This window comes from Manacus vitellinus, unplaced genomic scaffold (genome assembly GCF_001715985.3).
Source record: "Manacus vitellinus isolate BGI_N305 unplaced genomic scaffold, ASM171598v3 scaffold_1_pilon, whole genome shotgun sequence".
NCBI classification, from domain to species: Eukaryota; Metazoa; Chordata; class Aves; order Passeriformes; family Pipridae; genus Manacus; species Manacus vitellinus.
This window is the reverse complement of record NW_021939396.1, coordinates 27,990,891-28,135,069: the sequence shown is the minus strand read 5'-3', so window position 1 is coordinate 28,135,069 and position 144,179 is coordinate 27,990,891. Positions and strand designations below refer to the sequence as shown.

At 40.6% G+C, this 144,179-nt stretch overlaps 1 protein-coding gene across 4 annotated transcripts; it reads right to left on the bottom strand.

Moving 5' to 3' along the window:
* Nucleotides 1-36,489: 36,489 nt before the first annotated feature.
* On the bottom strand, nt 36,490-123,201 carry ZNF704 (zinc finger protein 704). Of its 4 annotated transcripts, none has more exons than XM_029959210.1 (9): nt 123,097-123,201; nt 104,460-104,707; nt 60,358-60,461; nt 56,043-56,275; nt 52,332-52,432; nt 49,479-49,740; nt 44,838-44,942; nt 39,766-39,860; nt 36,490-38,039 (listed from the first exon to the last, which is right to left on the bottom strand). In XM_029959210.1, the coding sequence occupies exons 2-9, from the start codon at nt 104,684-104,686 to the stop codon at nt 37,928-37,930; spliced, it is 1,239 nt and encodes a 412-aa protein (XP_029815070.1). In that variant the 5' UTR covers nt 104,687-104,707; nt 123,097-123,201; the 3' UTR covers nt 36,490-37,927. The 4 variants fall into 4 exon arrangements, with proteins under 4 accessions (XP_029815070.1, XP_017934569.1, XP_029815071.1 ...); XM_018079080.2 differs by lacking the exon at nt 123,097-123,201 and adding an exon at nt 104,107-104,186 and having other exon boundaries at nt 104,460-104,527; XM_029959211.1 differs by lacking the exon at nt 44,838-44,942.
* Between the last annotated feature and the right edge of the window lie 20,978 nt (nt 123,202-144,179).

Sequence of the window (144,179 nt, the reverse complement as noted above, 5' to 3'; positions counted from 1 at the left end):
TCCTGCCCTGAAAACGCTTTAGATTTATACCAGATCTGCTAACTTGGATAACGAGACACCAAATGCTGAGCTGCATCACCTCTCAAGGGCACAGATGGGGGAAGGGATGCAGAAGTGACTTAATGTACCTTGGCAGCTCTTTTTCTGCTTGGGTTCTAGGGGATCGGCACACATTGAGAACTGAATCCATTTTAGCAGCCCTTGAATTCCTTTAATTCATTCCAGCAGCCTCTTTAGTGTATAAGAGTCATCACAGTGAACACTGCACAGCATCTACTGTGTAGGAGTATTTATGACTGTACTCTACAGCTCTCAATATGTGACAATTCTCCTACTCCAGTTGTGATCCTTCATGATTCTTCAGCTGCTATAGCCTGGCCTTGATGTGATTCTTAGTCATTGCTAGGACCCCTATGCCATTCCTTGATGCACAGCACGAGGACAAATATGCAGCTCTAGTCTAGCCAGGTGTGGAAGGGTGCAAAGGCTTGTAAGAGAGAAAGAAGCAGGGAGAAGGGGCAGGAAGATGAGAGCTGTGTAGCTGTTGTGGAGATTAGGAAAGGAGCTGCAAACAGTCGCAGTCTTTTGGGAGGAGATATTCCACAGGAAGCTCAACAAGAAAGAGGAGCGTACATCAGGCTCCCTCTTCACATCTTTTTTGTGGAAAAGGGAGTGAATTGGTTCAATGAGACATTATTTAGGAGTTGACTTGTTCCATTTGCCCTATTCCAAGATATTAAAAATGGAAATATGAAAAATTAAAACAATTTTCCAGACTCTCCCTCCATCAGTTACTGAAAGGAAACAAATATTTTTACATCCTATTTCAACCAGGTATGTAATTGAATGTCGCAAAACTGTAATATTTGGGCTATAAATGCTTCAGGGAACCTGAAAGAAAACTATTTCCACTGGATTTTATATCATAGAAACATTTCTATTACTATGAATTTCTGACATGGTAAAAAATGAGCCTTGATGCGTTTAAAATTACCTCTTCTTTATTTACCCCATAACATTACAGCAGGAAAGGTTTCATAACTATTGAGTATTACACCACAAATAATGTCAAAACAATGAATGTCGAGATTCCTAAAGAGCAAAACTGTAGTTTTATGATAGTAGGCAACAGGGACAGAAGAAAGACACAAAAAGAGAAGGTAATTTATTAAAAGCTGAACATTATACAGAAGCAAATATATGACTGCATTTCTAATAATGTAACTCTCAGGAAATGTATGCTATGAATCCTTTTGAACCCCTCAAGACTTGTGTGTGGAATGCAATATGTGCCGGAGGCCCAAACCAAAGCACACATACAAATACTTCAAGGAATTAATTTAAAATTCCTGTATGTAGTGTAAATTATTGTGACTGCAATGTCAAGATCTTTATGCCTGAGATGAATAAAAGCAAGTCTGCTATATTCCCAGAATACATGAATAGCTGCTCCATGGCATGATGAATTACACCTTTCTCCCCTCACTTTTACTGGCTTTCTTACATTAGGAAAACCTCATTGTTGACCAAAAGCAAGGTGTTTTTTTTCCCCACAAGGGACCAATGATTATACATTTTTATACATTTCCTATCCACCCCACATTTCTATCTCTCGTTTCCTGGAGACCATTTCTGCCCACCATGCCAGCCTAATTGTCATAATAAAACTATGCCCTGTTCAGTTTCTGAAAGACAAAACAGGATCCAAATCCAGGAAAGGGTTCATGGCTGTGAATCAATTAAGGAGACTTCCTCCAGTCCAGAGTTAGTTAAGACCCTGAGCCTCAAAGATTTAGATGTCTAACTTGTATTTAAAGGTACCTAATTACCTTTAAGAATCTGAGCCTAAGCCCCTTGGGGTTAACTTGTGTCTCTCTCCTTAGCATTTCCTACAGCTATTTCAGAGAGATCCCTATTCAGTTTGCTGATGCTAGGCATTTCAGAAGGGAACAGGTCTCTTATTTCAAATCTGTGGATGCTATTATGTACCAGAGCAGTTAAAAGCTAAGGTGCTTCCAAGGAACTGCTGGCACCTTTTAATTCACCATTGTGAATTTAGCTTCTTGTTCCCACTGTCTTGACTTTGCACACACCTGAAATGCACCTACTGTCCCTTATTCTTACGCTTTCCACCTTTTATATGCTTCAGTACAACAACTTCCACGAGCCCTACATAACATGTCTCCTTCCTCTAAGAAGCAGCAGGCTTTTTCTTCCCTCTCCTGCTTTGCAACATCCTTGCTTTGGAATCCCTCCAGTAAGCTCCTTAAGCACATGGAGTCGCAAGTACTTAGCAGAGAAGAGAATTACATAAATAATAATAATAATAATTAATAGCCCATAAATGGAACCTTAAGGGGCTTCTAATCTTCACACATGCTTGGAAAGGAACTTTCCAAAACTATTTAATTTGGGTGAGAGTTCTTTGCGGCAACATAATAATCAAAATATCGAACAAGTTTGTACAATTACATAGCCAAGTGGGCTCCAGCACAAGACAATATGTGTATATAGTTTGGCTGTGGCAGAGCATTGCCCATCCCTGGATTCCTTAAGTTGATTTTTAAACAAAGTTTGCAGGGAACGTGTAGGATGCGCTACTCTTCTGTGCTACTCACTTGAAACTGGATGCCAGGCTGGAGGAGTGAATCATTTTGGAAGCAATGGGTTTCTTTGCATTTCCTAGAATAAGACCTGGCATAATGTATGCAGTTACATAGCACATGCTAGCAATACACTGTTGATGCCTCTTTTAATGATCTTGATTTTTTAAAGTTAAATGATGTATATATAATTTCAACAACTCTGGTGTTTGTAAGAACATTATGTTGTCTATTTTCATGAAAGATTTCAGAATCAAAATTGTGAGCAAAATGAAAGGAGTTAACAGTGCTGCTGTGTTTCTGGTCTTTCTTGTGACTGAAATGTTGCCTATGTGTGAAAAAACAGATATATCCTTGAATGAATAGTGATTTTTGCTTCAGACCAGTTTGGTTACAATATCAGTCCTCCAACTGATCAGCAGTGGGATCTTCGAAGAGATACTTAACACTGAGTTTTTCATGAAATACACTTATTTTAGTAAAAACTTGAATGGTTGAGAGCGGAGTATTGAACTGCACTTGTAAAAGAGCTGTCCTGGAAACCCACATTCCCAAAGTGGCTCAGGCACAGGCCATGGACCCTTTTCCCTGGCATGGCATGTTCTTGTGCGCTGGCTGCTACTTTCCACTTCTGGTCCTGGGGAGCCACCGTCGCGTTTTCCACAGGGACATAGAAATATCCTGAGGAAAACTAGCCTTCCCTTGGAAAAAACAAGCTGTCATTGCTAGCCTAGCCAGGGATGGGGAAAACTTCTGGCTTGGAAATGGCTGCACTGAGGCAGCCCTCGGGGCTGCGCTCCTCTCACACAGCTTGCATGCAGGGTAACGGAGGATCCCCTGGGGTGAAAAATAAAGATTTGTCCGTATTAGCTCTCCGTTTCCCTCAAGTTTTCCCTCCTGTCTCCTCGGAGAGGACCCCGGGGGGAGGACAGGGCCGGGCCGGGCTGCGGCCGCTCCGCCTGTCCCGCGCAACAGCGGGAAGGAGCGCCGGGCCTGGCTCCAGCGCCGGGCTGCCGCCATGGAAACGCGATCCCGCTCGGCGGCTTCCCGGGGGCCGAGGGCAGAGGATTCCCGTCCCGCTGAGGGGGGGAGAGAACCCAAGAGAAAGCAACTCAAAATTGAAAGAAATCAGCGCCACGCAGCGCTGGAGTGCTTTGGTTTTGTGTTTTTGGTTTTGTGTTTTTGGTTTTGATTTTTTTTTTTTTTTTTTTTTATGTAGGGGGAATCGTCCAAATTTCGTCAGCGCACCACTTGTTATATTTATTTACTTTTAATAACCCAGGCAAGCGGCAGTGGGCCCGAGCTGGTGTGGAGGTTTTTTTCCCGGCTGAAAGGGGAGGAACCGTACTTGAGGGGGAGCCGAGGGGGAGGCAGCGCCCTGCGGGGCGGCGGAAGGTGACGGGGCTGGAGGAGGCGGCGGGATAGCGGGGCTGGAAGGGTCGGCTGTGGCGGGCACGATGGAGAGCTCGGGCGGGATCTGGTGTAGGCAGATGGTGCTGCAAGTCTCCTCCTACAGCATCTGATAGGACCCGAGTATGGGAGCTGTAGCTGCGCGGAGGGTCCTAGTGTGCATGGGGAGGCAGGCAGGGAAGCTGGAATATAAAAACGTGCAAAGGGGAAGAAACAGAATGCGTTTAAGGGGAGGAATCTATAGTCTGCCTGGGAAGAACAAAGGCAGCAAGACTACTCTTCATCAGCTTCCTCCCAAACGTGGAGCAGGGCCCCCCTCAGGGGCTGGCTGACCACAGCCCAGGTGGTCCCAGAGTCAGCTGCTGCTGGAGCACTGCTGTGCAGCCCTCTGCCTTCTCCTTGCACCATCTTTCCTCATCCCTTGCCCTGACCCATGCTAATCCTGCCCAAAACCAGGGCAAGGAAGCAGAACAGTGGAGGGGCTCATCATTACTACAGAGTTGAGGCAAGTGGGATGTCCCCAGCTGATGGACCAGCTGGGCTGGAAACATGGAGCTGTGCCCACAACTTGCTATTTCTCTGCTGTCAACAAATAACAGCAAGAAAGCATCAAGCCCTTACACTGCTCATCTGTGCAAAAGATGGCAATTTGCCACTGACAGAGGTTAATCCTCCAGCTCAAATGGCAGAAGGCCATGCTGTGTAGTTACAGCATTCATGAAGCCTGCTAATGATCTTGTGGTAACATACATGAATTCAGATGCTGAGCATACTCTCCTTGCTTTTAATATAGCCTGAAAAATTATGCTGCAGGACTTGTTCTTAATTTATCCTCCTTCTGCATATATTCGGCATGTTGCCGGTTTCAATGGCAGGATTGTGTGTTGTTTTCCCCAGGATGCCTCTCGTCCTCAGGGCATGAGGTGGATGGTGCTCTGGGGATGAATTGTAGTTGGGCACAGAAAAGGCATGTTATCCAGATGGCTCCTGTTCTCCTTTTGCAGAAACTGGAACATGTATAGTGAGCGATGTGAGGGAGGTACAATGGAGACAGAATGGTCTCAGGAGCAAGGTAGTTAAACACCACTTAGCAGAACTGGAATCTCTTTTTGCCAGCATGACAGAGCTGCTTACACAACTCTGGGCATCAGCTTAAACTCCAGCATGCTGGCCACTGCAGGTATGTAGCCCATTCTCTGATGTCCAACCTGTGCTGTTACAGCTACAGCTGAGATCACCAGGCTTGTTGTCCCAATAAAGTGGTTGCAAAGAAATTCTAAATACTCTGAAAAAGTAAGCAAACCAAAAGTTGGAGGTGACTCAGACTCAGAATCCAAGTGTCCCTTGTTCATGTTTTTTACTGGCCTTAAGGTTTAGTTAAATGAACATTTTCTGCAGTATCAAAGCTAGATTCTGTTCCTTCATGTCTCATCTGCCCTTACGCTGTTCCCTGCCTCTGTGTGGCAGCTCCCAGCTCCCAAACACACTAATGAAACTGTCTGTGGGCCTGCAATGCAGATGATTTACAGGCTAACCTCATAAATGATTGTATCAGTTCTACTATGGAGGCAGCAAACTGTGCCACCAGAATGGGACTGGGCAACTGGAGATGGGATCCAAGAGAGAGGGAATGTCTTCAGCTTCCTTTGCCAAAGGACAAAGTTTTCCTATAACAACACCCTGAGTCTCTCATCACTTGAGTAGTAATGATGGTGTGAAAACTTGTCCCTCTCCTCCAGAAGGCCTGTAGAAACATCTACATTAGTGTTCATGAGTAACTTGGCCATCTCTGAGCCCCTGATCAACACCAATAAATAATTTTCTGGTCAGAGCAGAGCTGGGGCAACATTTGGAATATGAAGACACACAAGCAGAGGCAGAACAGAGAAGAAATAAAATTATTCACCATGGGCTCACCAAGTGGTCACTGGCTGTTCTGCTCACCAGAGCACAGGAAAAAAAAAACACATTAGAACATCATATGTAATTACAGACTGCACCCTCACACAATTGTGCAAGAGGCACAGCTCTTAACCCCGCATTTGACTAAAATACTAATTTCCTTTGAGATATTCTGTTTATCCAAAAATACCTCTCTTCCCATTTAGATCTGGTCAGGACGGCTGTTTTTCCATTTCAACCTGCCTGGCTGAGGCACCTGGAAAGGTGCTGCAGATTGTAAGCAGCATCCCGGTGCCCAAGGAGTGACAGTGAGCCGATTTGGCATCCCAAGTCCTGCCTGCTGCAGGGGCAGCCCAGCCCAGCCCCGCCCAGCCCAGCCTAGCCCAGCGCTTCAGCCAGACCATGGCTGCTGCCTCCATTTCCTCCGCCTGAACTGAACCCGTGGAGGGAGGCAGGCTGCATTCCCCAGGGAAAAGCAGGCTCTGGAATACATTATTGATTTGCTGGAGGAGACTCTGGCCAGAGGGCAGTGAGAGACCAGGACAGCTGGGCCCTGCACGAGGATGGCTTGCTGGGCCAGAGATCAATATATTTCAGTATACCAGGGAGCAGGCACTGGCAAAGCCAGAAGTTAGAAGGATAGAAGTTTCCTTTGTTCTGTTTGTCTTATGGAAAAAAAAAGAGGCAAGAAAATAGGTTTAAGGATTCTGGATATAGAGGAGGAAATAACCTCTTTATTTACAGAATAGCACAACCCAGCCAGCAGTGACAGTTTTAAAAAGGACTGTTTTAAGGTTGTCTATAGCTGAGGAAATGGTGACTGGTAAGGGTGGGGAATCTAGAGAACTTAGTACATATTTGTTGGGTTACTTTTGGTTTGAAATAAGGGCAGCTTCAAGGATAAGTGACCGAGTTCCCAAGTCAGTATTTTGTGGTTTTACAATCACACTTTCAAAAATGTTTTCTCCTTCCTGTTGCTGTGTGGAAGATCCACCAAAATAGCCCTCAAGATTGCCAGCACACCAGGCAAAAGAAAAAAAGTATTGCTAGTAGCATCTGCTAGTTTTGCAGCCTGTGTGACATACAACACCAGGAGACACATAGATTTGAAATGCAAGTGTGTTTTCTATTGTATTTTATTTGACAGTGACTCTTTAAGAAAATAACATTGCCTCCAGAGTTTATTTTACAGTTCCCAGTAAATAAGAGCTAGGCTGCCAGGCGTGGTTACTTTGGTTTGTTTTTTTTTTTTCCTTTCTTTTTCAGTTGCTCCTAAAATCATGGTCTAAAAACTCCTGTAATGCAGATTGAGCTGTTGCATGGTTTTGGAAGGACTTTTTCATTGTGTCCCCACAGCACTCCATACTCTGCTTCACTGTTGCACAGTTGCCTGTAAGTCTGTATTCAAATAAATCATTTTCATAACTTTGTTCTTTTCTGAAGAGCACTTCCTTTTTTTTTTTTAATAACTACAATAAAAAATATAATGAGCTAAATAGGGCACAAGTGGTGACTGATGAGTTCATGCTGACAGCATGCTTCTTGGGATGGCTTTGGTCCACGCAGCCCATACTCCTCAGGCAGTGCCCAAACACAAGCCAGAAACTGTTCCCAGGAGACATCATGGAGACTGGTTTTAGGAGAGAAGGAGAATGCTGCCACATGGCCACAAGCTGGGCAGTGTCACTGGCCCTTACAGTCAGAGGACAGGCACTGAACCTGTTCAGTCTAATACAGATGTAACTGTAATCAGGTAACTAGTAGGAAGTGCTACCACAAATTTCAGCTTCATTAATAGCTGGCCTACACCTTTCCTCTGTAGTGAGAGTGCACAGAATGGTCCTGGTCCTCTGCAATATCTGTTAGGACAGTCTCAAGCTATTGGAACATGTGGGGTGCATGGAGCTGCTTGCCTGGATTCTTTATAGAGTGTATGGTGATTTAAGGAAAAAAAATACAGATTTCAGCTGCACCAGATATATCTGAGTAGTCTTTGTCAGAAAAATGCGTTTCCTCTAGGATATGAGCTACAAGGTAAAGGGAGAAAGAAGAGGGATAAAATTTGTATTTTCTTCTCCTACTACAAGTCTGTAACCTCTGGCAGTGAGTGTCATGTCAGCTGGGCATTTTCATGCCTCAGACACTACTGCTAAGCCTGCCAGTGTTTGTCTCTGAGAGACCAACATCAATGTGAAGGAGAAGGGAGATATCAGGAACCTGTCTCCTTCAGCATGCTGCTTCAGCTATTCAGCCACTAAACTTAGGGATACAGCAGCTGTAAACCAACAAAATAAATTCCAGCTTCCCTTCCTCTCCCTCCCCAAACCCCCTGGGTTCTCCCATAATGTCTGTGGTCACCCATTTGGGTTATTTGCAAAGTTTCCACTTACCACAGTAATTTCGTAGGAATGAGTGTATTCCTTCAGTGCTGTGTGATAATAAGACCAAAAATAGGGAATGGAAACAAAGACTGGAGGAGAGTAGAGGCTTGCCTAGAACTGCCCTTTTACTAAGTAGCCTGAGCAGAGAATCAGGGAAAAGCCAGCCAGTACTTCATTCTGAGCTTTCACGCCAGTTAAGACTGAAAGCTATTGCTGACAATTTTGCACGGTTAAGACCCTATTTAGGATTGGATGGTGTTTGTTCAGGCAAGAAGTCTGTCTATGCAGTTAACTCCAAGCACTTTAGTTAGTCTGATTCGCAGGTTGTCACATCTGAGAACAGTGAAGTCCAGTTGGATTTGAAAATGAAACATGAGGATCCATGTGCACCTTAAAATTGCCTTTCTTAAAACCAAGACAGTGAGTGCAAGCCCTCACTTCTAAAACAGCCGTACTTTAAAATCCCTGAGGTTTTGTTCCTCTCTCCTCCTGTTAGGCTGTGTGGATATCTGGAGAGTTTAAGTCACTGAGAGTTTCACTGCATAAGTGTCTTGCTGACTTGAAGCTTCATAAGTAGCCTTATACCCTGGAACAGCTGTCTGTAGAAGAGCTGGTGGGCTGTGTGGCCTTTAAAATCAAGTAGCAAGCTCATCTGGTACATACTTAGATCTTTTTTAAGGCAGGAAAGACACAGATGTTAAGGAAAAGGTAATATCTGTGCAATATTGTGTGCAATTTTTGGTGTCAAAATATAAGAAAGATATAAAGCTACTAGAGAGCATCCAAAGGAGGGCCATGAGGATGGTGAAGGGCCTGGAGGGGAAGCCATACAAGGAACAGCTGAGGAGGTCACTTGATTTGTTCAGCTTGGAGAAGAGGAGACTGAGGAGAGATCTCATTGCAGTTTACAGCTTCCTCGTGAGGGGAAGAGGAGGGGCAGGAACCAACCTCTTCCCTGTGGTGACCAGCGACAGGACCCAAGGGAATGGCCTGAAGTTGTGTCAGGGGAGGTTTAGGCTGGTTACTAGGAAAAGGTTTTTCACCCAGAGAGTGGTTGGGCACTGAACAGGCTCCTCAGGGAAGTGGTCACAGCACCAAGCCTGACAGAATTCAGGAAGAACTTGGACAATACTCTCAGTCACATGGTGTGACTCTTGGAGATGGTCCTTTGCAGGGCCAGGAGCTGGACTCGGTGATCCCTTCCAATTCAGGATGTTGGATGTGTGTGGAATAAGGAGGTTCTAACCCAGATTTGCACAGATAACACACTGAATTAACACATACCTTTGTTTTAGGAGTTTCACTTTTCCAAAAGTACCTCTGGGATTTAGGTATTTGATTTTCAGTGGTACCAGGGTGCTTCAATGCAGTAATTACAAGTACAGACTTACTGTGAAGGCTCAAAGAGAAGAACTAAGTGGCTCTGAGCAATAATTTTAGCACTCAAAGCAATGCCAGTGTGTGCTCCCAGCTCCCATAAAGTGGCCATAGCTGTGCACCTTTTCAGTGAGAACAGTGTTTGAACAGCTCCGGCCATTGTGCTTTTGTAAACTGGCTTTCAAAGGTTCTAGGTTTTCCATGTCATTGTGGAGGAGGACAAGCCTCTTCTGAAACATGTGTTGATCCTACTCTTTATCTTACAGGAGGGGCATCCTGGCTTGACCCAAAGAAACCTGCATTGCTTCTGAAATGAGCTGTCACTGGTTTTGCATTGCTCTTAAGTGGAAGGCTTTCTGTGCTTGGCCTTGTAACTGTCAAAACCCTCCAACCTAAAGTCTACAGCCACAAGTGTATTTCACTTTTTATTTCAGTCTTTTCTCAGAATCTCAGAGTACAGAAATATGGTTAAAATTCCCCAAGCAATTTTAGTAATCAAATATGAGAACAGTATAAAAATATTTCTGTGAAATTAAAGGAAATCTTACAAAAAATTCAAGTGGATTTTTGAATAGCATAGTTTTAAAGCTAATCAGTAGCTTAAAAATGCACTTCATCTTTGGAATTTCACATAAAAACCACTTCTAAAAGAAAACATCCCTGTTTCTCCTTTTTCTTAGTTCCCAGGGTACTTGCAACAGCTTGTATTTTATGTGGTGAAATTAGTGTAACAGGCACTGAATTGAAAGAAACTAAATTATATTTGTCCTTTGTTTATCTTGTTTCTTTGCTGACTTCTTGCCTTACAGACCTGAATTGGTGCCATCTGTCCTTTACAAAAATAGCACTCCTTTACATCGAAGGCCCAAGCCACCAGCCCCTTGGAACAACCCACATTTTAGACAACAGCAACCTCTCCCATCCCCCTTTTAAAAGGGTCAGTGGGCTGAACTTCTCAAACTCTTTCTGTGGACTCTTTTGACATGTAAAGGGGAATGGCAAGGAGAGAAGATCTGAACACAGTAATGGGATGAACTACAGTGCACAGCAGTGTAACCAACAGGTACAGAAGATGGCTAAAGGAGTACAGAAAGGCTGAAGAAAAGAAAAATCAGAAGAAAATATTAAGACACTTTTAGCAAAGCACACGTGTCTATTTTATTGTGCTGGGTTTTGTGGCAGAGCTTTTAGAGTTTATCAGCCAGACTTCAAAAAGTCTTGGCCTCCACCCCACTCATTTATGTTGCCATCTAAGCCAAAGATTTCAATGGCTTTCCCTCCTTCCCCAGCCCTGCCTTGCAAAGTTCCTCCTCTCCATTCCTTTTAGTCCACACAAGGTGCTCGTTAGGTGTCCACTGCTTTCTAGCCCTTTTCCCTTCTGTGTCTGATCACGTCTCTCAGATAATTTTAAGACATTTTTGAAAATACTACATTAGAATGCCTCCAGTTTTGAAGTTTCTTGTTACTTTTCCTTCAGCTGTACGCTGGCAGATGAAAGAAGCAGAAATCATTGCCTGCTTAAGATAAAACATCTCCACGGCATCTAAGCACAGCTCTGTGGTGAACACAGACTGTCTTATTGTTTGTCTGTTCCTTCCCTATGACTGCTGTCCCTACAAGCCCATTCTTCAATTTTCTACCTCAGCTTGTGCCAAAAGTAGTATCCAGGTATTAAGGTATAACAAAGTGCATTAGAAGGACTCAGAAGTTTATCTTTACAGCAGGGCCAAGAGGCACTGGCCTTTCAAAAAGCAGGACCAAAACCAGGATGTCTCGTGTTTTACCTTCCCAGAGCAAACTGAGAATTGCACAAAGATGTGAATTATACTCACATGGATGGCACAAAATAATGGAATAGAAGTGTTCTTTGGAGTATTAATTGTGATTACCTCAACAAACAAGATGGGTACCTTGGACATCTAATCCAAGTCTTGTTTACCTGGACCATCACTTGCCCCTAAGTATACTTTGCCTCCCATCTAGATTTAATTCATCACAGTAAATTGTGTTTTAGCAGGGAAAGATCAAAGAAGTTGCTAACAGGCATCTTTTACAGATTTTAAAAAGTCTGTTTTTAAACCAGAAACTAGGTGACTTAAAATGTTTGGTGGCCTATTCTTAGAGATAGTAATTTGCTTAGTTTACAACACAAAATTCTCTGTCTGCTGTAACCTGCCAAGCCAAGATTCTGATATCCTCAGAAATTATTTGCATGCATGCTGGAAAATTGTGCAGGAATCAAGCTGGTTTAAGCAAGCCACATTTCTTGTCTGGTTCAGGACATAGCCTTCATACACCTTGGAAGTTTCTTATGATTGGAAGAGTTTCGATCTCCACTTGCTGCAGTCTGAGCAGGGCTGATTTGAAGGGCTCTGCAGTGACAAACACAAGCTGCCAGCCCTTTGAGTTAGCCACAGCACCCTGTTTTCTCAGTGATGAACACCCTTTAACCCCAAGTGTTCCAACTCCCAGGCAGTAAGCCCTCAGTCTGCACAGTAGGTTGTGTAAGTCGAGACTGCTCCTGGGTTGCTTACCTCTGAAAGCACTTTAAGACAAGGCCAGCACAAACATGCTGCAGTAGGTTGCCCCTTTACTTAGTCTGTCAGTATTCAAAGAAAGCATACGCACAATCCTAGCTCTGTAAGAGGGAAGGATACTTCCTAGCAGGGCATGTTATAGGGGAGAAGATAACTTCCACCCTACTGCTTGGGTGCACAGTCCAGCACTGCGTAGAGCTTTGTGGCTGTTGTAGTTCTCAGTCTTGTGAGAAACTTGGACTTGAACTGACCTCAGTTAAAGTTGCATGTGTTTTGTTGAACAAGTAATCAGAACACTCTCAGTTCTAATATTTCAACACAATGTTTTTGTCTCACGTTCAGGATAAAGACTGCAAAATATGACCACCAGCATCCCCCAGTAAAAATACGCAGAAATTTTCTCACGTGGAAAGTTTCATTTTGACATCTTCCAATTCAAACCACTTCCTTTTGGCTTTGTTTCACGTGGAGATGTATACTCAAATGTACTTTTACTGCTTTACAGGCCTTAGGATCTATATCCCACTCAATGCTGTCATGGTTCTCCTAGTGCACCATTCCAGCCAGAGATTAGAGTGTGGTGAGGGAAAAAATACCTTGATAAGAACCACCATCCCAAATTTGTTTCCCATGTGTTCCAGAAAGCCATGTTTGAATTAAGATGATTGCGTCATTAATCAAATAGTTCATTCTTCTAGGAAAAAAAAAGTTAACTTCTTCATAGTTGCATTTTCCTATAAAACTTTTTTGGTGCAAGTTTTAAAGCAGCTGTAAAACATGGCATATTTGACAATCATCTTCTTATTTATGGACCTTAGTACAGACTAAGGACAGACTCAGCTCTTCAAAGTTTTGGTTAGGAAAGAAGTATTCAAATGTTTACAGAACAGTACTATTATAAAACGGATTAATCTTTACCGTAGATTTCCTAGACAGAAATGTCACTTCCTGCTTGATTTTCCCCTGATGTTGATCTTCCCCTCCAGTAACTGAGTACTGTCAGCAGCACAAGCAGAAGAGCTCCGTTGTGAAAGAAGAAAATCAGCACAGCCACAAATTGTCAGCTCAGAACAAAACCAACGTCTCAGAAGAAGGGCTGAGGTTGAAGAACACCATTCAGAAGTTGCGAGAAGCCAGATTAGTTTGAAATAGACCAAATGGCAAGGAAGTCTTACCAGAAGTCTTCAATAATGCAGCTTGCACAATATAAAACCTGTATTTTTATCTTCTGTCACAAGTCATTAGAGATGCCACTTTCTGTTCAGAGAACCTCACTGCTGACTGTACCTCAGTTGGAGACATGGCTTTTCTAATTTGACTTGTCTTTGCCTGTGCCTTAAGACCATTGCACTGAATTTCCCAGTGACAGCTGCAGTTAAGATGTCTACAATCAGAATTCAGTAATTGTTCCTGTCTGTCTGTCTGAAGAGCTATGGTAACCAAGTGTTTCATCTGGTGTCCATGTACATCCTTCTCCCCTACAGCCTTTGTATCTTGTGCTCTGACACTGTTTGAAGTCAGCAGGTGAACAATACACACTGCAGAGTCTCCTTTCTGAATTGTGGGATTGCTGTTGCCAGCACCCTCTCCTCTTCCCCAGATGAAACCTGGAGTAACGGGGAGGAGTCACAGCCTCATACTCTGTCCAGCTTCCACTTTGGATAATTACACTCTGCTTGTCTGTATTGCCTTTGCAGATTTAACTAGGCACAGTGCACAACTCACTTCCCACTGGAGCCTGCCATGCAGTGTGTTGGGTGGTTAATATATAGTTCAGCAAGAAGGTGGTAGATAGCCTTTGTGTATCTGCTGAAATGCAGGCTGTGGGCATCTGAGAGAAAACAGTGTCTGAACAGACTGAGCACAGCCTTGAGTCTTCAGGCTATGAAAAAAGAAAAGTCCTCACATCTGCTTCTGAAACCTGATTCCTGATGAAACATGCACCACACAGACTCAAGATCACACCTCAAGATCAGAAGACAAAACATCAAAACCCAAGACAGACCTCAGCAGCTAATGGTTCACTTCTCCCCCTTATGATGGGGGACACCTTGCTCAGGAAATTGTAGTCCACTTACCCTGCGAGAGCAGGCCACTAAGGGATTTCCCTGCACTCTGCCACTCTGGGCTCCTGGCAGCAAGACGCTGCCCAGGAATTTCTGACACCCCAGGAAATCCAAGCTGCCAGAACGGCCTGTGAGAGCCCTTCTGTTTTGTACTGCTAACACAGGAGAGGCTGAGCAGAGAGCTCCAGAGCCCATGTCTCATGGGAGCAACAGTTAGAATATCTGTCTCCCCTTTGTGAGTGTCAGGCTCATCACCACATCAGACAGAATACATTCACACACATATTTCATCAGTGCTCTACATATTCTGGCTCCAGCCCCACAACCCATCCACAACTTCTTGTTCATGCTGTGAACTAGCAGACTGGCTACACACCATACCTCTTACCAGCCTAACTGAGGTAACTGCTACCACTATTATTTCAGTAGCAACGCCTGCAAAACGTTATTTTTCTCTTAAAGCCCAGGAAATCATAACACCACTACCCAGCAAAAATAAACCCACAGAGTCTCTTTCCTTCTTTCTTCCCTTCTTTCATCAGTTAATCATAAGAAACTTGAATCACTAAGGAAGACAACCTACTCCCCCTACTACCAAACTTGAAGTCTTTGAAGTCTCTAAGCTGGGGCATCCAGCCCTGTGAGTCAATTCATGTCAGCTGTGCCCATCCACACTCCCCAGGAGGGCAGCTGCCCTTTGCAAGTCTTCAAGAGCCTCCACGGTCTGTGATACACCCTCTGCACGTAGCGCTCTCCAACACTTGGTAGCCATTTGTTGACTTGCTGATGCTAATGCTCTGTGAACCCTTATCAGATGTATTTATTACCACAGTTGTTAATGTTTTGGGAAGGCACAGGCTGGCTTGAGTTCAAAGGAGAACCACAAGAATGGAAAATAAGCCCTGAAGGTGCTTATTTCAGGAGTCTGACTAATGCGTCTTTCTAAAGAGAAGGTTGAAAAAGGCAACGTGGTGAGTGGGTGTTGATACTCACAGCTGCAAAAGGTGTTTTAGCACAGGCTTTTCAGTTCTGCAGAGCAAGACCTAGTTCTTGCTCTCGATGGTAGAACCAACAATGTATCAAGTGAGGTGTATTTCTGAGAGGGAAATGTAATCAATCACTGAGGGTGGGGGCATGGGGTGTGTGTGACTAATTGTAATGGATCACCAGGGAGCACAGAGGGGCATCAATTAACTCACTGTTGTTTGAGATTTTAAAAAGAGAGAAAGAGGGCTAAGATGCTTCATCTGAGACATGACAGTATGTTGAGGAGAGTAGTGCATGTCAAGGATGTGAAGTAGCAACATCCTGAGGTCTCTTTTCTAACTCACTAACATATGCAAATCCTTTGTGTGTTTTCAGTGTAGTCTGTGAGTGTGGCGGTGTAAAGATGTTCAAGGTCATGTTGTGATCTAAGAATACAAGAAAATGAGGTGCTGCATCTTACTACTGGATTTATTTGAATGCAGAGCAGCTTAAGAAACAACTGTGGCCCTGTTTAATTCCAGAGAGACAGTGCTGCATGTGCAAGAGCTTACAGCAAAAAATCTAAATGCATTTTGTCACTCTCATCTCTGCAGATACTTTGGTTCATGCTTATTAGCACAAAACTCATGCAAAGGAAAACAAAATGAAATCACTTACTGCTCTTTTAAAATTTCAAATGGCTCTCCTCTTTACAAGGAAGGGGATAGTGAGGACAGCATAGAGTGGTGATGGATGGGAGTTTGTAATTGTGGATGTAGAAGTCAAGGAATGACACAGAATAAATCTAGAAAGGGAACTGATATTCTGAAGGATATGAATAGCAGATGTTCTTTATAGCCAAGGAGAACAAAAGCTCAATTTTTCTGGATGATGTGTTGCTTCACGGAAGATTTGGGTAGGCCAGGATAAGAGTTACAGTTTAGGTGATCTCCTAACTCCTTTCAGTGGCTCATTTTTCCTGAGCTCACTGTAGCTGTTTGACAGGAATTCAGCCTGTGTGAACAAGGCAAAGAAGAAACTTTCCATCATATTCTATGTTCCTTTTAAAATTCAGAAGTTTAATTAACAATATTCACACTGCTTAAACATTTTGTGGACTTTGGTATTTTTTGACACTAATAAGTTTGGGATACATACATGCAGTTGACTACTTCAGACCATCCAGACTGTTCTTTCAGTGTTTCCTTTGAAGAAGAATGCAGATGAGACTTTCTTACCATCCAAGACCAGTATGTTTCATCCACTCGGAAGGACTGAGCACAGCTAAGACAGTATGACCCAAAATTAGTGAGAAGGAGAAAAAATGGCACATAGGGCTTCACTTGGTCTTGCCTGGTGTCAGCCCTTTGAGAGAGTGGCTGCCCCTGAGTGGGGAGCTGCCCTCCCTCTGCAGAGGGATGGAGCCAGGCTGGGCTGGGCAGCAGAATTTAGTGACGGACACACAGCTCTGCCTGGACTTGAGAGACTTAAACTGGAGACACAATGGGAAATGAAGTTGAAATAAATCTGTGTTTTTACATACATATGCAGCAGTCACACAGTCAGTCATATGGCAAGAAAGCATGTACTGCAGTGGATCAAAGAGGAAGAGCGTAGCATGAGATTAAAGGAGGATAATTGCAAGCAACCAGAAAGTTTTATAATAGAGGTGATAATAATATACAGCAGAGGAAGGAAACTGCAAGGAACAGAAATGAGGATAAAATGCAAATAAGAGATCCTTTGATCCTTCTGGCTTTCTCCCTATATAACAGAATTATTTTATCACCCACTTACTTCATTTCCCTTCCACTTTCATCTTGCTTTCCTCTGATAGCTTTCTAGTTCCCCTGCCCCGACACTACACCCAGTCTGCCTCCCTCCACATGTCTTGTAGCAGTGCAGTGCAGGATACATCTTTATCAAGTGCCTGTTCTAAATATGAAACATCTTCAGTGAGGGATTTTGACTCTCATTTTGCTGCTGACTCTTGGAAGCAGCAAATCACCTCAGGAAATCACCTCATGTAGTGAGCCACATGGTCTAAGTTCAGTTTGAAATGCCAAAACTCTTTACCAATATTCTGGGAGAAAACACAAATATTTAAAGAAAAGAGAACCCAAGAAAGAAGTGGCCTGGGAGTGGGATTTCACAGATATTTTTGGAAATTTCTGACTTTTACACAGCTGTGGAAGTAAACATTTCCCTTCCTCCTTCCTTCCCTTATTCTATATCCTGTTTGGTTTCATAGGTCAAGAGGTCTGTGACCAGAAGGAAGGAACCAGCCCCTTCTATGTCCTCCTAAAGCGGACATTATTTGAGTCTCTAAGGAGAAACCTCTGCACTACAGCCCTGCAAAAAGCCTGGTCAGCCCTGGCTAAAAACTCAGGCTAAACTTGGTTACGTGAGTCACCACTTTGCTAACTTCATACCTCAGACATGACGGGAAATAACAGTGGTGATACTAATATACACCAGACCAGGGAACCTGCAAACTACAGAAAAGAGGGGAGAAATAAGGAGAACCAAAATAAAGAGACAGTTTCTGCTCCAAGATGGATAGAAGGTGTGTTGATGGCCTAAAAAAGACTTAAAAGCGTATCTGGCAGTGATTGCTGAGGGTGGCTTGCTCTCTGCTCACTGTGAGGGGGTGAGACTTTAAAGCACAAGATCTGCAGCTATAAAGGCTCATGTTTGTGTTTAAGTAGCAGTTCCAGCTGTGTGGGAAGATGAAGACATCCTTATTGTGCTCCCATTTTGGAGGGTACACTTGGAAGGCCTGCTTTATACATAGTGCTTTTTCTGCCAGTGCTAGAAGAGCAAGGCTGCAGGAACAAAACTGGTCCCTCTTCTGAGGTAGGACTCAGAGCACCCTTTTTGTTGAATGCTTGTATGGGCACTGTCAGTGAGTCTTGTGGCTTTGAGGGTAGTGGATGCCCTGCACTGGTTGGAGAGTGCGTGAGGTGTGTCTTGGGGACTGGGAAGCAGGTCTAGTGGGACAGGTATAGATGCACCAAAATGAAAGGGTACCTGGTGCAACTGGACTTTAGAGTGGGCTAAGAATGTGATTAATCCTGTCCTCCTTGTCATGGCTGTCAGGTTTTGACAGTTCACTCCAGGTAGAGCTACTGGTGTCTGTTTCCTGTGACCTTCAATGGGCTCACCACTGAGGGATGTTATTAAAAATATTTGGGTTCCCACTTACCAAGTCATCTTCTGATCATCTGGAGCCTAAATGGAATGGGTGAAGTGATTTGAGTGATATGGACAAGTGCTTAGAGGAGTGAATAAAGGAGATGTGCAACAGATATACATCACTGTGACAGTCGTGGTGTTGGTGTGCTGGTGGGAAATGGAGCAACAAGGAAGTTATTAGAGACAAGAGAGCTGGACTTTCACAGATTACTTAGTCAAATGCACCCAACCACAAGTAATGAGAGAGGGATGCTCCATGTCTTGCACACACTCAGATAACTCAGCATCGGTGATGGTACAAACACAGCTCTGATCTGCAAGGGTGAATGACAAAATTCCCAGCTAAAGCTGTTGATAAATCTTTGCAAATTTAGATAAATCCTCACATTTAAGAACTGGTTTTACCTGATCTATTCACCATGTTTAAGTGTTGGGTAAGGTGTGGGATTTTGTGCGCTCAAGAGTTAAACACGAAAACTTAAAGGGGTGTGGGGTGTGTGTATTCCTCTGGGACGTGCCCTTTGTGTTCCAAGAGTTACCAGCCTACTGGTATTTCTCCAACCTCGCCTGCTTTTGACTCGTGGCTACTATTTTTGGCGACTGCAGATTCCTTGCGTACCACAGGAGGTCAGCACTAGATAAGTTTGTACCTCCAGTGAAAAAAATGTTTCTGATCTTGAGAATGCTCAGTTCCCACCTGGTGAGCACTGAGTTGCTTTTGTTAACAGTTGGATGTAATACAATTTCAGGCCGCACATCTTTTTAACCTCATCTCCCCCAAAAAAGACTGTTTTCTTTGTAGTTATTTTCCCTTTTTCTGCATGTTGTTATATGTATATGTATAAATGCTGCTTATAGTGTTAAGAAGGAAAGACAAAAAGCCTGCAAAGCCAACAATATAAAAGTATAAAAGTCAGGGAAGGAAGAGTAAGTTTGCGTTTAGCCAATAGCCAAAGGGGAATGTTCACATACTACTGAAAAATGCTGAAATGAATGTTTGGCAGACTAGTGGTGGTTAGAGTCAGACTGAGACACTTGGAGCTATTGCAGATTCTTGGTTAAAAACAATGCTGGTGGTTAATCCAGTCCTTGGTAGTGGTTCCTCCCTTTCTCATAATCTGTAAATTTCATTTTGTTTTTACAGCCTGGCAAACAATGAAGTCTTGTCTCAGAGCAAGAGGTTTGTACTACAGTCACCACAAGGCAAAGCTGAGACAGTCAGGAGAAATTTGCTTGTCATTTGCCTTGCATTGAAATAAATGTATTTGAAAACTCTTCTCCTTCCCTAGAAATTGTAAAAAAAAAAAAAAACCAACCAAAAACCTGCATCTGTTCACAGTGGTATCATCTGGGGATAAACCAAGAGAGTATAATTCAGGAAGGTGCAAATTATTTCTCTTTCCTCTTCAAAGCTAAATTTAGAACATAAATCTTAGCATAATGTTTGCTTTTTATTTTGTTAGCCAAAAAGAGAAATGTAGCCTAGTCTTCAAACCAATATGACAATTTTTATAACTGGAATATTTTTCTTGGCATCATAAAAATGAGTGTGTGGGAGAGGGAAGAAGGAAAGTTGGCAGTTTAAACAAATAAACTAGAAAAAAATGTGTTCAGTTAAGGGCACCAAAATAATATTATTGTTCTCTAAGTGACATTTTCATTGCTAAAAAGTTGCTTTTGGTGCAGTGGATTTCTACTAGGACCTCACAGCAGAAATGATATTATGATATAATGATTCTGTAAGGCCACATTTGGAGGCAGTGGCATAAAACAAGACAATAGCAGCATGCGAAATACATAATGCACAGGACATTTCAACATAAATTGTCTTCTTTCAGCTAAGAGAATTTGAAGTCTAAATTTGAATGCAGTGAATTATTTCAGCTAAAATGAATGAGTTTAGAGGAAGTTACTGATGTAGCCAGAGAAGGAATAATTCTGTCTCAAAATTTTCTATAGGAAGTAAATGAGGATGTGAAATGTTCTAAACCAAGGTAGTCACTTCTTGAAAGTGTTCAGAATGGGCTCAGAAAGAGACAAAACTCATGCAGCAGTGGACAGAGGGGAGCATAGGTATTGAATTTTGGGTTGAAATCCCAACAAAACCCTTTAATGTAGAAAACATTGTTTGAATAAAGAGAACTCTAACAGCCTGTCTGGCTTCAGAAACATCAATTACAGCAGAGATTCTTATCTATTAAAGTGACATTTAATTAGTGGAATTTAATCTGAAATATGAGATTATCTCAGCTGGTTAAAGCATGGTGCTAATAAAGGCAAAGTTGTGGGTTTGATCCCTGGATGGGCCATTCACTGAAGAGTCGGACTTGATGATCCTTGTGGGTGCCTTCCAACTCAGAATATTCTGTGAACTTCTGCAAGTATGACTAAAAATGCTTTCTTGCTGACTTCAAATCCCTTCCTTTTTATATCTACAGCAATCACCCATAGGATTCCCTGCTCTAATGATAACAAGTCAGACAGCTCTGGGTACCTGCCTGCGAGGAGTGGGGCTGTGAAGACAACCAGCTCCTCCAATAGAAGCTACAAGGTGTGCCGCTCACTCCAGCAGCGCCTGGAATCTGCTGGATCAAATGCACATTCAGGAGGGGATGGTTTGGACAGGTCCAGCTATAGCGCCCATGTATGTTGTTGGGCAGCAGGGCAGGGCCTCTTGGCCCAAGCTGTTTTGCCTCTGGCTTAGAGAACAGGTTAGTTTACAGATCTTCACGGGAGATGGATGACCAAGCGTGTGTGTGTGTGTGGCGAGGAAGTGTTGCTTGAAGGGAGGAAAGTGTGAACAGAAGAAGAGTGATAAAACCACTCATTAAATTTAATAGCCTTGCTATTTACATTGGAGTTGGCATTGCAGCAGTGGTTAGGAATGCATTAGCCAAAGGAAAATCTAAATATGACCTAACAAAGCTAGAAGGGGAGTTGAGAATTGGACGGAAATTATACTAGCTTATACTTTTATTTTTTTTTAAGAAACTACTCCCTGTTTCAGGAATGTCTCTCCAACTTGCGACTTTCAAGCAGTAGATTCATTAGCTTTACCATGAGAAAGGCATACCCTGGTCAAATGATCCTTTGCCTGTCAGGAACGTTCCTTGTTGTGCACATGGATGTTGCTCCTTGGCTACCAGGGAAGAGCAGGACAGGGGAAGTGTTGTTAGCATAATGACCAGGAAGACCGGCATGAGCATGGAAGTGGCAAACCACAGTCACTAGCTAAAGGCTGCACTTCAAATTCACAGGGCCAAAACTTAAAATTCTAACATTCCTGTCCTGTCTTACTCATAGTGTCTAAATATTGTCCTTCTGATCAAAGGGAAGGAAATCAGTCCTGTTTGTAATGAAGTCGATGCAAAGGCTCTCACTGACTCCAGCTGGTCCTTGGCTGATGCGCTGACATTCATGTCTGTAAAAGAACTAAAGTTCACATAAACAAGTAACAAAAGTTATACAGAAGGGGTTTATTACATGAATAATTTGACATACTCCGCGGCAGTCTGATATAAGTGCATTTAATAAACGTTTTGTGGACATCATAACAGTCGGAGTATTTCAGCTGAACAGTCAGTATTTGGCTGAATTCAAGCCAGTGCAAACCATGACATAATCATAAACAAGGAGTTACAGGTCTACAATGAGGTTAGACTAGATAGCAACAGCATATTTATTGTCACATCAAAGCATTACAAAGTATGAAAGCCCAATATTTCAACTATCTCTAAAATGGTATTTGTACAAAGCTGTCATAGATACCTAAATGTAAGGATTCATCTCATCAGTAATGGATCATGACTTGATTTTTGGGAGTTATTTCAATATTCAAAACTATTTGGGGCAACAAGAAGAAATGTAAACATCTGACAGTTCTTTGAAGGTCCCTTCTGAGAAAATACATTGTGTGCCACAGGAAAAGTGCATTCTAACTGGTGTGCCTGCTATGGCCAGTTTGACTCACATTCACTTAGCACCAGGTATTTATCCATTTCTGCAGTAAAAAGTTAGAAAATCTTTGTATTAACTCAGAAAAGAGAAAACAAAGTCAAAAGTTTTTTTTTCTTCTTCTTTTTTTAGAGGAACAACAATTAAATTAACCCCCCCCCAACATTTAAACAGTTACCTCTTATGTACAAAGGAACCAAGAGCTAGCAAAGCGCATAGCCACTGAACAGTCTTTATTATTTTTTTCCTTCAGGTTCATGTACCTGAATATATGAGCTTATTTACAGGTGGACAGATATCCACAGAAGTAATAATCAGAATACTTCTATTTGGCTAAAAGTTGTATAAAAAAAGACAAAACACTTTGTTCAAATACTTTCCAAATATATATATATATTAAAAGTATTCAGTATTTCCATCAGTGCCAGAGTTGGAAGCTCTTTCTCGTAAAAATTTAACTTTGTGATAGTAAGTGACAGCAAAGGTCTGACTGTGTCAGTCAGAGCTTTGATCTGAGGAACTGCAGCTGGAGCTACCCCGGGCCCACTGGGCAGTTGCAGATTGCAGGGAAATGAATCCGTGTCTGTGTTGCAGTGACAGGCAACATCCTGGTAAGGGTGACCTGCCCCGCTCCAGGGAGTCTCCCATCCATGCTGGGCACCCCTGTGGAACCCTCTGGGGCAGGTCCCCTTTGAAAACAACCACCCAAAAACCTCTGAAGTAGTGGAAATATTCTTTATGCAAGTGGACAACTAGCATGGGCAGGGAGCTCAATAAATGGAAAAACATAATTGCCACACTAATTCTTGTAAAGAATATAAAATTAAAGGCCTTAGCCCATCAAATACAAATACATACTGCAAAAATATTTTTCAATTCAACATAACCTAGATGAGTGCTCATCTCTGGATAGATAAGAATACTACTGCCTTCATACTGCTATCAAATATTTAAATAGTTTGCATATAAACAAAATCTTTCTTTGTTGTTGACTCCAGGCTTGCTTTATTTTAAAGCAAGGATATTCTCAATACTTCTACTTTTTAGGTCTTTCTTTCTGTAGGATAAAGTGTAAGAAACACATTTCATTCATTTTGTAGATTGGGCTGATGTATATTACAGCAACAACTCAAAATTTAAGTAAGAAATGTTGCATGCAATATCTTTCTCCTTTAATTACACCAGCTACAAGAACAAGACATCCATTTTCCATCTTTCCTACTCCCTTCCAACAGAAGGTATGCTAAAACCAAGACATCCATTTTCCATCTTTCCTACTCCCTTCCAACAGAAGGTATGCTAAAACCAAGCTCTCATCCTTCATCCCTTCCACATCCCAGCCCTGAAGTCCGAGCAATGATCAGGATCAAGGGTTGAGTGTTTTGAGCACTGTACTGCCCAGGGCAGCAGGTCTCAGTAGTAAGACCACAACCCCTGAGGAGCCATCCATGCCTCCCAAGTGCTGCACAGCAGCATGGGGAAGTGATGGGTAGAACGAAACCAGGCTGGTAGGGTGGCTAAAAACGCTGTCCCAGCCCAGGTGCAGTGGCTCCTCCCTGGCACAGCTTGACCGAATGTTGCTGCAAACTCCTGCTGACCCTGTGTGAGAGCAGCTGCTGGTCCCACTCGGCTGCCCCAGTGTCTAAGATGCTGAGCAAGAGGGGCTGGGGCAGGTCTGGCAGAGCCAGCACAGATACCACATCCCTGTGTTTGGCCATGCTGGGCCTGGGAGTCCCAAGCAGTCTCCCAGAGCATTCCAGGTCCGGGCCTTGGCCACAGGTCCCCATCGACTCTGCTCCTGGGGCCCTGCTGCTCAGCATTCCCGCATCTTGGGTTTTTGGGGAGCAGAAACAAGTCAAGAGACAAACAAATGCTAAAGGAGATGGGAGTACCGCCAGCTCCTGAAGTTCGGGGGTTGCTAACCTAGGGGAAAGGTTGGAGTTGAACCTATTGAAGATAGAGTATGCAGCTGTGTGAAAATGCATAGTTTGTATGTATACATTCATTTACAAAGATCAAAGGAAGGTTCTTTGCTATGTAGTTTAATTACCATCTACTTTTAACAAAAATGCAAGCTGACAAAGCTATAGGAGACCCGTTAAACACACCGCCTGGGAGCCAATGGTAGCTGAATGGCATTACCCAAATAGAGAATTAGCTGCTTTTTGCTTTTTTGAGATAATTTAAAGTAGTTTTTCATTCAAAGACTGTTGTTTCTGTAATAATGTATTTTAGGATTTCAAGAGATTCCTATTCAATCATGGTCATCTCAGTACAGACATACCCTGCTTTGAGGGTTAAGAAGTAAAAGCCCTCTAAGACAAACAAGCAAACCAACAGAAACCTGGTTTGAACTATGGCATGTGAGCTAGATTAAAAAACGATTCTTCTAAACTGCTGAAATTCTAGTTCAGTAGTGAATAGTATTTCTTTGCCTTTTTTTTTTTTTTTTTGTCAATACCTGAGCTAGTATTTAGAAAGTCCTATGAGTTTGCTCACTTCCCATTTATTCAGTTGGACACTTTGGAACCTAGCTGCTTCCCATGAGGAATGTCTGTTGTCCTGAACATCCCTGAACATAACAGTAATGTACCAGGCAGGAGGGGCTTAAATAGAAGGAGAAAATCTTGGTTTAAATGATCTATTTAAATGTTGTTTTCCATTTGAACTTTTTCTGGAGAAAAATTGCTTTGTCACTTGTGACACTTACTAAAACACAGTGGTTTGCTACTAAATGTAACTTTAACAAAGATGACTGCTCTTTGCTAATCAACATGTTCTATAAATATTTAATTCAGCAATGAACTGACTTTTTCAGGGTACTTTATCTTCATGGTTGTTTCATGTACTTAATTTTTACTTGGGAATTGACTTAGATTTTTTCTTGCAAGTTTTATTCAACCTTATCAATGGAAATCGCACAAAAGCATTTTTGAAGCTAGAAAAAACTAATAATCAGAGAACCAGGATTCACATGGAGAAAAGTAAAATTATCAAAGCATATTCTGCAATCTAAAGTCAAGAAACATTGTCTGTAGCTAGCAAACTGATCATTCACTGGGAAATGAAAAAGTAGTAAAGACTTTTTTCCACATAAACAATAAATATTAGAAGTGCGAGAGGATGAGATTTACTCATTCTAAAACCCAGTGACCAGAAACAAATTATTCATTACCTGAATTACTTGAGGGAAAAAAAAAAAATCTTTCTTGATTTTTGTAAAATGTTACTCTGTCCAAAGCTCATTTAGTGCATTATTAAAACTCAGGAGCTTGTGCTTAGCAAATCAAGAATTCAGTAGTCTTTCTTTAAAGTTTCGAGTGCAAGCAGATACATCTCAGTATTTTAACTCAATTATTTTCATTAACTTTTAGGCATTAATAGACACATTGCTTGTTTTGTCAATGTTTTTAATGTAAGAAAAACATCTGAAATGTTTGGAGTGTCCTGACTTGTACTGAGAATGACTCCCTAGATATCTGAAGTCTACTGCAATGCTCTTGGATCAGCAGGCAGAACTGACTCAGATGCAGACACAAAGATTTTAACAGTTTTTTTCATATGAAGTAACAGCAAAATTCTTAAGAGGAATTTTGGAGAGCCCAAGTCTGTGTGGTTTTGATCTAGCACTAAAACATTTTCAGTAGCAATAGATTGCAGGGGCTTTTTGATGAGTTATGGCCAAGGTCCTCTGAATTCTGGAGTTCTCCCCAGCTTTCAGTGCTACAGGGAGACAGTGGGAATCTGGAAAAGGCCTGAACTGTGGCATTTTGTTCTGGGGGGTGGGTTTTTTTGTGGGTTTTTTTGTTTGTTTGTTTGTTTGTTTTTTAAGAAACAGAAAAGAAAAAGCAGCTGCTTCTTATAAAAACCATTTTTTTTTGCTATGTTCAAGTCCATGGAAGCACCTTATCTAAATGTGCTGTGCTGGCCCACAGGCTGCCCCCAGAGGGCAGAATCCAACCAGACTGCAAAGGAGTAGCATCTACACACAACATCATCTCTTCTAAGCCTTCCTTCAAACATACAAGGAAATACAACAACCAGTCAGGCAACAGAGCTGTTATTTGTGCTGCCTAACAGAGCACCACCTTGGAGGCCTGTCACTGCTCTTGCTCCTCAGCTGAACACAGAGTTTTCAGAGACACAATGTGCTGATACAAAGGCTTTAAGCTTAATTTTCCCTGTAATTCCAAGACCTGAGCAGTGCTGTGCAGGCCTCATCTCCGTGGTAGGATGCACAGGGGATATCAGCCTATGCTTTCTCTTCAGCACAGGGATCAGGTGCTTGCCAATGTCACGCACAAAGCTTGCACACCACTGGCAGTGCACTTGCCTCCCTCCAGGGACTCCCAGTGGTTCATGAAAGGACACAACAGCTTTACAGCATGCAGAAATACCTGGATCATGCCCATCCTTTGCAGGCAGAACTGCAGGTTGATTAAAAATGGCAAGATGATGTATTTGCAGCTCAATGTGAGACTGCAGCCAGGCTATTGGAGCAGCAGTCAGCTTTTACTTTTATGTATGGATGTAGAAGTGAGAAAGCTGAAAATCTGAAAGTCTCTTAAAAGGTACTGAGGACTCCGGGAGGTGGCCAACTAAAAGCTTTTGCAGGGATTTCACAGGACTTCCAAGCTGTGCATGGTCTGTGCACACACACTTATCAACCTGGGAGAGGGGAGCCCAGGAAGGGCTCATGCTGGGAAGAAAGTATCGCATTGCTGCCTTCGCTACTATGTGCTTTGTTTTCCCCACTTTTTTAGGCGTGATTTGGAATAAAAGAGTTTGGTACGAGGTAAAAGTCAAAAAGGTCTTTATTTTTCAAGGTACTCCACAAGATTTGAAGGGATTCTGTGCTGAGGCAAAGTAGCTGCTCTTTGTTTAAAGCGCTGAAACTGGCATCTACAAATTCTTAAGATAAACTACATGCAGTAGTATTAGGGCTTCAAGTTTAACACCAAAACCAGAGGGAAGATGAGTTCTTCATTAGCTCATTTAGGAACAAAAGGATTGTCTTTAGGATACTAGTTCCCAAAATTAGTGCAGATGAAGGCAGGAAAAACCAAATGGAAGTACCACTGCCAACCTGGCAGTGGGCCTGTAAGTGTAACAGCTTGGAGCGCTGCTGTTTAAAGCAGGAAAATCCATACTCGCACACGGCTTCTGCTGGTGCCTTGTACTTGCACGAGTTCAGCCCCTGCAGGGCTACGGAGCTTCACAGGCACCCACTAGACAGCACTGCCTTAGCACAGTGGAGAACACAGCTCTTTGGTGGTTAAGTTAAACTAATTTCAACTTTTCTGTGAGCTTTTTTCTTTTTAAACTTGCCTATTAAATAGTTCCACACATCTTTAAACTACACTAGGCTGATTTTTTTTAAAAACTCCTATCAATTAAACTAATTCAGGTTTTGCCTACAAGCAAACTCAATGTCTAGAACTTCGTCTCCTGCTTATTCATATTCTGTTTTAAATCATGATATCCATTAATGTACTGAATTTACCAAATGGTAATAAATTTCAGAGGTATAGTATTTCTCAATGTATCATTAAAAATGTCTCTGATCTAAACATATTATTCGCTGCATGTTATGGACTTTGCAATTTTATAAAAACATTTTACTTTCATGGTTAATTTCTAGTTAAATCTAGATTAACAAAACCTTTATTGTTTAATATATCAAAAATACACGGCCTAACAAGTGAAAAATATATATAAAGTGCAATGCAGAGCAAATTAAAAGCTCAGCAATTTTACACTGAAGTTAAAGAGGAAATGCTCTGGTTCTAAAAATAATAATCCAGAAAAAAAGTTTTTAAAAGAACTTAAATTTACTTTATATTTTCTGAAACAAGACTGGTAGGAAAAAAAGGAAGAACAATGTAGGCAGCAGGTCTTATAAGATCTTAATGAGACCCCAGTCAAGACAGGGTGGGATAAAGGCAGTATTATCATGCCTGCCACATGAAAGAGCAGAGGTACAAACCCAGCAGGCAATATGCTTTAGGCATAACCTGGGATACTTCTCTGGTGTGTAGGAAGAGCTTCTTCAACAGCAGCACAAGCTTATGCCAACTTAATATGCTGTGAACTGCAGTGTTAGGTGAAGTGTAGAGGTCTAAATCTAAAATAATATTCCCCAAACACCTCTACTGACAAAGATAATATCTGGCTCCTTGCAAATGCAGGGGTGGCTGGTGCCATGTTAGAAATGCCCCTGGAACAGCGATGAGGCGATGGCCCCTTTATAAAGGTCTACTAATAAAACGCTAACTTAGAAAGGATAAGAGTTGTGAAAGAGTTGGAAAGAACCTCCTTTACATGGGGGTCAAACTCACATTGGCCTCAGTTTAGGGCTCAGTGCTGGGTTCCAGCAAATCTTTGGGAAAAAGACTTGGTTAAGGTTACAGGGCTCTGTTAGAGCCCCCAAGGGAGCTGCAGCATGGCTCTGGAAGGAGGGAAACAACCCCTTCTGATTTCAACATTGACAATACTGTAATTTATTCAGTGACTTCAACATAAAAGTTCACTCACAGTTTTATTTTAATCTTTGAAAACAAGAATATTCTTCAAAAGACTGTTCTGTCCTATGAACATGCCATGAGTGTGTGAGGATAACCAACCTCCCTCAAGCTAGACAAAACAAAGACAGCACTTGCTCCAGCCAACTATGGACTATGGTGGTGACTCCCTTCACAGAAGCTTGGCTATCCTGAGAGACCTCCTTCTCCCTGGGCCTGGTATCAGTATCCATCAGTAGGATGGATTACAGACTGAATGCCACTTGCTTAACAGCTCTTAAATCTGTCACTAAGTGACACATCCAAAGTACTGCCACTTTGGTATTACCAGAAACTCTTCCAACAGCTGTGCAAAGGTGCCGAGGTACATATCCACCCCTCTCACAAAGCCTAACAGCAAAATCCTCAGGCACTCAGAAAGGGAGAGTCACAATTTCACACTCCCAATTCCACTGGAAAGTCACAGAGAAGAAAACGCACATGCCTTTGCTCTACAACCATTACCCGTGTGAGCACTCCTTGTCAAAGCACAGGAACAACTGCAACTCTCTTGAGAAAATCTGTACTGTTTGGAGTACTATGTGATCTGCATTCTGCTCTTAATTGTGTAACAAGACTTCTTATCAGGCTTGTAATTTAAAAAAGAAACAACCAACCAACACCACAAAAATCAAACCACAGAACTTCTGTAACTGACTTCAGACGAGTTTCCTCCTACTGGGATTCAATTCTGAGCAATTTTGTTTCAGGTCTTGCCTGACTGGCTCAAGCCTCTTTTGACTAAGTTGTCTCAAAGTTCGAGTTTGTCCCTCGGCGCCTTTGCTAGAAGTCAAACAGGGAAACAACCAAAGAGCCTTCTGTTCAACAAATCTGATTATTTCTGGCTTTCAGTTAATTCTGGACTCTGAGCACAAGACAAAAAAAAGAAAGAGGGATAAGAAGATGATGTGTGTGTCATTATCTAACAAAAGAAAAAAAAACCCCACCAACAAACCCCTCCAGGAGTAGGATAGCCAGATATACTGTACTTGGCAGCCCTACTCCATTGACCCCCCAGTGCAGATGGAGGGAAGAAATATTTGAGTGGAACTTTTAGTCTGACTGTTCAAATTTTTTTATGACTGAACAATTAATCCTCAACATAATCTTTTCCCATAATCTTCTGCTTGTATGAACTCTCCACTTAAGTCAGAGTAGATCATGCTGTGTGATCTCATTCAGACTGTACAGTGAATGAAGTGAATGAAGAACCCTCTCCATTTTAAAAGTTATTTTCAAAAGAATACAATTTCAAGCCAAATACTGCTAATTTGGAATGTTTTCATGATCTGAATACAAATAAAATCCAGTAAGAAAATGCAAGAGACAAAGCAAACACTGAACATTGAAGTAAGCATTTTCATGTCACCATGGGAAATTTCAGACTAAACTATGTCTGTAACCAAGGGCAAGAGATTTTTTCTTTCCATAATCCAGAACTTGTATGGCTTTGTAAAGGTGTTTTAGGTTACTTCTGCCATGTAAAACAACATACCACTAGTCTATGCGATTTACAATTTCCCCTCTCCTCCTTTTGGTTCTTAGGAAATCCCAATTCCTGTTTCATAATGTATAATAAATGGTTATAAAATTACACCAACATTATAATTTCAGAGAGGTAATAAAATCCCAGTGCTATAAAAGTCAGTTTTCAGAGAGTGCACATTTTTCAGTGATGTACAAACACACACCACTTGTTTCCATAATTTAGCCCTTTGTAAGTATTGCACCTGGTTAATAAGGCTACTGTCTATTTTCTCTTAGTACTAAAAATTACGTATAGACAACATAATTTGTGGTTTAAAAGCACAGTATTCCTAAAGTGTTTAGGTAAATTCATTTATTTCCTTGCATACTCAGAGCTCCTATGCCTCCAGTTCCCTGGAGGAGTGTTGAGTGTACAGGGAGTACAGATGGAACGATATAAATTTATATAATGTGACCTGCTTGTGCTCAAATGAGTTCCTTTGAGTTTGATGGCAAATACACGGCTTTTACAAACCTAAGCAATGCTTTCACATGCTGAAATGTGCAGCTGAACTACTCTTCTTTCTCACTTTCCCTTTTGCAATGTGAAAAATAATAATAAAAAAAAGAATTCTCTAAATTCGTCTGGTCTTCTAAATACAACGTAAATTGCATAAAACCAGGAAAAGATAGATTGTCTCACAAAGTGCATATTTCAAACAAAGCTATAAGAGTACCTGCTCTTGCTAAGGACTGATTTCACAGGAGCATAAAAATGTGTGCCAAACTTTAGAAACACGGAGAGTCTCATCAGCAAACTCTGCAAGTTGAGGTAAACACATATGTGAGTGCTCTGATGAACCTGAGCCTACACTTCATTCTTGGAGTACCAGTAGTTCTACCTCTGCACAGCCATACTTCCTAATTTACAGATTACGTGCTCCCCTTCCCCGAAAGATTTGCTGGCATCACTGTAAGAATTAGTTACTACAGTTAAATACTGATACTAAGAATGTGGATACCGTGTAAGTGCTATTTACATTTTTAGGTTCTAATACTGAAGATCCTGATTTTTATTCACTTCAGTATACACATTTGGAATTTGCAGCATGGATCTCTGGACACGGGAAAAAGTTGATAGGAAAAAACGACTATGGATCAAAAATTATTTTTCTGTGTAAAAATAAAGCAAAATTGAGAATCTTCAAGATTTGAAGAATTTCAAAATTCTAGTTAACACAGTTTGATGAAACCCTGGGTTTACAGAAGCCGATACCTTTGCAAATAAGAAAAAAAAAATGTGGTGGCATGTTTTCTTTTTAATTTTAAATAATTAAATTATTATTTAAATAATTTTAAATTTTAATTAGCCCTTTTCAAAGTGTACTACACAACTCTCCAGGATATCGTGCTGACATAATGCTTTTTTGCTTGCTGAAGTCATTTGGTAAGAAGTAATCCAATTACAGACAAAGCATGCTTTGACCAAGCAACTATATAAACAAGACGCTTTTATATTTACAGAAGATCCTAAAAAGATTTACACAAATGTATAGATTTACATTTTTATTAGGTTATGGTTCAAGCTCACTTTCTATATTTTTATAAGCTACAACATTAAGTAGGATCAAGTTCATCAATTAGTGCTTCATTCTCATTTTAATAATTCAAGTACTGATATATTGCTCTTTTAATTTTGCCTAAAATAGAAAAAAATTCAATTTCCTAGCAATCTTCCATTCAAATAAACCCACATCCTGCCTTCACAGCCCTCTCATGTTCCCTGAGGAAATTTGTATTAACTATCTCTTATTTCCCTGTCTTCCCATGGCAGCTTTCTACAAACATTTTAGTAATTTCTGTTTATCTGGACATTAAACATCATATACTAATTGCTGCACGGTATCGCATACAAAGATAAGGACTTCAAAATCAAACCTGAATTTTTTAAGAGAATTGGCAAACAGTAAATACTAATATTCAAACATTTTTTAACGTTTAAGTCCATCTTTAGCATTGAATCACATAAAGAATTTGGATTTAATTTTGAAACACCACCTCATGAGTACAATGTTGTGTATGTGCCCAAATAGCAGGAAGCTGAAACAGTATTTTTATTGCTAAATTCATTTCCCTCAAGGGTATATTAGAGACCTCACATTCAGATCCGAACACATAAGGAGAATCATTCCTAGTGTTCAGATGTGTTAAAAAAACCAGCAGAACACTGGCTTGTCAATTTATCTAGTCCTTTCCATTTCATCAGCTGAATGAATTGTACCTGTGAGCAGGAGCAAGCATCAGAGCAACCTGTATTTTCTTCTGCCTGGTGCCATCAGAAACAGGCTGATTTCTGTTCTCAGGGTCTTTCTGGATTGCTATTACAAATGGTCTGTGTGAAGCATAAAAATCATGATGACTGCTTTTTGTATTGATGAATAAACTCAAAAAGTTGCAAGTGGAAGATGTACACTCCTTAAATCCCACATTTGACAGAAGTGAGAGCACGGTTGATGCAAAACCACTGTAGTGCAAGATGGAAAAGGCAGCTCAGGTGGCACTACCAACCACAGGTGTACACTGGCTGTTTTGCAAGCTTGAAGCTTTTCAAGCTCCACAGGGATGCAGACAAGGGCTGCTCACGGCTAGCAGATACAGAACGTATTTAAACCCTCAGCTTGGTTGATTTTTACGTATGACTTACTTTCTAGCTATTTTCTAAAGGTGCCATAAAACTCTGCTGAACTTATACTAGAACAAAATCTACACTATGATGCTTTACAACTGTCCAGTTATCTACCAGAAAAATCCCGACAAATGCAGGTTAAATCCCATACTCCACACTGGTTTCAGTTCCAGTGCTACCATCTTACAGGAAGATTGAATAAAATATAAGATGAAGATGAGACTTAACAAATGTTTTCATATCAAAGTGTTTCTAAAAAAAAGGTGCAGCACAACTTTCTCCAGCAGGTGCCTATAGTTTGACCCAACAAAAAGAAACCTCACTGGCAACCACCTATGTCTCTGCACATGGCTAGCAAGCTTCTAATTTCATGTCCTGTTTCTGACACGGTGTTCTAACATATTTACAGGCAGGGGAAGAAATAAATCACTCTGTATTGCCACATTCACAGCAATTGTCCTGGATTCTCAGTAGGGCTGCTTTAGCTGGTCCCAGGCCACAGCAACCAATAGAAAAACATCCTGACTCACTGGGTCAGAACAATAAAGTCAGGGACAAGAACATCTGGGACATTGCACGCAGCTGGAATCTGTTCCAACATGCAGGTTTCTGCAACAGCTTTTGGCTAAAACTTTACCTCCTGTTGTGTTGCCTATCTAGTCATTATCTTAAAAATAAAAAGGGAGAAGGAATGAAGACAGTGATGTCAGCAAAAGTGAACAGCTGCAAGGAACTTGTAGATAATTAGATAGCTAACGCTGATCCAAGGCTAAGGATTTGGAAAAAGTAATTGGACACACAGGCATTCTGCTCAGCTTATTAGCACAAGCATGGCTAACATGTCAACAGGTACATGCTAGGTGATGACTGGTATTGGTTAAAAGTAAGTGTAAACTTCCAGATTGGAACAGAAGAGTTTTTACTCACTTTTGCATCTTGTATATCCTGTTACATTTGTGCAAGGCACTAGAGAATCAGGCACATTGTTCTGTGTGGAAACTGTTTTATGACTAAGATGATCTGAGTTTTAAAGTCCAACAGTTTCATACAGGAGCAGTTGGAGCACAGTCCCATATTAAAATTGCTATTAAAATTTTCCACTTCTAAAATGATCTCATTTTACAGATCTTTCAGGGGATGGGGGAATGGGGAAGTGGGAAATAGCTTTGTTCTAATAAGGAAACTGCTAAAGAAAAATATTCGGGATTAATACAGTTGATCTCCCCTCTGATACTGATGTTGGCAATTTCTGTTACCAGTATCAAGAAGTGGCTAAATACATAATAATAGTAACAATAAAACAGATCTTTACATTTTTATATCAAGTTCTGGCTCTCAACATATATGAACCCACATCCAAATCCCTGCAGGACACAGAGACTGGGCGATGTGCTCAGGCCATTCCTTCTGACTTCCCTGGGAGGTCAGAGACAATGACCTACCTCCCACAGAGAAACAGAAAATAGAGGAATTGGCATGTACTGATGACAATAAATGACCACAGCATTCAGGCTAGCTCTTCCTTGGGAAAACAAAGAAATCAGACTGTTTTGGAGAGGTCAGTGCAGATGTGCGAGATAAATCAGGTGTCAGGAGGACAGCAATGCAGCTCAAAGCAACACAGAAGCAAGAGACTGAAAAAAGGAAGAGGTTACTCCAGATTATGCTCAGTACTGCCAGCAGAGGAAAGGCTTTGCTGACATTTCTGTCCTTCCTAGGTGTGTCAGGATCATGAAGGGATTTCGGTGGGCACTGAAGTGCTCATGTGACATGAAGTGATCGGAGCTCAAAACACAAAGCCACTGGTGCAGGCCCAGACAGCCGTGCTGTCCTGCTATTGTGGCCTTGGGTGAGACGTGGTAACTCCAGAAGTGCCTACTTATGAATCAAAATGCCACAGCCATAAGATCCAAAACTGATTTAATATAAACTGCTGATTAAAGATCGTGTAAAAATACTGGTAACTTAGTTTTGTCCTGGCAGGATTTATCAAGTACCTTTCTGCCCTCTGCCTTGCTGACACCAACTTTCTCTCCTGTTTTGATGGTTTGTGGCTTTTGTCCTTTACATAATCCATATCCAATTTGTACCAGAGGGCAATCTGGTCTGGTGACAAAACCATTCTTCTGTGCAGAAATTCATAAAGAATAATCTTATTACAACAATTCATAAAGTGCCCTTGGGAAAGGTGCTCACAATGCCATGACATTATAGAAACAATATACAATCTGACACATTATTTTAAAAAAAATCCTCCAAAGCAAAAAGGAGGGGAACAACAAATATATAGGCAAATACTGTTAGTCTGACAACAGTCAAATTAATCATGGAATGCTTTATAGTCTTGGAGTGCTTGTAAAAATGGGGGGGGGCAAATTGGCAGGAGTATCTTGGAAAAGTCCTAAATATTTTAAGTTCTATCAAAGTAAGTACGCCACCAGTAAGCCCTGTGTTTGAATATGAAATGTCTGTGAATTACTATGAGGTATTTTACTATGGAAGCTGAAAAAATACAACATCTAAAGAAAACCCACGACCCACATTTTACTAAGAGGAAAGAAGATAATACAGTGGTTATGTATATCAACTGACCCTTAGTGTCTTGATTTTTTCTATTTGTAAAGAAAACAATCTTTCTCCTCCCTGTTGATTCCAGATTTTATATACACATATAAAACTATATAATATATAGTTTTACATATATGTATACACACACATACAAAAATACTCATACACACATATATGTGTATATATTTTAGGGTCTTACTAGCTTTCAGAGTCTATTTTTCTTTTTTCTTAATGACTTAGAGAACACAATTGGGCAAAAAATCAAGTAATTGCATGCATGCAAGCATATCTTGCCACTTGTGCATGTAAATTACACAACTGTAAATAACTGCAGAAATAGCATGCTCAAATTAGGCACCTGATTGCCCAATTAACTTGTTCACAGAAAATCAGATGATAACCTTCAGTATCTCCTATTATAGATTTTTCTTTTCCATGCTACCTTACTGAATCCATAGTGTATATTCCAAACAACTGCATTGTTATTCTGTGCTTTTACACAGGCACAAGCAGCACTGCACACTTAATAAAGCTATCAACTGAACTTTGGACCACATTTCAGAAAGTTGTTCAGATATTTAAAAGTTCCCTTATTTCACTGAGAACAAGCCAGCTCAGACAATTTAAAAAAAAAAAAAAAGAAGAAAAAGATTTGGTCTAATTTTAATTGGTTAGAATATTATGAAAGAAAAAAAATAACCCAGGCATTTGCAGCCCTTCATGCTGCAATTAATAGGCAAAGTTTTGCTTCTGTGTCTTTGATTTTTTTAAGATGTCTTGTTTTTTTTTATAGGCAAGTATTATTTAACCATATACATTCATTTCCTAGTAAATCCTTACTTTATTTTTGCTCTGAAATAATCATTAATTAACAGTAATTTGATACAAGTTGAGACAGAACACCAGCTTGCCGCACTCTGGTGCGTACTTCCTAATGGACAGAGAAAGTAAATGACCCAAATCTATCAAAGTACTGCAAGCAGAGAAACTTTTTCATTTGTATAACAAAATGATTTAAGAAATTGATTTTTACCATAAATAACGTTGCTCCTTTGCTGTGGTACTTCTTTTTCTGAGATGATGTTGTGGAAAGGGGGTATTTTCTTTACCAATTTTTTGCATCAAATAAATCTTAGTAGCTTTAACAGAAAAAAAAAAAAGCTGAGCAAACCATTATCTAAAAAAAATATCTCTCAAATAAGAGAAAAGGAAGCAAAAGCAGAACTGCTGGGCTGGATCATGTCCCTGAATAGATATTACAAATAATCATAGTGGCTGCAAGTACCAGTTCTTCATAGGCCTCCTGCAGCAACAGCCGTGCTGGTCCTACTGTTCATACTCTCTCAGAAAGGGGAGAGTGGTAAGAAAAGCTACTGGACTGCCAATATATTCTTATGGGTTTCAGTCAAGCATCACTGGCTTTCTTCTCTCAACTTCTCGTGACAATATCTGCTGGTGACTTTACACTGCTGCTTTTCTTCCTCTAGAGGGTCAAAATCCAATTTGGTACTTATATTACTTTGTTCCACTCCACTGGTCTGTGACTGGTTTAAAAATCTTCCAGGAGCATTGCTTGTCCTTCTTGCAAATTCAGATTTTGCTTTTCCCCTATAAGCAAACAAACAAAACAAACAAACGAAAATCCCAACTCCTCCCCACATCCCCTTTCCAAAAATATATTAATGATCATTCATATCAGGAGAATTATTTAGCAGTATCCAGTCTCAGTACAGCTTTTGTTGAGAAAACTGTAGCTTATACGACTCTGAAGTGTTTATTAGAAAGCTTTCAAAAAGATATCTTCGTTTCAGGAACAGAAAACTTGATCAGTTTAGCAGATACAGATGTTCACAGCACAGAGACTGAAATGGTTAAAAATTATCCTAAGGAGCAAGTAGCTCACGGAGTTAGCAAAATAATTAACTTTTTCCTTTCTTTTACAGAAAAACACTAATAGCTGCTCTGGTTTCCATGCTTACTAAGACAGAATTTTGTTGTATGTTCTTGGTTTTGCTTTTTTTTTTGCGCTATTGCTCCACACAGGTTTTAATTAGTGCTTCTCCTTGGCTACAAGTGCTTCACTTTGAAATACAAAGCTCTTTAAAAAAAAAAACAACAAAAAACATCCCAAAAACCCAAAGCCCCCAACACCACATCACTGGAGGGGAAAATGGGAAGTGATACAGTGCAGTTGCAGCAATCTGGTTCTGCTGTTGTCCTCCCCCATCCCCAAATCCTCTGCATAATTTCAATTGTTAGTCGATGAACCTTTGGCAGGCCTTCTTCCATCGGCAGGCAGTACACCACATATCTCTGTTCTCCATCCCATAGACCTTCCGACACTTTTTCCCCTCCCCTCTAGGCTTCCTGTCAGAGAGAAAGGGAAGCTCGTTAAGGAGATGCTTTAGTAGCATTGCTTTTCACCCTAAAATCAGGACAACAATCTCAATGGAGTGCAGCAGGCAGAGAGCCCTGGGTGTTTCACGGGGATTTGGGCTGTTTTCAAGTCAGCTGGGAGCTAATGAAGCAGACAGACAGTCATAGCCATGACTCCACAGCTCTGAGCGACCAGGCCTTCTCCTCGCCTGGCTTCCACAGCCTGTGCAGCAGCTGCTGAGCCTTCTCCTGACTTTAGCCAGCAACTAAACCTGGACTAATAAATTGTAGTTTAGCCACATGAAATGCCTTGATGGACAGTCATAGCTGTTCCACAGTACAGGCCAGGTCACGTCAGGCAGAAGTGCTGCAGAGCTGTGGTAAAAATACTTGGCATAGCTTGTAGCATCAGATCTTGACCACCAGCAGGTAGCAGCCATGCCAAACGGGAGAAAAGCTACCAGCTCCTAAGCTTGCCAGTCCTTCCTGCACAGTTTGCTCTGAGCTCACTGACTGAAAAACAAAGTGAGTGAAAAGTTTTAACCCTTACCCTCACCTGCAGCACGTTTGTATGTGCTCCTTCTCTGTTGTCCCCAAAGCCAGCAAGGTGGGCAGCACCTGCTTTTACAGCTATAAAAATTGTCCTGCTTTCCCTCTTACGACCACACTCAAAAGTTCTCAAGTTTAGAAAACAATCCAACTAACTGTATTCAATACACAGCAAGCCAGCAAACCTGAGGAGCAATGCTTCACCAAGCAACTCAACATTCACTACAGCAGTGCCAGCTGTCATGGCATCTTGAAATGAAATAATTGTACTGACAGAATTGTTTAATACAGGTATTACATGTTGCATGGCACATGTGGGAATTGCCTGGTGATTCCTCTCTTGCATGCCTACACATTTTCTGATTACTGATCATTAATTAATGGGCACAATCCATGAACTGGGGAAGATTCTGAGTTTGGTTTGTAGCATACACAACAATCTGAGAGTCCTGAAGAAAATCAAAAGCATGAAAACTTTTTTTGTCTCATTTTAGGGTATAGTCATCTTTAAGACTGGGAGAAATAAAGAGTTTCTTTACCAGAAGAAATTTAGCATCACAGTTTGATTTTTTAACATAATTTTTGAACACTTTTAAAGTAGATTCTGGTCAAACATCAGTTAACTTTAATGGAAGTGAATGTAGCTTATGTCTAGGAAGACAAGGCATAAAAAGCTTTGCCTTGATCTAATCTATTGCGAGATATGTTTTTTTATAATTCAGTTGAAGTCAAATACCATTCTGACTGAATGGTGGTGAACATGTAAGATGGCCCAGCCTTTCAGGGAAAAAAGCAAAGCCACCCCATGTAGTTTTAGGATGCTTCAGCTGGGGCAGTGGATCTGGGCAGCACTGCTTTACAGGATAAATTTAGGACTGCATGTGAACTCCAGACGTGCCTGGTGTAAGGCATGCAGTTTTGCTTCAGTCTGCCTTTTTAATTTTGCAGTACCTCACTCTTCCCCTGAACTTTACCTCTGATGGTAATGAAAAGCAAAATAGATTCTGAACGGTTACTCTGAAGCATCCTAGTAAGAAACTGCCTGACAACTGCAAGTGGGGTTGGTGGTGTGCCTTCCCTGTTTCTCTGGCCACTGATATCTTATTTACTGAATGCCCTCCAGGTTCTGAGGCTGCTGATGTGCCAGCAGGAGCTAATGGTCCCGTACCTCAAGCCAAATGCTACTCTAGGCGGTGACGAAAGAACTGTATGGGACTGTTTCTGCTCTCCACTCCCTGCAGGACGATTATGGGTTGGTGAAACCTGCCAATACAGACAAAAAGGCTGCTTATGAAGAACATACACATATGAATGCAGTTTAAACACTTTTTCCCAGAAAATGCACATTCATTGTGGCAAGCATACCCAGGAAAGGTGATTATATAACATACAAACATAAGTAAGCTATAGGTTTATTTAGAAAGATGTCTATTTAGCATTAGGTACATTGCAATTGGCTCCAACTTTCTCCAATTTAAGCAAAGAAAATAACTGGAAAAATAAACTCTGTCCTGTGTTGAGATCAATACCAATAACTTGCTATGAAATAAAGGGATTCCCACTTGTTGCTTCCATCTGTGACTAGGCATTCCTTCTGAGAGATACCGGTGGAGAAGGGGCTTTGCTGCAGAGCAGTTACAATGTGCCCCCTTGAGGTTTAATGGGAGTGCAAGGGAGCCCTTCTGATCAAGGCTGCTGACAAGAGGTACAGGATTATCTCCTTGTTCTGCACAGTAACCTTTTCAGCAGTCATCCTCTTTGTGAATGTTCATGAGGGGAGGGTATAGTTTGGTCTTCTGACACTTTATAAAGAAGTTTCCTACGTGAGCTTGGGGGTTGGCAACATTATTTGAGTAATCACATGGCATAATGCTTGGCCTTAAATAATTCCTAAATTATTTACCATTACAGTTTTATTTTGCTCCTGGGTAAAGACCACAACAACTTTACATCTAAAACACTACAATAAAATTATGCACAGTCATTTTTAGTTGTATATTGAGCATAGCAAGCTTCATTTGGGTATCTGGTGCATGGAGTCAGCATCCTGCAGCCCGGAAATGCTACAGGTTTTCAATCCTGCCTTTTTGAAGTCTTACAAGATTTGGAAGAATAGGAACTAACTGACCTGACTTAAAGAGAATTACTGTATGTACTTTGATTTTTGATACAAAGTCTATTTTATATCTACTACACAGTAGCAAAAAACTAACTAATGCTTGTAATGGAGTACAGCCACTCTTTCAACTTTTACTCTCGGATGGTAACTGCGGAAACTTCTGATTTAACTGCATGTGTGGCTCACACTCTAAACAAGTTTAGACCATTACTGATATATGAAATATACCTGCAAAGCTTGAAAGAAATTTCCTCTCTCTCTGCCTGCTTACCATAAGTCATGCTTTATACATCCAGAGGCCACACTAGCTCCTTCTATCACTCCAGAATACTAAGGGTAGCTTGTTGTCTACTACTTCTTTTTCCAATCTTTTATCAACTGCTACCCTTGTTTACCTAAGAATGATTGAAACACTGAAGATGAAATTCAAAGTAATAGCATTTTTATAGTATTTGGCATTTACCACACACTGCACAGTTCTCCAGTCATTACCAACAACCAGAGATCTCATTCTGCTGGGGTTCTGAAACATTTTAAAAACCTGAAACTATTTTGTGTCTACCACTACTAACTGACACTCAACATATTAGCTGGTTTTCATTGAACAGAAGAGTACTTGGATGGCCTCCCATGTTATAAGCAGTTACCCTGATTACTTCCAAACACAGAACAGGTTTGAGCAGTAATTGCAGCGTGCAGATTGCCTCTCCCCTCGCCCTCTATAGAGAGGGTGTCTGCACAATGGTTTCCACGGGCTGGCACACCGAGGCAGCCAGACTGCACTGAAGATGAGTTTCATGTATCTTGATCGGCTTTGCAGCAGGTCTAAACAATACCAGTCAGCTGTTCTCCTCTGCAGGGGACACAAGGAGCAGATTAAGAGGAAGCCCTGAGAATGCAGTCCTTTGCCCTCGGAGGCTTTTCTCCTCTGAAGCGCTGTTTAACACAGAGTGAAATGACAGTGTTTGTTTGAAGCAAGGACCTGGAGTTTCCAGTTACAACTCCTGGTGGGAAACTGTGGTTACAGAGAAGATTTGTGATCTGTAAACATCAGGTTATCGAACTTAAAGATCTCGCCTGTTCAACCTTTTTGGGTTATGAGCAGGCAGTGAGAAGCCAGTATCACACAGTGGAGATCACACTGGCATTCAGAAAGACTTCTATCCTACATTACATAGAAGTGGAACTATATAGTCATTATGTTAGGCCCTCCACTACCAACAGATACAGACTTCATCATTGTTCATTCCACTTGCATAATTTAATTCATCCTCCTTGTACATCCTCAGGCTGTGCCTGATTTTTTCTCCTAGTTCAGTCTCAAGTGGTAGAGCAAGCATCATCCTGTTTATTCTGCTTCATGCAGAGAACAGCAACAGCACCTAGCAGTGACTCGTAACTGTGCCAACACTCACTCTGGCACCTGCAAAGTTATCTTAGGAAAATGGTAAGAAAAAGTGTATTTCCCATGTGCCTTGGGAATCTAACTTATGCATGATTGAGAGCACAAAGGAGTTTGGAAGTCCCCCTAATTACAGAATCACAGAATCACAGAACTACAGAATCTTCTGAGTTGGAAGGGACCCACAAGGATCATGGAAGTCCAGCTCCTGGCCCTGCACAGGACCATCTCCAAGAATCGCACCATGAGCCTGAGAGCATTGTCCAGACGCTTCTTGAACTCAGACAGACTTGGTGCTGTGAACACTTCCCTGGGGAGCCTTTTCCAGTGATCAACCACCCTCCGGGTGAAAAACCTTTTTATGATATCCAACCTAAACCTCCCCTGACTCAGCCTCATGCCGTTCCCTTGGGTCCTGTCACTGGTCATAGGGAACAGATCAGTACCTGCCCCTCTACTTCCCCTCACAAGGCAGCTGTAGACTGCAATGAGGTCTCCCCTCAGTCTCCTCTTCTCCAGGCTGAACAACCCAAGTGACCTCAGCCGCTCCTCCTCCCTTACGACTACAAGACTTCTAAATAAATGCCTGTGTTTAGATGCTGTGAATACCCCCAAGCCTGAATCAGCCACATACTGAACCCTGACTGGTCCAGCTGTATGTTTGGTTTGTTTTGAGGTGCTCAGGAACCTGCTGGTAAGCATATTCACATATAATATATAATATAGCTTTTCTAAAGTAGCTACGCTCGGTGTAAGAGTGGGAATTAAAAGTGCCCTGTTTTTATACGGCAATATCTAATCTACTTTGAAACAGGAGAAATAAAACTTTCATTTAATATGCTGGTATTTATTTAACATCATTTGGCATCTGTACCCTCACTTACTGCACATAATTTTTCACTGCAGGCAAGCTTTCGTAATTCATAAATGATCTCACTGCTGACAGAACAGTCAAATGTGTGCAAACCTAAAAGATTTTTTTCTTATTATTATCTTTTTTCTTTGTTAAACAGCCTTATAAATGTTGTTAGAGATATAATGGCAGTTCATATGGTTCCCTGAGCAGTTTATAATTCTGCATCACTGCTTCCCCAGGCTTTTGTATTGGGAATATTTTCAAATTGTACTTAAATCATTGGCATCTCCATACAATTCTCAGAAAGTGATTTTGCATTTCTTAAATTCTTTTGAGAACTCTCTAGTCTATAGCCACTGATCAGCGTTGTTGCCTGAACAAGTAAACTCGACACATACGTGTCTAATCCTGTCCTCTTAAGTGTCTGATTTACAATGTGGCTAATTGCATTTTTAGATTCCTGGCACCAGTTTTTGCTACACCACAAAAGGAGCCAGTTTCATAATTACTCCATATCAACCCCATTGTTGGGAAATCAAATTCTCAGGGAACTTTGCAGATAGCACGCTCTGTCAAGGCACTCTTGTTGAAATTGCTGCCAGCATGATGTCTTTCACTGTTAGTTGTTCCTTGATGGAATTTAATAAATATTCATTGGCAGAGTGCATTGTAATTGATTCAGCCACTTTCATTTTTTATCAGCTCTGCAGGATGCCACAGCCTCTGCAGAAAGTCTCCAAGATTTGCCAAAGGTTGACAGTAAGAAGCTTTAGAGATTCACTTGGTGAAGAGAAGGGAAGGAAATAGTATCTCTTATCGCCTTGTCTAATATTCGCTGTCATAAGAAAAAAAGCTGTATGGTTCTTTGGATAAGCAATGTGCCTTATATAACACACTTTAAAAATTCATAAATTCATAAAGTGTAATATTAAATGAGATGTTATGATATCAAATAGATTTATGATTAGAGAATATCAATTTATAATGAAAAAATATTTCCAATAAAATGAAGATACACTACATTAATATCTATTTATTATAGAGATTTTCCACTATCCATAAATAGTGATTTACATAGTTTTTTTCAGCATTCTCCATGCCAGGCACTATAAGCCGAATCCCTCCAAACTCTTCATAAAGGTTTTTCTCTCTCCCTGCATACCCACACTTACACCACAGTGCGTTTAGGGTCACTGGAAGTCTATGTTTAAGCAAACTCTGCATTTCTGCAGTCCTGTTCATGGATTCAGGCCTTGCACACCAGCTTTTTTGAAGAAAGGTCAGCGTTAAATTTACATAATACATCTTCATTAAAAAGCTGTCAAACTGCAATATGCATTAGTATCAAAACACAATAGATATTGGATGCATTTTCTGTATAAAACAACAATTTTCTGCTATCAGTAGGGTCTACACATTTGGAGCCTCCTAAAGCTGGACTTTGCATTTCATCTTACTTTTTCTTTCAAGTTGCCTTTCAAGAGTCCATTTAGGTAACTGCCTGAATCCAACTGGCCTGTTAGCATAACCATCACCTCGCTGAATTTCCATCTGGTTTTTTAAGAAAAGGAGCACACAGTGCTCTGCATGTATCGGAATGTTTTGTAAGCATATAGTTAAAAAAATATACTACAGATTCACTTCTTTTTTTGTAGACAGTGATGCAAAAAAAAAAAGAGTAAATGTACTGAATTAAAGAGACTGACAAAGGTGTTAAAACCAGCCATGCTGGCAAACTGAGGCACATATTTAATTTGTTTCTTTTTTGTTATCTGTCTCATTTACTTCTATCACTACGCATTGTGAAACAAAACAAAAAGATCTAAAAACTTTTTCCTCCTTTTTTTTTTGATGTTCACTTACTGGAATGCCGGTGAAGGTAACTGGAGGCGACTGCCAAGAGATGCTAAAGCTACTGCCATTGGGAGTGAATTTTGCTGACCCTGGAATGTTCACCGGAGGAGTGGCCTGTGTGAAAAGAAAATATTATTCCAGCAAGAAGAGTTATTCTTCTTCCAAAGCATTTCTAAGGATCTTTCACTCCTCAAAATGGTAAATCTATGAGAGACTTTCCAAGGCAGGAAAAAACTGCATGGTGACAAGCATTTTACCCTTATAAGACAGATAATCATGGGTAAGCCAGTAAGGAAGGGACACAGTTATATTTATATATCACTATTCCTAAACCTTGTTTAGAGAAAGATGACAGCAAGAAGCAAAAAATACTACAAATGATCACCTGTTCCATGGTGATGAACAAGGCCATACTTAAACTGATAGCAGCTGGTTTATACAACTGAAATGTGGATAGTGAAGCTTCTTGGACAAAACAAATCAATAGTAAGGGCTGGCCATTTCTGATTTATGAGACAAATGTTAAGAATCAGCCCAATTAAAACAGTCTTTCCTATTAAAAACAAGAAGCTGAAAATCATCCTGGGGATTCAAAAAACAGCTCTTAAATACTAAGCTCAAGCAAATATTTAAGGACTCCTGAGGTCCTTGAACTCCTACATTCTTCCCATCTGGGATGTAATACCCAGTGCTGCCCTGGAGTGCAAAAACAATAATCTGAGCTCAGACAGTTGTGCATCTTTCATCTTGTGCCTTTCCTTTGGTTTTCTCATGGGCTATGAATCCTCAGGAATTCTTTCCCACCCCTTTTTGAATCCTATTTAATTTTCAGAATAGGAAATTCATAGCTGTAAAGCTACCCTGCATAGCAGGAGTGTGAGCAGCCACCATGAACACAGGTTCACTTTGACCCCTGCATTTCAATTTTTCACCACAAAAAAAATCCCTCCTTAAACTTATTAAGAACTTGCTAAAATGAGTTTTCACTCCTGGCTTTCAGTTGCCTGTGCCTGACAATGCTGCAATACACTCATTTAAGTAGTGTTTGTGTTTGAGACTGCTGAAATTGTCTCACTGCTTCAGGGGAGAGAGTTCTTTCCTGAGCTGCTGGGCACAGAGGAGTGATGACAAACTACAACCTGATAGTCCCCACTAAAGATAATCTTCAGAGTAAACAAGTGCTGAAGCAATCCCCTGGAGTCTCTCCAAGGAAAAGAAAGTGAGACCACCAGATGCCTCCGCGTACGGCAGTGATGCTCTGTGGGCTGCCGAGCCTGCTGACAGCTCCAAGAGAATCCACACAGACATGCAGAGCAAACATCCGCTGAGCTCCATAAAATATAAAAGCTTTGCTGAAAGGCATCAAGAAAATCTGGCAACTCCCCTGTTCAAACGGGACTCCTGACAGAAAGAACTGGAGTCAGCTGGATGAGCAGTGAGACAGCACTGCCTCTGCTCAGTATCCCACAGGGGTATCAGCTCAAACCTGAGGTCAGCACAGCAACTTCCTCAGGTATTTGAATAAGACCTGAAAGGGAAATACTAGACGCTGAAAGAGCCCACCCGTAGTTCCTCTGTAGCTAAATTTAATAGGTACAGGCACAAGTTTTATAAAGAAACACAAAGTACGTGAAGTTTAAAATCAACGTAATTTGCAGTTGCCTGAAATACCACAGTGCTCAATTCTTTTTTTCTCAGTGCCTAAATATCTACATCAGACATGATCAGACTTAGACAGTCAGTCACCCTGTTCAGTTGTTTCCCAGATGTGCATCTTTGTTCATCAAGCACTGTCCCCTTTTTCAGGCTAACATTTTAGACAATCTCTTCCATAAGGTATTCAACCATAACATTACAACGAACTGAACAGTTTCTATACCCCGATCTCACTTTGCTCAGAGGCCTCCATCTAATTTCCAGTCAAAATATATTCATGGGTAACTTATAGTTATTTGTTTGTACCTACACTGTCCTTATATTTGAAACAGTACGTGTTCATCCTCTTCCCCTTTCATACTTGTCCTCTCACTTTCTTCCCAGGCAGCATCCCATCCTCTCCTCACCCCTGCTTTGCCTGAGGTACCAGTCCCTGGGCTGGAGAGCCTGTTCATGTCCTCTCTGCCCTCCTTCTTCAATGCTGATGATTTTCTTTCTCTCTCTTCTGACCGGAGCCCATCACATTGAATTTGGTTGACCAGAACTCTACTCAGGATCTCAGCTCTAGTTATCTGGGAGTCTTGTATAATGGCCTTAAAATTCCCTGTCTCTCAGAGATATTTCTTATCCAAGAGAGCTGACAACTATTTTTTTCCCTTCACAGTTCTATTGTTGTTGGCTCATGGTCATTCTGTGCTTGATTAATGAACAGAGGTTTCCTTCTCACAAAATTTTCTAACTACCCCAGTTTATAGCAGAAAAATCTCATTAGTTCCCTAGGCGCAGGACTTTGCACGTTCTGACATTAAACTGCATCCAAAACCTATTATTCTCAAGATCACCCAGTCATGTAAGCATGATATATAACTCTGGTACTGCTGATGTCTCCTGAGTTTGTTATCACCAAACTTTATTGTATTATTTGTGTAGTACCAAAATGATTTAATGAAAATGAGGTCAGGGCCAAGAACAGCTTTTCATTCAACTCCACTAACATTCAAAATAACTCATTGCTGTTTTCCGTGACTTTCCAGTTCTCTATCTTACACTAAATTTAATCTCTAGCCTAATAAATACTGCTTATATGTTTTAAGATCAAATGCACTCCTTGAATCCAGAAAGATTTGTTCTTCTGTACTGCTCCCTAGACTGTTCTAGTATCATCTTTCTCTGGGGTTCCTCCATTGCAGTTAACCTCAACTGCAGTACTTTCCACAATTTCTTCAATTATTTTTCTAAATTTTTCCTCACCCATAAGACTGGGTCAGAGAAGAGTGTCAGGACTTGCCTGGCTCACTTCCTGTTTATACCTTTCTTACTACAAGTAGTCTACCTGACACTTTCCAATCATACAGGAAACAGCAATTAACAGATACTAATTGTTTAGGATTCCTGCGACCCAGTTTTGGGCTCCATATTTTTTTTTCCTTTTTTAACAGGAATCCTTGGATGAACAGTATTCAGCCTCCCTTATCGAAGTTCCTTGAGCTGTGAATTTTGCCTCCACTCCCAATGAAGTAATTTCCACTTTCTCCTCTGGCTGGTGAGAGCTCAATCTCCACCCTGCCTCCTGGCTCTTCCTGCAGGACTGGAGAGATCCTGGCACAGGATACCACTGACCTCTTCTGCAGAAGCTGCCTCATTTGCAAGGACAGCCTGAACACTTGAGCAGGGACCTTGCCTCCTGCTTCCAGTTTGAAAGCCATGAACAGTGTGGACTCTGTCACTTCTCACTGATGAAATAAAGTATTGAAACCAGAGCAACTTGAAAAGAAGACGTGGCTCAGACACTTGTAGGCTCACGTTGTGGAACACATCAATTCAAATCCAATTTAAACACTTGATTTAGTATTTCCTTAGCCAAGTGCTTTACTCAGAGGCTGCTTATCAAACAGGATGGTGTGAATCTCCAAAAAGCAGAGTAGACTGTCACTACTGCAAATTCCAAATGAAGCAAGACTCTTCTCAATAGCCTAGACTTGGCGCCTCACTCTCTGAGGCAGGGCTTCAGCTACACTGAGATAAAAGTCTCCTAGCTGCCTTGATCAGTCCCCAGGTTGGTGTGTTACCTGATTCAGCTTCCACGTGAGATACCAAGCTTCAATGCTCACAAAAGTCTAAAACAAGCCTCTGAATTCTGTATGGTTCCCTCTGGCCTTTTAGTGGGTCTGCTCCAAACACACAAAGGTTTTATCGGCACAATGAAAGTTATTGAATCTGATAAATTTAACAGAGTTCATTTCTCTGGTGCATACACAGGTCACGGACCACACTACTTCAAAGCCTCTATCCCTCTTTTCTCATATGGTATCCACACCAAAACATGTCAAATTTTAGTGCACTTTTAAAATTAATGCTTTCTGTCCAAACTTAGTTGGAAGTTTTTGGTACAGCAATTTTTGCCATTTGAAAAGCATTACCTCTAAGAGTAGAAGGATACCATCTATGCCTTTTCTTTCTTCTTGCTCTACTTCACATATGCAAACTGAGATCTTACACTGTACATACCGAGGAAATTAATTGTTCCTGACATCCTTCAGGCACTTGTCTACAAACACATCCAGTACAAGCAGAGCTGAAATGAAGACTCTGGGAGGGATTCACCTGACTTAATAAGAATTTTTACAATGCAGGAGACCACATCCGAGCATGTCACCTTGGGCCCTCCTTATGATCATTGAAAAATTCACTAATGTAGGCAGTGGGATTACAGAGCAATTCTTCCCAACCTGAAGTATGCACCTATGTGTGGCTGGATAAACAGCATCCCAAAATCTAGAGTGGGCACATAAACAAACAAACAATTAGCTCAGAAGCAGACATCTACATTTAAATGAAACAAGCCCCTTGGGTTGCCCTTGAAAACTTTTCAGCCCATTAAAACTCATGGCTTTTTAAACTTGGCTCTTTAAAACCCAAACACTGTGATCTGACATTTCTTCATTCATTAATGACTTCACTGTAATCCCTGGAGCTCACTCTGACTGGCATTACCTGGTAAGCATGGTCCGTGTGTACGAGGTAGAGGTTGGTAGGAGCTGAGCGGCTCAGAGGTGTCATCAATTTAGTCTCAGTTTTGGCACAGGAAGTTTCAGGACGGATTGCATCTTGGGTGGGAAAGGAAGGAGGAGATGCTAAAGATGGAGAGACTGGGGAAAGACTGCTTAAGCCATCAGCTACTGAGTCCGTGTTGAGCCTGATTTCTGTATAGTAAAAATCCTCCTCTCCATCACTGTAGTCAGACTCTCCTATACGTCTGTATCAAGACAAAGAACGAAGAACTGATTAAATGAAAGCAAAAATGCCAAGGTAAATTTTAAATTCTAGATGCATGAGCAAATATATTCATATTGTCAATAAATTAATATTCGAAGTTTCAACCCTACCTACTTTATCAGCATTCTGGCTGCAGGAAAGGGGCAGAGGAAAAGAAAATCATCTAGTCTGAAGGGAAAAGAAGTAGGAATTACTTTTTTTTTCTTTCGGTGTTACTCCTGAATAATTCTTTGACCTTGGAGTAGATGTTTGACTCCATCTTAAGTATCACCTTCTCATTCCTACCTATTGTAAAGTTAACAAGAACCTCAACACACTCTGACTTTGGCAATGACCAAGCAGCCACAGAATGACAGGTAAAGATAAGAGACACAGGCAAGATATAATGTTCATTAATGTTACAGCAAATAATATATAATAAGTTACTTAAATAGACCAAACATAGTTATGGCTGTCATTCACCATAACTCCTTAGCATAACACAAGAATTTGCTAGAAAACATCTTCACCATGCAACTCAGATACAGGTAGAGAAGGGACTTACACAGGCTAGCTTGCAAGGGCTAAGGCTTTCTGGTCCAGAAGCAGACTTGTTGAAGGAAGGGATGTAGGTTTCATTGCCTTAACGTTAAATCTGCTGCAGGTTTGAGCGCAAACGCTAGCACTGAAGCAGCCCAGCCAAACCCCTATTTTAGTACATTCATAATCCACACAATATACAGAGGTAACTCACAGCTCACATGTGTATTTCCTCCCCAGTCTTCCATACAGGAAATCTGAGAGCCCTAAGCGTCCTCCTGCCTGCATGTCCATATCAGGGCTGAACACTGGGTCTCCCTTTTCCCACGCATGCACCCCAAAACCATCCCCTAGCCTGTTTTTCAGCCTGCTTGCCTGTATACCTCTACCTGAGGTCCTCTCACCACCTTACTCAATAGACTAGTTGAGAGACCATGGATCCAGCAGGCTTGAAAGGCTCTACCAGAAGTACCATCCATCAGACTGTAACTAGTTACTCACCAAAACTCCTCTCTCCAGCAAAGTTACTAACTCCAAATTCCAGGAAAGTTCTGCTTCTCCCTCTCCCACACCACAAAAAGGATGTCCCCATAATATAAATGGCAAAGCTACGTTCCTAACTGCATTTTGAGAGATCTGTTTCTGATACCCTTACTCTTAAGCCCAACAATAACTGCTATGACCTCCTCAAGACTATCCTGAGCTCCACATCAGATTACATCCACGTGGTCACTTTAATTTTTAAGCAGTGGGTAACACAGACCTACACAATAAACATGGATTTTCACATATATAACAGGAGAAGAACATGAGTCCCCACTGTAACTATATATGAGATAGCTAGGTCGCTCAGTGAACTGCACAGGAGACTTCAGTTGCAAACTAAACCTCTGAAACAAACTTGTATCCTAAAAGATTCATTTGCCTTTGCTTCTAGTCCAAGTAACTTAGCCATGCATCCTGGTTTTGGCTGAATAGTTAATTTTCTTCTGAGTAGCTGGTACAGTGCTGTCTTTTGGATTTTGGATGAGAATAATGTTGATGCTGAGCAGTGCTTACTTTTCAGTGAAGGACTTTTCAGTTTCCTGTGCTCTGACAGTGAGCAGGGGCACAAGAAGGCAGGAGGGAGCACAGCCAGGACAGCTGAGCTGAACTGACCGAAGGAATATTCCATACCATAGAATGTTGTGTTCAGTATATAAACTGGGGGGAGTTGGCTGGGAGCCACCAGTTGCTGTTTGGGGATGGGCTAGGCATTGGTCAGTGGGTGGTGAGCAACTGTATTGAGCATTATTTGTTTCTTTTCAGTTTTATTCCTCTCTCTCTCCTTTTCATTACAATTATTATCATAACCATAATTAGTATTATGAATATTATCTTTAATGTTATTAGTTTGTGGAGTTTTTTTTCAATCATTAAACTGTTCCTATCTCAACCCATGAGGTTTATTTTTTTTCCTTCGATTCTCCTTCCCATAAGAGAAGGAAGAAGATAGTGAGTAAGCAGCTGCACAGTACTGAGTAGCCAGCTGGGGTCAAACCATTACAACATGGAATTGTGGCTCATGTTTTTTTTTTTCAGGTTTCTTAGGTGCTTTGTGGTTTTGAGGGTTTTTTTGGCATTCATTTTTTTTGGTTTTGCATCAATTCAACTCAGAACTGGCGCAAGCATCTGACCTGATGTGAAACAAAGCTGGAAAGTATTCATGCAAGACCCTGAAACATGTCTTCTGCACAGCGTCATCCCAGATGTGATGTGCAAACAGCACGTACCATGTAAATGCCACTGAGTTGTGAGGCTGATAGGGATGTGCAGTGTGATCTAGAGCTGTATTTGACCTTTCAGAAAAGTTCACAGAACTTCAGGAAAGGAAGTGCCTCACTGTTGGAATAAGTGCTCATTTGCCTTGACCCACTACTCCACCAATTCCTCAGAAACCTAGGGATATGAAACAGAAAAGCCACGGACAATCCAGTTCATCTCCCCAGCCAAGTGCAATTGCTCCCCTGCCAGACCAAATCCTTTAGACTTCCGAAGAGACTGCTCTCTTACCCAAGGTGAATGGTCCGTATGTGTTTCTGAATCCCTGCAGCTGTGCTCAGTACCTTCCCACAGTTTTTCCACAGGCATTTGAACATCACCTTCATGGAGTTCTGAAAATTATGAGTAAATCATGGTTAGATGTATGGAAGTTGCATGGATATTAGGAAATATTTCTTCACTGAAAGGGGTTGGCAGCATCAGAACAGGTTGCCTAGGGAAATGATTGAGTCACCAGCCCTGGAAGTATTTAAAAGACGTGTTGATGTATTGCCTGGGGACATGATTTAGTGCTGGACTTGGCAGTGTTGGATTAACAGCTGGGCTTGATGATCTTAAAGGTCTTTTCTAACCTAAACAATTCTGTGATTCTATAATTCTATGAAGATAAAAGAAAAACCAAACCACCTAAAACAGATAAACAGTTACCAAACACTGTGAAGGTTCTTCCAAATTTGTGATGATCTAAGAGTCTCTGTTGAGTGTGTCACCCTACTGAATTCCACAGAATCCCAGTGAAAAGCTGCAGGAGCAGCTTGTGACAAAACTTTACCTCTCTTCATTCATTGGCAAAGTTTTTCATTTTAAGTTCCAGTTTGTCTCCCCACTAAAGGAGGTAGCTGATATAAAACTTTCTACACTTCTTTCAAAAAAAGAAAACTGATGAGGACTTCTCTCTGAATGCAAAGCACCTTCTTAAATTCAGGTCTTTCTAAAGCAAGCTCTTATAAATGTTTCCACTCATGGAATTTGCAAAATACAAAAAATATTGTGCCAGAAAACCATAGCTTTAGCTTCTGCTATGTCAATATTCACCCATAATCTGGAAAAAACTGCTTTTACTGCATTCAGAAGCTGCTGCTATGCTTATTCAGACAAGGGAATGAGAAGCCATCAAGCAGTGTTCACCATGTAAAAGAAAAAAAATGTGCATAATCTCATTTTAATATTCTTTTGATATTCTTTAATATAACTTCATTGATCTAAACTGAGTTATCACTGATTTAGAGCACAGCCAACAAGGTTATAAGCATCCCAATCTTAGATGTTTTGAAGACTGGAGAAAACCAGCCTTAATGTAAAGCACAGTGTGTGGTAACAACACAAATGTTGCAGAACTCTGTAGATATTTAAAAGCTAATTTTACTCGAAAATGAAACCAATTTTGTACTTTTTAAATTTAAAAAAATCTAAATAGTTTATACTTCTCAAAAATAATTTTCTCTATTATTACAGAACACATTATTAACACAAGGAAGAGCTTCAAAATATAGTATTATTATTATGTAATTTTAGTTACATGTAAGATTAGGTAAATGTCTTGAACAAAAGTTGACTTGGTGCTTTCTTCAGTTTGAACCCTTTGGAACTGCATGTCAGTTGATGGTTTCAGCATTTGCTAGAAAGATGATGGCTAGAATATAACTTACAAAAAATAATCTCAGCTGATGGGCTTTCTAAAATATAAGCTGATTGCAGTAACATGTTCTCATAGTTACTTCTCAGTCTAACATCTGTTTGAAAGTATAGTTGCTAAGGGATTTGGGACTTGAGGTACTCGATCACACGGTTTATATGAAAAATATCTACTTTGGCATAAAATTGCAAAATTCCATCTCTATTCTTTTATTTGATATTACAACTATCATTCAAATAGATACAGAATTCTTTTTTCCCCTCCAATTAAATACAATCTATCTAACAATTCTGACCGACACTTTTCTTACTTTTATAATATAATACTGAATACTACTATCAGCTCAAAATCACACAACCAACCACCAACTATGGCAACAAGATGAAGGCCATGCTTATCATTTAGGTTTTAGGAATTCCAGTGTGACATCACAAACACCCTGTGCATCTTTATGAACACAACATGGTTTAACATCCATCCCCAGTTTGAGGGTAAGACCATTTTCTTAGTTTCACTGTGGTTTTGATGCCATAAGGTCCTTAACTGTCAGTGTTAGGAGTTTGCAAAAACCAGTGTATTTTAACATAGTCAAGTGAGAGTTCACTGAGTAGAAATAAAGAACAAACCCTGTGCTTCAATTTCTGACTAGTTCAAAAATTGCCTATTCAGGTTTAATGTTTTATTTAAGAAAATAATGGAACATAAACGGTTTGGTGAGGAATAACTACATTAGTGGAAACTTTTAAGCAAACAACTTTCTTAAGGGGAAGTGCCTCCTAACATGACATTTTCCAAACACGAAATGGAAGAAACTTTAATAAGTAAAAGTAAGGTTACCAATCACTCTATTTACAGGCTTATTCCTTCTGACTTTTGCAGCCCTGAAGAAGAAATAACCTGAACATATTTATTTCAGCTTCTAAAGGTGCAAAGTTGTACTTAGATCAAGTATTCTGCTGTGGCCAGAATAAAAAAACCTGCAGGAAAGTAAGTTTATTTATAAAACCAAGTTTGGCATGGAATGTTATTGTTTATCTACATAAAATATTTGCCATACAAAGCAAAATCCCTGTGAACTAGAACAGATAGTGTAATAGACCTATGGTGGGTACATAAATAGAAATATTTGAAAGCAACTTAAAAAACAGTAAAGATGGCAGCTGCAAACCCATCTGTCTCATCACAGCTGAGCAGTGAGAATGATGTGACTATGATGAACGTTAACCGAGAAGCAGAAGGCAAACCAGCACACTTCTGCACCCCTACTCTCCTGTCCCATATGCCCCCAAATCATCTCTGTCTTTAGTTTAACAATCAGCTATAACTTCTAATTTATCATAACAGAGGTGTCCTCCAAAATACTTTTCCTTCTTAGCAAGACACACAAACATTTTAAAATTCTCTCCCACGATCAAGGGAAGAACAGCGTGGGTCAGCAAATAAGCAACTTCTGGAGCAAAAGGATAAATCTGAACAGGTTTAAACAATCATTAAAACTTCTTCCTGCTGGTGATGAAGCAATTAACTGTCTCAGACTGAGCCAGAAACAAATTCACTAAGGGGAATAATTTCTCTGTTTTTTCTCTTTACAAAAAGCCCTTTTTCATCTTGGTATGTAAAAATCTGTCCCGTTGTGTTGGGAGGGATGGAAACTTGGACTAGTGCCATCTCTTTGTTTTCTTTTTCTTCCAGAGGAGCTTGCTTGCTAGCATAAGAGTGCTTTTTGGGGTTAGTTTTGGACCCTTTTTTTTATTTTACATTGTGTTTTATTTAGTCTGCTTTTGCACTCTGAGGATAAATTTGGCCAATGCTAATACTGTATCAAAAGCCATCAAGTTGAGCTCTCTCTCTCCTTCTTTCACTCCATATGTTTGTGCAGAGAAAGCTTCACAGTATTAAGGTATCTGACATGCTGTCAGACAAACAGCACTTCCAGGGAACAAGGAGTATTAAGGTCATATCCAGTTTTTGTGATGACATATAAGGCTGCCTGTTGCATCCTGCACACAGAGGATTTGTCAAAGTAGGACAGAAATCCCATGAATGGCCAGAGGCAACACCTTCTGGAAATTACTCTAGTGTTTCCTGAGCAGGAGGCTCTGTAGAACCTCACCATCTGGCAGGAAATATGTGGTGCTGATGGCAGCATGTGTGTGCAGGAGGTGACCAGGTTGAATGAGACACAGTGCCTAGGCTAAGTACCTATGTTGAATACACATACAGAGCTACTGGGTGATTTCTCACAACAAAATAAGCCTATCAACAGCCTGTCTGCCCATGGGCATGGAATTTAACATAAGGCTAACCTTTCTCTTCCTAGGAATGGGTTCATCGAAGAGAAGGTTGCTTGTTTCACCTTCATCAATACCATCATCTGGCTGGGAAGGTGTCCGAAAAGTTTTGAAGCTATCAGCTGACAGAGGTGGAGATGGGGTGGATGGGTTGGACTGGTCACTGGGAGCATTCCAGCTCCAGTATCCACTGCTGCTGGTACTAGAAGGCACAAATCCTCCTTCTTTCCAAGATCCATTCAGGGATTCTGTCAAGAAACAACAACAACCGTCATTACGAGAGCATCATTGTTTTAGGGCTAAGGAGCTCTTTTTTCTAAGGCTTAGATGCCATGTTGGTAATTAACTGTACGTTTAATAAAGGAAAGCGAAAGCATTGGATGTAGAGAGGACAACCATATCTATCCCACTGCACACAAATTACATATTCCACATTTGATTTTTCCTTTTTTATTAAAAAAACCCTCAAAGTAAAAGGAAATGCTGGGTTTGGAAAAATAACCTGTTCTGGAGCATAAACAGCAATAAACAGTCAGATATTGCATGCATGATTAAAGGAGAACATTTAAATTGATCTTTAGAGGTCCCTGCAAACCCAAACTATTCTATGATTCTAAATACAACCTCAACTTTTAACAGGAACACGTGACTGTAATGGTCATGAGAGCAAGCTCCACATAGCCAAAAGGAAAGGGGACATACACTCTGAGCCCCAGAACACTAAGCAGATCTGCAAAAACATGATCTTCATCCCAGTATTAAAACACGAAAGAAAACCGTAATTACACTCTGTCATCTCATCATCTCTCAGTACACACGCCTCTGCCTACATGAGGCGGTACGTACCCCTTGGGATGCCCCATCTTCTTTATACAGGTGTGTTGATATGCATTTAGTTTCAGAACTGGAACATACAGACACTGGATCACCTCCACACCTACTCACTGGAGGAAGTGCCTCCTCACGGCAGCAGCTCCCCTGACATGAGGAGGCAGGCAGATACTCTAACGAATAGATTACACTCTACAGCACTGTGGGTGGGAGTAACAGCACTGCTTGTGCAGTGTGAGGCACAGCTTGAGCCATGCTTCATGTGCTGAGGTCCTCAGGCATTAGACATTGGCATGCCACTCTTCCCAGCCCTTAAAGGGCTTTTGGCAGGAGAGGAGTATGTAGGTCATCAGCTCAGCAAAGGCATGGCCTGAGCACATCCAGTGGTGCAGCCACAGGCAGCTCTGCCAGAAGCCCCAGGTTCTTACCGGGCTTGAGCACATGCGAATGGATGGTTTAGGTGTGGCTTCTCGCTAACTGAGGCATTGGAAGCTGTTCCCAATGACACTGTAGCGCCTGAGCATTGTGCAATACCTGACTTAGGAGCTGTTAAGCAAATAACTTCTTATCTGTTTATGAAACAATAGTTAAGTGTGAGACTAGTCTTTTCAAGCCAGTGCCTGCCTTTAAGAGTTCTGCAGAAGTCACTCCTTCACTCCTTCTCAATGTCTTACAGGTAAGTTAACTAATGATATCAGCAAGAAAGTAAGCTATCAAAAGCTTACCCCAAAACCAACGAATTTTTGGTTTTTTCCTCCTAATTCAGTTGGTTTTGGATGAAATCCTAAATCATTAACATCAGCTGCTCACAAAAGAGAATGCAGTGCCCCCTTGAGTAGGCAGCAGCCAAGTCCCGGAGTTACTGATTTACTGAGCAGGGCCACTCCGCATAAACTGGATCAACCCTCCCCCTCTACCCCTCCAATTCCTCTTTGAAAAAGGACATATAGATTTCCAGTAGCTAATAAGTTAACATATAAAACTGTCATGTTTTGGCTCATGATTACAGCCTTCATGTGACTGTAATGAAGGTGGGTTTTGTTTCTTATAAGTATTTGTACTTCAGTCTTGTGCCAAAGCCAAGAAATACATCTGGTATCAACTTGTGACCTTAGCATAGCTTAAAATTTCCATTTCTTAAGAAAAACAAAGGAAACAGCACTCTTTCAACTACTACTTTCTGATATATTTATGGTGGTACTTTGTATTCTCAGGGTTTAACAGCTTCTCCTCACCTTGCTGAGAAAGAGATGCAAATCAAGAACATTTTTAAAGTAGTATGGAAAAGGCTGAATGAGGTTGACAACAGCAAAAAACCCTAAACACTGGTTCTCATTAATACTAACAAATCTGTCAATGTGAAGAAGATTAAAATAAAAATAAATGCAACTTACTCTTATTTTGGGGCTCTTTTCACATTGCTGGAGTTGCGTGAAAGAGAACCAGACCAAATATTACTCAGCTGCAGGGAAACAAGGGCCAAACTCTGATCCAGTTTACATGGGTGATCATCCCCAATAATTCCAGCACAGATCTGCCTTTAATATTAATGCTAATGTTATTTTTTTTAATGCTAGGAAAAATTCCATTTGTTTAAAGAAATGTTTCTTTAATTACACTGCTCCTAACCGGCCTTTTTTGGAAAAGCATGTAGAAAGAACTAATTGTTAGTACATTTGTTGCTCATATTAGTAGGATCAGAGCCTAGCCTTGCAACACCAAATGAGCTTTATATTATCAAGTGTTTACACTTTTATTTAAGTCCATAGTACGTCTTAGTTAGTCAGGCGAAACTAAGATATTCAAGGAAAAGGTGCCCAACTACAGCTTCAAAATCTTGTCTGTGACTACTTGAAAACATGTGAATTACTTTTTCAGGCTAGTCTTCCCAGATTTTGGGAAACAAGCAGACAAGCTGTGTGAAGAAATATCAAAGAGCACTCAGAATACACCAAGAAATATCAAAGGTAGCTAACAGCCACCATTTACCTATTAGCAATTCAAAAGGCTTGTTGGGAAGCTGAGGTGCACTGCTGTTCCTGACAAGTGTCAGCTGCTCAGACTGTCTGAGGTGGCAAGTACTGCCTTACCCACAGCAGAGCAGCTCCCCGGGCCCAGGGATGCAGCAGGGGACAAATCCCTGCCTGGCACATCAGCACAGATCCATCTTCCGCTGTGGTTTTGTCTGTGAGCTGAGCAGCTGGAGAGCAGGTGTGTTTTTATCCTTCTGTTGGCCTCCCCCAGGGGCTGGCAACCTCCTGCCCTGAAGCAGGACAGTCACTGGGGATGTCACTGATGGAGGTTTCCCAGGGCTCCTCAGAGCAGTGGTACTCCATGAACAGTTCTGGTTTTCAACACTGGAAAGCACACAAACAAGAGCCACGAGTGTTCATGGCTAGAATTCCAGCTAAATGGATAAAACTTACATTTTCTGGAAATAAATGGAAAAGCCACAGTGTTTGTTTAAAAATGTTTAAAGATGTGACATTTGGTATGAATTCTTTTTAAGAACATCATTCAGTGGATTGCCTGAAGAAATATAAAGACTACATCCCTCTTAATTTGCATCTCTAAGTATTCCTCAGTCTTCCAGTTATTTACAGAAGGGCATCCAGTGTCTATTTAGCAGGGTAAGTTAAAAGAAGAGCCAGTGTCACACAAACAACGGTGAGGTATCCTAACAAGGGTGTCCTAATTGAAATTATTCCTTAAAATAGAACACTTGAAAATTTATTGTTAACTCCAGTCAATCTTGCACAGATTAATTATATTTAATTATCAATCTCTTTATTACCAAGAACTTTTTATATTTATTTTTATTTGTGTGTCTTCTGCTATACTATAAATGAAGTAGTCTTTAAAGGGGTTACAGATCTGATGGAAGACATCAGGGAGTTACAAAGAGCACAGGAATTGAGGGTCTAATCGTGCATCTGCAGAAGCAGATCTGTTGCTGTACAGATTGCTAGTGCTTGGCCTTTCAGCCAAGTGCTTTGCCTCACTGTGGTTTGGGGTAAAATATGATCTGATTTCCATGGAGTGGAGGACAAGAACAACTGCTATCACACTTACTGGATATGGCACTTGAGGACATAGTTCAGTGGTGAACATGGTGGAGGTTGATGGTTGGACTTGGTGATCTCAGAGGTCTTTCCCAACCTTAACCATTCTACAATTCTAAGATTCTATATGTGCAAATACAAACAAGATCTTCAGAAAATTAGTGTTTCAGTAAGGTCAGGATATCTTACACAGTGCTCATATACCATTTATGGAATGGGGCATCTCCCATTTCATAAACTGGAGCAGCTCTAGTTACAGGAAAGATTTCATTTCCAACAATGCTGCACCAGAGACTTTGACGAGGTTTGACGAGTATGAACCCCAGCATACCAGAAGACAGCCTTTCTTCTCCACCATGGCCACAAGTCCTGGATGCAAATCCCAAAATGAACGGTCCTGGCACCCCTCCCCTCAGCCCCTGGCTCCGAAGGCTTACCATTGGGTCGGACAGGAGGGCTGCGGACCAAAGGGCTGGTGGATAAACTGGTGAGTACCATGGCTGCTGTTACTTTATCCATGTCCAGTTCTTCTGAAGACTTTCTGAAACACAGTGAGTGGGAGGCAGGAAACACATCAGCAAATATTTAACTTTTTTTAATGTTTTCTTTTTAGTTTTTTTTAATACCAGCCCAAACCCTAAGCCAGCACAGCACAGTAACAAAAACAAGCTGCTGCGCAGAGTTCTCAAAGCTTCAGTCTTCTGGCAACCTGAGCATATCAAGTGGCTACTATAAGCAAACTAGCTCAGTAAATAGGAAAGGAAGTGGTAAAAGAGAATACATCTTTGTATAAATTCTTGGGATTACTGTGACCCTCTGTAACTTTAACTTTGTTCTTTATTTTTCAGAATTTCAGCTATTCATATTCTTAGAGCTAAGTGTATATACTTAAGGTGGTTTTCGTTTTCTTGGATGAAGACACAGAGATGCAAAGCTGGATAAGATTAGTAGCAACATTAATAACATAGACTACTCTCTGTAGGGTGAGGAAGAACTATGAACTGGAACTAAGGGATGTGAGTCTGTTGCTTCTGCTTAATGCTATTAACCTTTCCCTACTTTCTCCAAAAGACTGATCCTAAATTTTTCCCAGTCAGACTATAAACCAATTATTTCAAATAATTAGGAAACTGGCATAAAAACCAGGCAGGCACAGCAAGGGTGGGAGAGAGAGAGAGGGAAGATTTTTTTTGTGGGTGTGATGGGCACCTGAGCCATCAGCACAGCGGGAAGAGAGGGGCCTCTCTTAGCTGGGAACCTGAATAAGTCAGAGCAGAGGACATGGGGAATGGGTAATAAGGAGGGCAGACAGCTTTCCAGGGGAGGGAGGAGAAGATGTGGACAGCAGACAATGCCATGAGGGACCAGGCTTCAGTGACCCATTGCTCAAGGAGTCATGTTTTTATTAAGATAATGAAGGATTTTGTCTGTAAAAATTATATATTCCCCCCCCAAGAGTAACTCTCTTCCTTACAATGCAAAATTTCTGAAGAGTGAATGTACCAAAATAAAACTATTAAGCTCACCAGGTTTGGCAGACTTTTGCTTTCCATCCTTGTGAGATTTCCACCTTGCGCGTAGAATCAAAGCAGACAGCTTCTTGTAACCATTTGCTTTTGAATACATGACTGATTGTCCAAAACCATCTTTTCATTTTGTATAGGTCAAGTTAATTTTGTTCTTACAAAAGGACACTTTCCCCCCTCTATGCTGCAATGTGGGGTTTCTCGAATTGCACCTGTGCCTTGCCAGGAGCTCTATTTAACCAGTCAGGTTGAGTCCAATTTAAAGCCCAATATAAGAAGTGGCCAGCTATCTGATGTTTCCCACCAACTGCTGATTGGTAAGTCACCAAGAGGAACAGGACATGCTGGGCACACTCTCTTTTCTAGAATCCTATCTCAACCACCAGGGGGAAGGCTTATTAACTGGAAACTACACTGCAGTCAAAGCCTGTTGATATTTTAGTGAGCAAACCTCGAACTGTCCATGAAACAGTTCACAGCTGCTTTCTGGCTGATGCAAGGACCCACACAGATGCTGATGAACACTTTCCCACGCCACACAACAGCTTAGCTCTCCTGACTGTCTTTTGCAACACATCAGTGTCTGGAACCAAAACGCTGATGATGGTTCCCGCTGCATTATCATTATATCCGTAGAAAGCTTCTTTTCCCTCAGCCAAGGCTTTTGCAAAGAGCACAGCAGCCATATGGTCATCATCAAGTACTGGAAAGGTCTCGGATATCTGCTATAATCAACTGAGACCTGAATATGTCACCCATCAGGTCCTCATGCCTGCAGAGGAATATTCCACTCAGAATGCCAAACTCCTCTGGGCTCAGAAGACCCTTCCTCAGGGATGACATTGAGAAGGCTTCTGAAAACCAGCCCTGCCACATGATTTTCCAATTACCTAACATCCCAGTATGAAAATCCACTTTCTGAGAAAGATTCAGTGTCTCTGTAGTCCATTCCTGCCAAACTACACCAATTGTCCCTACACCTTTATCCAGCTATGGATGAACCACTAATATCTGCACTTCTGCAAGACAGGAGGACAAAATGAGCGTAAGTTCCTGATATGCTGCAGAAGCTGATCCCCAGTGTTTGCAATCAGCCTTCCATCTAGGCTCTTCTGTGTGTGTGGCAACAGGACTAACCTGCTCTTCATCCAGGCCTCTGCAGAACTGCAAAATCACACCACAGCAGATGATGCAAGTGTTTCCCTAGTTGATGTCGAGATGTCAGAGTCTAGACCCGGACCTAATCCCAAAGTTTGCCAAGTAGTCTATAAATTTAACTTCTTCTAGCTCTTTTGTACTGATTTTTTTCTCCCCTCTACAATGACAAGCACTGCTGCTCTGAAAAACTAACCCTTGCGCCAAATAATTTTGCTATGTCCCAAAATTGTCAGCATTGGCATCTGTGCCTAAGGTGAAAGTTTTCACAGACAAACAAAGGACAGGAACAGTCATGACAATTCTTGCCATTTCTAGCCATGCTAAACCACACTCTTGCAGTTACTGGAATGCTTTTTTCTACCTAATCCAATTTAACAGGCTAACAGCCCAAATAAAACAAACTTTGGACTTCTTCTCTGTCCATTTTGAATCACGGTCATTTTTACTACTTCTAGCTCCTCAGCTACATCCAGCACACAAGGAATGCTGCTCTCATGCTTCTCAGCCACAAGATTTTAGCAGCTACAAGTTCTGGCTTATGTGACTCTGCTCCTAAACACATTTTTACAGTTTGGCTCATAAATGTAAACACACATATTTCATATATCACTCAGCCAGTACTGTTGCAGCAGCAGCAGCCTTCTTCAAGACATAGGCAAAGCGTAAAACTGAAGACAGGAACCACTTAAGCCATCTGCATTTAGTCAGCATCACATGTGAGTTGATGCCTTAAGACTGCCCCAGTGTTTTCCAGCTTTCTCTGCTGGAAAGCTGAACCTGCATACAGCTGTTAAACAGTATTTGCACTGAGAGAGGAGAATAACTCGTTCGTTACACACAGATTGCTCATAAACCATTTATCCCACCATTGCTGAGGCAATTTTCTGTGGACTGAAGTTATAACCCCTGATGTTGCTTATATTGTTATTAGGTGTAATGAAATTTAAATAAGTTGTAAGATCTTCTACTACATTAGCTATGAAGATTTCTTCTTTCCTCCAATCCCACATCTGAGTCTCCAAAAAGCCATCTCCCAAAATCTTGATGGATGTGCTTGTGTCAACCCAGTCTGCATTTGAGATCAAACAGTTCTGGATCCTTTATTTTCAACTTTTTGTAAATCCAAATACCTGCCAATAGCTGAATTACAATCAATCACCTGATATATAAGCAGCAGAAGTTCCAGGACCCTGGGGACAAACCTTTTATCACCACTCCACGTCTCTCAGCTTCATGTCTCCCTGCTTCCCCAGTAGGTAGAATGATTTCACTTGATCCCTACAATACCCTAATCTATCCAGCCTGGCCTTTCAAAGAGTCCTTTTCTTTAACAGCCAAGCCCAAACTAAACTTAGTTACTACACTTACTCTTGCTCAATCCTTTCCTTGGTTTTGCTGATGAATTTACTACTTTTTTGATAATTTATCAATGTTAAGAAACCATCACATACTCCTCAGTCAAAGCTTTCTACAAGGAAAGGCTGGGTTTAAGCTCTAAAAGATGAGAAAAAGAGAGTCCAAGACAAGCCCAAGGCTATGCAAGTGCCCCAAGCCAACACAATATCCAATCTCCTACTGTCCCATTTCCTCTGCCTGCTCCTGGCCACTGTGACTTCCACGCTCCCTACTAAGTGTTATTCTCATCTGGACACACCTACATCACACTTCCATATTTTCTTCTCTATCAGCCACATCATCATCTGTGTTGGGAACCTTTTTTTAAACCTGCTCTCAAAAAAATCTTTAGAAATACACATTTTATTCTAGTTTTTTAAGTCTTTAGTCTATAATTTATTAATTGTCTGCCTTAGATCAAACAGCCTGCAGTTTTTCCTCTTAGAAAAACTGCATCTTAAGTCAGTACTTTTCTCAAGCATATTTTAAAGGTCCTGGAGAATATTCTTAGAGCAGAGAAACTGGCAGGGGAAGCAGGTGTTTTTGATAAAATTGACCTTACTCGAAATGACACTTAAGTTCATTTGAAGCAAAGAAAAAATAAAAACCAAATTCATTTTCCCTGTCCACAACTCCAAAGCTTTCAGTTAATTCCCTGACCAGAAACCTCTGACTCCAGTGCAGCAAAGCTCAAAGCAACCAGGCACAGTTCACTGTATAGAAAGTGCTTTCCTACACTCTGGAGCTGCCCCAACACGGTGGGAATGCAGACCAGGCAGCGTTTCTTCACCAGGGCTCTGCTCCCACCAAGACAAGGAGAGGGACAGCAGCATCCTGCAGCTGGCAGGACCAGGCTGCATGGGGACAGAAACTGCAGCACCAGCACACGAGCGCAAGGGGAAGGGAAAGGGAAAGACATTTCCAATTACTTCAAGTGGATGTTGACTACAAAAGTCGATGGTCACAGATTCAACCTTCTCTAGAATCACACACCCCTGCTTTCCAGCACTGTTGAGCTTGCCTTTCCTTAACCTACTCTCTAAACAATAACCACCTGAAGCTCATATGCTCTAAACATTCTGACTTATTAAAAGGCTTATATTTTCCTTTGTCTTGGCAGAGGCACATGCTTTCCTATTTCTTACTGCTATCCTCATCAGAGGGACATGGTAAAAAAAAAAAAAAATTGACTAGGATTGATAAGGACAGAGGCAGCCAAGCACAAAAATGCTATTATGCTATGTTAGCTGGCTACTGTCCTCCACTCAAAAATCAGCTTATGACAGTGGTTCACAAAACATTTGGACCTTTTGTTAAGGAAGTACCCTATAAATATGTGTGTGTTAATATGCTACAACTAGGACAAAATAACAGTATATTTAAATATCTATTTATATCTCCCTCCCATGCTTATATGTGCTAAAGTCTCATAGATATCTCTGAAGTCTGACTCTGATCATTTGATTACAGCCATATCACACTGATACTGTCATACTGAGCACTGCATTAATAATGATTGATGAACATGTTGCTACAGGCTTTTATACACCAAAAATATGAATCATCATATAAGTAATAAGTGCAAACAGTGTACTAGTAATAACAGAAATGCTTCTAAAAGACATAAAAATCCTAAATTACATTCTACGGGTAAAAAAAAAATATTTTTTTCTTCAATTCATCATTACTAGCAAAACCAACATCCTAACAAAGAACCAGCAAGAAAAAACATGTTTGTGGCTGTGACTCCATATATCTAAAGTAATTACAACCACTCTTCTGTACTAAGCAAAGATCTACATCATGCTGCAAAATATTAATCCATAAAATACTTTACGTTTACAACAACACTTGGTTATCATCTAAGAACTCAAAATATTGACAGTACAGATAAATAAATGATCTTACTTGTTGCTCTTATGTTTGGTTGCTGATTATGGAGATTAAAAATTACCCATTTGCCAAAGATAAAAACTACAGAGAGAATGATCCATATAAGCAGTCCAAGGTCCTCAGCATTCTTTTCACCGTAACTTTTCGAAATAAAGCAAAAAGCAAAGGGAAATATTTTCAAATACTATATTAAATCAGTATAGTACTGTAATGATAATTACTATTTGCACATTTAAGAAGAGAACTGGTGTTTGATATCTGAAGTGGAGATACAATAATAATGCACTAATTAGAAGCTAGGGATTTCTGCCTTTGCTCATCGTAGCCAAACATAAAATTAACATTTTCCACACTATATTTGCAGACTAGTGCTTATGCAGAAAAAAGGGCCTTTCTCTGTCTGTTTCTGCTGTCCTTGTCATACACAAGCAGATTTTTTTTTTTACGCCGAGAGCTACTAGAAATTAAGACAAAAATCTTCTATTATACAAATATAGGATATTTTCTTCTAAAAAAAAAACATATGTACCTGAACTTCTCAAGGAAAAAAAGAAAAATGCATCAAAGGCACTTCAAAGCTTTTCACCTCCTCCTGGCCATGCAAACAGATTTAGTGATTCAGTTATTCAAAGGGCCTTTGGAAGTCTGGCTGGTGTGTTGGAGCCCGAGAACACTTGACAGAGTCATCAGTAACTGAGATGCGGACTTTCCATTTGGACTGTAATTGTTTAAAGACAATAAAAAGTCTCTGCAAATCAGTCCTAACAGATGGGAGACATTCACAGAGTGGTTCTCAGCATCCTGGAGTAGAAAATACCTTTAACAGCAGAACTGAAGAAAAGTGGTGAGTAATGCAGGCAGGTTTCTCAAAGTCTTTTATTTTAACTCACATTAGACCTTTTATCATTTTCCACTGCTCCACACAACGAAGGTCTGTTTTTACAAAGACATTTTTCTCTAGCCATTGTCACTAAAAACACCAAAAGTTGACAGAAGAGAATCCATTAATTTTTACAACCATTTTGTAGATTTAGATATCCAAGAAATTGTGATATTTTGTTCCAAAGGCTGGCTGATGTACTCCCCCCCACAGGGCTCTCGCCTGTCTCTTCCTCTGCTGTTCCTGTCACCTCCTCAAGCCAGACAGCTTTCCAAACCAGGTGCATCCCCAGGAGCACCTGGAGCACCCTCTCCCCACTGCGGGAGTACAGCCCAGTGATGCTACTCTGTCTGCCCTGGAAGCTACCACCACACCAGGCCTCTTTGGGGAGTGCTGTCAGAGCTGCACCAGCAACAAAAAGGATGCCAAATTACTGTGATTTCTGCTGTCTGCTGTAAATACACCCCACGGGTATGCTCTGCTGTCACTGCCCCTGCTGCAGTCCAGTGGCAGGAATAGCTGCTTTGCCCTCTAAGACTCCCCAGAAAAGTTTGCCTAAGTTTTGTAAAACAGATGGAAAATGCCTTTTTCCTAGAAACCTTTTTTATCACTGCTTTTCAAGCAATTTGTCTGACTTCCTAAAAGGCAATTGAAATTTCAAACCTATCCAGATGGGACTAAGACTGAACTCTACATCTCACTATCTGTTTTACAAAATACAGGATACAGCATGCTGGATCGGGGAGGGAGAGGATGAGTAGTAAAATACTGCTCTCATTATTGGCCTCTGACAAGATCTACGGTTTTAAATGCTCTGCATAAACAGGAACAGTGAGGTAAGCTAAATTCCACACTGGGAGATAAGCTGCAGTTTACAGGAACAATTTATTCCATATATTGAAAAAGTTGATCCAATGATAATTTTTACTTTTCAAACAGCTGCAACATATCAGGAAAATTTATCTGACAAAGTGTCCTTGGGGCAATGACAGAAGTGAAGTAAGAATATGACACAGAAATTGTCTGCTTCAAAACACAGCAATCAAATAAATGGTAATCACTTGATAGATTATGAGCGCAAAGCAAAAATTAAATTCAGAGTGGAACAATAGAACCCTGCAGGGAATGGTTATCCCTTATGGTCATCCACAACCCTTGAAGATTTTTTGGGAAGATTTTCTGTTCCATTTCCTCTACTTTAAAGGCAACTTGCTGATACAAAATATAACTCGGTCTCTACAAACCAAGTCTCAATAGAGCTCTGAAGCAACAGACCAATTATTCCAAATGTTATCCAAAATATTCATGTTCATCCCTTTCCTGCCTTTGCCTTTTGCTACTGTTATAGCTTGTTCACAGGCACATCCCCACTCATAAATGAGATTACTTTGACGGAGTACTGTTTACAAAAAGAAAATTTCAGACTTCTGATGCTCTCCTCAGGGAAAGAGGCTGGACCATTTGCTACAATACCTGAGTTGTACTGCTCAGTGCAATATAAATTATGATGCTGAACATGAAAAAAGATGGAAAAGTAACAAAACAAAAGAAAAAACAAAACAGAGTCCAAGCTTATCAAATGCAACAAGAACTGTGCCAAGAAACGTTGTGAGATGCTAAGGGGAGAGTTGATGGCACCTGAGAGCAAGGAGAGAGGGTAAGACACCTTGCCTATCCAGGTAGCTGGTTCCCACTGCTGCTGAAGAGAAGCAACGTTTGTGATCCTCATGCGGCCCCACAGTCGAACATTCCAATGTCTGATGTCTCTTCCACAATGCTCTCACTGAGCCTATTGTAAAACTCTTTTTTCCACTGATCTTCCTTAACTTCTGAGAAGAATTATCTTACCAGTGATTAGCTGAAGATATACTTACAGCAGATGCTATGAACTTTGTCCTTCCCAAAGCAGAAGAGAAAATACAAGGTCAGAAACGTTTTGCTCTTCCTTCTTTCCCCGTTATTTACTCTAAACAGCATGGTTCCCATACTAACATTCCCAAAATATATTTTATAATATTAATGCCTATATACAGTCCTAATGCATCTACATGGATAATTTGGTTAGCACTATTTATCTCTAAAAAGTTGCTGTAAGTAAAGTTTAAAATATTTAACTTTTTTTGCCTCCACACATTAAAATATACCTTTTTTTCTAATAAATACACATTGGTGAAATACTTGAAAAAACTTGCAAGTTTTCCTCTCACAAACTGAAGAGCCACAGGCATGATGTCCTGTTGCTACGTATATCTACTACCGTGAACAAGATGGCAAGTACTTTGCTGTAATCAAATCAGTCTCAAAAAATGACCCAGGTGTCAGTTTCTGTTTACTGTTAATATTTAGATGTCACTCTTTTTGAGCTTTCCAATTCCTTATTTTTTTAAAACAAGAAGCAAAGAAAATTGGAAATAAAAAAGACACCAACTCTGGACAAGGCTGTCCACAACCACCAGTACTGCTGAAAGAGATCTGGAGACTACAGGCAAGAAATACCTCTGAGATGATCCTCTGCGTCCTGCCAAACTGAGCTAGCATATCCCAGAGTGGAACCATTAAACTGTTGTTTCTATGGCTATCTGCGGGTTATCCTTGCTATTGCCACAATTCAAGAGAAACCCATCAAGGTTCACCTCACAACTGGTTGGGTTTCTGCCCTTCTCAATCCAGTAGGCACCTGCTTCAGAGCAGGGAAGGCACCTAGAGCTAGCTCATCTTAACCTTCTTACTCCCAACTTCCCTTATCTCTGCGTCCTTGGACTAGTTCTGCAGGGCTGTATGGACAACAGTACCTGCGATAGCTAATTCACAGCTGTTTTGCCTATGTCCACACATTCCATGGAGAGCATCCAGGTACACCTCCTCAGACGGGTTCTTCTGCATTTCTCTAATCATCTACAAGTCTGTGTTCATCTCTTATTGATGTGAGTACATCCATCAAGAAAAGAGCTGCTCTAAGAGTTAGTTATATGGTGTAGTCCACATCTTCTACAAGGACAGTATTATTTCACTGTTCCTGTTGAAATTGCTATGACTTGACTCAGAAGGATAGCTCAGTCACCTGATATGAACAGTAGATCCCCACTGCTGTTCTCTTCATCTCTCTTTTACAGCTAATGAAGTTGGAATTAATTGGTGCTAATTAACTTTTTTTCTTTTGAAAGGGTGACTAAAATGTTTCCTTCAAAAGAAAGTAACAAATGCAACACAGATCTTGCAATACATCTTCTATCATCTGTGCCTCTGGATACTCTTCTTCTCCATGTTTTCTCCATCCTCTGAACATTGTCATCATGTCTGGGCTTCGGTCATGTTCTACACCAGGAAGCACTGCAATGCAGCTACGTTATTCAGAGACCAATATTATCTTTTAGCAGATTTGATTTAATTAGTCTTCTAATTGTTCTGTTGTTTTCACACTATCAGACATAGAGAGCAGAAGCTCATCATTGCTTTATTTGCTATGACATTGCCTCCTATCAATTGCCTCTTTGACGTGAACATACCCTGTAACTTCATCATTTCTTTACATCAAGGTCCTTCCATGTTGATGAAGCCACAGTTCGGAATATGTCATTGCCAAGGGAAAAAAAGGTAACAGGAGTTTCGGAATGATAATGTCTCAGTCTGCTAGAGACCCAGCCACTGTTTGATGTACTTTATAGCAACTCGCAGTTGTTCCAAATGAAACCTGAAAAATACAAAGCAAAGTCCCCGAGGCTATTCTAGTGTCAAGAAACTGCCTTCACCAATTCTATGCCATGATGACTCAGGAGACGAGCTGATGTTCTGACAACACACTGGCAACGTGTGAAGAGCTACTGAAGGCCTGGGTCCTTCTGTTTTAGGAAAGAGAGTGCTAGATTACAGACTAAAATAGATAACACCACATTAAAAATACATTCTGCAGCAAGTAAAACCATATTGCACACACTCTACACCATATCATCTTGTTTTGGGTGACACATAGTTTACCATTAGGTCTTTCAGACTTTTCAGACAGGTTGCATTTTTCTTAAAATCTCACAATTACAGATGAGAGGTTTCTGTTGTTTGGTTAGCACCTGCAATTTGAACTAGACATTATGAACTGTAAAGTACCACCACCAGATGATTTCCAGGCCTGGAGAGGCCTAACATACAAAGTGTCTTAACAAGGGCACATGGCCTTGAAACAAATAGGGCACAAAACCATCTCTTCTCTGAACCATCTCTTATAAAGATAAATATATTTAAGTCAAACATCAATCTTTCTCCTTGACTTTTAAATAATTGTTCAAACCTTTCAAGGATCCTAAACAACTTCATTTTTTCCACAGGAACCAAATACAACCTCATGGATAGCCATCTTCTCATCTCTTAATTTAAACATTCCCTACATGGATATGAATATTTTAAAAATGATGGGTATAAAAACAGACACTACAAAACAACTAAAATCTGCCAGAACATTTGAGAAGATGAATGAGCAGTAAGTTAATGCTGCTGTACACACTGGGCAGAGTAAAACCTGCTGGGCATGAGCCAAAGGTGAGTGACACCACAGAGCCATGTCAAAGCATCACCAGGGTTGCCAGCTTTCTGTGACTAAGCAAGCCATCCACACAGTTGTGTGTGGAAAAGTCAGAGCTTCCTAAAAGCACTGCCCCCTGCATGTACACTGTACAGTGCGTGCTCGTGACTGTCAAAGAAACCCCAGGCAGGAATAACTGCACAGGAATTTAGGTATCTATGTACAGCAGGATGGTTTCAACGAGAAAATGAGAAAGTATGGACCATCTAGACCATCTATTCTAGACAGCAGCCAGTGTTCACTGATGGTAGACATAAGACTCCATCACTATACATATTTCTTCACCATCTTCACTGATGCTCCTCCTTAACAATCCCACTTTAAAATAATCTTCTGTAGAAGGCACCTCTTTAGTCTGTAAACAATTAAAATTGTTTCCGTATTTCCCAGCTCAGGATGTTTTCTTAGGGTTCTCTTTTCCTACTGATAGATGTTTTCAAAGAGCAGTGGTGGCAGATAAGTCATCATTTTGCTTCAACTGTGTTAGGATCATTTGCCAAGTGTCCTGCACCCCAAATAATGAGAGTTAAAAGCCACAACACTAGGTCTAGAGTTGTGCTTTCAAAGCATACCATGGCTATGTGTCACAGTGTGAAAAGAGATGTTTCACACAGAAATCTGGTGACATTTTGGCTGGGAATGATCATGCTTGCTGGAATAGCATGAACTGAAAAGGTCCGTTGTAGTAGGAAAACCAGTACTGTGCACCACTTCTTTGCATTACACTGCACTGAAGGCCATCAAGCAAGTTGTCTGAGTTCATTTATACGACAAGACATTATTGTATCTATATCAGACTTTCAGATCTACCTTGAACTAAATAAGCATTTTACTTTGGGCCCCTTCACCACTATTTAAAGTGCATTTATTCACTTATAAGCAGTTCTAGCATACAAAAAGCAGCAGCACAAGTGATGATTCATAACAACTATGGATACACAACTGCTTCTCATTAAAGCCATTGGGAAGTCATTCAAACCCTCACAAAATTTCTGAGCTCTGTTTTCTCACCTTTGATACTGTTCTATGAGGGAAGTGAAAGCTTTGCCCTTTTATGGAAAAATGTCAATGAAACACAAACAAACAAAAAAATCATAGTTTTCATATCACAGAATCATAGAATGCTTAGGTTGGAAGGGACCTTAAAGATCATGTAGTTCAAACCCCCTTGCCATGGTCAGGGACATCTTTTACTAGACCAGGTTGGCCAGAGCTACACTGGTCATGTTTTTAAAACACATGTAATAATCCCAGTGGAACAAACTGGACCTGAAATCAGAATCTGACCCTGTAACTGAGATGACTGCAACATGGCAATATCAAACAATCAAAACTAAAGCAGGGGAAGTCTTACATTCAATAATCTGCAAGTGGCAATATACAAAATACCTTCCAAAGCGGTAGAGGATGCAGAAAAAGTGGGGGGGCAGCAATTACCAACCATAGTTCTATTGGGATGGCAGATTTGGGCAAAATAGATCTACAAATTACTGCCCTGTCATTTGTTTCCAAGCAGCTTACCTATGATCTGTAACACCATTATAGAAAACAGTAACCAAAAGACATATTTTGAATGAAATAAAGACAGAAGGTAACAAAAAGTCTGGAGATATGGAAATAGAAATGGATTAAGAAGTCCTATGAAACCTGTTTTGGTAAAGCACCGTAAGCACACAAGATGGTCAATTTAGATGGAATAAAACTGAAGGGAAGTATCAGGAATGTTTATAAGTACTCCCCATCTAACTGTTTTTCCAAGATGCTTTTAACATTAAACATTCATTGTGCTATATAATACGTCTGCTCTATGAATCCAGGGGTGGGCTTCTTGTGGTTTTGTTTGGTTTTAATTACTTGAATCCTTTGTATTTAAAAGAACGAAACCACTAACACAAAATGTGGTACCAGAAGAACACATCTGGCTTAACTCTACTGTCATCTTTAGTGTTCTTGTTCTGAATTCAACCTTTTTTTCACTACAAGAAACTACTAGAACTGTGGCCTGCAGGTATCAAAGGGATATTGAGAACACACTGCCCAGCCTTCGGCTAGTTAGTACTAGGTCCAGCTTGTTCTCCAGTTTGTTCTATTATATAGAAACATTCTCCTTGGGAATATATGTATTTGTGTTAATAACTATTTATAAAGCCACATCACAACAGTGCTGTACGGACTCAGTTACTGGATATGCTTTTGTAGTATTCAAATTACATAGCAGAACATGCTTGCCTCTTTTCTGTTTGTTAGTTTTCATTTTGTTTTGTGTAGGAAAACACTTCTGTAACAAATATTACAAGTGATAATTACCATGACATAAAATAGCCAGTCACTTATTGTGGGTCTGGTATTATGCTCTTGTTATTTATTCTCAGACTTCTGTAAAGTTACTTCTGCTGTTGGGAGGTACAAGAACTGTCGCCAAAAGGAATCACACCAAAAAAATTAACATCTTCTCCACTTTTCATACCGTTCCGTGGAAGCAGTATTCTGTGTTAAACTACAGATGCATGTTGTAAAAATCTACCAAAGTCTTACTGAATACTTATGAAATGTTCATGTTACTGTTGAAACTATTAACCTTATTTCTACTTCCATCTACCAAAGATAATATAGGCTTTAGTAACAAGATGGCATCATTTTCCATTATAGAACTCAATTTTCTTCCTATTCTCATATAAAGAAGTGAATTCTTTTCCACTATTAGTCAACAACGTACAACATTTTCCATCTTTTTTTCTATTTTCATAGGATTTGCAATGACCTAATGGCCTTCATTCTTTGTCTTCATATAACAAACACAGTACAGGCTGAGCATGTGGAATGTTCCATGATAATGAATGAGAGTATTTGTAGTCACAGAGGCACTGGCATTTAAACTTTTGATTAAAATTATTTAAAGAATTCTCTTCATACACAACACAGAGAATGGCACCTCTTTCTTCAGAATGGAGTCTCAGAGGAGCACTGTTATTAGTTTAATCTTAAAATCATAGCCACTAGAAATGTAGGCCTGGAGAGCTGTGATAACTGCAAATGCAACACATCCCACTTTGCACACTGTCAGGCAGACTGGCCACAATTTTAATAAATTCGAACATCCTCCCTCCTCAACTTCTCCCCTATCATCTTAGTCCCCCCGTTACGCCCTGTTCCTGGTTTTCCTACACTCCCTTTTCCTCCTGACGCCGGGCTTCCCCTAGCATGCCTGTCTTTTCCAACTACTATACAAGAATTTCTGGGAGAAAAAAAACCCCTACAATCTAATGAAAACTTAAAGGTTAAGACAAATAAAGCCATTAACAAATAAATAAAACTCTTCATAAAACAGATGAAAAGGAGAAGCTTCAGCCATAGCAGCTGGCAGTCAGGGTTTGGTGCCTGAGTAACATTCCCTTTCACCAAGTCCCCTCTGAGTCCCGTGCAGGACCTTATAATTGATTTTTTTTACTGATTTCATATAAGGTAAAGAACCACGTACCAGATGTATATTTGTCATTCACTTTAAAGGAATATCTTAAAAAGATAATTGCTAACTTATAATGTCAGAAAAAAAATCACTCATCCATTTGTGTCCACAAATGGGATTTCCTAACAAAAGATATTAATCTACAAACAGCAATATGCAGAGCATGACAAATCACTTTGAAGTAAGCACCTGTAATGACACAGCCTCCAAAGAACATTTCAAAACGAAAAATACTATTAAAACAGTAACACATGCTTTAGGACTGATTTTTCTTGGTCTCAGTTTGCAACCAGGAACGTGTTTTGAAGATTTGAAAATAAACTCAAGGGCAGATTCAGCTTGTGACAGTTTCCGTACGCCTGCTCTCCTCCCTGCCCTCCCTGCTCACTGCTGTGCTGAAGGGATGCTCTGTCACAAGGGATACATCAACCAGCCGACCAGCAAGGCTGTTACACAATACGTCCATCTGTGGTTCCTCTGCTGGCATTGACTGCTCGCCTTAGGAAAGCCAAGCATGTCAGCATCCTTGCTTTGCATTTAAAGGCTCTCCTTGTTCTTTAAATAACTCTAAGGATGACGTTTGTGTGTCTCATCGCTGTCACACCTGGCTCATGAAGAGCAATGCATGGAGTCCTAGCAGTACAACAGCAGTTGCATTGCCCCTGGGACTGCAGTACTGGGAACTGGCAAAATCCTGCCTTTCCAAAGCAGAAATCCAGCAAAAAACCCCAACACCCAACACAACAGGAGGTAAAAAAGCAATGGCTTAACCCCTGAGCATTTTATTTTGCCTGAGTCTTCATCCAGGCTGATATCTGATGACCAAGCATGCTTCTAGCTGGGCTGCACAGTAGAGACCCAGCTCAGAAGGAAAAAGCTGCTCCTCCCTGTTTCCACTGGTCCATCAGCGGCCCAAGCATCCCAGCATTGAGATGTATAAGACTCCAACTGGTTTGAACTGGTCTAGTTTCTATGTTTCTGCCTGGATAATGGAACTGTTGGTAACTACAAATGTTTGTCCCCAATTTAGCGGTGTTTAGATAAACACCCATCTGAGTATCACCTATGGCCTATGCCTTAGCCAAAGATTAATAATTAGAAAACACAGATTTTCAATTGGATAGTGCTGAGTGCAAACACAACAGTCAAATATACTTAAAAAAAAGAAAGAAAAAAGCTTTGACCAACTTCTCTAATTCACACCTTCCTTCAGCATACTTCACTCCCAAGCAACATATCTCAGATAAATTCAAACATTTGTATCTATTGATGTGAAAGAGACAATTGTACCATAAAGCTACATGTGCCAGGCTGTTTAAACATACTCATGCGCTGTCAGCTTCAGCAGACAGATGTTACTGTGGTATTCAGACTCAGACGAGCATGTCTGAACCACCTCAGTCACTTGATGGTGGAAGGTCTGTCAAAGGTATCATCTTTTCAAAATACTTCATGAAAATTTAAAGTAAAATAAAACTATGTTGTTGCATGTGTGTTCACAGTCGTGCTTTTCCCAGAATAACCAGTAATTCAGAACACACAACCCAGTACAACCTTGTAAGGATCAGTTTTTCAGAGAATGTTAAGATAAAAACTTTCAAAAGAAAATTAATGGAAAAAAAAAGGTTGCAATCAGTTGCTGCAATCAGACAATGTGATCAACACAGCCTCACGCATCACTCTTGAATCAAAGATGTGTAGAGGTAAAACTAACTTCACATTTTAGACTAGAGGACATTTGAGTTATTCAAGGAAGCCCAAATGTCTAGCACAACTCTGCTGTGGTATTATTGTCAAGATGAACAGTCAAGATTTTGGATATATCGCAGTAATCACAAAAGTAATCACAGTCTTTGTTTTTTGATTAAACTCCCAATTTTTTATTCCTCAAGAATAAGCAGTTCCTTTCTCAGTTGATTTTTCTTAGAAATACCACTATTGAAAGAATCACAGGAGACTCACTAGAGCCAGAGAAATGTGCAGCTCTAAAAGCATTAAAAGTTTCCTTCACAGAAACTTTCACAAGTAACTTAAGTTTAGAGTATAATCCAGTAAACAAGGGCTGTATTCTCACCAAATATAACATGGAACAGTACTTCTCTAGTACATGCAATATGTTCTCTGACACTGCAAAATGTCTGCAAAAGTAAAATCAAGTATTTCTGAGTCATTACGAGTGGGTTGGGGGTTACTACAATGTCAGATCTGAAAAGGGATATTTGCTTCAAAAGCTGGGAGAGGAGAGACTGTTATTAAAAAGGGAGACTTTCGCTAATGATTTCTGGCATGGATCTGAATAACGTCTGTTCCCAAAGCTAAATCACAGGGAAAAAATCTGTGGGGTCAATATTTATTTTTGTTAACTCAAGCCTCACTTCAGCTTCAATTTCTATGAACAGAAGTCTGTAAAAAACAAACATTTAGAGAAGCTTTTTTGCAGCCAGAATTTTAACTGTACTCTTAAATAAAACTCTGGAGTATCCATTTTCCCACATTTGTTTTCCCTCCATGGAAGTTATGACTTTCACTATTTTGTTAGAAGAAAATCACACATCTTCAAGCTGTGCCTTAGAAGTTGATGTTGCAAACCTGTACGTATAGTCTGGAGGATTTCCATTTTTCCGTATTTCTGGAATATTTCCATATTTCTGGACTGCATTTTCCCACATCAGATTGCTGGGAGAAATCATCAGTTGAAATTTTGCTTCAGTAGCCCACAGTCCTCTTTACTAAACATAAAGCAGACACAATAAAAGGGGTACCCTTTTTTGCCCCTATACTTGCATTCTAGAAATATTTCATGAAGTTATATATCGCTTTTTTCTTCTCTTAGTTAAGATATAAGTTGACAAGGAAAGTTTAACAAGTTGAACCTGAGCTTGCTAATGTGCAATAGCAATTGACTGCATAATGCTTTTTAAAATTAATTTATAGCAGTGACAAGGATATAGTTATTGGTGGAAAGAGCAATAATAAATACCTGCTCCACTCCGAAATCAGCTGACAGCCCTGGTGAGTTGCTACTTGATTTAATTTCCATTAATTTTCCACTGCAGAAACACCCAGCACAGAACACAAAAGACTCGACAAGAAGTTTCTGCAAATATTTGGCTCCTTTAGCCAAGTGATCCTTTTCCCTGTGCTGTTTTTAAGCCAAATGTGCTAAAATCAATGTTTTTGTGCATGACTGTCTATTCCAAGCATTGTGGAAAAAAACAAAACATAGGGTACAACCAGTGCACTCCATGAAATGCTTTGAGAAGTTCTCAAATTAGAAAAAAATCAAATGATCGGCTAATGAAAATTATGTATTTTCTTCAAATATTTAACTTTTTATTATACTTGCCATAAATATTAAGGGTCTAATCCCATAAAATTTAGTTTGTACCAAGAATCTTACCAAAACTCATCTTTTTTCCCTCTAGAACAGAACCTCTGTCCCCCCAGAAAATGCCTGTTTGGCATATATTACAGGATTAAAATGCATCGGTATTATGACTTTAGCTCTATAAAAGGGACTTTGATTAATTACTTCAAATTTATTTTTTTATTTATTTATCTGTTTAGGAAAACAAAATGCAGAACTATGTGCCAGTTAAGTGGATAGACTGCCTTACATTTCCAAACCAGGAAAAAACATTCCCATTAATTTAAAACTCAGTTCTGGAAACCATGTACTAGAAATGGCCACATGAAAATCTACATGTTGGGTCCCTCTGAAACAACCGTTTTCAAAATGCAAGCTCCTGGAATAACAACTAAACAGGAGCACAAGTTAAATTGGATCTGTACCGCACTATATATATACAAATATACATATACATTATATGTATACACACACAAGCCAGCTCCAAATTAGCAAGCCCAGGTCCCCACAGATTGGATGTTTGGTGCTGGGGAGAAGGCAGCACAACAGGACTGCTACCCTCCATTAACATGACAGCTCAGGATTAGATCCAGCCAAGGGACCACCATGCGTGATGCCAGCAAGCAAAGTTCAAAGCTGCATCCTCCGTCTTCCAGGTAAAGCTCTTACAGTCACAGGAACCTGCAAATCTCACTTGCACCTCAGGAAATCAAAATCCAGCCTTGAATTTAAAACCCACATTCTGTTGAGTTTGTTAATATATGAAACCAAGTGTTGGTTTCCCTCCTTCCCATCTTCTCCCATCACACCTATAGTCAGCAGGTGTACCTTAAAAAATTCAGCAAACAATAGAAAAAACTATTCAGAAAGCTTTGGTAACAAATCTAGGACACCCATGCCTGCATTTAAGCTTTTAAATGTAGTAAAATATTGCCTCTAGCTCGATTATTCACTTTCCTGGGAGCAAAAAGGGTATAGTTGAGAGCACTGATTACTCTCACTCTCCCGCAAGCCACTTGAAATCATACTTGATTTGTAGTTTCCATATGCTTCCTTAACTACCATAATTGAGGGATGCTTTTTAGTAGCAGTTCTGAAACTGATTTTGCATCTTTATCAAGGCTAGCAGGAAAGCAGCATTACACCTCTCTCTGCATCCCCCTGCTCAAATCCCCACATTTTAACCTCATTGCCTAGAACTGTGTGCTTGGTGGAGCACCCAGGGCTGCTCCAAAGGGAAGTGTAGGATTCTGTCAAGAAGCTCTTCTCTCACAGAAGCCTTTTCCCATTTTGACACAAAGTGTCTTTAACGCATCAGTAAGTTTTACAAACCACTGCCATAAACAATAAATTTGTTTTCAAAACACTCCTTTTGAGGGTTTTTAAACCAAAATATATAGGATACTTGACACTGAGCTTCAGTTAAAGAATGGGTTAGAAATACATGCAAAACTGGCTGACACAGGGTGGGATTCAGCTCCAGGTTAGGACACCTATATTTAGGTATACAAGTGGACTATGTACCTACACTCCCATTACTGTCAAGAGACACGTGGTCACAATAATTAGAAGAACACAAGACTAGACATTACCAGCAGGGTTAAAATTTGGCTTCCTTAAATTTAGGTATCCAGTATCTTCAAGATGCCCTAGCATATCCACCCCCCAAGTCATTAGCTGCTGCTCCCAGAGCAAGGTCTCAGGAACTTCCTGGGTCACATCCAGAGCTCTGCACAGGCATCTCAAACACCTGACGGCATGTAACATGGCACTGGATGTTTATGGCTAGCCAACTCCATCTTCTACTTGGGGTCTCCTTCAGGGTAAGATGAACTGATCTCTAAGTCAACTGGTCTCTGTATTGAGGATATATCCTGACAACAACAACAGCTTACACAAGATACTTTGTAATTCAGTAATTCAGCTCTTTGAAAGGAAGATCCCATTCTCACTTAATTTTTCAGTACAGCAAAACAGTCCCAGTTTTACATATGGAATGGCAAAAGAGTGACCAAGTTTGTCCCCAGCATCAGCTACACCACCACAATCGGTGCTACCAGTTCAGCAGTGAAACCCAGAGCAGATGCCCTTCCATCATTATTTCTGGAACCAACAGCATCCCCAACAGCGTTTCAAGGTAACTTTACAAAACAATTAATTAAACTTTATTTCAACAAAATCAAGGTGAGGTTTGTCTCAAAACTTCCAAATCTGGGTAGTAGGCTTATTTTTGCTTTTGTCTCTGAATGCAAACTGCTTGCCATCTCAAAGATTAAGTTTATCCCCAGCACAATTGTACATAAAGTGCTGTAAAATACTGGAAACTAAATAATGTTTATTCAACACTGTATTTTTTTTACAGAGGGCCATGCTGGGTTGTTAATGCTGAACTCATTTTGAGTTGACCTCTGAATAAGTGGGTTTTGGCACTGCTCCCATTCACGGTGAGAAATTAAAAGATTACTATTTCAAAAGTATACAAACTGGCATGGTATGCAATTTGTCTGTCACAGATAAAGCTGATTATAAGGAAGCTGACACTTAAAACTTCAAGTCTATTTGCTTTTTTCCAGACTTTCCTAATGCTTCTTGAGTGGGAGAAGGATAGGGAGCACTAGCAGTCTCCCAGATGAAGCGTTTCATAGGTGTTGAAGAGCTGTTACCTGCTGCCCGTGCCTCTAAGATAGTTTCATGAAGATAAAAAAGTCCTGCTTCATTATCTGTTTAAGTTCTGGAGACTACAAGAATTATACTAAGTCCTTCCACACCTTCAGTAGCAGGAGATTTTTATTAAAAATCTACCTGTAGTACCATATACACAGAATACTTTTTTCTTTTCCCTTCAGAGAAGAGGATAGCTAGTGTAGAATTCCATACTTTAACTGGTTGAAGTAATTTTCAGAAAATTTTCCTACTGGGCTACTTTTTTGTGGACTTACTGATAAAAGCTTGGCCTTTGGACTGAGTTATTTGCCCCAGCAACAAGCTTTTTGTGTATTATTCCCCAACAGAACATCATCTGTTTATTCACTTTTGGGATATTCAGATCCCAAGCTCAAATCTGAAAGCGGAACACAGTGATATTTGAGTAATCCCAGTGCCATAACTCAAACCCAACCTCTACTTAATTTCAGATTTTCCTGTATTGTATTGCTGTCCTACAGCTACCAAGACAGATGCATCTAATGGAAGTGGCTAAAGTACCTTACATCAGGAGTGAATAACACTATAAGGCTGCTACAGATAGCAGCATTAATTAGGTTTAGAAATACAGAAGTGCACCCTGTCCTCATCTCAGAAGGTAGGTGTGGCACTGAAGGAGAAGGGACAAGGTATCTATGAGAAACTAAAATAATGTTGAACATTTATCTTGCTTCTTAGAGAGGTCCCAAAGTATTTTCCAGATGCTAGGCACAATTCTGGTCTCACCCTTTGAACACATCATCTCAACCTAGCATCTTAATCTTTAGAAAAATCTGTTAAATGCAGTTTTGAGAGAATTTCACTGAATCTAAGTATACAAAAGCACTAACACCTCTAGCCTGCAGCAGTGCAGGAGTAAGAGTACAGCAGAATCAGTTCCCAGGTACTCTAGCTATTTTCAAATAGCTGCTCTGACCTGCTTGCAAAATGGTACAGTTTTTTACAAAAAAACCAGACTGGATCTCGAGGCATTTTAGGAAGCCAACTTCTTTCACAGTGGGAACAAAACTTTTAAAATCTTTTTTAAAATTTGCATACAGAAAAGCATAACTATCTTCTATTAAACACAGTCAAATTCCTTAAAGCAGCAAAGGGCCAACCTATGTAGTTCTCAGATATTTTCTCATGGCTTATTTAAAAAAAAAAAAATTAGTCTAAATGTGGTCTTAAGAAAGAGAAGAATGTGTTTGGTTTTTTTTCTAACAGTGCCCAAGTTTTATATTGAAATTCCTATTAGAAATGAAAACCCAGTTATGAAGTGGAATGATACAGCTTTGCCAATGCTACACTGCATCTAAACAAGAAATACATACATACATATACATATTAGGTTTACATATCACCTTCCACAAAAGGCAATTCAGATTGCTCCTGAAAACTAGTAGTGCAAAAATGTTAAGGAATAGGAATGGGGGGAGAAAAAAATACCTGTTTATCCTTTTGGGAATGGCAGACATGCCATTCTCTAACAACATTGTGGAAGCAAAATAGAGTTCACTCTTTTGTTTTGCACTGATGCTTGTTTTTATTAAGTAGGAGCTCTCATAGGTCTTTAAATAATTCATAATGCAGTGCCTGTTGTTTAGTTCAAGGAGGGAGCCTGGAGAATGTTAATCAAACCAGAGATGAATTGGCACAGCTGTAAATCTGCAAGGCCCCTCCCCGATGAGCTCATCCCCTAGCACTGCAAATTAGAATGACATCACAGTTGCAAAGCTGCGGGCACACTCACACTCCCTCCCTCTCCTCCTCCTCCCCACACAGGATTTCTGCTACTTTTTCACACAGCTTTTTTGCCCAAAAAGCTCATTATACACAGATATATCTAGGTAGAAGGAGCAGAAGCTGGAGGACTTGCATTAAAATCATGGGGTTTGTCCTCTTAGATCTGTCACAGCTCCAGCACAGCCACAAAAGATACGTCTATCTATCTGGAACAGAATGAAACTGCGTATGTATCAGTCCAACTCAAAAAATACTTTAAAAAAAAGTAGAGACATGCCTTAGAATAAGATCCACAAGTGCTTCTCAAAGGACCACTCAATGCTTTTACCTCCTTTTTCATCGAGCATGCAAAACCACTCTTAAAACCAGGTCTTCAAAGAGACATGTTTGTTAAAGAAAATGTGCATACAGCCATACTGTTGAAATCTCTTATTTCTCTAACCCTGTTTCAGTTAGTCATCAAACACTTAAGGTGCAGATACAAAAATATGCAACACAGATGAATAGTCAGAACCTATTAATAATGGGTAATAAACAAACAAAATAGTTAATTAAAAGCCCACAGACAGAAATAATGTATGGGAAAGAAATGCTCTGACAACAGTTTTGATACTAACCTGCATAAATCCAAGGTGTTTTGTCCATGAACAGAAAGGGCAACTCCATTTGTTTACTCTTATGAATATGCTAGCCCAGGTCCATAGCAAGCTTACTAACTTCAGAAAGTACAGTAAGTATTAAAATTAACAAGCTCATTTAGGTCTATTTCATACTCTCGAATAATTGTTGTTATACTGGATAAGTTTATAAAATTACTGATTGCAGTTGAAAGTACAGCTTGGCTGTCCAACGCAGTCAGCATTCCACTCACTGAAACAAAACTGGAAACATCTCTCAGTCTCAGAGCATCTACTGGTCTGGTAAACAGCCCATGCAAAGATCAGATTTCATTCTTCACACTAAGGGAAGAAATATAAGGAAATATAAGGGAAGTTTTAAACCTTACAATCATGTATTCCTCAGAAAACACACAAAAAATATGCTTCTGGCAATTTTGAAATTTTAGATGCCTGTTTTTGTTATCTTGTAGAAGTCTTTATAACAAAACACTTGAAGTTAACACCCCCAAAGCTAAGTAATGTAGTTTTGATATGCACTTCTTCTCTTGCAGTCTGGATTAAAACCAAGGGACCAAGTTTTTGCTTCAAGTGAGAATGACAGAATGTGGCTGCAGGAGGTTTACAGGCTTGCTAGTTGTCTGTTGAACTATGCTACCTAAAATCCACAGTTTGGAGGAAAAAACAGGCACACAGTGGATTCTCGGTACTGTCTGAGCTTTGCAGACAGCAACATAGAGGAGAACTGAAGCAGTCCCCTGAAGGAAAAGACTGTAGCTTTTTAGATGCACAGGAAAAATAGAAAATGAGAGAAACCAAACCCAGATAGGCTGCAGAAGCAGCACATTTGACAATGATGAAGGATGCAGGGCAGCAGGATGCATCCAGAAGTCAGTACCACATGGCCTAAGCCAAGATAAAAGCTGTACCACAGCAAGAGGGGCTCCCAGCCCTGCAGGAAGCACAGCTGCTCTGCAAGGAACACAACCAGGGTGTTTTGAAAGTGTTAGAAATGTCAGAGGAGCACTTGAAAATAACAGAAAAAAAGACTTGGTCAGAGGTCATAAGGAGAGGGGTGGTAGAGGGGCAGAGGACCACTACAGCCTGACATGACCTGGCTGGTGCAGAAGCAGAGGAGGAAAAAACTCTAAGGTTAGAAGACTTTTTTAGCTTAGAGAACTTTAGGACTGTGACTTTGCATAGCATTTTTAGCGTCTAGTACAGCGGTGTTATTCCTGGACCAGGACCTTTTTCAGATGCTAACAGAAAACAAAACAGAAGAGGTTTCTGCTCAACAAACTGTAAAGTAATTTTTCCATTTACAAGCAGGAGGCCTCGTTATTTCAAACTAATACAAGTCCCACACACAACTTCAGATATATCATGAAGAAACCTAAAACATACATGCCCAGAATGTAATAAATGCATTAACAAAACCACACTTCAGCTATAGCACTGCACAGGTAAATGCTACTACAAAACACCAAGTCCAAGCAAAAGACAGCAGGCATTCTGTGGTCTCTGTGACCTCCCCCTGGGCCTCATCTATCAGGCGAAGCATTTCCAAGTCCTTTTGGTGAGTGGCAAGTGAAACACCAGAGGCTCATAACACAGGAGAGCACAGTAAGGCCTGACTCCCTCAGAGAGGGAATTTCTGTAGGACTTTGGGACATGTACAAACACAGGATGCCATAAAACACTGCCTGCACTAACACCTTACCTCTTCCTTGAATCTCCTTCTATTCCAAGGAATCCTGCCTATCTCTTCTACGTAAACAGTTGCACATTGATATTCTCAAGGTTTCAGAAAATAAGATTTCAGAAGAGGAAAACAAGTCAAAACATCCCTTCTGATCCAAGTGCAGATTCTGAATCTTGTAAAAAGACTTTGTATTATGAAGAATTGTTTGGAAGTCTCCCATGTAAACATTGAAGTCTTTGGCAATCAGCCCCCAGATCCAAATTCCTTACCTTCATTCTACCACAGTTGGAGGATACATACTTATCCTTCAATATTTACTCTCCTTATAATGTCTAACAGCTTGAACTTCTCCCTTCTCTTCACTCCACCCCCCAAACAGGACACTTTGAGTTAATCTGGACAAAGTCTAACCAGAAAGTTTAGATTAAATAACAGATTGTTTAATCTCTCTAGGGCACTACTTTGCCCCAGAAGATGCTAACAAAATGTGCCAGTAATGCCTCTGCTTAAAAAAGTAATTTTAGATTTGTAATTTAGAAAAGAAAAAAAAAATTTTACCTAAGCTCTTCCATATTTTGTTTCCATCTGCACAAAGCAAATATTTAATGCAATTTAGTGACTAATAGAAAAAAAATTTAGCCTTTAGTGCTCAATAAGCCTCTCCAAGAAGAAAATATATAAATGAAGAGTTACAATATGTAAAAATTCTATTGATATAGAATTTCAGTGGCTTTCAAAGGATGGACAGAATGACAAAACGATGTACAGAATGGCACCTGCTTGAATAGTCAGAGCAACAGATGCACTTTTATTATTTATCCCTAATTTTTAAAAAAAAAATCTAATTCTGTAGAAGTTATTCTGAAAATCTATAGAATATAAAACATTTTTACTGGGGAATGTGTACAGTAAGTATAACCTATTTATAACCTTTTAAGAATGGGTTTAAAAAATCTTTATGAAGTACCATAATTGCATACAAGCTTTGCTTATGTGGCTTTTTCATAACGATGTATTTTAATTTACATTTCTTTGATCTGCATAACACAAGCTTAGAGCCAAGGACTGCTGCCAGTTCCTCAGAGGCAGGGATCTAAACTGTTAGATGCAATATGGGCAGGGGCACCATCACCAGCTGCAAAAGAAGGTGCACACCCAAAACCAGAAGTGGTCAATCTGTTGTGTAACATCTGGCAGAAGTGGCATGTTAAGGAATATCTAACAATCTGTGGAATAAATCTGGCTGTGCAGGCCATGGAAAACATGCAACTGGGTACACAGGAAATATACAGAGAACATGCCAAAAATGGATTTTTTTATAAAATAAGCAGGAAGACTTCAAGAGCTATGATAGTCAGAAGTAAATAGAGAATAACCAGCAGAGAGAGGACTATGTGCCAGGTGACAGGTAGAAGAAAAATCATGGCTGAGAACAGTTTTCACCCTGATGTAGATCCCAGATGTGAAAATGGGGAGGAACAGATCCCAGGGTACAAAACATGCAATCTGTAGGACAAAGCTCAAAGAGACGCTGAGGCAGCAGCAGAAGTGCTGAAATGCCAGTGAACAGAGCAGTGGGCAGAAGGGCTCCCTGGCCAGTGCAGGATTTCAGAAACCATCAGAGAAGACAAAATTGCACCTTCTCAGATGTTTTATTCGGCTGATCTATCTCTGCTTCTTTTGACTAATGGCAGACCATCATAGTTCAAATACAATTTTGTTCTCTTTGGCTCATAAATTTCGATTATGTGGACCAAAAGAGAGGAGTTTATCCGACTGAGATTAAAGTCTTTTAAGCATTTCCACACTAGTCGATCCTTGTGATGGGATGTTTATTTTGGAGAGTCTTGCTGAACAAAAGTATAGGACTGCAAGAGACCAGCAACCAACCACTGATGCTGTAAAGAGCCACTGGTACCACTGTGACTGACTAACATGTATTTTTCTGCAGCACTATTTAATTTATTTATATATACTTATAAAACACTCACATGTGCTGTATAGCTCACTTTAACTCTTCCATTTTCAGTAGTTCTTCATGAGGCTGGTAAGTGTGTAACTGCAGAAAACAGTACAGGTGCTCTGAACCACTCACCTTCTAGTGCCAGAAAAGTCATCCAGCTCATTCCTCTGGCCTGAGCTGTGGAGACCACCAAACATGAAAATGTATTGTCTTACCCAAAAAATGTACCCTTCTTCTGCTACTTACTTTTATATTTGGGGTCAGGTGCAAGGGTTGGTATCACAGACACTAAGCTATTCATAAGGTAAGCTACAATAAGAATGAATGATGCTTTTATTCTTCTTTAAAACCTCAACTGCTGTGAAACACACTCTTCTACTGAAGACCAACCTGACTACAAAATGGGCTTTAAACCAGATGAAAACATAAAAATCTCATTTCTTCATCACTCTGGTGATGAAGATCACTCTATTAAACTTTGCTGTTTAATACCTCATCTGGACTGATCAGAGACTGGCAATAACCTAAAATTGCTATGTGCAGCAGGACAGATAGCTAGAATCTCCTACCAAGGCTAAAAGCTCCCTTGTGTCTATCTAGACAACTCATGCCACGATTTTCAGAAAGGAGATGATTCAGTTTGACAAACTCATGCACAAGTCTCACCACAAAATGCCCCTGACTACTGCAAGTCTGGGTGCTCGGCAGCTTTAAAGCCACACTTTACATGACTTGAATTAAACACCCAAAGATAAAAGGTTTTAACCAAATAAATTACATTTTCAGAATACATGCTTCTGACCATCATTTGAATCCAAATATGAAAACAAAAAAGCATTTTAACATCTAAGAGTAACCATAGACAACCATGGACTTTTTTTTTTTCAAGGGCATTAGGCATACAAGGCAGGAATGGCACAGACTTTTTTGTAAGAGGAGCATAAGATTTTATATGGAGTAGAAGGTATTTTGCTTGGTGTTTCACTTAGAGGTTTTTCCCTATTCAACTCAACTTTGAGGTGAGTTTTAAACAAGGGACCTTAGATGGGAAGTACAAATGGGGCATAAAAGTTACAAACAGAAGCAGCCTGTTGGGAATCAGAAGAAGGAGGAGGGGCAGGGCTGGCAGTCAGGAAGTCTCCACTTCTAATCCTGGTACAGCCCCTGCCTTACTGGGCAGCCGCTTCCTCCTGCTGTATTTCTTCTTGAACATCTTTAAAGTGGTTTTGTTTACTGTTCTGTTAGTTTAGAACATGTTACTCTCTGTACAGCACTGAATCATAAAAATGCTGTACAAGCACTATTATTTTTATTGTCAGCACAGTAGCTATCCTGCACACACTGAAGCAGACTTGAAGAATTTTGAAGATATCACCATTTGAGTAATTATTTTTTTCCCAAACATAGTCATTGCTCTGTGCATGCCTGAAGTTCAGTTAAAAAGCAGAAAACATCAACCCTTCTAAATTACACAGCACACTAATTAGATGCTTAACAGTGCACAAGCATGGACAAGGGAAAATACAGGGGAAACCATTTGTACCATATGTAGTTGGCAAAGCAGCCATTCTGAGAGTGTTTAATTTTTGGATGCCATGAGTTTCAACTGGGTGACACACCTGAAAATACTCGAAAAATGGCTCTTCACTTTTAACAGTGGGTCATCTGTTCAACCATTCCCAGGTCTAACTTCAATCCAATTCCCACAGAAGACAATGGAAGTCTCATTGCGGGGGGGGAAGAAAGTGATCCCCAAGACCCATCTAAACCACAGTCTTTTTGAATGCATGTCCACAAGGTTTTACAGATACGTATATATTTTATCTATACTATACTCACATACATACACTTACACAAAACAAATGCTTTATCAACACTGTTTTGCTATCTCGAGTTTGTCAAAACCTATCTAGTGCATCACTATTCAAACAGTAATCAAGTTTCAAAGCTGCATAGATGGATGGTTGCCAACTTCCCCCTTCCTTTAGAGTGTAAAACAATGCATCTTCTTTATACCTGCTGTAAACAAACTGCATTCAAAGCGCTGAATCCTCAGAGCAAGCAAGCCTCCCTACCTCCAGCAGTACTCTGGTGCCAGGAGCCTGTGTACATTTTGGGGAGCACACAAGGAAGGAGGTGTGGGCAGAAGGAGCAGGTGAAGCATATTAAACATCATAAAAAAGAGACAACAGTTTAAATCGCAGAGCTAGCAGTGGTGATAAGACTATTACTTTTACAAGTGAATAGTAGATATGCCTTCTCTAAACTAGTTTAGAGTGGATAAAAGCGGCCATCCTTTGGTGGATAAAGTGGCATTTCTGGGCTCCCAACCATGCACGAACTATAGCAGATTGAGTCGGGTCGAAGCTGAGCCCATATAATGCATTAACATGGAAAAACAAATGCTGGATTCAGTTTTCAGACCACGTTACCTCTTTTAGTACATGAAACCACCATCAGCCTCACCTGGTTATTCTACTCACTAAGCCCACACAGGTACCGAACCAGCTGTGGAGCTCCTCTAATCCTCTTCACTACTATTTCACACTCTGTGTTAAAACTATAGAACAGAGGCAGAAGGGGAAAAATAATAATAAAGCCACAGAAAATATAGATGCTTAAAAGGCATGATCAACAAATTCCTCATGAATAACACAGAAACCACATGCATCTTTGGTTCCTGCTTGCAACATGCTCAAGGGTTTTTGCCACCGTGTGTTTCCACTGACTGGCGTCAGTCCCCTTCCCATCCCACGCCATCCCAAATGTGAGCCCCCAGTTTCCCGGAGGGTGCTTCAATCCCTTGCCCTCAGCAAAAGGCCAGAGCCTGAACATCTATGCCACAATGAAATGGGACATGCACCCATGGAATGCTAATTTTCAACTTTATTTATGCAACCTGCATTAAATAGCATATTAAATATGATAAAATGTAACTATGTAAAATGATGGTGGGGAAGAAAAGAAGGAAAGGGTTATAGAAAGAAAAGAAGGAAGGGGTTATATTGTTCTCCATGTCCACTGGGGTATAGGGAAGATGCAATGCAAGTAAAAAGCAATGAGGGAGGTTTTAACCAACGCAAAAAACTTTAACTGGCAGTAAAAATATTTAAATCCTGGAACTGACTACCCTCCTAAATGACAATCTGTCAATAGGTGAAGACTTTTAAGAACAGATTAGAGAAACAGTTACCAAAAAGGATAAATACAACTGATTGTGCAAGACCTATATGACCCATGGAGGACCTTCCACCTGTGTTTTTAATATTCCAATGCTATAAATCATATTATGCCATTATCGTATCTTTTAAACGTGTCTCTGAGGCAACAGTATTTAAACTACCAGTATAATAAATGAGCAATTACTTGGCATAGATGATGATACAGGAAATCTGGCAATATACCAGAAATAAAACATGCAGTCATGCATATCCTAAAAGATAAGAGTTTGGAGTAGTACTCAGCATATTTTTTAAACAAAACATGGTATGAGTTTAAGGTTGTTAAAATCTGTTCAAATATTTTCCATTAAAACAACAGCAATTCTCTCTATACGCAAGGCAAGGCTCTGAGGTAGTGACAGCATACCGATTTTCCCATCAGGTTGAACTCTGACATGAAGAGTTTACTCTATGTACATATACACATGTGTTTCAAGGAAAATCTTTACCAATCAGCATCTAGATTTCTGTAGTATCTTTTATAAATCCCACAACCTTTCTCTGCAAGTTAGGTACTGCAGATGACGGTCAGACCTTTTTTTCGTTAAAATCAACTATGGGAGATGTACAAAAGCAGAGCGAATTTGCTCCATGACAGTAAGAGCAGTCCAGTGCACGGTCACCTTGGCATTACTCACTCCATCTCCAGTCCTTGTCCTCCAGAGGTAGCTGCCCTACTAGGTAACAAACAATATTTTCCGAGAGCCTAAAAAAGGGCCTGGTTTCGTGTGCTGGGAGGAACGAAGGTACTGTTAACCCTGTAAAATGTAATTTCCATAACAGATATCCACTCAGGTTTGTGCAGAACTGGCAGAATGGAGGGCTCCTGTAATGGTCTAGAGATAACTATGCACGTTTTGGGTTTAAGTACAGCATGAACAAAAACCAACTCATTAGACTTAGCAGCTTATACTGACAAAACGAGTTTGGGAACAGAGGAAATTATCCATCTGTTCATAATGGTTCTTCTCCAGGGTTTTTGTTGTCTATCTTTCACTTGGCTTGTAGGGCTTGGTTTGGGGTATTTTGTTTGGCATTTTTAGATTGGTTTTTTTTTTGTTCTGTTTGTTTGTAGTTAGAAAGATAAGCTTCTTCAAAGTCTAGTGTTTTCTTTATGTTGTACTGTTTACAGACATTGGAAACAATTTGTCCCTCACTGCTTACATAAAGAAACTAATGTGTGTGTTGTTTGTGGCCTCACCACCGGTGTTACTCAGCAAATTTTAATTATCCTGTTGGTGATTTAGAGTTCTGTAGAAACATATCCTAGCATGTATACACATCTGCCCTTGCTTATTAAAGTCTGTTAGTTTTGGCTAGCTCACATACATGAATATACTTCCCACCAACCAAAGCAAATTTTGAACTTCAGTCTGTTGTTCACTGTTTTCTCCCGAACAAAAATTGGGTATAATCAGCCTATATAACAAATGTTGATAATTTCACAAAAACAGTAGTGAAAAAATGACGACTAGGTTCATGTATGTAGTTAGCCAGATTTGCTTTTTCCCAGCTACTTCCTTCCCTCCATGAGCTTGAACAGTTCTTGGGAGCCTTCCTTCGCAATGTGGTGGGGCAGGCAAAGGTTACCTGGATATTTTCCAGGCACACAAATACACTCAATGTATAATATGAGAACCATGTAATTCCTGAATTCAGCACAATACCATTTATCCCACACACTGTTTAGAGAATACATCACATAAGCATGAGGAGATTTGAGGTATATCCTTTGGAGAGGAAGAAAAATGTTTTCCTCACTGGAACTGAAGGGAATATTTTAGAAGTCCAACTATGAAAAATATAAAGTATTCAAAAGAAGGCAGGTTTGGAGAGTTGCTGGCGTTCTTAAGGGATGGCTAGAGAAGAGGCATACCCCCAGAAGGAACCTGGGGAGAACAAGTGGGAGGAAGAGAATACACAGCGATAGGTGGGAGGTTGTAGAGCACAGCGAGTCAACAGATTTTACAAAGCAGAAGGGCACTCCAGGCCAGATGCTTTTAATTCTCATGACATCAAGGGATACATTTAGCTCAGACAAGCTTTAAGTTTAAAAAGTAGGTAAGAAAGGCAGAAACACACAGAATGGCTCAGTATTTGCCCTCTGATACAGGGATGAACAGAGGGAGAGCTTGTTTTCAGTTTTGAAGTCTGATTAAAGATTTTATCTTCCATAATTCCTGTTTCTGATATATTTGATAGCAAGGAAGTAAGCCATACTTCTAGGACCACCGAGAGGCAAATACCAACAAAGCCAGCAGGACTTTAAATAACACTGATGGTGCTGAAGTACTGTGATTAACTGAAGTTCCTTTATGAGGATTGTATTTTACCAGGCATATACAATAAAAACTGCCTAGGAGCCAAGGTCTCCTCAGTTGTACCCAAGCAGTCCCCTCCATCTCAGGGGGATTTCACCAGTGAAAGGAGGCCAGCATCTACTTCTGTGGAGACTGAGCTGCAACCATGACCCTAAGGGGCAGCAACTGCTGAGACCTCAATCCTTGTCCCACAGAAGGAAGCCATGGCTGTGCTGGGCAGCACTGGTAGGTGGGACATCTACTGAGCCCTCATGGTTTCTTTAACAGCAACTATATTTCTCCCTGGCTCATAAATCCAACTTCCACTGCAGATTGCTGCCTCTCATATTCCTCTGCCATAATAATGACAGGCAAACTCAACACTGTGAGCAGTCTGGATGTCGGCACAACAGGTTGTCAAAAAAAAAAAAAAATCCCAAGGGAAAAAAACCAAACAACCAAAGATAACTAAGAACATTTGCTGCATAATGTAATTCAAAGCTTCTATCTGTAGGACCAATACAAGCCATGTTTATTATGTCTTAAATTAAGATGTGAAAGCTTGGTTATGCACTGCTTTATTGTTAAGAATTTATTAGAAGTGTAATGCATATCTAGCTGAGTAAGACCCGTATTACACATTCAATGTAGATTTTCTCTCCAAGCTTCTTACTCAGATCAGAACACAATAAAATGACAAAAATGTGCGTTACTCTGCACATAATTCCTTCAGAGATTAGCAAGAGAAGACTCACGCATTTTCCTTTGTAATACTTTAAATTTCTGTCAACATCATGATAAAATATATACCACAAAATACAAATCAGTGTAACCACAAGCCTTTTTATATGGCATATTTTACAGGGCTTTCAACATCAATTAGAATTTTACTATTGCTATTATTATTCCTCTGACTTAAAAGTACTCTAGCTAGGTAGAAGTAGAAACATTAGTTTATAAAGGTTAAATATCAGCAAGACATTTCTTAAGATATAACAGATGAAGGCACAAGTATGTCACCAAACACATGCTTACCCTCCACTTAAATATATATATATATATATATATGTATGCATACATCCACAAACATATTATTTAATAGTTACTCTGCACTTACTGTAAGAACTACTCATCTGTAATCTTGGAGTCAAGGGCCCAGTGCATCCTATGAAAGCAACTACCATTATGTAAAATAAATTAAGCAACAGTGAGAAGCAAGGGATACCATGAGGATGCCCCATACTAATAGCCTTGGTATGTGGAGAGAGGAGGACAAATCATTTAGTCCAAGAGGACACTGACATGGGTCCATGACTTCAGGACACAGTTCTCAGGAGTTAACAAGCTAGGAAACAGCAGCCAAAATATTCTTTCTAAATCATCAGCACAGACCTACCAGGAAGTGACATCAACCCTTTTTTTCACACTCACTTCTCATTAGAAATAAATATAAAAATAGGCCCAGCACACTCTCTTCATCATCTTTTCCCTTCTCACCAAGCCAGGTGAGGAACCCCCTCACACCAAGCCATCAGGTGCACAGTGCAGCATGTGGCACTGTGTGTGTGTATAGGAAAGTACTAAATACCCTTTTTAACAGCTCATTTCACTGCCTGCCTCAGCTTAAAGGGAGGAACAAATTGGACATACACACTGAAAACAAAAGAGATCATTCAAATTAAGGTGAAGGGGGGAAAGCAGGCAGACATACACGAGGGAGCACAAGTCTGGGAACACAGTATAGGATGAATGTCCTTCACGTACAAAATTAAGTAAAAAACTACCAAGTATTTTAATGGAGGTTTTCCTGGAGAAAGCATTACCTAAACACAGGCTTAATTTCATTGTAAAGCTGACAATAACGACAGCACGTCTACTGGTGCTGTCACTCTCTGTTCTTCCTCAAACAAACAGTCATGACATTAAGTCTTGAGTAACAAACCAAATTAAATTAGGAACAAATACAAGCAACAGGTACAACAACTTACAATATAAGGAAAAATTTTTAAAAGCATCAATTGGCTATTGACTCCATTTACCCTCTGGAATACTGCTGTTACTATAAAAAAATACAGGTGTCAACATAGTAGCAGCCTCAGTGCAGTATGCTGGTGTTGATGCTGCAGAGGACAATTAGGATTAACGCAGCTCAGGTGTCCCAGGGGCTTCTGGTAGAGTCCTGGAGAGAAGGATGGACAACACTATGCTACTGTATTTTGACAATGTTGTTCTATACTTTTTGCTCAGTTCCCCAAGAAGGTTATTTTGAAGATGTGGTTATCGAACAAACCATTTCACATACATAGCCAGTAAGAGAGAATGTTTTATCCTAAAATGAGAACGAACGAATGTTTCTAAACATTGGTTCTATGCAAAGTGTAAAGATACATTTGCTTGGGAATGTTATTTTTAGTAAAATGTCTCATTTCATTTTTTACTCTATGGATGGAAGAGCAAGGTACTTTGGGATGTACTTTCTCTGCCAGGACAACTAACAGCAGAACTTCATATTTTACACACAGCTTCCTCCTTGTCCTCTGAAGATGCTACTACCTCGCTTCTGTTCACTGGGTACCAAGCACACATGGCCCAAGGTCACTTGTCAGATACAGTATCAGATCACCTGCAGGAATTCTTGTGGTAGAATTTAAAATACAGACCCATGCAAAACTGCAAAGCTCCCTATATATTGAGCTCAACTAGCATACATGAACGACAAAAACTGTTTTTTATTGTTGGCTTGAGAAAACTATAATCAGCTTAACTCTTGCGAACTTCCAAAAAGCAGCTGTTCATCCAGGTATGGAACTAGGCTTTCCACAGGGAACAAAAGCCATGCTGCAACTCATATGCCCTACATATGCGGTACCATGTTACCAAGTGCTGCTTCAGTAACAAAATCACAGGGTTTTTTTATTTACAGACCAGCAAATGACCAAAACTTGCAGAGGTTTCATACAGACCTTATGTATCTAGCAACACTTCTGTTCCATCTTTTCCCCCAAAATGATCAGGGAGAGGGAAGAGTCATAGGTTATATTAAACCATGCAGATCAGTAAAACCACAAGAAGATGTGGTTCTGCTTCAAATAAAAATAACCCTTTAGAAATAAATGTCTAATTTACGTACATATTCTAATCTAGATATTGTTATTTCAAAGTGATAAGTGTTCCATTCTTTGACAATGCTCCTATTGTCACAAAAACTGAAGTAGTAATAGGCAAAACAGGTATCTGATGCGTATAAATCACTATATACTAGAGATTAGAAAATATGTCTTATAGATATAAATAAAAGACACCTTAAAATAGCCTTTCATCTATAGAAACCAGTTATACAGCTTACATACCACAAGAAAAAAATAGGGTTGTATGAGTTCCATTGTAGTGTAGTTCTCTTAGGGATACAAACAAAACACTTACAACTCGCCCTACACAAGCATATTACTATTCATGGAGAAAAGTCACGCTTTCTACCTCCTTTTTTCAAAATCTGTAAAATTAATGTTTTCATGCAGATGATACTAAAGGAGTTAAGAGAAAAACTTCTAAAAATATTTTACAAATAACAGTCAGCAATACAACTTCTCGCAGAAAGGCAGGCTTCATGTCTTGCTGACCTCAATGATATAACATCAAATACCACTGCATAAACTAGGATATTTTAGTTTTATAGCATTTAAATAAAATTACAGCTATGAACACAGCTATGATGTGGGTATTCTGTGTAACCACATATACGGTAGCCCATTCTTGCACGTTTCGCAGATACACAAGTTACAAACCACAGACCCACTGACTTTTTTCTTTTTCTCAGCACAGATGGTATTTCAAGAGGAATTTTTTTTGTGCCACAGCTAACACGAACCACAAAGAAATTACTCTTATTGAATATTGCCTGCTGTTGAAGAGTGTTTTGAAATTACACTCAATTTTTTAAGGGAACTGAAGAGCTGAGAACAAGCCATGCATTCACATCAATGGCTAACAGATAGAGCAGCAGTGCTGACTGAATGCAGCTCTTCATGAAACAGTGTCTAATGGTTGCTGCAGATTAGGGACATATTTTTCCTCTGTGCCATTTTAGAGGATTTCATTGAAATTTGCTTGGAAATGAGATCATTGTTTGTTGGCAACTTCCATCACACAGATAAAATTATGTAGCACTTTGTCTTGGCTACCAGTGGAAGAAGATTTTAAAAAGAAGTAGTTGCACTTCAATAGATGAAGACAGATCTTTCTCAGCAGTGCTTTGAATATGGGATTTCCTAGAGAAATGGGAAACTTATTTACAGGTGTATGTATACATGCACAAGCAAAGCCTTCTTTTGAAAATAATAATTACCTAAAATAATAGAGACTCCAATGTCAAGCAATACAGCAACTTAGCATTACCACACTTAACTGCACAATCAAATTTTCATACATTTTATTTTTCACTGTGTAGGTAGCTAGTCTACAGTTAAAAATATGGACACTAACACTGGCCAAAAATCCATATGGTTAAAGTCACCAGATGGCGTCAGAAGTTTCTTCCTCTAGCATTAATACTATGGAAACCTGGGAACAATGAACTAAGAGGTCTGTGTGATGACCAGGTGCTACAAAAAGCCCCACCAAACAGCTACTATTTCTTGAGAAGAAAGCTTCATCCGTATTCTTGTTAGGTCTATCACTTTTACATCATGTCCTGATCTCACAAGACCAAGTACAGTAAACCAGGCTCAAAGACTACAGTCACACATAGCTGCTTTTATACCAAATTGTGTGAGAATCACTATGTAATGCAACATTACAAGTACAGAACAGCAAAAGCATTTTGCTTTATTAATGAGTTTCCTATTCCTGCTGCTTTTAACATTACCAGGAAAAAATACCTCAAGAGTAACATTAGCTAATCCAAAATTTACACTTTAACAAGTATACTATGTTGTCAAAATCCTGATGGATAGGCCAGCCAGAGTATCCAAGGCAAGTGGTGAAAAAATAAATTTTGCTGGTGACAGACTGCTGTAACTGTAACTGTAGCTGTAACTGATTGAATATCATGGGGATGTCAGTAACACAGTCAAGTATGAGATAACTAGAAACTCTCAGATCTGCACACAGCACAACACAAAGGAGAGAAATGGGGAAACTCACAAAAGTCCACTGAAAACCAAAGATAGATTACGCACAATTTCAGAGTAAATTTTTCTACAGCTGAGAATGTTACACCTTTTTCAACAAACCATCCTATCCAAAGTGTTGCTGTGGCTCTCTGGCAGTGGGGACTTCTGAATGGTAATTCCTGAGTCTGTATCACTCAGCTATGAAACAAAAGCTCAACCATCCCAGCAGTCAGCCACCTTAGAATGGGACAGCCTTACTATGTTCCCCAGCACTCTTGAGACTCGATCCCTCTCACCACTTGAAAGGTGAGTTTCCAACAGTTTGCAAGCTGTCAGGAATGCTGTCATCTCTCTCAACATCATGAGAAGCTGGTTCAGCTATCATAGCAACAAATACTATGCACAATCTGGCAAGCAACCTGGAAGATGGCCTTCCAGTAAAATAAGCAAGGTGACTTCTAGAGCTATGGTTTGGCTCTGCAGTAACTACTTGCAGGGTTTTTATTTGCAATTTAATCTACAGTTTTCAACGAAGTTTCCACTACACTGCTTTTGCTGCAGTCAGATGAAAGGCATCTATAGTTAAAAGGATGCATACAGTCCTTCTAGAATGCAAAGAAAACAGCATCAAGAAATAGGTTTTTATTTCAAAATGTGCTAACAGACCAGTTCTCTGATTGCTCTTTGGAGAAGTCTCTTTTTTCCCACTAAGATCCTAGAAGGCACCACACCTTTTTGTAGCAGACCATGATGGCAGTTTACCATCAATATTAAACATAATCAAGCTCTAATGACTGCTTGGGTGAAATTCAGTCAAGCTGCACACATATTTAACTAAAGAAGTCTAGCAAAACAAAGCAACAATTTACTACTTGAATAATTAGGTGGTGTGGGTAATTGGAGAAGCTGCTTTCAAACGTATGGTATTGCCAACTATCAGCACTTTTACACAAGCCCTGAAATATGGGAATGACTCTGTAATTCTCATTACAGAAAAACTATCAAACAACCAAAGTTTCTAACTATCATGGACGTAGAGAAAAATGAAATTTAAGCAACAGGAGCACCCAGCCTATAGGATGGTGAAAAAACTTGAAGAAAACCTCACATCTCAATGAAGTGCTTTTGGGCTAGCAGGAAAATTAGAGAACACAGAAGCTCACAGAGTTAGAGTCAATAAAGCTGAAGCACAGCTTGGTTTCTCGGCCTCTTGTCTTCATCCAGTTTCACTGAAAAGCCTCAGCAGCCAACAAATAGTTGATGCCCTCTGAAGTTGCCCCATCAATCCCCTCTGCAAAAATTGTGAGAGATATAGGAAAGAAGCTCCCCCAGCTGAACTAAAACAGATTGAGAAGAATAATAGAAGACAATCTCTGAAAAAACACCACCTCTGGATAAACAGAAAAGCACAACTTGATCATCAGGTTCTTCCCTCTGCAAGCAGATTGGGAAGTCCTCCTAGTGAGGTTATCATAGTTAAGCAGATACTGCTTTTGATCTCGGAGTCAGGCTCCTGGAGATTTCTGGCTAAGAAAATATGCAAATGTTTCCACTGGAATGCATGATGCATAATCAGTCATGCCCAGCAGGCCTTACGGATCAACAACACACTCTCTAATCAAATGGCTGCCCAGAGCTATGTTCCTGGAGAGACCAGGCAAGAAAATCATTTAGGAATGAAAATACATCACTGTCTATACTGTTTCTTTATAATGATGGTCAGAAAACATGGCTGCAACTCATTTTGCCCCAACTTTCTGTAGCTATTCTAGAAGATCTAAAGAGGTAATGTCAGAGAGAATTCCTAGAGATATTTATTTCAATTATTTCACATATTCTTCATTAAATTATAAACTAATTAGTAGATAAAATATAAGTACATGAATAAAAATTATTTTTGCAGTAATTGAGCAGCTTTTTCAATATAGAAACAACTGAAGATAGTAAAATCCAATATATTGTCATGGCATATGTCACTTCTTAGTAACAGTGAACCAGAAGAGCACAAAAACTAGGTTTTAAGCACAATAATTATTTTAACACTATATAAGGAAGTGCTTAAGCAGCTGAGGTTTAGCATTGGTTTGTCCTTTAAGAGCAAAAAAAATATAGAAAAAGGTAGTTAGAAAGCTTATCTTTTATTCTTTTTTTCAGGGACAACACAGTACAGTAGGACTGGGGAAAAGAAGAATGATGTGATATGGTAATACAAATTTCACAATATTTTGAGGTCATCTAGCAAAAGGTTAACAAAAGCAAAACTATTCAAACATTCCCACCCATCAGAAGGATAGAAGTGATGTCTTCCTAGTTCCTTCTGGGACACCCAAAGGACACCACTTATGACACTAACGCATTTAAGTTTTCCTTCATTTTGAAGGGTTTCCAAGTACCACTCATCAAAATACCTCTGTCTTAAGGGTCCTTTAACCCCATCACCATTTCCAGACATTTACTGCCACATATTACTTTAAAAAAGGGAACTTCATCCCTTGTTCTCCATTGCTCACTCTTCCATTCTTATTCCTCCAAGATGCAGAAGTCGTTCCCTGTGTACGTGGCCTGCACTGGGTCCCTACTCACACACTCACATCCCCTGTACCAGCAGTCCAGGCTTTTTCACATCTTTCTTTTTGACTTTCTTTGGAACTAAGTCTGCATGATGGTAAGTAACCGGTGAAAATACAAATAAGCAAGAAGGCTCTGTTAACTTCCACACCGCTGCCTACTGGGGACATCATCTCTGATTATATCTGACCTCTACAAATGTAGCTGCCTGAAACACTGGTGGACCTGGGCTTGTTTCTGCCCACCAGACAAGGTGATTAGTCCCTCAGTGACACCGTCTCTTTACGAAATGACCTTGCACTACTCAGATTCGTGCATCTGGCTGTGTTTGATTGCTGTTTGAACTGGAGGTCAACCTAAAGCATATTTTCCTCTGTTCTACAGATAACATCTCAATTCTCACAGATAATTGCAGTTCACAGTTGAGTGGTCAGACCGCTTTCTCCAAGACTGCAGTCCTTTATGCATCAAAACTACCAATAAATTTACACTTTAAAGGGAAAGTAAGGAATTCAAATTTCCTTATTATATCAATTCATTTACTCAAGAGTTTCAGAAGTAGGAAAGCTATTTAACTCATATAAATTTTGTTCCAAACGACCAAATGAAGAAATACGAAAAGGGAAAGACTTAATGCTGTCAACCTGTCATTTCATTTTTGCATTCCAAGCATAAAAATCAATAAGAAAAAGTCATAGTCTCCTCCTGTTTTAATCTAAAAGATACTTCCAGTAGACCACCTAACATAGAGAGAAAGGTCCACAGTACTTTTGCAAGATGAAACAGAAAATATAAATAATGAACTTAAAAATGTAATTTAATTTCAATCTTAAAATTCTCCTGCATACAATAATATATTTATTTCAGGTCTGCTGCACTTAACTGACACTATTACATTAAAGAGCTGTCCTATGAAGCACCCTGAATACGTCACAATTTTGATGGTAAAACATCTCCTTTGTGCAGCAGGGACTCCAGTTCAGGTACTTCTTCCAAATACAACAGCAGAAGATCCTGAACCCACACCTGCCAGGCTCCAGGTAAGTGCATAACTACTGAGTTATTAAATAGTATGGATCTACCCCTTCTCTCCAGATATCATTAAAAGCCAAAACTCTGAAGTGTCCTTTGTTTCCATTGATTTCCTCTTCTCCTGCATGTGCATATCAGACTGATGTAGCACATGTAGAACATGTGCCACCTGCTCTACAGTTTCATCTCCTGTATTTTCAGAACACCTGACTACCATTCACCTAAAATACTAGGACTGAGCTAAGATATTTTCACATTTCTAAAATTTCAGAGTCTATAAGCAATAACGAAAGCCTGGCAACTGAATGTCTCAAACAAACACTTATTATGCTGGTGTTTTCTGAACTGTTATTTTAGATACAGTACCTCACAAAGATTTCCATTCTTATTCACTGAGACCCTTAAAAACAGATAAGAAAGGATGGACTTTGTTTCATTTTGTGGTCAAAATGAAGCATGTTTATCCATGCTCTTACCAGCTATTTTTGCAAATACTTTTTCAGAGCTCTCTTGGAGATACTCATATGCCCATGTTAATAAGAAATCTGCAGTTTGGTAAACTTCTATCCCAAAATCACTTAAATATTGTCTTGGGTTTAGTGGGATACTGTAAAATTTAATGTTACCCTTTACTTCAGCATAAGAAGTGAAAGAGTAATCCCCTCAGCTCCACTAGGGTTTTAAAACAAAATAAATAGTAAGCTTCATTTCTATAGCATTTTCCTATTTCAAAATAATAGCTGAATTTTTTTTGTAAAGAGGGTGTATGTAGCAGTAAGAAACTGAAGACCATATTAAAGCCCTTATTTCTCCCATGCCTTTTTAAACATCATCTGATTAATTCAAGATGATCTTCCACAACTGATTGTGACCAATCTGCAAAGGTAGATGGATGTTCCCATCAGAGGAGAGGACAGTCAATCCAACAACTCCTGCTAGGCAGCAAAGGGAGGAGGAATTCACCTCTGAGGAACATGCAACTCTACCAGCACAGTTCTACACAGAAGAGTGGAAGGAAGGACGCAAGAGAATTTCAAATGCATGGACTCTTCTTGGAGAATATGATTTAGAGATCAAACTGTGCTGCAAAGGAAGAGAAACCGAGCACTTCCTTCATTACAACAACAAATATTTAGGAAGATCTCCAAGCAAAGGTTTAAGTGCTCTTCCTGTCTGTTATGGACAAATGGCTCAATAGCTCACCTCAGATTAAAAGCAAAACTTGACCCTGACTGCAAAAATGTAGCAAGAATGACCAAAATGTTTATTATGCTATTGAATTTAGACTCTAAGTTTGTTTTCTATTTCATTCTCTAATTCTCCTAATTCTGGAGCTCAACCTGGATGTCTGAAAACATGCAACAACATAATATGGTAATTTTTCTGTTCCCAACAAAATACAGAAACAAAGAAAAACTTTAGAAGACATCTTTGCAAATGAACTTACATTCTATCATCAAAAGTAGTCTGTGCTCACAACTGGTGTCACAATTACCCTTAAGAAGGCATTAAAGATATTTATTCATCCTCTTTTCCAGCTCATTCAGGAAAAAATATCCATCCCTCCAAGGAAGGATGATCTTGCAGCTATGGGAAATGGGAGCTCGACTAGTACTTCAAGTGGATTATCTGCATGAAGTCACACAAAAATATACTTAAATCTTATACTTTATCTGTCTGAATTGTTAAATGGAAATGCTAACATATGGTTTGAGTTGGCCTGGGTGACTTCCTGAGGTCCCTCCTGACCTAAATTTTCTGGTGATCCTATTTGCTTTGAGACACAGAGGATGAATGAGAAGGGCACTCAGACATTATGGGGCTGATTAATGGGGAAAATCTCAGATAAGTATCTTAATATTTTTATGTTTTTAATGCATAGCTTTTTACTAGATTTTTATGGAGGGAAAATCTTGTCAAAATGCTCATGAACTCTGTGTTTTTCAGAAGTGTCATCTATGAGATCCAGAGGAAAACAACATCCTGTTCTGGATGATATGGCAGAACCTGCTGGTTTATGTTGTTTTTTTAGAAAGCCAACAAACTGAAAAACAACTAAGCATTAATTTTGACTACAAATTTTTTAAGTGGCACTATAAAACCAAAAAGCCTTTCACTGAATATTATGTGCAAGTTAAACTCCCAGGCAGGTTAAGAAAAAAATCTTTGCAGACAGACTGATGCCAACATGAAATCATGAACAAAAAAAAGAAGCAGCACTTGTCATCTTGCAATGCAGATCATCCAATTTATTGCCAGTTTTTCACCAATGATAGAAAAGATTCTGTTCAGCATTACTGGATATGCTTCTTTATTATATTAATGTTCAGCATTTCCTTGAGGAGTCATTCCCTTTCTCTTTCAAAGCAGTAACGTCTTTCCAAGAAGTTCAAGGTTCTAGACTCTGTATTTCTGAAGGGCCTTCACTTTAAATCACTGGCCAGTATTAAATTCTCAGTTTCTCCAGATTATCCTTCTCTCTTACTACTATTCCACTTAAATATGAGGAAGAAAAAAACCCAGATAAATATACCTCGACTTTCTTGCTGTGATATATGTCAGGCTCAGATTAAAGAACAACTATTTTTTTCAAAATAATTCACTATAAATTGAGTGTAATGCACAAATGCAAATGCTGAAGACACAAACATGTATGTGCATTTACAACAGATCCTCAAGGAATTAATTAAGAAATTAAAGGAATTAAAAAGCAATACCAAAATCCCCAAATCCCCCTTATGCATAAATTTGATTTCCCTGCACTTTTCTTTCCTCACCACAGTTTTCTATGAACCCATTTCCTAGATCACATTATGACCCAGAAGTATACCCGTACAAGGATATAACAGAACATAAGATACCACATCCTCACTATGCACTGCACATTCCCATAAGTATAAAGCGCTTGCAAGCATGACAGTAAAAATATTTTAAAAAATAAATTGCTAGCAGGTAAGATGTTTCTGTGTCTAATGCAGAAGATTACTTCTCAGGGTGATGCTGGGTCAACAACCTCTTCCTCTTAAGATACATCCTCTTCTGCAATTACCTCAGTTACAGCAGGTTCTAAAAGCAAAAACATTAAAAAAGAAATACAAAGTCCTACTCTGCACATGGTCTCAGTTTCTGCTACTAATGTCTTTAATTTTCTAGCAGATCTCTCAAATAGGGGAGTTGTGAGTGACTTAGGACTGCCTGGGCACGAATACTAGTCTTAGCAGTTCGTAGTGCTATTTACGAAACTTGCATCTAATATCCCATTAAAAAAAAAAAAGACATGGAAAAAAGGGAAAAAAGCTTAAAAGAAAACACGGCAAAAAAACCTCCAACTCTTCTTACCTTGCTGGAGGCACATCAATATTTGAAGAAACAACCTTGCGCTTCTGTTCCAGAAGACAAACAGAACGAGTGTTTTCCTTTTCATACTCATGAGCTCTATTTAGTTTTTTGGTCTCTGCTGTTTTTAAATCTTCCTCCTTTGTGGTAAACAGGAGAAACTGTTGGTCTGGCAGTTTTTGACTGATGTCACTTTTTACATCCTCCTGTTGAAATGCAGGGAAGGTCATTTCACGCTTGATGTTGGCTGCCTGAAAAATTGAAAGCAATTATTAAATTTTCCTCTAATTCTCCTAAAATGTAAGGGGGGGGGGGGAAATCCAATACCCACAGGCATTTATTTCTAATTAGTTCTCTGAATTAGTGAATACCATTTGTTTGCCCTTCATAAATTCAGACACTGCCATTAAGTTCTCAACAGTGCTGAAGACTACCCAGGAAAACAAGCAATTCTAGTCCATTTGATAAAGCAATCATTTACCTCTCAATGTTAAATGAAAAAGGTATTTGAATCAGTATTTGAATTAGAATGTTGGAAACCACATTACATACAACATATCTTTAATGTACACACATCCATGCTGCATAACTATGGAAAAGAAATCGTAGCTGCCCTCCTAAAATTCCAGAAAAAAGTCAGACTTTATCCACATAAAAGGCAACCAAGAAACTAAGGTGCTTCTCAGAGCCACTTACTGGATTCTTTTGTAAATGAGCGTTTCTCAGGAGCAGAAAAATAATTTGCTATGATCCAACTCAGCTGTCAGAAGGCAAAGGGGAGCGAGTGATATCAGCAGGATCTCCATAAGGAGCCTGTCCAGCAATGAGGAGCACTCTCTGCTTACCAGCACTTCCCAGATCTTCAGGTCTGCTGCTTCCCATAAGCAAAGACTACCAAAGCAAATAGGTAACTTAACAAATACACTACCTCTCTGGACTACAATGTGTTGGTGTTTATAAAGCAAACTATTGCAGGGTTGCACTGAAGAGCCTGGAAAGCCATCAGAACCAAGCCACTCCATCTTCCCAGCAACCAAAACAAAGCCCAGGATCTAGATTTTCCTCTGAAATGCCATTTCCTGGCCAGCTACACTCCCCAGCTTCATGAAGGCAGGCCCATCTGGCAGACAATGTCTCTACCCAACTCAAACAGCCAAGCAAAATATGGCCTGGCATAATGGCCCACCTTGAACAGAGGCACTTCCACGCAGGTAGTGCCACATACGCTATCTCAGACAAATCCAGGCACCTTCTAGGACTGGCAAAGTGGATTTTCAAATACTTGTAAATTATTGCTGATCTTTATGGTAGAGATATCCATGCTGTGTTGCCCTCAGATAGTAAGAGCATCAATAAACTGAAATTCCTACGTCAACTCTTCCCCCTTATTCCTCCTTTTCATCATCTAAAAAAATTATTCAATGTCCCTATGTATATATTTATGCATAAAGATATATTCCTCCCTCCATAAATCTCTCTCCATAAATCTTTTATATCTGGCAGGTATAAAAATGGTGCAAACAATTTTAAGTTCAAAGGAAAGACATTCTTGCCAAGGTAATTTTGTTCAGTTCGGTGACGTATATTGAATCACTAACGCATAAATACTTAAGGCTGATGATTTAATTGCTTCTAGTGCTTCCACTGAAGGGCTTTTAGCAGTTTCTTCAAGAACAAAACAAGAATTGTTACTTTATGAATGTAAATAGTAGAAAGAATTAGTCACTTTACACTTCTTCACACACAAACAGATGACACATTACTGGGAAAATCTGTCTGGAAGACAAAACAGTCAGCATGTGATCATACAGAATTAGAAGACATATAAATAAGATAAATTTAATTCTGATTTAATTTATTTTTTAAAAACTTCTTAGATTCACAATAAGACCTTTTCTCAAAGTCTGAAAATCCTAACACATATGGAGATGCCTTCGACTTTCCTGAAAATTGACTTAGAAGTGATGTCCTGAAGTAAAAAAAAACCCTGAAAATATCCAAGTTCCAATATCCAACTCTATAAGTGTCTTCAATTTATAAAACTGTAGTGTTTTACTCAGTTTCAGCAAAAATACTGTGTCATACATTATTGAGTTTTCTTTACAGACCTAATAGTGAGGACAGAAGGTTGCAGGCTTAGACTACAGCTAAAGCCTAAAACATAAATAACAGAATGTTTGTACTGTGATACCAGATAATTTGTTCTTATATATCAAATGTATCCACATCCAGTTCAAAATACGTTCAAACAACACCTTAGTTTTTCTATGTCAATGTGCCCTAATTAATAGCTGGCCCCATGCAGGCATATGGAAGTCAAGAAAGACAAAAAACAAAGAAGTAAATGCTGAAGTTGCAGAGCTGCTGCCAAGCAGTTTGGATTCTTGGGCTAAATGGCCAGAAACAGCAGAAGACCAAACCCATTGCTTAGACTAACTCTCTTCCTTTCCTTCAGTTCTCAACAGATGTTTGGAAATATCAGCCTCTTTCTGAACTTTCCCTTGAGAGCGACTGCATATAAAGAATCTTTTCTGCTTTAGAAGCAGATGATCATGAGAGAAAGCCAAGAGTTCCCCTTGGTGGGCACTCTCCAGTAGCTTTCTCCTGCTCCACAGGCAGTTTTTCTATTTTAATTCATCTATGTCTATGGAAGCCATTTCCACTTGAGATACCTGCCCTGTCTGGAAGGGTATGGGAAGTCTTTTGCCAGAAATACAACCATCTACACAAGCAGCCATTGATGTGGGGAGTGCTGAGGGCCTGATCACTTGAATGATCAGGCTCCTCACTTTCTGGCAAACACACCGATTAACGACCAGGACTCCTTTGATTTCAAGCTCTCACAGTTCCGAGATTAACACGGAAAATTTCCAATATATTTTTTCAGATAAACTGACTGTCCTGTCATATCTTATCAGTAAATTTTTTTTCCACAGATCCTTCATATTCTTTTAACCTCTTTGAGGCTTGTGGTGGCCCTTTAAGTCCACAGTGTTTCAGCAAGAATTTTGTGGAAGGTCTAGCCCAACCTGACAGCCTGTCTTACAGACAGACAGATATTACCACTGTAACACCAGTTATGTAACACCAATTTATTTCAGTTTACTGCCAGTACTTCACATTCTCTCTCCTTTGCTGTTCTCGAACTTTGACTCTGTTGTTCCCTAATGGTTTGGCTTTTCTTGTCATACCTCTGGAATTGCCACCTTATCGCCTCCAGTATCAACTGCTGATAAAAACTTAGGTCTTTTTCATACACTTGATGAATTATCACTCATACAAGCCACTTTATAATAGGTTGCTTTTCTATGCAATTCATTACGTATTTCCACCCTTAAGCCATCAGCAACCTTCAGTTTATTTTCAGCTGAGTCCTTTGCAACCTGGCCTGGGGCAACCAACATCACTTGGAAGTTCAGTCACAGAAACAGGAGTTATAAACCACCAGCAAATTTTAAAAAGTAGTTTTATTTCTCTCTGCAGTTACCCTCACCTGCCTTTGACAACTTCCACCACTACTGGGCAAGAGAAACTTTAGTTACGCCACCACTTGGAAGCGACAGCTCAGGATTACCTGTGCCTTCTGCGCTGAAGCTCATGCATGGGGCAGTGCCAGAGCTGGGGTCTGATGTGGCTTTACTCCTAAGTAAAAGCCACTTCTTGCTTTGGTTTCTAAGTAAAAACTTTATTACAAAAGCCTTTCAATTCCTGTTTTGAAGTTGTCAAGACAATGGTATATATTTAGATTGAGGGTTTTATTTTTAAGCTACAGTTCTTGCTTGCTTCGCTATTATTAAATGGCAAAATTTAATACTCTATGTGACAGCTAAATGATTACCACAGTTAATATTTTCAGAAGTATATTAATAATTTTTCATTGCAAAAACCATCCTTAACTGCCTATAGAAATTTTATATGGTGGTATCTTGTCATAACCAAATTGTTAGTACTGAACACCACATGCCCCAATCGGGACCATGTATTGCAATGTAAGTCCTGCCCTAAATGAGCATGATTGACATTGACACAAATTCTGAGGAATTTAAAGAAATTTTTCTTTATTCCTTACAAAGGATGTACAGGCTGCAATTTTTTAGTAGTTTAGGCCCTAACTTATCTGCAGTCAATTTCTGGTATACCCAAAAGCACATCCTGAGAAGATGCTGACGTTGCAGTCAAACTTCAGTCTTCTCCAATTTCACCTAAATTTCAGCTTGGATTTTGCCCTGAACAGCAAAAAAAATATCGATCAAACAGACAACTCAGCCATTGCACTGCCTATTCAAAGGATCAGCAAACACTACAATAAGTAGACCTATCACATTTATATGCAAACACAGAGACTTAGATTTGACAGACTATGTATGTCATTCCTCGAGTACAACCTGACCGGACTTTATCATCTTCCCTTGCTTATGGTGCATTGCTACTTAAAAACTCAAGTAGGTTATTTTCAAACAGTTCTCTAGCCTTTAACAGGCATTAAGATGTCTGTGCTTCTTATACAATGGAAAGTATTAAACTCCCAAGAGTATTAGCATTATTTGCCTCTATGTGACCCAAGTGTATAGAAATATGTCTTCAAATGGGAAAACTGACTCCCACCTATGTTCTTTCCTTTTTTTTGGTGCAGTACCTGTGTATTCAGGTGGGCACACAAGGAGCAGAAAGCTAATTTTTAAAAGGCTTTGTAATGGTTTACACAGACAAAGTGTATTACAAAAAACTAGTGAAAGAATTGCCACACCACTTACCATGCCTACTTTGCTGACTGTTTTGCAAACAACTCAAGGGCTGATTTCCCAATGAGGAGTCAGCAGTGGGTACTGGATCTGATGGAAGTGCACAGGCAGAAAGCAGCTGCCCAGTGCAAAGCATTGCTCCCAGAGCAGCACTGCCTCCCACTCTGGGACTCGATGCAGCCCCTTCCATGAAGCTACATCAGTTTACACCAGTTGAAGAACATGTGATTGCATCGGCCTGCCACGAAACAGGACAGCAAACACAGGCTCAGCAGAGAGAGGCTGGCACCATGCTGTCAGGCAGCAGGACAGCAGTGAGAGCCCAGCAGGCTCCCTTAATCTTCTGGAGGAATACTGGCTAACTCTGGTTTCTCCTCACTCTGTCTACAGGGATTCTGGAAGGACTTAGATGCCTGAGAAAGTCCCCTCCATACACAGTTTGAATCCTAGAGACACAGGCAAATTAAATAATTTTGCAACTGTGGCCTACTTTGTGCCATTATGTTTTGTTCATACAGATAAAAAAGCTCATTTTACAACAACAGTAATACAAGTACCTCTAAAAACCAATAACACTATTTTATGAGGGTGAGAGAAGCATCTGTACAAAAGCTGACTGCATCCAAAACTCCTTATAAAAAAACCCATGCTACTGGGAATACATTTGGGGAAACTATCTTAACCCCCCCCCGTATCTTAATAATCCTGATGCCATTGCCAGGTTTCCATTTCTCTACAAACTTCCTTTTCTCCCTCAACCCATAAAGCTGTATTTCCTTTACTTCAACTACAGACCACTGTAACTAGACTCAACCTCAGTGTCACTTCATTCCAAAAACAGCAAGATGCCTCACAAGCCACACTGGCTGCTTTCCAGCCTGGGGGAGGCGGGAAAGGGGGGAGGGGGGAGCATGCTAATTAAAAAACACATACCAAAAAAAAAACCAAACCCACCCCACCAACAGTAATCACTCAACACACTGCTCCAATTTTGGATATTTGCATTGTCAACAGATAAATAATTTTAACTTAATTGTGAGTCTAGGCCTATGCACAATATTAACACTTCATAGATGTTAAAGTTTAGGATGAGGATTTTTGATTTCCATCTGATTTACTATGTAATCAGTTGGTCTAATTCCATCAAAAAACTATTTTGATTAAACACCAGTTAAAAAACCACCGATAGCTACAAGATGTTTTAGCGCCAGCCAACCTGCTGTATAACTGCTGTTTTTTTTAAACAGTTTTTCCATTCTGGCTTTCTGACCATCTCTTTCCATTTTCTGAAATAGATATAAGCATCCTAAGTGTTAGGGACTGCCAATAAAACTCCCAACTGGTAAGAAAACAAAAGGCTCAGGATTTTTTTTTTTTTTTTTAACGCAGCTTTAGCAACATTTTTGATCCACTGCAGAACAAATATGCAGCTCAGTGGGGGAAGCAAAAGAAGGAATCAATATATTTCAGCTAGTCTGTTAATGGGAAACAATAATGAAATGCGTGTATGTAACATGACATACATTTGTTCAGCAAAAACAAGAGTTCAATAACTGCAAGACCCTTTTCAGGCCAGCCTGAACAGCCAGGCTATGTTCTAGGGACAAGGATAAGCCCCTTTTCTCAAAAAGAAAGAAATCAGGAGTAAAGTTCACAGCCAAACACAACAAGCAGAAATGAGGAACACCAAACTTGCTACCAACATTAAATGCAAATAAAAAATATTTAAATTAAATCCCTTGAAGGACAAAGGTTGATTCACTCATACTACTTTGTAGAGTATTTCCAGTTTAAGTTCCTGTAACAGAATTCTTTATGTAAAAAGGTTCTAATTTTTGACATTTTAAAACAGTGTCCTCACTGGAAGGAAAGAATGCATTGAATTTCCATTTTGCTAGAAATCTCCATTCATACTGGAACACAAAGAGATAAGACAGATTCCCATAATGATGCTTGGAAATAATCTGCCCTGAATTTCAATGTATTATTACATTTTCGAGTATACTTTGCATTTAATTACTCGCTTCACCAGTGGTTGCTCATTACACATAAACCATGTCAATCTAATCACTCTAAGCATTTGTAAATTGCTGGTCTCTAACAATATAAAAGATAATGCATTTTAAGGTCACTATAAGTGTTCTTTACAATATATAGTACACATTAATGTACAGTAATGTACTATTCATTTCAACCAGGCTAGGACGAAGTCCATATCTTCACCATTTAACTGAATACAGCAAACCACCCATAGAACATATTTTCTAGATATTAAAATACAAATCTAAGCATTTTAAGTTGCCTGGATTCACAATACAGTGTTAGGCAGCAAGAACTGGAGTCAGCAAGAAGTTTCTACCCTCCCATCATCATCATGTGTATGTCAGCACTTACGGGGTCAAATCTAACTCATCTTCGAAAATTGCGTAACCCAGCACCAGTCTAAGGTGTTTCTGAGTTACAGAGCATCTATCCAGATGAATGACAGAAACTTTCACATTTGAAATCCAGTACCCATGCAGGTACCTGTTGTATCCCAAATAAAACAAGGATCAATCTTGTGACATCTGAAATTCTGCACTAACTGGCACAAGAAGCATAAATCTTATTAAAACTGGACAGAAAGGTCTTAATAAGATTACAGGGGGAGATGGCAAGGAACACTGTGAATCCATGGTCCTTCCCATATACCATTTTCAGGTCTAAAAAAAATTACTCAGAGATATTTTAGAAGCCTTTTTCTCTCCACTACATAAACGAAAGGATGAAGATGTGAAAGTATTGCAGCTTCCTTTCCCATCCCATATGCAGGCATAGCAAGTTCATCACAGAAAAGTACATGACATAACTTCTAAGATCATCAGACACCAATTAGTAACAATTAACAAATTTTAATACTAATTATTGAATGTGTGTATCTTCAAAATTTGCTTGCAATGTTTAAGTCTCAAAGAAATAACTCTATGTTCTGTATTCTGGATATGCTGCACATGCAAGGGGATGACTTGTGGTCACCGCTCTGCAAACCCGGCCACCTCGGTTGGACTGGATGTTGGCCCCCAGGCTTGGCATCTCTGGCAGGATCTCAGCACAGGTATTTCAGCCCTGTTTTCCTTTTCTTAAATAAAACAAATGCCTTGGAAACACACTAACTCTAAACATATAAAAATTAAGATGCTACCTTGGAAAGCCTTAAACAGAAGGAAAGTGAAGGATCACAGTTGCAAAAAACAGGTTCATTTTTATTTAGCAATGCTGTTGCTGCACTTCAGTATTTGCTAAGCATGCTCACCATTGAGGGTTTGGTACTCCACCACGCTAAAAAGGACTTGTGAGCCAGGAATGGGCAGCCATAATTGCCTTCCCAATTACTGGTTTCACAAAAAAGTGTATTTAAAATGAACTAAACCAATTATCACGTATTTTTTCTCACAGGGACCTACGTGCCTGGCCATGCAAGCGGAAAGGAAGGGTGCCTCCCAGGCAGCAGGTTTCCCTCACCTCTCCAGCAGCAAAAGCAACATGAGCAATGCTCAGTGCCACTAGAGTAACCTGTGGGCACACACAGGAAAGGAGAGAGCCTGGAAACGTCTGCCCTGGGCTGGCCAAAGAGCACAGAAGGAGAAAAGAGAAGGATACACCTGGTCACCTCTGGGAAAGTTTAAAAAAACCTGGGATTGGAGACAAAACTAAGCATGCTAATTTGGGACAACAGGGAAGTTCAATTAAATTTTTTTGTTCTTATTTCGGTTGCATTACTAGTTGTAATTACAAACTGCAATTAATGAGCAACATCAAACCAGGTGTTCTTACTGCACTGGCTGAAGTTCTGAAACCTCATGTATTTTCTATTGTGTGCCTGTGAACATCTATTTTCTACAAAATGATGATTTTTCCTACTTGTAAGAGATGCAAAGAGGGTTCAAAAACCCATTAGTGAAGTACCTACTGTCTCTGCTGCCCCTAATTTTGATTCTGTCTAGATTAGGAAGTTGTACACAACAGTTCATGCAGCTTAATACAGCCTTGTAATATGGCCTGTCTTATGAATAGATATATCAATATGGCCTTTACTTCCTGAATTTCATGTGGAAATAAAGTATCTTTAAACTATTTAAAGACCATTGCTGAAGACATACAAGAAACTCCACTTGCTTCTCTTTACATTTGCTGGTGATCTGGGATCAGTAAGGACGGCAGCAGCTCAAAGAAATACTATCACTTCTATAATCTCTCTCAGGATCAGGCAAGTAGAGCTCACAAAAATCAGATTAGAGAAGAGGCAGTAGGGAATTCCCCATACTTAGCAGAAGGCTTTGGAAATGCTGCCTCACTGCTTCTCAGTAAAAAAACCTTCACTGGATCATCTGCATTTGAAAACCCTCCTCCTGTCTGGATAGAGACATATAGCAGGATATCTCTAGTGAAAATAAAACCAGATTGCCTTTATTTTCAAGATCTCTTGCAAATAAGATACACAGGTGTGGTATTTCTGAGGTCAGAAGTTATTGTCTGACTTTGGAAGCAGCCATCTGAGATGAGAAGCTGCTGATTTTAGATCACTTAAAAGGGTATGGAAAAGTAATCCATTTGCCTTAACATCCTAGGAATAAAGAGACTTTGCTCTTTTTTATTTGTTTGTTTAAATTACGGGATTTCAGAGAAATTAAACCAAGGTAGTTCACAGATGTATCCAACTGTTGTAACTTCTGAATGAAACAGGTGATGTGAATGAAAGTTTCAAGGGCCAGGGCTGATCCCGATGCTGAAAGCCTGGAGGAGGTATTACAAGATCAGAATTAAGTCCATGTCCTTATCTCCTCTATCGGATCTCGAGCCTAGAAGTAGAAAGCACAATCCTTCAGAGGAGGTGAATAAGCAAGAAGCACTGCCTTCAGCTAAAAGATTCTCCCAAATCTATGTTCAACTTTAGACAAAAAAAATGTAGCAGTTTTCCTGTTCAGAGCAGGAGAGGTGCCAAAAAAAGGAGTTTATTTTTGGGTCTGACTATGCAAAGAAATAGTATCACAGAGTTACAGCCCATTATCCCTGGAAGCAACAGAATAACACTAGTAAAAACATGCAGAGGCCCAATGCGATCTTTTCTTCTTAACCACTCCAGAAACCAGCCCTCTTTCAAACCACCACAGGGATGCAATGACACCTCATGGGAGAAGAGCCTTCACTAAGAACCTGAAGGACCACCAAGCCCAAAGTTAAGCACAGTTCAACTGTCACACAGCTTGTTTTCTAAAGGATGACGGCTCGCTCCATTTCTAACCTTCTCTTTCCTCCCTATGCATGTCCTAGCTGTGATATCCCACCTTTTCCTCTGCACTATCCAAACGCTTCACAAGCCCTTCGCTGACCCACCTTAAGTGATAGATGTTAAAGAATCCACAGATGCTCTGCTGCACGTTTCCCACTGTTTCAGTGCCCTCAAAAGCACACAACTAATTTTGGCACAAACACAAGGTTGCAAGTGAGTGGCTGGGGGCTGGAGGAAGGACAGAAAGACAGAGAGAAGAATACCCTTTTTGGAACTGATGAAACATCAAATCCGAAAACACTTTATCCAGTGCCCAGGCACAAAGCACTCTGGGTTGCTCAGGCTGCTGCTCCAGCAGCTGGACCTACCAGCATGGAAAGAGAAACACCTTCAAGACCAACCACTTCTCTCCTGCTCTGCAAAAGTACGGACAATCGTCTGAAACAGTAGTGGTCACACATGTTGAAGCAAAATGTCAACATAAATCCTTAGCAAACACCAGCTCACCCTTATTCATTTCTCTGATTTCTCCATATGGCTCTAAGCCAGATAAGGACTGCTTTCCAGGGCCTTATGAACCACCACTAACCTGGACCTAAGAGCAGCAAGAACTGCATCTTTAAAGTATTTTAAAGTAGAAAAAACAGGGTTTTTTTCCCCTCTGGCAGTACTCAAACTTGTCATAATTATATTAAAGAAAGGAACTTGTTGAGAAAAATGAGGTAAAAAGCATTTTTGACTCAAAAAGAATTTTTTCTGCCATTTCAAAGGGATATCTATGTATACATAAGAGATCAGGTTGGCTCAAATGTTTAGCTCACCAACTTTACCAAGTCCAGTTTATAGAAAGTGACTGCACAACTTGCTCTCTATGTCAATATGAGGTAGGCATCAGCCACTTTATCTGCTGAAGCAAAAAATAAAATTTAAGTAACCATCCAGTCTTACGACCGCTTGTCATAAAAGCACTGCCCATCTGAAGTTCAAATAACCTTTTATCCAAAATGTTACAAAAATACATTAAAGACGGTAAAACAATCAGCTACAGAAATTCACATTTCAGTATCTAATCATGGAGGCATTTTACCTTCCCTCTGATTCTGTGCTGAGTGACCATAACAGTCTTCTATAGTTTGAAGCAACACTTAAAAATCATTAGGACTGCTGTGGAAAGGTTTTAGGAGACTAATGGATTCACACTTGTGGTTAAGTAATTGGGCTGAAATCCCAAATCCGCTTAAATTAGCCGGACTTTTCCATCAACTTCAGCTGGGTCAGGATTTTATGGAAATCGGATTCTTTATGTCTTGCAAAAATACAAATAAAAAGATCTGTGCTTTTATCCAAGGTTCAAGCAACAGAAGTTGTTCAGTTTCCTGTCTTCATTAGTTTTGTTGTCAAACAACAAATACCACCCACACATGTACTTTTTAATACAATGAGACAAATGTCACTGCAATCATCATTTGTGACTGGAAAGTTTGGCAAGGTGCCAGAGCAGTGAAAGTGATCCCATCACAGATTGTTCAGCAATTGCTACGTGCTCTGTTCCACAACATGCTACAGTGAAAAACATGAACACAAGTTTGTGAAATTGAAGCTGATCACAGAGCCAATGAACGCTCTTTTCATTCACCTTGTATTCAATTTTCATTCAATTTTTGTAAATAAACAAAAACACTAAGAGTTTCCCTTTTAGCCTGCCGTCCTTCTGTAGTCTTTGGGCTGGCCTTAAGCTGCAGGAGTAGTCAGGCTGCTCACTATTTTTAGAAATAAGCAATTCAGTAAATCACTTGAAAGTATTATAAAGCCAGTGGCCACTCTTATTCTGAGGGGGAAAAATATAAAAGCATCATTGCTCGATCTACAGCAGTATTTACAGAGCAGACACCAGCAAGGACCAGCCTGTTTGTTGCTGCCCAAGCAGCAAAGCTCTCATCTTTGAGACACCGATTTATCCCACAGTTTAAGAAGATCTCTGATGCTCTCATAACACTGGAATTTATAATCTAGCAGCTGGGAAAACACAGAGTAGGACTCGAGGGTTCAAAGCCGATATACAGGATTCAGGCTTCTCTGTAACTTTGGATCTGAAGAAAGATCCAAGAGCACAGGATCAAGAAACGCACAGATGGTCTCTGCATCCACACTTGTCACAGGACACATTACAAATGTTAATTACCAGCCCATGAAAAGCACTTTCTCAATGCTTAATTTTCAGATGAAAAAAAATGTGACTTCTATCTTCAAGGAAGATCCAAGAAACTACAGGCTGGTCAGCTTCACCTTGATCCCTGAGAAGGGATCACAAAACAGGGAGGAGTGGCTGATACACCAGACAGTCATGCTGCCACCCAGAGAGATCTCAACAGGTCAGAGAAATGCGCCAACAGGAACCTCAAGGAAGCTGACAGGAACCTCAGTCAGGGAAAATGTTAAGTCCTGGACATGGAGAGGAATAACCTCAGGCACCAGTGCATGCTGGAGGTCACTCAGTTGGAAAATAGTTTTGGAGAAGAGGCCCTGGGTTCCTGGTGGACACTTGGTTGAATATGAACCAGCAATGAGCCCCTGTGGCAATAAAACCTGAACAGTGTCTTGGCCTGTGTCAGAAAAAGTACTGACAGCAAGTGGAGGAAAGTGCCCTTCTACCAGGCACTGGAGAGGCCACACGTGGAATGACAGGTTCAGTTCTGGGATCCCAAATACAGGAGAGACATGGACATACTGGACAAAGTGCAGCAAAAGGCCACCGGGATGATTTCAACCTGGAGAAGGCTTCCAAGAGACCTTGCTGCAGCCTTCCAGTGCCTTAAGGGGGCTTATAAAAAGGAGGGAGAGGGATTTTTCACATGGACAGACAGTGACAAGACAAGGGGCAATGGTTTTAAACTGAAAAGAGGGCAAGTTTAGATTAGATGTTAGGAAGAAATTCTTTACTCAGACAGTGGTGAAGCACTGGAACAGGCTGCCTAGAGAAGTGGTGGATGCCCCCTCCCTGGAAGTGTTCAAGGCCAGGTTGGGTGGGGCTCTGAGCAACCTGGTCTAGTGAGTGGCAGCCCTGCCCATGGCTAGAGGCTTGAATCTAGTTGATATTTAAGGTCTTTCCACTCCAAACCATTCTATAATTCTACGATTAAGGGACTGGAGTATCTCTCCTATGAGGAAAGGCTCAGGGAGGCGGGACTGTTCAGCCTGGAGAAGGGAGGGCTTAGGGGAATCTTGTAAATGTCTGTAAATGCCTGAATGGAGGGTACACAGAGCCAGGCTCTTCTCAGTGAAGCCCAGTTCCAGAACCAGAGGCAACGGGCACACACTGAAACACAGGAGGTTCCCTCTGAATATCAGGGAACATTTTTTCATTGTGAGGGCAACCAAGCACTGGTACAGGTTGCCCAGAGAGGCTGTGAAGTCTCCCCTCCTTGGAGATACTAAAAACACATCCAAACGTGGTCCTTGGCAGCCAGCTCTAGGGGACACTGCTTGATCCACAGGGAGATCAGATGATCTCCAAAGGTCCCTTCCCAGCTTAAACATTCTGTGATTAACAGAGAGTAGCACATCTCTATCCATTGGTATGTACTGCATACCTGAAGGCTGCCAACTGATAATTCTCAACTGGACTCATTCTAGACTGAAAAGAATATAACAAATAAGGATCAAAACTGTCTGTGGATTCACCTTTATTCTTGCATAGTTACAGTTTTCTAATACAATTCCTTTTAAGGGCAAAGTGGTTATGTTTGGTCTGTGTCTGAACAACAACAAAAATTACATAAGAAGTCCTCAACAAATTACTCCCATTCATTCTTTATTATGGGAGAGTGGAATATCATCCTACAATCTCACCACTCCCAGCTCTGCCTTCAGTAATCCATACTATGTATAAACTTTTTAAATTTCATAAGGAAGAAAAAAATTCCCAAATCTAGAATGCATCTTTGACACCAACTTCACCAGGCAGGTTTTCACTCAAAAACTGTAAGAAACCAAATTACAGTTGAAATTTAAAAATTAATTAAGTTTATCTACTTACAAAATTATGGTTAAGCAGCTGGTGTTTATCTGACTCTCGTCTCACTCTTTAGTTGTTCCTCACAGTCCATCAGTATCCATTCATATCTCATGTTACTCTTCTACTTTGTAGAAGAGAGTAGAGCAGGATCATGTTTGTTCTGAGTTTGTACACAGCCTAACCTAACGGGATCCTGCTCCAAGATCAAAACGTGAGTTCCAGTGTTCTAATAACTGGTAGTATTCATAAAAATAACATTATCATTATTAGTCTGAGAGAGAACATTTGATTTTACTCTTAGGTTAGTGTGCAAGTTCCTATTGTGTCTTATGAGGAATCTCCTCCACTAAGAAAATCTGGTATTTGAAGTTTGCATTCTGCAAACTGCCTGTTAGAATACATTTGCACACGCATATGAAAGGGAAATTTAATAGCACTTTGTTAATCAAGTAAAAAACCTTACTTTGTTTTATTCACGATGAGCCTATAGTCCATTCAAACAGCAAAGCTGAAAATTTCATTTAAAGGACAGCAATGAATTCACACCTGGTTTTAGAAAGAATGCAGAGAAAAGGGGCAAGGAGCACAAAGGAAATTCAACGCAGTCGAACAACACACATAAGTAACAGGCAACTGATTTCTTCCACACAAACTCTGAAGATTCTTCTGCATGCCATGTACCACGCAGATGTCTCTATCTTTAAAACAAACAAAAAAAGAGGGCAAATAAATCAACCCAAAACATAACAAACCACAAAAATCATGTCCAAAAGCACACTTTTTTATGGACTAAACTCCTATCAACATCTGTCACCCTTACTCTGAACCCTATGGCATAGACTTGTAAGTGCTCTGTACTGTGTATCTGTCACAAATTTCACTTTGTGAGCCCAACGTGTGTGAAGTTAAAGTCTTCCTTACACAGCTTGGGCTTTCATATTCCTCCAGCATCACCACACAGCTCTCTGGGCCTTTAGTTTTCAGACCTTTCATCTAATCATTTCCTATGATTTTGGAAGCTATATATTTGTAAGAATAAATACATTTGTGGGAAATTGATCCTTCTAAACTACCAAGAGGTGCTCACAAGCAAGCCAATATCTGGAATAGGTAACTCCAACAGGTGAGAAACAGGAGCAGTGCCCACAGTCAGCCGGGTTAGGAATGTCCTCTGTCCATACTCTCTAAGCCTGTGGACAGAAATTGGGCTGGAAATAAAGTGGCAGCTCAACTAGGTTAAACAGAAGAAAACATTAATCTCTTCACTATTTATAACAGTAGAGAAAATACTGCAACAATCTGGTATGTTATCACAAGCCCATGTTCACTACTACCCTAAATTCTCAGTCATAGTGCTCTAGTGGTTTACACGTAAATTAGCATAGCTCTGCTACTTGCAATGGGGCTTTCATCCAAGTACCTGATAAACTCAGCATTGCAGGCTGTTGATGGATCCTACTTCAAAACTTCCTCTCCATATCAACAAAACCAGCACCAACAGGGTGCATTAGCCCCAGCATGGTACTAACGTGGCTGTCTGTGGCATCTGAACTAGGCTTCATACAAAAGATGAACTAAACAGGACTGCAAATTAATCCATGCTTCAAAACAAAGTACTGGTAATTACACTTTTTTTTTCACCTAGTTTCAAATGGTTGGAAATCCAAATGCAGCCAAAGCAAGCACAAAAAGAGTTTCACGTGCAAAATGAGTCTGTACAATCAGCACCTTGGTGTTATTTGTTTCTCTACACAGAATAATGAATTAGTTCTGACAAAGTAGGAAAACACAGCGCTTCTCAACAAGGCTTTACAGGCTCTCAAAGACTCTCTGGCTATTCTGCCATTACCCACCAGCCACACACAGCACACTCATGCCTCTTCCAACATGTCAAATAGCACGAGCGAAAAAGCAACAAAAATGTTCTCCACTGTTCTCCACTTGGACATCTACATGGCTACAGCAATGTAAAGAAACAAATTTTGTATATTCCCCATGACTATTAGTCTCTCTTACTCTCTTTTCTGCCATATCTGTTCTCTCCTTCCAAGGCTTCACAAATTGGAGAAATAAGATCCATCTTTATAAAGTACTTCTTCCTCTCTTTCTGTTCCCATGTTTAAGACTACCAGTGGTGCAGCCACACAGTGGACTTCTTTTTTAAGGAGACAATATGGCTCTAAGCCTTAATGGCACAACTACTTTTTTGATCTTGACTACCGGACCAAATTCTCACGCACCTTTTAACAATATTAATTCCATCACAGACCTATGATGCATTCATCCCTGTATCACAGCCAGTCCACAGAAGTGACTTTGCCAAGAGCCCCTGAAACCTCTAGCTTTAAAATGCCATTCCACCCAAGGGCACACACATCAAGTATATGTGTGAATTACCTGTACCTACACCGCACACCAGAACTCTGTGTGATGCTTTTTAATTGCATTATCCAGATAGCATACGCTGCAAAATCAGTACCCAGATCCCTTTGCTTTCAAATCTGATTAAATTCTAAAGCTTTTCAGGACATCTTTTGTTCTGAAGAGTACTGGTCACTGCAACAATTTACAACCTCTCTCAGTAGTGGACATCCCTTCAGCTTCTTTTGCTCCCAGTCCCCAGCTCAGAAGGCCAGGTCCGCGAGTCAAATGCTGCTTATTGCACACCAGTTCTCCACTTGGCAGGTATCTCATTTGACAAACCACAGCCAGATCATGCCAGTCCTATTACCCTCCCACAGTCTGCGGTTGGACCTCTGCATTCATTTTATGCCTGCTTCTCTCAAGTTTAATCTGTTGCTTTAAAATTACTTGGAAGAACACTCAGATTAGGCTTTATATACTCCCACACTAACAATCCCTAAAGACATACACAGAAACCAAAGATAATTTCTTTACAATGTTAAATTGTAAGTTTTCTTAGTTTATAGTACTCAAAAGTATAAACAGAGAAAGCAGAAACCGAGCAGGTCATGACAGTTAGACATATTCTTCCAAAGAGGGTAACTATGTGCACCTGGTTACCAAAAATAACTGGAGAGTTGGTTACGTACACTAAAAGTAGCCTAATAGGTATTACTCCACTCATCACATCTATGAGGTAGGTTTACTGTCCAAGGAAGTAAATACATGCAAGAACTATGTTGCTACATGCACACACACTCCTAAGTGTAAGGCAGAAATACCAGCCACCTTTAACTGTCCTACTACTTGAAAGCACGTTGAGGGCTGACAAAGAGAACAGTGCACTCTGACAGCCCACGTTATATGCAGATTGTACCTATGTAATCCAGTTAATAATTCAGATTACTGTGCTCCACTTGAGAATTTAACTTTTTTTTTTTATACTGGTTATACACAGGAAGTTCCTCTAAGTCTCCTCTTCCCCTTAAGACTTTCAGTACAAACGGGAGACGGATGGGATCAGAAGCACATTATGGTGCCCTTCATTCTAAGGCTACCAGTCAAGTGCCAAAAGGTTTTGTAGCAACCAAGCTGTTCCAGCCTGTCAGGCCTCAGCACCATGGATGGTTTGACCGAGGCACATCATAACCACAACTCATGGCCTCTGACAAACTCATCCTACTCCAAGGACCCAATGGCATTGCATTGATTCTGTCAGTACTGTAACAATCTTGCCCTGAAGTAATATGGAGATAACTTGTATTTCTGCTGCTACTTTCCTTCACAGATTTTTTTAATGTGTTCTTTGTTTTGAATTTGTTTCCTTTTTTTCTTTTTTTTTTTACAACTGTGGGTACAGGGAAAACCCCAATGGTAATATGGCACTACTACTTTGCTAACCCTGAACTCTGGTTAAATAAGAATCATTACCCAGAAAAAAAAAGTTATTCAAATGGATGCCCTTTAAACTTCCATTTTCCATAACCACTGCACACCTATCACATGAATTCTCCACAGAACCACACAGAGACTTAATCTTACTACGTTGGTTATCCCAAGAGGAAAATAATTACAGAAAACTCTCCCTGATAAAATCATTAAGCCTAAGTCTGCGGGATCTCAGCCGGGGGTGTGTCCAGCAGGTTGTTCCCAAACGCACCGAATTCCGCGCACTGCCCGCGCACGCTTCCATGGGATCTGAATCGGGCCTTTGTACAGTACCGCTCCATTCCCAAACTTTCCAGAGGTCGCCCACCCAGGTCTCCTTCCTCCCCACGGCCACCCCGGGCAGCCCGCACGGCACGGCTCTCCAAAACACCTCTGCGCACACGACCGGGATGAACATCCTTCCCACCTCCGGCAGCCCCGCGCTTCACCCAGCCAAGTCTTCACTCCCGATGCTCAAACCTCTTCAGACACCGGTGGCGCCCCACGCTCCCCGCCCGCTTTTTAGCCGCCTTTTCGCCGCCCGCACTGGCCGCCCCCGGAGCCGGACAGCCGCTTCCCCTGGGACTTGTTGATGCCGGCCCGTCCGCCCCAGCGCCCCCGCAGCCCCCCAGCGCCGCCCGCTTCCAGCTCCCGCTCCCGGCCGCAGCCGCCCCCACCGCTTACCCGGCCTGGTCCGGGACCCGGCCGGCCCGGCGCCGCGCCCAACCCCGGCTCCGCACCCCCGAGAGGGCCCTCCGCCGCTCCCCCCTCCCGGCGACGCACCTTGAGGCTGCCCCGGAGGAGGCCCTTGCCGTGGCCGGTCAGCGCGAGGGCGGCGCGTCCCCAGGCCCGCCCTCCTCCTCCTCCTCTTCTTCCTCCACCTCCACCCACCACGTCTTCGTCTGGCGTCCTCCTCTTCCAGCGCCGCGGCCGGAGCCCTCCGCCCGGGCGGCCTCCAGGCGCTCTCGGGTCTTGGGGGGCCGGACGCGTCCACCTGCGCGGCCGGCCGCGCTCAGCCGCGGCTGCCCATGCTGAGCGCTGGCCAAGCGCCGCGCCTGCATGGTGCTCCTCCCGGGCCGCCCGGCCGCCCCCGCCGCGCTCAGCCCAGCGCGCGGCAGCGGCCCCGCGAGCTGCCAAGGGGCGGCGCGGCGCTCACCGGGGGCGGCGGTGGATGGTGTGCGGCGGGCGCGCCGCGGCCATGGGGCCCGCGGGCGCTCGGGCCAGGCGGGCCCGAGCCGGCCGGCCGCTGCGCCGCTCGCCCACCTGCTGCCCGGCGCTCTCCGTCTCTCCTTTCCCAAGCGGCTGCCGCCGGCCCTGGCCCGCCCGGCCCGGCCCGGCTGTCGGGCGCGGCGCGGTCCGCATCCCGCTCGCCCTTCCTCGCCGCCCCGGTCCCCCGGCGTCAAAACCCGGACTGGATTCCCGGCGGCCGCGGCGCCGCCAGGCGCGGCGCGGGGCGGCGGGGACCGCGCTGCCTTCGCCCGCAGGAGCGGGCGGGCTCCCCTGCGGGCGGCACCGGCCCCCGACACACACCCGCCCCGGACCCGGGGCACCCCACCGGGGCACCGGGGCCCGGGCCGACCCTGCTGGCGACGGGTCTGTCTAAACGGCAGGAGGGCCGGGAGTGCCCGACAGGACATAGAGGGGCTGGAGCGAGTACAGAGAAAGGCAACGAAGCTAGTGAAGGGTCTGAAACACAAGTGTTACGAGGAGCGGCTGAGGAGAGGCCGGAGGTGTTTATTCCTGGAGAAGAGGAGGCTCTGGGGTGACCTTATCGCTCTCTACAACTCTACAAATACCTGAAAGGAGGTTGTAGCCAGTTGGGGGTCGGCCTCTTCTCCCAGGCAAGAAGTGACTTGAGGAGAGGACATAGGCTAAAGCTGTGCGGGGGTGGTTCAGGTGGGACACTAGGAGGAATTTCTTCACAGAAAGAATGATTAGACATTGGAATGGGCTGCTCAGGGAGGTGGTGGAGTCACCGTCCTGGAGGTGTGTAAGGAAAGACTAGATGTGGCACTTAGTGCCATGGTCTAATTGACATGGGGGTGTTCAGTCATCGGTTGGACTTGATGATCTCAGAAATCTTTCCGAACCTAATTGATTCTGCATGGTGCCTCCGCCCAGCCGGCCCGGCCACCTCGCGCCGCGCTCAGCCCCTGTGACTGACAGCCTCCACCTGCAGGAGAGGCTCTCAGATGTCTAGGGCCTCGGTGAAAAAATTATTGTAGCTCTCCTCCCTAAAAATGATAAATGGGGGCAAAAATTGAAATTTTGGAGAAAAAAAAAACCACAGAAAAAAATGTTTGTGGGTTTTTTTTTTCCAAGATAAATAATTGAAGCAGTGTTATCTACACCCAGTTGGGGAGAAAACTATCCAGACAGTTAGGGAAATAGTTATGGTTTAAATTCTCATAATTCTGTGCTTAAAGCTTTAAAATACCTTTCTGAGAAGTTTTTTTTTTTATATTAAAATAGTTTCCCAACAGTTTGAAGTTACTACAGTCATCATTTAAATTTATTATAGGCTTCTATGCCATTTATTAATGCCTCCTGAGACTGAATTATACTTAACGTTGTCATATGCTTTTCCTAACCTCTTCCATTATAAGTCTTAAGGCTACATTTACATGTTATTTTTGAGCCATAATATTTTTTCCCATTTACAAATGAATCACAGTAATTCCCTTTTCAGTGTTCAGTACCTTTTTCCCTGCACATTGTTTTAGCCACACGCCAACAGGCCAAGTGTACACCTAATATGTCAACATGGGGCCAAGCTTCACCCTAGATTAATTTGTCCATCAAAAAGTGATTATATTTTTCATTCTGGAATATAGCATACAGCACTTTCTAGGCAAAAAATTATAGATAATACAGTACCCATTCTTAAAGAAATAATGAAGTTATTTTTCATGTCCAACTATGTAAGTTGTTTGAATTGTTTTCAACCCAATCCACAAAGAAAGTTGTTTTCATTCATTCTTTCAAGGTTCCCAGAGATTATACGTCCCTGGAAAAGATCTGCAACAAAACTGCCGGCAAATTCTGGTGTATCAGGTCTCAGCAGTATTTCCCCACCAATCCAAGTGTCTCTTCCAGATGTTTTACCACAGCTTTGACCAGCTGCACTGCAACATTGGCTCAGCCCATCTAACAGCAGCCAAAACCCCTGGTACATCCTGCCACAAGATGTTCTGTCTTTTTTCCTGCCACTGCATGTGCACTTAGCTTCTTGACACGTGGTTAATCAGTCGTAGTTTTTTTAAGCTTATGCTGCATAAAGGATAGATTCGTGGAAGAAAAATAAAGGACAAATTATTTTTTTTCCATTTTATTCCTATTCTGAATGTTCAGATTTAATGTTTTGATTTGACATAATTATGTTTAAACTTGAATTCCAACATGAATTTCAATGGTATTCTCAGTTCTTTAATACTTGTACCTCAAAGGCACAGAAATGGAATCATTCCAATACCTCCTAGTCTTCAAATTATTTGAAATGTTTTGTATCATTTGAATAACAACTGAATCTAATTGTGATTTTCTGTAGTAGCCTGTGTTCACAGTTATCTGAATTACAATCATGTTACTGAGAGTCCTATTCCTATCTGCCACGTATTGAGATATATGTTGAGAGACTTCCTTGACTTTTTTCAAAGGCCTGCATGCTTTAATTGCAGCAAAACCAGAGCCAAAAATTAGAAATTATATGCACTGAATGTGTTATCACTGAATTGTCTTATATGAGCCAGCATGAACACTGCACATAACAGAATGGAGACCAAAGGATCTCTTGCAGAAACAGTGGTGATAAAGGATAGTTGGTCTTGCACAGGCATGTCTGTTAACTGCCACGACAACTCACACTTCAGCCTCTGTTTGAACTCCCTATTCAGCCTTTTTGCCAGGTTAGTTCCAGGACTTGCTGTAAGGTACAGCTGGCTTGACACCTCTTGCCTGAGGTCTGGTGAGTGAACACAGAAGCAGAGATTGTTAACCAACAATCAGGCTTTCATTTGTCAGTTCAACAATTGTTTCAAAAATTACTAGTTGGGTTCTCTGTTTTGGTGGCAGCAGGCAGAGAAGAGAGGCTCACAGAGCTTCTCGGGAACAAACAAAACATCCCAGGCCTGCCTGCCTGCCTGCATGCCTGCCTGCCTGCCTGCCTGCCTGCCTGCCAGAGGGTGCTCCATCCCCCAAGATGCTTCCTCTTCCTCCACAAGACTCCAGCAGATCATGGCCCCTCAGATCTCAAAGCAGAGCAGGACAGCAGGGGAGCCCTGCAACAGTCAGTCAGGGTGACAGAGGAAAAGTGTAATCACATTCTGGTGGAGGGAGATGTGATACAATAATTTTCATGTCAGGAGGGTTAAGGAATGGCAGTCCTAGGAAGGGGCTTAGAGAAGACTAACTTTCTATTAGTAATCTGAGCTGCTAGGGCTTCTTACTCCTGCTGGGTTATCAAATGCAACAAGAAGCCAGTGTTGACAACTCTACAACAGATTGGTTAAAGATTTCTAGCACTTCTCAGTCGAGCCAGATTGGAGCTGTAGTAAGAATAACTTCTTTCACAGTATTTGATACAAACAAAAGATAGAAATGACTGTTTGATCCATTTGTCCCAGTCTGTCTGACTTGCAGTATGAATGGAGCTGAAGCTGAACTCATGTTGCCCTCACAGGCTTCCCAGGGGAGCTAAATTATGTAAGAAGTCTTCTAAGGACAGTAAAGGAGTCCTAGATACAGTCCTCTTCAGCATCTTTACATTCACAAATAATTAAGAGTCAAACACAAGCCATAATCCCCTATCACACATCAACATTTTTTTCCTTGAGACTCAGTCTTAGCACTCTTGGGGTGAACTGCTGAACAATTCTGGCCCATAGCCACAGCCTGACATCAAGTAAATTCTTGTGATACAGGGGGTAATATGGTATCACTTAACTCAACAGAAATATCTCATGATTGTACTACAGTATAATATGCCTCTAACAAAAGTACAGGCTCTGGCTGGAATAATAGCTGTTTACATTTCAATGATTTCCAAGCTTATTAAAAGTTAATGTGCACATTCACACTCCCTTTCTGTACACAGCTCTCCAACACAGCAGAAGTGTTTCAGATTTTTTTTGCCTCTAACCTTAACAATCAGTTCATATTTCCAAAACAGAAATCTCTCTCTTTCTCTCTCTCTAGACATAGGAGATAATCCAGATGATAAGTACATATAGGCATATATATCCCCCTCTAGAAGTCCTTCTAGAACAGTCTGTGAAGGTGAATTACAGTGACAGCTTTTCAGTTCATCTTGAATAATTATTGTCTAATTTTTTCAGTATATCTACTGGGCAGCCCCTGTGCACTAGCCACAAAAAAAAAAATAATTAGCTCTCCCTAGCACTACCTTAAGTACGCTATACTGATTAACATCAGCTGAAGTTTTCTTATGATACTTATTTTTTCCAAACATTTTATACAGTCCATCGCTCAGTTATTATAGTTAAATATTCCTCTCATTTTTAATATAATTATTAACTGATCTGTTTGACATTTTGTTCCGTTCAGTTACTGCTACTTTGTACAGGGATCATCACTGCAGGCAAAGCTTGCCTGACACCATACTGGGGAATGAGTTCCTTCGAAAAGCAGGTATTTTTCCACAATGCTCATGGAGGTACTACTCTGTAACCTCCTCGCTTGCTGGTCCCGGAACTGCTCCCACCAGGGACCATCACTCAGCAGTGCAGCTGCCAGCAGCGACAAGCACTAGCACAGCTAACAAGCATTGCTACGGGTGTGCTTTAGTTTGCCTCACAGGAGCAGGCAGATACATCACAGTGTGCATTTTACTGGACCACCCACAATCCTGCCTCAGCTAGCTCTCCTTTTTTTTTTTTATTATTTTTTTCAAAACGTGCCTGCAAGAAACAGTGCATTTCTTTAATATCTGAATATTCTTCCCCTTGTCCATGAATGCCAGCTTTTTATCATTAGAGGAAAGATCCCCTCTGCCCCTACCTCCTCCCAGACTGATGCTATGGTTCAGCTCCTTATATTTAAAAAAGTCAAGCAGCAAGAGGAAGCAAAGAAACCCTCAATTTTCTGCACATATAATCACCACATATTTTTTCAAACATAACCTGCTCAAGTATTCATTCACTTTTCATTTTCAGTGTGCAACAGATGCATTTGTCTGAGCTTCAGTATTCAAACCAGCATGTATATTAACTGTGTGTGTGTGTGTGTGTTCCACTTCCCTCATAATCGCAGGCATTTGAGCCCCTGCCAACTTCTTTATTCAGGGACCTGCCTTCTCCACACCCCCTTTGTAAACTTTGCATTTGTTTTGCTTTATAGTGATCATTGAAGTTCTCACTCCAGCTGGGAGGACAGCCAGGCACCTTCAAGAACAAGGGAATGATTGACAATATTAGGCAGAAAATTGTCTACCAGACGCTGCTCAAAAGGAGAGGTGGCAACCTTCCGACCCCCTTCTCAGTAAGTGAAATCGTCGCTTCTGTAACATGCCTCTGCCCCACTTGTCAACTGAGTGGGGAGCACAAGGTCACTTCTGCGTCTGGCTGTTGTGCAGCGAAATGCCACCCTGCAGACAAGGCTGTGCCTTCTGCATGAAGGAGGTCCCAGTGCCAGCCATGCGTTGGAACGAAGCGGCAAAATTCACCAGCCATTATGCATTACTTTTTCAGTTACTGCTCTGAAACATTTACTAGGTCTCAATAGCCTTACTGGTATGGAAAGGAAAGGAATTCTGGACAATCCATCCTTCGACTGTGAGAGAATAATCATCAGTTAGACCTGCACGGCTTTGTAAAAAACACTCCACAGAGGTTTTGCTGTTGTCATTAGTACTTTCACGCAATCTACATGTTTATGTCTCTTAAAAGGCTTTGTTTCGCCCCCTCCAAAAAAGAGGTCAGCTCAGTGGAGTGTCATGCTAGTACTAATACAATGAGTACAGTTCCCCTTTTTACAAATTAACTAATCTGAGGAAAACAAAGGAATAAACTTGAAAAAAAGTAAGATTAACCTTTTTTTACTTAATTAGCTGCCTGAACATGAAGGGAAAAAGAAACCAGAGAAAGAAAACACTTTTTCTTAACAAAAGCAGTGCAGGACAAAAACCCCAACTAGTATACACTGACGCAGAAACACAGGACACGTAGGCCTCTGTAATGCAAATGTTTGAGCCCATAATAAAAATAACCATATATATATATATTATTGGACTTTCTTTAGAAAAAAAATATTTAGGGACTTTCATAGTTGTGTGTGTCCATTCATGTGTGGTAACAGCCATGTGTGTGAATCATGACTCCTGAAATGACACTGAAATTAAAAGAAGGATATAGGAAAATAAAGATGATAACTGAGATGATAACTGAAATGCTATTTTAAGCAAATGTATTCATGAATTGTCTTAATTCAGATGGAATTTCCCATGCAAATTAGATTAAATATATACCAAGAAAACTGCAAGATTGGCATTGTCAACTTCCTCTTTCTCAGTGAAGTGTCAAAGAACTCAGCTTGATTCTGAAAGTCAAAGCTGAACTTGCAGAGCTAGCAATTATGAAGAAAATAACTAACTGTTCCTTTCAAAATGAACAAATTGGACACTCAGAAAAACATAAATATTACAGGACCATATAAAAGTACTTTCAGACTCACACGGAAACTCTGCTGTAAATCTTGTGGAACCAAAAAATAAGACTACACAGCTGTCAGTCAATGCCAGCAATAAAAATATTTACACCAATAAATTAAGCAATGGGTACAATTATATTTTGATCATCTTGCTACCTATCATAAAATAGTATAGTTTTATTTCCATAAATTCTTTATCTTGGAGATGAACCGTCTGCTTTGAAAAGGGCACTCCACATATTTTGGCTTGCACGCCACACTGACATGAACCCTAAGGGCTCTTTCAGTAAACACTGTAACCAAAATTTACCAGAAACATCACATAGCCAAATAACTTGAGGCTCCCCCACGCCTGCATTATCAGCTGAAATCCAAGTCACTAGCGTGAGAGGTAGGAGACATTTTCTGTGTTGTACATGTTCCTATTTTCTAGTAATTACAGAGGAATCATTAAAGATAATTTTTGGGTGTGGGAGGTTTTTGTTTACTTTGGGGTTGGTTTGTTTTTTTCAGGGAAGCTCCCTGATGGAAGTTGCTCTGGGGGTTCTCCTTCCAGGCAACTCCTAAGGAGTTTACAGAAAAATGGACAGTTCTGATGGCCCGTTTCCCCCTAAAAGGCTGAAATAGTCAACTCTAGACTGTTGCCGCTTTACTCTTCCGTCCTTTTTCGGGATCAAGCTGCCTCGTTCTCCATGTGGAAACGCGGCTGACCTCTTCCTGTCTCTCCCACCCTGCTCTCCTACATTAAGAAAAATCCGAATAAAGGAACAAACAATTCACGCACACGGAGCTGGAAAGGCGCAGATAGAGCGGACTCGCTTGGAAGCGGGCTGCCTTCCCCCTCCCCGGACAGAGCCCCTCGCCGTCACCTCGCAGGTCCCCGCACATGCCCTCGCAGCGCTGCCCCCGAGCGCCGAGGGCCGGGCCGGCTCCCGCAGCCCCCGCTCCATGCTCCCGCAGCCCCCGCTCCATGCTCCCGCCCCGCGATCCTGTTCGGCTTTTGCCTCGGATTCCTCCCCGCCGCAGGCAGAGCGCGGCGCGTAAACATGTGCGGCGCTGTCAGGGGGTCGGCCCTGCCCGCCCGCCGCGGGAGGGGCGGCGGCCCCCGGGCCGCCCCCGGCACCGCCCGGGCGCTCGGAAGAGGAGGGGACAGGGTGGGCCCCCGGAGGGAAGGAGGGAGACCTGTCCTGCCGCCGACAGCGCTGCGCATTTCCTACGCGGTGGCGGGGGCGGTGGCGGGTGCTGTTCCCCGCCCCGGCCACCCCCGCTCCGCTGGCCGCCTCCTCTTACACCCCTCTGCGTTGTCCTGGGGAGTGCCGGCTCTGCAGTAATCGGTGCCACACTTGGTTATAAATAAACATCGTAAAGCCCCCGTTGCTGACACTGGATGATTGTGTAAGACTTTCATCTTCCTTAAAAAAATACCCAAATAAAACCATTGTAATCTTCTTCTGCGAGAGGAAAAAAAAAAGTTTAGAAACTTTATACAACAGCTCAGAAATCGGCAAATATGTAAAATGATCCAAACTTGGCTCTGTCACAACTCAGGCTTGTTGAGCTAAAATTGATTACCAGGGATCCTCTGACGTGAATACGGCTGAGACAACTTGTACTCAAGCAGTTACCTGCTTTACAGGCACAATACAAATGTAAGCATGTACTGTTAAACACGGAGTGGGATTTGGGTACAATACACATAATCTAAAATGCAGTCAAGGTTGTAGCTAATGGGCTGTGGCAAGTTCAATTGAACTGCAGCACCCCCCTCCCCCCGGGAAACAGGAAAAGGTTTTAAATTCCACATGCTAAATCTCACTTATTTCTCTTCCTGGTGGTTAAGGCTTTGGTTTTGTTTTCAGATGTAAGATACAGAACAAAAACTGAATTTTGAAGTGGCGGTGTTTTCTTTTGATTATCTTTTCAGGTGTAATGTTTTGGCTTGAATTTGTAAGTCTTTTTAATTAATTTTTGGTTTCTGAATTGCTGGGTTTTGTATAGAAACACTAGAGCTATTCTGTTTTGCTGGCTTCATTTGGTAGAGGCGTGTTGTATTTTAATCTATGATTTATGTACACAAAAAGAAAACCTTGCGGGTCCTGGAAGTGTTACGAAATACAAAGAGTTCTCTTCCACTGTTTATGAAACAAACTTATTTGTATATATATATTTTTTTTTATATATAAATGAACTGCTCTGCCAGGCTTTGTTGTGGGAGGAATGGAGCAGCAGGGAAGAGCGGAGGGAGCACAGGAAGAAGCCAGCACGAGTCTTCCCGGAGGCTTTCTCTCCTATTTGCGTTAAAGATATTTGGTCAAAAGGTGACACACTGCACAAGTTTGGTGTAGATGGCGAGATAAAGAGTATCACTTGAGGCAGAGTTTAATAAAGCATCTACTGCCTTGTCTGAGTTAGTAATTTGGAACACATTGCTTGGATAAACAGTCTCAAAGTGGAAAACAAAGGCATGGTGAAGCAGCTCAGGGAAGGACAGCAGAAGAGGACTGGAGGGGCAAGAGGATCAAATAGCAGGAATGGGAGAGTAGTCCCAGGGCAGTGAATGATAGCAGAGATGTTGATGAAACCAAGAGTTTTGTTTCTAATATTTATTTCCTCACAGTTTTCCCTCGAACACAACTCTTCTTCATGAGCAGTTTACTGGGACAGAGAAGAAGAGGACTAAGTGATCAAACTGACATTATAGCCTTGTGAAAGAGGGTTGGGATAATTTTTATGACATAGCTAAGTGTTCTGAAGATACTTGATACAGCTGTTATTAAGTTGGATTGTTTTCTTTCTGTGTCTCTATTTCTGTGGTCACATTTCTCCTTGTGTTGCTCGGAAGTTCAGCTGTCTGCAAACCCCAAACTTAGAAGACTTGGGACCTAGAATACCATTGTCCTACAGTAGCATGAAGTTCTTACAGAATAACAGACAGTCATTTTAGAGAATTAACCTCTTCTGCCGTAGAACATTAGGTGAGCAGCCTGTCACATGAATTATTATTTTGAGTGTTTTAATTTTAATAACTAAAGTGTAGCATAGTTCTTTCAAAAAGGAGATTAGTTAACTGACACCATCTAACTCTGCTAGTTATATGCAAGTAGATTACAGAGAATGATACTCCGTTTGCACATGCATTTTGCAAACGTATTCCTTGGTTGTAGTCTTTATTTTGCAAATTGCCGACATTGAGATGAAGGGGCTATAATTTCCTAGCTTGCCTTTCTCTTGGAACATTGGTGCTGCACTGGCACGCATCCACTTTGCTGTGACTTCATTTGAATACAGCAAATTCTTTATTATGATGAACAAAGGGTTGCTCTCCGGTCTGCTTTGAATCTCAGTCTGCTCATGGAGATTAGTGGGTTTTGAGCAATGCCAAGTCACTAAATATCTCCGCTTCACTGATCTCAAAGACATTTGTGACAATGGATTTAGTAGTCATTTTCATGCATGTCTTATATTGATGCTTATTGTGTTACTTTTGTCAGTGTATTGAACAAAACCTTCTATAATAAAGCAGGATCCTGAAATTACAAATTTTAAATTTTCTCCAAGGATGGTGGTCAGCATTTTTCTGCTTCCTTAAAATTTCTTAGGGACTATTATTTTATCTTGATGTATGAGACAGAAAATGAGAAACCCTTCAAAAATAGTGGGTTAAATTTTCCAGAAGCAAACAGATCCCAAAAGCCTTGTGTTGTTACCAGGTCAAGCTGTAGACTTCTCTTTTAGTTGCTCCAGGAGAAGAGCAGTTAATCTCCAAAGCTGGGACTGGTTTCAGAAAATGGATGAGCACAGTGAATTCCTTATTAAACTAAAGAAATTTACTAAACCAACTTTCTCAAAAGAGTAAAAGTAAAAATGTTCAGAGTTCTTAGTTTACAGAAAATTCAGATCCACCAACACAGGCAAAAAATAGGTAAGAGAAATATTAAATAATGCTGAAAAAAAAGAAATAGACCTTAATGCTAGCTTCTCTACAGCAAAGTTGATCCCTGCTCAGGATTTGACTGTTGTACTACCACTCCATGCACAGCAAAGGATAGAATTTATTCATAGTGTTTCAGAAGTTCCTTCTGTGCAAATCTTTGAAGATTTTTCCTACTCATTATCTTTAACTGCATTCCAAAGGCCTATACTGTTCTCTGAGGTACACATTTACAGTGATGAATTCAGAGGATCAGCCAGGGTCTTTGCTTCTGTATATAACACACTTTGACATCAGCAGCATAAAACCAAAGGAGGTGACATAAAAACCTTTCAAGAAAGCTGTGTCAGTGTTGTGCTACACTCACAGGCAATAAGCCATGAAGAACGTGTTCAAGGGTAGCAGCCTGCCTGGGAGAATTGCTGTCACTTCTCTCTCACTCCAAGTGCCAGACCAGCCTGAGCTGAGAACCACTGATCACTTCCACCTGCTATTCATGATGCTGAGCGGGAAAGATACCACGGCTTTGAGCAATTAAATCTAGGGCAAGGTTTCACTAGAGGCAGTGTCTGAACTGCCACCTAGCAACGTGAGGTCACCCTGCATCATTACTTGTCCAGGGATGTACTAAATCTTGCTCAGTGGGATTTGTATTGCTATAAAGTGTTAAGAAACTGGAATTTGTTTTTGTACTCAAATAGACGTTTTTCTGCAGTGTGACTGGTGTTTGCTGCTCAGGTAGCCACTTCGAGCTCTTCTTACCAGACCCAGGGTTTTCACATACTTGTTTTGGGCTGTGCTCCACAGGGATCACATCACCATTATAGATTTACATAGCTTCCAGCACAAGTCACACTGTAGCCAAGACATCTTTCAACTGTGGGCATTTCCATCCCAGGTGAAAAAATACAGATCTCTAATCCCTGAGTTCTAATTATACTCTGGCCACCTTGATACCAGTGTGCTGACCTGGTCTGAGGATGCAAGTGATGGCAAGAGATATTACTATTTTGGTGTGTTTCTTCCCTCAAAGCATGATTGTAAGCCACAAGTTTTGCATGTAGACATGTACCAACAGGGGCTGGGCCTGTTGCAATTTTTCTGTCAATCGAACTTGAATTCCATTCACAGTTACAGTCAGGGAAGCAGCTTCCAGTGTATACATAGAACATTTGCTTGATAATGAAGAATTTAAAAACCTGTCCATGAAACTTTGTAGTACTAGATGAAGTCAGAAGGATTATTACTGCATCTGCCTAAAATTCCGACTGCTGGAAAGAGCAAGGTGATTGAATAAAAGGCAAAATTTTCCAGTTTGCTTGTCAGCAGTTATGAGGAACAGAAGATAATGATTAAGAAACTAAAGGCATTCATTTCAGGCCAGAGCAAAAAAACCCCACTGTATGCTTCATCACAGGGCTAATACTGTATAATGATTGATGATTCAGTAATCAAAGCCCATATAGAGAGAAACAGACTGTAAATTAAATGATAGAGTATTTCACAAGTGGCTTGGAATTGTAATGCAATGATCAAGAATTTACCAAGAAAGACTTTATGCCCCTTTTTAACAAGCTGCAGTGCTTCTAACAGAAATAATTAGGGTTCTGACAATGCATTTGTTTGAATGAAGGATTGAATTTGACCATAAAAAAATAGCTTGTAATCTGCGTGTCACATGCAGCTTTCTACTGACACACAAACTCATGGTCTAGTGCCCCAGCCTTCACAGCAAATTAGTCTCAGTTTTCATGACTGGGCTTCGCGAATGAAGATTTGGGAAGGGCTCTACCCACGTTTGTTGCAGGCGCGTTGGTGGCTGAAAAGGCCAATATGAGATAGACAAGTCCGGTTGCAAAAGGCACAACAGAAAGACTCCTTAGATGGTATATTCTGCAAGACACGATTCTTCCTGCGTTGCCTTTTCTCCTCAAGGGTGATCCTGTGTGCTTTCTCAAAAGTATCAGCAGCGTAGTCTCAGTTTTACTATATTCTTTAACCACACCAAGTGGTACCTGGAGAAATACAGTTCTTTTACTATGTCACTGCCAGTCAGGTAGCTCTTACAATTGAATCACAGAATGATTCAGTGAGTCTTAAAATAAATGTCTACTATGGTTTGAACTTTCTTTTTTAGACTTAGTAGTAAGGAAAAAGGAGGAGGAGAAGGAAAAGGAATCCATTTCTTTTTCCTTTTTGAAATCCCCAGTTTGGCAAGCCAATGGCTTCCTTGAGCAATTCACTACAATTCCTTCCTGGAAACCTTCCTCCTCTCTAGAAGCAAAGCACCCTCCTTAGCTTTCCACAGAAATGGAAAAGTGCATGTTGAAAGTAAATTGCGGTGTTCATTTGAAGAAATGAGTAGAATTATGGTTAGTAAACTGGACTAACATGAGCAAACATGCTCCAAAGACTCCATATTACCTTGAGCTAAACAAAGCATGTGCTCTATCCAGCACATGGGCAGATCAGCCATGCAGCACACATAATGCCTCTGACACCTCTAGGAAACACAGGGTCTGTCATAGCCTTCCAGAAAAGTTGAGATGTCCATGAATTTGTTTTGGCTGTGTTCTACATAGCACATGTAAATGTTTTATTTGGGAAATCCCGCTGGTAGCAGCCCTGATTCTTTCTAATGTTAGGTGTCACAGTGCAGCTAATTTCTTTCTTGAGGCATCCTAAGATGCATTACAATTGCCACTTCTCAGAGGTTCTGAACACAACTTTTCACCATCTCATCAGAAAACTGAACAGTGTTATTAACCAGCTCTTAAGCAATTGATAAACAGAAACGATTATTCCTTTCTGTGATGGCTTGTGTGATCATAGAGTCTATCAAAACACTATATCTTAGTTACTTAAATGTTACAAAATGGCCCCCCATTTTGGAGGCCAACCTAGTAGTTTCAGATGCAGAGGAAGGTAATTCCAGCAATGACGACTACTGGGCATTCAGAAGCTGCTCTCAAAGAAGTCTGAGTCTCTGCTCAAGCTGGGGCAGTCCTTACCAGTGGCATCCATCTTAGTGAGAAATTTATAAGCCTTCTTTTGACATTCTGTTTTAATAATGATTTATAACAAATTTCCTAGCTCTTAAATATGTGATACAGTTCTTGTCTATTTGTGGACAAAAACCCCCAATCCTTTAACATTTAATTCAAGGATGTACCTACTGTGTTTTTGACTTGTGATGAGTATTTAATGCTCTCATGATTGTTTTAGGGCTAGAGAAAATTTTGAGGGGTGTTGAGACAACACTTTTCACACATATTCAGTTTATTTACACTGCAGCTTGTTTTGTGCATTGCCTACAAAATTATGCTTTATAGAAGAAAAGCCTGGCAACATGAGGGAAATTGTTGTAAACAACCAGGGTGAACACTCCAGCCTGTGTACAATAGACATGCTAGAACTCAAAATAGCACCAGAGGAAAAAAAACCCTCCCTTAACAAACAGTAAGAACATTGTTTGTTTTTAAGAAACACTGAGCTTTGTTTTCAGTTTCTAGATTAAGCCCAATTGCCAAAAAAGCCTTTGTTACTGCCTAAACCAAACTCAAGTTGGGAAGCGTAGCCAATAATTATTTCAATTAAGAATGTACCGTCAAAAACGCAAGGGTGGGAATGCAAGAAGCGAAAAGTTGTTCAAAATTAAGAGCCTCATCCTCTCTCTGTCCTTTGTCTCTCTTTTTTCCCAGGTGTAGGAATTGCAGCTTGAATGAGCAGCAATAGAAACTGAGTTTCCGAGAAAAACTGAGTTTCAAAATGGAGAGCTTTTGGCAGCAGTCCCCCTCCCCCTCTTTTCAAGATCCTTAACACATGCCAAAGTTTCCTCTTAACTATTGCCAGGGCTATTGAATGCTGAAGTCACCATTTTGATCTTAAAACCTCTCAGAACTCTGAGACCTCTGTGTGGAGGGTGCTTGCTGCCCTGCATATCTGCCAGAACCCCAAACTGAAATTTTAATCATAGATTCAGCTTTGCAGTCTTAGAAATGAAAATTATCTTGACTGTGTTCTGTCTCCCATCATTTTCCCTCCCCTCCTGGCTCTTCCACCCCATCAGGCACAAACAATAGAGTTTCTTCTACCCTGCAGTACCCACCTTCAGAACTTGGCAATCTCTCTGGATGGCCATGCTGGTCCAAAATTGTCTCTGGGGCACATGCTTTCTTTTGTGGTCACTGGACTGAGGGATACATCCCTTGCAGCACAAATATTGCTCACATTAAAATGGGCAGGACCAGAAATTGTTTACTAGTGGCTGTTCCTACAAGGGAGTGGGTGCATGTTGTATATAATAAGTATGCTGAAGCTGTCCAAGGCCATGGATTCTGGGGATTGCCTCTCTTCTCATCCGTTTGTTACTGAATCTGTGCATTAAGTACAGAAATGAGTTAGGGAATTATTATAAACTTCATGGTAAGTTTTTTATTTATACCCCAACAGGGACTGCAATTCATGAGTTAAACAGCCCTGAGGAAAGCTATGTAGGGACCCCAAAACCTACTTACAAGGATGATAGTACTCTCAGGAGTGCATTGAGAAGAGCATTTGAAGTTCCGGACCATGCGGAGACCACTAGTGGATTCAGAGCCAATAGTGCCAAGGGCTTGCAGCTGTCTAGGAAAGAGAGAATAATTTCTCAGTATGGTGAGGAAAGGCAAACATGAAACAGCAGATACTGGATAGGCTTTTGGTGTCAAATCCACAAGCTGAATGTAGTAACATGGCAAATGTTGGCAAAGTCTGTCTGAAAAAATTCTTGTAATTTGTTCACCTACCTTAAATTGTCCTCTCTGCCTATTCAGAAGTAGTTTAGCAGTAGCAAGAACCCCTTGTAATGTTTTTACGTTATTTTTCCGTTGTTGTTTTCCTTTCTTTTTCCTTTGTTGCAAACGTACTTTACAGAGGAACAAATGAATTAACTTCATCATGAACTAATTACACTTCAGATGGCACTGTTTGACTTGCCTGGTTTTCAGTGCTGCAACTTTCTTCTTCCTGCAGTATGAAAGTTGCGCTGGGGCCAAGTCCTTCAAGATGCAGTTTCTGTTGTTATTTCTGAAACACTAGAGGGAAATCTGGACTTCACTGGAATCAATGAGAGATGTCCTGGCCTGACCAGATCTTACTCTCAAATGAGTTCAAGCATTCCTCTAAATCAATTCTGAGTGCAGCCTAAAGTGTTACACAGCACTTTACATTTCTCAGCATACTATAATGGAGATGACACATACTTTAAAGCGTTGGATTTACGCAGATTTGCCAATAGGCCAATGGTGCACAAATAGAGATGTTTTTAACTGAAAGGACATGTGCTCCCCATACGGATGCAGTCATGGTTGCTTAGTCTCTGAATGAGTTCATACTTGCACTTCTCCAGAAGAGAACATGTGCTAAGTATTTCTTCAGGCTAATTTTTTCATGCTACAAATAGTAGTTGTCATCATCTGAACCAACACACAGGTTTCAAGACACAGGCTGTCAGAACAAACTGGAATGGTTTGTGTCTGCAAAAGATGACTGCCAAAAAGTACCTGCCTATCCTAGGCTCGGCTGGCAAACCTTAATATTGTCATTTGTGTTCCTCACTGACTCCCTCGGGCAGTTTGTTCTAGTCCATTGCCTGTTTGAGACTCCTTTGAAGTCATCTAACTCCATTAGTGGTGCAAGGGTCCCAGACACTCACCTCTTAATTTTGTGTTAAGCATCTAGGGCTATGATAGCCTCATGAGTATCCTCCATACATGTTAAAATGGTTTGGGGTTTTTTTTTAAAGCAAATGGAAAGTTGCTTGGCTTGGGTCCAAAAAGGAACAATTTGTATTTTGAAGGTGTTTTTTTAGATTAACCTAAAATTATTTAATTTATTAAGAACATGCCTGTACAGCCACCTCAGGCACCAAGACAGTAATTTTGGTCTTAATTTTTTCATGTATGTGGCTGAAAGGTGCAGGATAACCACCACACCATCTTCCCTTCATGACTGGGGCTGCTGTTGCTGTAGCACCTCATAGTGCTCTTGCCTTCAGCTCACACATTTCCAGTGGTATTCTCTGCTTCCAAACTCTCTTCTTCTGTGAACCACACTGACCACAAACAAACTGAAAACTTTCTCAGGATGAGAGGCTCTTTCTCCATTTTCAAGCTAGCCTGAGATTGCAGCCAGCTTTCACTATAGGCCATTGCTCAGACAATTCCACATAGAAAAGTGCATTAGAAGAGCTTTGAAAAGGGGGTTTACGTGATACCAAATCTGTGATTCTCTCTCTTCTCCTCTCAACACACATGCATACATGTATTTAAACAAATAAAACCACATATTTATCTCCCTTACATGTGGTAATTACCTAGTTTATGGCCAACAAAGTTTGTAGTGCTGGTGCAGAGACCTACCAGTGCCATCTGCATGGGCTTGCTTGGCTCTGTGGAGGCTCATTAGCTGGGGCTTGGTGCTGGACCTCGAGCTGTGCTGAGGCAGCTCAGGGGATGTTACCCTGTGTGGCAGAGCTGATGGTATCTTCTGGTAACATGGGCTGCAAAAGTGGGCTGTGTTTGGGCTAGGAGGCTCACTAGGCACCACATATATTCGAGAGCACTGTAGATGAACACAGGAGGACCAAGTGCAAATTTGGAAGCCATGGAGAAAAATAATGTCACTGTTTAGAGTATCTTAAAGATCCTATTACAATGAACAACAGAGAATGGACTTTACTCCCACTCATCTCTTTGCACTCATCTGCCCAATGAGTATTTTAGCTGCAAATTATAAAAGACAGGATCCTTGTCATCTTATCTCTCCACTTATCAGGCTTTAATAGTGTGACTTACAGATGTGTCAGAGACCTGTGGCAATTAACATCTTTCAGTCATGTACCAAATCTTTAAGTGTTATCTAGGCTGCAAAATCTGGAGAGAATGAAACTTCAGATTTACAAATACCTTCACATACTTCATACAACTTTGTTCTTTATTTTAATGCTTAAAACTCACTGACACAGTTTCTGTGGGGGGGGAAAAAACCTCACACCTGATCAAGCAATTAAAGACAAAGTAATTGAAAATAAGGGCACAGTACTACTTTTCCAGAATAATCTCTTATTTTAGTGAGGTGGCTGGATGGGATCTCCTTGAAAGTGTCCAATGTGACAAGGCCCTGGAGGGATCTAAGAAAGCTGATTGATATTCAGGCTTCAATTCCTCCAAGGTCAACAAGGGTCCATCCTAAGGAGCAGGAAGTCAGGCAAAAATGCCAGGAAGCCTGCATGGATGAAAAGAGAGCTCATGGAAAACTCAAACACACAAAAAAAGGTGAAAGCATGGACAGGAAACCTGTGAGGAATATAGCGACAGTGTCTAGTCATGCAGAGACACATTTAGGAAAGCCAAAGACCAACTGGAATTAAATCTGGTAAGGGGTGTCAAAAGCAACAAGAAGGACTTCTGTAATTATATCAGTGGCAAAAGGGAGAATGTGGGTCAGCTACTACTGAAGGTGGCAGGGGTTCTGGTGACACAGGACGTGGAAAAGGCTGAGGTACTGAATGCCTTCTTCACCTCAGTCTTTGTGAGAAAGTCTTTGTGTACTGTCCTTCAGCAGTACAAGGACCTGGAGACAGAGGGAAAGTTTGAAGCAAGGAAGAAATACCCTCAGTGGAAGAAGATCAGGTTAGAGAATACTAAAGCAAACTGGACATATGCGAGTCCGTGGGCCCCAACGGAGCTTGCTGATGTCATTGCATTTTGACTATCTTTGAATGATCATGTTGACTTGGAGAGGTGCATAAAACTGTCAGAAAGCAAATGTTACTATCTTCCAAAATAACCTGAAGGAGTACCCAAGGAACTAGATATTGATACCTCTCTTCTCTAGCCTGTGACAGCCTCAGCCCTCTAACCCAGAACACTGGTGGTTCTACCGCTGGGTTATAAGATTCATTACATTTCTTGGAGCAGTAGCTGTTTGCTCTCTTCAGATCCCATCCAGATAGATTTTGCCCAGATCCTTTTTTTGTTTCTTTGTACTTTGCTGCTGGAAATAAGCCACACGTGAGATAACAGAAAGACCTCTGAACGCTAGTTTGAGTGCCAGTCTTCAAGTATCTACTTGACTCTCTGCTGGTTGACTGGAGACACAAATGCAGCCTAAGAAGGTTCAGGTTCAGGAGGTTGTTTTTTGTTTGTTTGTTTTTGCAGGGTCCCATAATTTCCCAGAAAAATTAAGGAAAGAAAACAGTAACTTTTAGGATAATCTGACTTTTGTAGCTCAGCCAAACCCTCAACAGAATTTTATGAGACAAAGGAAAAACACAATGCCAGTCTTAGACTTTTGCCCTTGCCAGATTTCAAAGATTAACTACATATATATGGGGCACATATGTGCTTCTCAAAACAGGTCACACAAAACTTTTGCATGATAGAAATAGTCCAGCAGTTTAAATATAGAGATTACTACAAGATCTTCCTTATTTCTTGTTCATCTTGTGGCAAACTGAAATCTTTAATAATAACGTTCCTTGTTATTATTATCTTACGTTATCCTAAAAATCCTTAATTACATTAACTGCTGATGGGATTTACATTCCACTTCAGTCACAGCTGTAAATATGCAGATCTTGATTACTTTGGTCAATAAACTCTTTAGCAGGAACCATTTCAGAAGTATCTGTTGTAGCTCTAATATGCCTTTTAGCACAATGACACACACAGGATCCCTATTTTCTGCCTGAACTGGCAGTTCTCTGTTCTTGCCTATCAGTCCTTCCACAAAGGCTGCACAGAAATTCCAGTTGTGTGAGTTATATGAAGGGTCAATCTCATTTATGTAATAACCAACTGAGAAGAAGAAGTGCTAAAGTATTGTGCCAGCTAGAGTGCTAGAAGATCATGTCACTGCAATTTTGGGCTTTTGAAACAAATCTGTCAGACACATTTGCTACCAAGTGATGTCAAACCACTCTTTAGCTCCAATGCTTTCTAGTTCTATTTAATACTATGCTTCTTGAACAGAGGGTGAAGTGTGAGTCTTTGAGTGAGTATATACCCAATTAAAAGTAAATTGTCAGCCACACTTCACAGGGAATAATTCTGTTTTAAACACCAGGTGTCACTGCAGCATACTCCTGATTCCATACCGAGCTCCCATTAGGTTAAAGCTTTACTTTTAAGTGATGTCAAAGATCAGTGGAAATCAGTGGAGAGAAAGTGCTTGCACTTTCTGTTCCCAAGCGTGTGCATGCAGCTATGTGATTAGTTAGAACCTGGGCAAATTGTTCAATATTTCAACCAGCCACATTTATAGTTCTGCATGGTTGGCCTAAAACCTGAAGCTAACCATTGTAATAGAGCTATTTTATGCCTGATAGCAACTGTTCAGAATGATGAACTGAAAAAAAAAGGTATCTGTGATACAGTACTCTTGACAATAATAATGCATGCATTTTTCAGAAGAATAGCCTGTATTGGGTAATATTCAGTAGTTACTTAATAAAAAATGTATACTGAATTACATATTTTGCAGTTTCTTGGTCCGTGAACAAATGTTCAATAAAAAGCAATCTTCTTTTACACTTTTGCGATCTTGAATGATTTTTCACATGAAATATTCCTTATTTTTACAAGTCCTCTATTTGACCTGTAACTTTATATCTTTGGTATTAAAATACACTTACCCAGATTAAACATTAAAGAGCCATCACTTTGACAGTGAACAGATACTGTTTGCCTGTATAATTTCTTCAGCCTCTCAGCCCAGCATAAAAAAACCCCTATCTGCACTGTGAATTTTCCAGGAACCTGTTCATCAGTAACTACTTAGTATTGAATGAGTAGAGCTGCTCTTTTCTTATATGTAATTAAAGATAATGAGGAGGAAGGTGCCAGGCATGGAGAATGCAAGTCTCAGCAGGCTAGGGACTATTTCAGCCTCATGCTCTAGTGTACAGCAGCTTTCTTCCAGTGGCACATTTAAAAGATGACGTTTCTTTGTGTTAGATTTACATGCAGAATCTGTGTTACATATTCAGCTGTGGTACTAAGTCAGCTGCCTCCGAAATGCTTCAGGATGCTCTTAAAGTATTTCTACACAAATGAGTGTCTTGCTATTGACAGAACAGTGCAGCAAATGGCTGGGGAATGTCACCTAGAGAGCTTCTTTAGCACAGAAAAGGAATCAAATGCCACAGCAATTTCAGAAGATAATCCATAAGGCTGGTAATTGCAACCCCTTAAAAATACTGAAAGCCGCACAACTTTCAAAGGCTCAAACC

Excerpts from the sequence above, each read along its gene's own strand:
- ZNF704 (XM_029959210.1), bottom strand. The coding sequence starts at position 104,686 with ATGACCTTCCCTGCATTTCAACAGGAGGATGTAAAAAGTGACATCAGT. Across the intron at positions 44,943-49,478 it reads ACACGGACCATGCTTACCAG|GCCACTCCTCCGGTGAACAT; the intron begins GTAATGCCAGTC and ends CTTTTCACACAG. Across the intron at positions 39,861-44,837 it reads TTACCTTCACCGGCATTCCA|GTTTCACCAACCCATAATCG; the intron begins GTAAGTGAACAT and ends CTGTATTGGCAG.